General features: G+C 33.8%; 3 protein-coding genes and 1 long non-coding RNA gene across 9 annotated transcripts; 2 read left to right on the top strand and 2 right to left on the bottom strand.

Annotated features, from left to right (window-relative positions):
* Positions 1-26,062: 26,062 nt before the first annotated feature.
* LOC145012370 (GDSL esterase/lipase At1g28610-like) lies at positions 26,063-28,333 on the bottom strand. The gene is made up of 5 exons (XM_078971169.1): positions 27,992-28,333; positions 27,571-27,798; positions 27,240-27,388; positions 26,858-27,134; positions 26,063-26,694 (listed from the first exon to the last, which is right to left on the bottom strand). Exons 1-5 carry the CDS (start codon positions 28,239-28,241, stop codon positions 26,408-26,410), a joined length of 1,191 nt encoding a protein of 396 aa, XP_078827295.1. The 5' UTR covers positions 28,242-28,333; the 3' UTR covers positions 26,063-26,407.
* An 11,692-nt stretch (positions 28,334-40,025) lies between these two features.
* Positions 40,026-48,881, top strand: LOC145008341 (uncharacterized). Of its 6 annotated transcripts, none has more exons than XR_013663364.1 (9): positions 40,026-40,093; positions 40,716-43,507; positions 43,618-43,712; positions 43,800-43,927; positions 44,001-44,085; positions 44,300-44,435; positions 45,011-45,059; positions 45,413-45,481; positions 45,565-45,620. XR_013663364.1 is itself a non-coding variant. In XM_078966962.1 (9 exons), exons 3-8 carry the CDS (start codon positions 43,618-43,620, stop codon positions 45,745-45,747), a joined length of 696 nt encoding a protein of 231 aa, XP_078823088.1. In that variant the 5' UTR covers positions 40,026-40,093; positions 40,716-43,507; the 3' UTR covers positions 45,748-45,768; positions 48,841-48,881. The 6 variants fall into 6 exon arrangements, 5 of the variants coding, with proteins under 5 accessions (XP_078823088.1, XP_078823085.1, XP_078823089.1 ...); XM_078966962.1 differs by lacking the exon at positions 45,011-45,059 and adding an exon at positions 48,841-48,881 and having other exon boundaries at positions 45,565-45,768; XM_078966959.1 differs by lacking the exon at positions 45,011-45,059 and having other exon boundaries at positions 45,565-45,995.
* Positions 48,882-53,555: 4,674 nt separating this feature from the next.
* LOC145010644 (uncharacterized) lies at positions 53,556-57,068 on the top strand. The gene is made up of 7 exons (XM_078969160.1): positions 53,556-53,656; positions 53,745-54,254; positions 54,342-54,479; positions 54,548-54,684; positions 54,831-56,048; positions 56,179-56,435; positions 56,667-57,068. The coding sequence occupies exons 1-7, from the start codon at positions 53,556-53,558 to the stop codon at positions 57,066-57,068; spliced, it is 2,763 nt and encodes a 920-aa protein (XP_078825286.1).
* Positions 57,069-64,138: 7,070 nt separating this feature from the next.
* LOC145011646 (uncharacterized) lies at positions 64,139-64,906 on the bottom strand. The gene is made up of 2 exons (XR_013664201.1): positions 64,411-64,906; positions 64,139-64,289 (listed from the first exon to the last, which is right to left on the bottom strand). It is a non-coding gene; the product is annotated as an uncharacterized LOC145011646 (long non-coding RNA).
* Positions 64,907-144,179: the final 79,273 nt, after the last annotated feature.

Raw genomic sequence — 144,179 nt, forward strand, 5'->3', positions numbered from 1 at the left:
ATTTCATTATACTTATAATGGAAGGTTTCGTCCTATCCTACCCGTTCGGCTAACGACCCTCCACTAGTCAAGAGTGCGGTGGGTAAGAGTGGATACCCATTCAATCGCCATTTTATAGGCAATTTCCTTAAACACCCCTTATAGACCAGCTTCGTGAATGAGGCCTACTAACGGTAAGACCATACATATATAATGTTAGACTTTTAATGTTATATATAGTATAGGGTGTATTTTATACTTTTAAAATACTATATGGTTAACTTTAACAATTACACTTTTAATTCAATTAAAGGTTAACCTAAACTTTTATGGATTTATTAAACCTCTTTTAATTATACTCCTTAACTAATTAATAAAACCATAAGGGTGTGATTTGAACTTTTCAAAACATTACTAGAGTTTTAGAATTTAACATTTCTAATTAAACCTTTAATCAACTTTTAAATTCCAAAACTTGAGGGCAAGTTTTGAAACATTTCAAAACATTAGGGTTTTAACTATTTAAATTTCAAAACAACAAAACTTTTGGGGTTCAAATTTAAACTATAAAACCTAAAGGGATAAATTGAAACTATTTCACAAGATAATTCAAATCTAAATTACAAATAATCAAACTTTATCTAATAAAACAAGTGATTATCTAAATTTTGACAATTATCTTCTATTTTGGTAAGGATAATCACATAATAATGAAAAAATTCGGATTTTATCACAAAAGCAAGTTTATGGTAATTATCCAAAACCAAAACAGGAAGAAAATCGTGAATCTGAGCTGTCAGACCCTTTGACTCGTCGAGTCTGGACCTGGACTCGTCGAGTACAGCTGACTCGGCGAGTTCACCAAGTGACTCGGCGAGTCAAACATTCAGAAACTCAAAAAATCGATTTTCAGTGCTTATTTCGATCAAATATGCATCAATACAATTGAAACCAATCTAGGCTCTGATACCACTGATGGGTTTTGGTCATAAGACATCCTATGTGCTCATACAAACCCTAATGCTTGGATCTAGGTTTCTCTATTGTACATGCTTTGAATCCAAGACTATAAACCCTAATTCTAGCATACAAGTAATCATATTAATATGTAATTAGGTTTAAGAACATACCTTGATTGTTATGTAGCAATAACAATTCCAATTCCTCCTTGAATTGGCTTTGGAAGGCTTAGAGTCACAAGTGTCACTCCTCTAATGGCTTACAAACACCATAAGCAAGTGGAGAAGGTATAAGGAGAGAAGTGAGAGGTTAGAATTCGTATCTAGGACCTCTTGGGAAGGGATACACGAATTCATGGCCCTAGGGGTGTTTATATAGGTGTAGAGATAGGGTTTTAGTCATTATCCTTATCTCGTTGATTATCCATTAAGCAACCAATAAGATAATCCTTGAATCCTTATCATACTCGAATTCTAAGGGATTTACACCTCAAATTCGTTCACCATATATATAAGATAATCCTTACCTTATTTTGTAACTATCACATAATTACAATTCAGCCCCTCTAGTTTAATTAATTACATTTGATCACAAAACTAATTCTTAATTAATTATTGACCAATATTAATTAAACAAATATGATTTCTCCTTTAATATATTATTCTTATAACATATTAATAAATCATATTATCCTCTCTCTCTTTATTCATTTCTCCAATCAAGTTGCTTTGGTGAAGGCAACCCAAAAGGACCATGCACCATCGGGTCAAGTACATACCAAAATAGTTATGGACTTAGACACTAATCCAACAACTTTCTATAGTAAATTTCTATCATTTGTAATGATATAGGTCTCTAGCTTGAATTCACCGATAATTATATTTTATGATGATTATGTTGTGAAGTTATGTTAAATGTTACCAAGAAAACCTAGTATTTGTATCAGAACCTAGGGATCTTCCTATTATACATGTATAATGGAAACTGGAATCAAAACTAAAAAATCGAATAACCCTTCTATTCATCGAGCACGACACACCTTATGCTTGGCATGTAAGTCCCAAATCTACTTGTGTATCAATCAGATATGTTTAATGGTGCGGAATCTCAATCAAACGGATGATGCTAGATCAAAATAGAAGAGAAGAAGAAGAAGAATATGAATCTTGTATGATTTGATTACAATGAAGTTCCTTACACAAGATTCACAAACTTATGCTCCTTTCTCTCTCTCTCTCTCTCTCTCTCTCTCTCTCTCTCTCTCTCTCTCTCTCTCTCTCTTCTGTTCATCAATCACTCCTCACCCACCTAACACACACACACACACACACATATATATATATATATATATATATATATACTTGAGGAATATGGGTCGTAAATGGGTTTACGGCCGTAAACACCCATTGGGCCATAAACACTTTTTGGTCCTAGACTAAAAATTACAATTGCCTAGAAAATCAAATTATAAACCGTAATTTTAGACCCAACAATCTCCCCCTTGGTTTATAGCTTTCTTTTCTAACTGACCGAACAAACTCCCCCTAAAAATGTAGTTGGCTTTTCTTTTTAATCTTTATTTGTAGCTTGGCCTTAGCCTTGATCTTCAATTTCTTCACAGCTTCAAGATGAAATTGATAAATCTTCAATAAATGACTTCATCTTGAGCATTTGGGCTTTTCTTCAAAATTTGACTTTGAACAAGCATTGGGTGAGGAGGCTTGATGTAATGATTCTTGAAAGATAGCGCTTTTAGCTTAAGAATCTTCAAAGAGAACAATAGAGACATCTAATCTTCTGGATCACTTCAGTAGTTTCATAGATAGCGAAAAATTGATTGAGGAGGTTTCAGTGCAATATGTCACATAATCTTCAATTGCAGCTTCATCTTGCTTCTGGGGTGGTTGGAAAATTGAATGTTGAAAGAATAATCTTCATTTTTTGCTCTTTCGAACGAGAATTCTTTGATGATTGCGGACGAAGCTTCAGCTCAGAAATTCTCGATACAGTCTCCATGAGTATCATCTACATCTGAATTCACTTTTCAAGACAAAGCAAAAACTAAAAGAAAACTTAGCACACGGTATTTTTGGATTTTTCATATTTTCTGGAAAAATAAAAATAGAAACAAGAATATTTTTGGATTTTTGATTTTTTTGAACAACAAAATAAAACAGAAATAACACTATTTTGGATTTTTAATTATCTGATTTTTGTTTGATTTTTGATTTTTCTGATTTTTTTGATACTTTTAATTGTCCCATTAATTTGTGCATAGAGGAAAACTATGAACAAATTTGACAAAAACAAAAAAAAATATTTGGGGTCAAAGTTGTGAGATAGCCTTAACTTTGTTTATCAGTACTTTTACATTCATGAATAGATCTGCTTAATTGTCAGTATTGTGGTTCACTTAAACACGAAGGATATCGACAAATTTTTCTAAATAAACCACTTAGCTGATGACAACCACGAGTATTGTTGTCCACTTAAACTAAGCAGTGAGATCTACAGACAACCTCTAAATGGCTCAATTTTAGTTGCACTAGAACGTGTTCCCCACTTCCAGTTCTACCCTGATTATCAAGAACTTCCAAAGAACTCCTTACTTTAGGTGAGTAAATAATTATTGAGTAGGAAGACAGATTTAGAGATAGATGCATATGTTGTGTCGCAGGTCGGATGTCTTTCAATCACACAAAGGGGACAACATATGACTAACAGAGATAGAGGGATTAAGATGTAGAATGTTGCATATGTTGTGTCCTAAGTCAGATCTTCCGATCACGCAGAGGGGATAGCCTATGGCTAACAGATGGAAAGAATTTCATAGATAAGGAGGTGCGTAGAATTAGAGTTGCATATGTTGCAATCTAGGTCTAATCTCTTCTAATCACGCAAAGGAAGCAACATATGACTGACAGATAGAGATCAAGAAAATAATTTCTACATACCTACTTTATCAGAACCCCTAGTTGCCCTATCAGAACCAGAATTAAGGACATAAGTCCGTACATAAAGCAAAACTTAAGCCACGGTTCTAGATGCATATTCATTTAGTGTATCCCGTGGGTTCCCATGTTTATCTCACTGATCAATCTACTTGACCTTCGTATGCTCAGTCCAAACAATCCTATCTAAATCCACACTATCAAATCCGTCTAGCCTACCAGCACATTGACCACAATTCAGATTCAGTCCTTTACACATGTTATAGACTGCCCGTTATCACTTTCTTGATATCACTTCCCGATTACCAAAACTAACGAAAAACTATAAGCAAATAAAGAAAGTTATCTTTAAAATGAATCAATAAAAGAGAAACTCAATAGTATCAAGAAGAGAACTCAAACCGTAATAGATCGATTGAATTTGCATCCAGAAGGTCTGAGAATAGCACGCATAATCTCAGAATAGATCCGAAAATTCTTCATGTAATTAAGCACTAACCCCATGCGTGATCCCTTCCTTTCTTCCTTTCCCGCAAAGGACACATACGCTCAAACAAAGTTTTGAGTGTTGCATAATTGAGGTGTGCCTCCTATCATGTGACTGGAACAGCCACTACTAACAAACCGAAGTCCGAAGATATGCCTCCATAGCTGCTCTGACATAGATCGGGATCAGTTGGTCTTTGGAACCAAGTCCATTTTGAAACTGGGTCGACGTTTGTCATCTTTGCAAGGAACTCTCTCCCATGACATGTCCTGCTTATAACAAACAAAAGATGTAGAAATATTAGAGTCATTATGTGATTTAGGAGACTGAACCTTTTGTACCCATCTGTAGTAGGGTTTAACCCATTTCTTGTTCAGTCTGATGGGTACCTCGGCACTTGATTTTGAACTTGTAGTCGGCTACCGAGATGTCTTTGACCTAACTGGTCTTGCCTTCACAAGAGCATCTCTTGAACTTGACTTCTTGGCCGACATTCCCTTCTTGTTATTAGGAGTTGATTTCTTTGCCTTAGGAGTTAAACTCTTGCCCTTGTTGACATTCCAGTTACCATTTTGCGATTTTGTCCTTGAAGGGATTTTTGGGGAATCTCCCACTCCGTGTGTTCTGTCAACCTTGTGAGTAGTAGGGAACATATGCGCGATTTGGACAATTTTGGACAATGTGTCCAGGTGTTCCACAGTGAAAACATATATTTTTCTTCATTGGGAAGTTGTTTCTTCCTACCCCTGGTGGCGTACCCTTGCCTCGTTTCTTATTCTTCCCACAAGCACACTTGCAGCAAGTCGCCAGTTTTGCTTGTTTTTGGTGGCTTGTATTTTCCAATGGCAGGTTGATCAGAAGCAACTGAGTTTGAAGCAACATATTATGAGTTCAAGGAGTCATTGGTTTGTTCAATAGTGTTCTCCTTGTTCTCATCTCCCGCTACTTTACCTACACAGAAAGTAGAAACATCATTATTCTTCACCTCAACACCCTCAGTTAGCCCTAATTGTTCAATCTTAACTGAAGCTGGAGCTAGTTCAGGGAGTGGGTCAAACTGAGCAGGTGTCTCTTCCTCGTTGGTCTCAAGGGGTGGGTTATAGTTGTCATTAAAGGGAGGTGGTACACTGTGATACCCTAACCCCTTAGTTTGATTATCTTTAAATGTTAATTTTTTTTCAATCATCGATGCAACTACCTCACTTGACACATCAAATTTCTTAAAGTTGAATTCAACATCTTTATATTTTGCTTTTAATGCATCAAGTTCGGCTGTCACAGCATCAAAATCTTTCTTAAGATATCTATAATGAACGCATTTATCACTATACTCTGAATATAATTTCTTAAAGTCATTAGTCTTGGCCTCTAATTGTTCTTTTAATGATTTCAGGTCTTCCTAAGTTGGTACCCCTCATATTTAAGTTCCTCATTTTCTTTTTTTAATAAATCGATGTGTTCATGTAAATTTTGAATAGTTTTAATGCAAGTTTGAGAGCATGAAAATTCATTGACCGGAATGTTTGAGGAACTCATTGTTTTAAAAATACGCCCTTTAACTTAAAACCTCAAAAGTCAACCTTAAAAGTCAAATTTAAAAAGTCAAACTTAAAAGTCAAACTGAAAAGCTAAAGTTGAAATTTTGAAAGTTAAACGAGAAACTCAAAGTTTAAAGTCAAAGGTCAAACTTGGATGTCAAAGTCAAAAGTCAAAAATTAAAAACTAAAAATTTTGGGTTGAAAATGAAATTTAAAAATAAAAGAAATTGATTTTTGGTCAAAATTTGTTAAAAATACGAAATTGGGTTCGAATGGGAGTTGTTTTGAATTAAATTCGGGAAGATTGAATCATCTATTAAGCTAGATGAGTTGGTAAGGCGGAGGGAAGGATGAGGCAGGGAACTCGGGTTCGAATCCAGGCACCCCCAAAATCCCCTTCTCTTTTTAAGTATAGGTTTGTTGGGTCATGAACTTCGGGCCGTAAACGTCCGTGAGTCGTAAACTGATTACAGCCGTAAATGGGTTTACGGCTGTGAACCCTTCTTCCGGGCCGTAAACCAGCTTCAGATATGAAAAAACAGTCGTTCTTGCTCCAAAACTCGTTTTTAGGATAATTGTAAAGAACAAACCTCCCCTTATTTTTCGAAGATCTATCCAAAAACGCAAAATTCTTTCAAAAATAAGATCAAATATGCTCCATATCTGACAAAATTGATTGATATAACCCAAGCTCTGATACCACTTGTAAGTCCCAAATATGCTTGTGTATCAATCAGATCCGTTTGATGGTGCGGAATCTCAATCAAACGGGTGATGCCAGATCAAAATAGAAGAGAAGAAGATGAAGAAGAATATGAATCTTGTATGATTTGATTAGAATGAAGTTCCTTACACAAGATTCACACACTTACACACACTTATGCTCCTTTCTCTCTCTCTCTCTCTCTATCTCTCTCTCTCTCTTTCTCTCTCTCTCTCTCTCTCTCTCTCTCTCTCTCTCTCTCTCTCTCGTGTGTTCGTTAATCACTCCTCACCCACCTAACACCTATATATATACTTGGGTAATATGGGGCGTAAATGGGTTGACGGTCGTAAACACCCATTGGGTCGTAAACACTTTTCGGTCCTATACGAAAAATTACAATTTCCTAGAAAAGTAAAGTATAAACATAATTTTAGAGCGAACATGACATGGCGCACATGTTCTTCTAGATTCAGATTTCATTCCTTTTTTTCATCTTTCAGGATAATTATTTGATAGTTAATAGTTATCTTAATAATTTAAAATATGGACTTTTAATTATGTAATGGGATATATCCAAAATTAAAAAATATGACAAGATAAATATGGAATTAATATTATTTAATAAAAGGTTTAATTAAGATAGCTATAATCCATAAAATATTATTAAGCTTAAATATTTAAATATTAATAATTTAAAAGTTAAATAAATTAATTAGATTAAACCTTGAAAATTTTAAAATGTTTAAAATAAAATCTTATATATTACAGGAGTTTATAATACTATAAGTATAAGATTAATAATTGTCAATCAAACTAAGACTATGCCTGATTCATGAAGCTACACTATAAGAGATGTATAAGGAGACAACTCATATAATGATTGTTGAATGGATGTCCTTTTCACCTAACCCTTTTTTGTTTAGTAGCTTGTCATTAGCCGAAAGGGTTCTGATAAGAAACTAATCACTTTCAAAGTGTAGCATATATGTACTAGAGCAAAACATTAAAATCCAACTCTAGTTACTTTAGGAAAAATATTAAATTGTATGACAATTCCTGAAAATGCACATCATTTCTTTGTGAGTTATTCGTGGAGCGTGCATGGTTAACCGTCACACTAACTTGGTACTACAAATTTGAAATGATGGTATAAACTTGAATATATGATTGTTGATGGAGTGTGTGTGGTTAACTGACACATCAATCTGAGATCGTAAACGACATCGAGGGTGTCACGCAAGTTTGCATGGTTATTCACGTCTCATTTGTGATTCTTAGCATTCCATTTGAAAAAGTGAGAGCATGATCCAAGATTAAACATGTCATTGATAATATTCAATGAATCTCAAATATCCAAGAGTTTCATAAGATTAAAATTGGTAAGAGTGTTTCCTAAAAAAAATTTCAGGATTTGACTATGGCATCCATCTTCAAAGTCCAAATTAAAAATATGTATCCTAGCCTTGAATATTAAATTATGTTAAAATGATAAGGATTAATTAACTAACTAAACTTTCTCTTAAATAACAGATGTTTGGAAATGGTAATCTTCCTCCTTATCCTCCTCCCAAAAGTTCAAACTTTACTCTCTTGTCGATCTTGTCTAAGGAAAATCTCACAGTCCAAACTAAATGGATTAGATGTGCAACTTGAATATGATTCTTCGGTATGAGATTAAAGAGTATGTTCTCGATACTCCTATTCCTGAGATCGACCAAAATACTGTCACCCCAAAAGAAATAGTTGCCAAGAAAAAACACATTGACGATGCCACCAAGCTTACTTGCATCATGATCACTACTATTGCCCCAAATTTGCAAAACTACTATGAGAAATATTAGCCATATGAAATGAACATAGCTCTTCATAAAATGTTTCACACGAAAGCTATGCAATAATGCAATGAAATCGTCAAACCCCTAATGGCATGCAAGCTTAAGGATGGAGAATATGTATGTGCTCTTGTGCAGAAAATGCAGAGACACGTGGAAATATTGGAGAAGTTGAATGTGAATTTCGACAAGGATCTATCCATTGATATGGTTCTCAACTCTTTACCAAGTTGTTATGACTAGTTCATCATGACCTATTATTTGAACAACACAAAAACGACCTTGGTACAACTCCACAACGTATTGCATACGACTAGAGCAGGAATGTAGAATTCTTATCCATTTAGTGTTTCAAGTTTCTCAATCATGGCTATTCATTAGGACAAGGGAAAAAAAGGAATGTTTTCGCCCAACCCAAATAGAAAGGGAAATCCCACATTGGAGAGTCTAGTATGTCAAAGGCAAAAGATAACTATGAAGTCCCTCTTATCAGTGATCCAAAGGAGGTCGTTTTCATTGACTGTGGCTAAAAGGGGTATTGGAAGAGAAGCTGCCTAAAATATTTTCAAGAAGTAAAAAAGGAAAGGCCAAAGCATCTAGTTCTACTTCTAGTATGTATACTATCAAAATCAATAAAACTAAATTTATAATTATTGGATCCTTGATGATGTGGTTTTCACATTAGTTATAAAATGCAGGGTCTAAATGAAAGAGAAGAGGTCGAGCCTCGGAAGTTGAACCTATCATGGGGAATAGACATTCTTCAATGTTACTAGGATCAGGATTTTGAGCTCATTTTTTATAGTGGTGTTAAGAATGATTTGCTTGATTATCGTTATTCTTGTGATATGACTAGAAACATAATTTCATTTCATGTTTTATTTAGACAATGATATCGTTACTCTTTTAATTATGACAATTGCTCTTTTTAAAAGATTTTGTATGCCCAAGAGTCATTATAGAATGATATTGCTAATAATATATTATCCTATAGGTTCACACCTGATAACAAGTTACCATGAACTGATTATTTATTCGTATAAGTCGATTATTAATTAGTATATAAAGACATGTATTTAATTGGAAAATTATTATTTTACAAAAATAATACTTCAATAATTGGGAATTTATTATTTATGGAAATAATATTAAGACAAAACTGCAAAAATGCTCCCTGTGGTATGCATTTTTTTGGGGTTTCAGTGCAAACTATGTCTTTTTTGGATTGGTGGTCCTTTTAGCCATGTTTGTACGTAGATTTGGTCCCTCATAAAATTGAAATGACTATAATAACCTTCTGATATGTTTTTTTAATTTTTTCTATTTAATTTAAATGAAAAAGAAAATAAATAATCAATTTAGGCCTTCCTGTCTCTCTCTCTCTCTCTCTCTCTCTCTCTCAACCACCCCGTATCCCCCAGATTCATGCTTGTCTTCTTCACCTCTACATATTTAATACATAGAGTACAACTTTTGTAGAAATCCAATCAACAAATCCTCAATGCTTCTAAACCCAGAAAATCAAGAACCGAGTGTAGCTCTCAATCGATGAATAACATTTGTTTGTCTTCTTTTTTCTGTCAAAGTGTACACAAAGAGAAAAAAAAATAGGTTTGCTCCTCACCTCATTTTTTGGGTCTTCTTCTTCTTCTTCTTTCCATCAAAGTCTATCACAATCGTAATTAATATCATCAAACCCACAATTTTTTTAATCAACCACCAATCTATATGTAAAAGGGTCTTTTTTGAAGGAGTCAATGTTGGAATCTGGAGAAGCTGTTAACTAAGCAGCCTAAGCTTTTGCAGTAATCTGGAGATGATTTCTCTCCCTCTGCATCACCACCAAAAATGTGAACCACTGTCGGAAATACCATCACCATAGCCGATTTCTCACCCTACACAATCCAGTGTCGTAAAGTGAATGTAGGTTTTGTTGATCAGCATGCGCAATCGAGTCCACTTTCTCCTGCAGCGCGATTGACTTACCAGTAACCGCTTTCCTCAAAAGCCTAACGCCACAATCAATACCCATTGCAACTCGAATCCAAAGGAATCAGCCCCTATCATCATCTCATGCCTACAACTTCAGACCTCCTTATCAATTTTACAAAGAAAGAAGAAAGAGACATCGAATCTCCATCTCTGTCCCATCTTCTCATTCAAAATCAAATAAGAAAAAGAGGATCATTGAGGGTTATGATAGATCCAACTAAGATAAAGAAAGGATATCCATGATTCAATTTCACAAGTAAAATCAATTTCAGATTCGAAATTGATTTCATATTGCATTAGGGCTTATCGTGATTGGATCTTGAGAGATCGATGGTGGTTAAATCTTGATAGATTCGAAATTCATTTTTTCCCTTGATATGTCTTCAACTTCTCAACCAATTTCATCTGTTGTTCTTGAAGAGCAAACCCATAACATAGAATGTTCGTGTGTGTGTCGGTGTGTGTTAAAGTGCAAACATGTGAATTGATTTCCATGTGAACATGTGAATTGATTGCCAAAAATGAAAAAACGATTGTGTGTGACCAGGAGAGAGAGAGAGAGAGAGGTTGACCAGGTTTTATATTTAATAATAATAATAATTTTAAAAACTGAAAGAAAAATGAAAATTAAATTCATTAAGGGTATAATTATCTTTTTAGTATGGACAGGGACCAAAACTGCATGTAAACTAGCTTAAAAGGACCACCAATCCAAAAAATTCGAGGTTTGGACTAAAACCCCCAAAAAAATACATACCACAGGGACCATTTTTGCAATTTTGTCTAATATTAATTGGAGAAATAACAACTTATGAATCATATCATAATGTATGATTATTTATAAGTCATATTTATCTCATTAAGCTTGTTAGAGTTTATATATATATATATATATATATATATATATATATATATATATATATATATATGTGTGTGTGTGTGTGTGTGTGTGTGTGTGTGTTTGTGTATTTGTGTGTGTGATTTATATAAAAGATGGGACAAAGCATGAGTTGCTTTTGAATTCTTTAGTAAGATACACCATGCTTGTAAGAGACGTGTTCTTTTATTTATTTATTATTTGTTCCATGCATGTAAGAGACATTATATGGAGGATAAAAGGAGAAGACTTGCAAGCATTTGGAGCTAGCTCTTCCTTGAATTTTACTTCTTCTTTTATGATGTAAAACTGAGAGCACAAGGCTCTCTATGGGCTGCCAAATGCTTGGAATTGCAACCCTCTTTTCTTCCAAATGGTGTTAGATACGAAGACAAATAAGTTGCTTTCTAATAAAACTTATTTTTATATGTCTTAAAATCTTAAAGGTAACTTATTTACAAGTTAAATCTTAGCATGTTTTGATGGTTGTTTTCTTGTTGGGTGGATAAGTCTAGAGAACTTATGTTTTAGAGTTTCATGGTATCTTCATCAACTTCCAACCTCCCATGTGGATCAAAGTCTTCAAATTTTGTTATGCTTTCTCATCTATGGTTGTTTTAATCTTTATAACTTTTGCAAAATGATCTTTTGGTTGGAAAAAAAACTAGTTTTATTTTGTTGAAAATCAAAGTTTTCCGTTGCTATTTTTATGTTTATGAAACTATTTTCGAATAAAAAACCTAGCAATTGGTATCATAGCGATTTTCGCAAGATTAGTTAGATTATTTTTTAAGTTGATGAAATCTTGGTTTTTGGAAAACATGGTTGGTTTTCTCATTACAAGAAAAATTCATACATATTTTCTAGAGTAAATTACACGAATGGTCCCTATAGTTTGGGGTAATTTGGGTGTTTAGTTCCTAACTTCTTTTTTTAACTCAGAAGGTTCCTACTTTTTGTTTTAGTTACGCACTTGGGACCATTCGTGTAATTTACTCTATTTTCTATGACAAATTTAAAAGGTTTGTAATTGTTATTTTATCACAAAAAGTTTACATGCATCTTTTTAGTTACAAACATTGTTTTAGAAAAACAAAGACTTGTTTTATATAATTTTGAGTATATAAATGTGTATGATGTGCATAAACTAGCCATGAACCTTTGTGTTGCTGCATGCGTTCATTTATTTAAAATGCTTGTAATTATTTCTTTATTTATATTGTAAGTCATAATTAAATAGATACTTTTCATTTGTTAATTTTTGTAAGAAATAGATTAGTTGTAGAAATAGTTTTTTTTTTTTAAATATAACAAGCATAAGGTTGGTATCCTTTTAGAAGATCAAAAGTTCATAAACTTGATATTATTAAAGTTTCTCAAACTTTAAAAACTTATTTTTATAAATTTGCTACAAGGTGTTGAAACATGTGGGAATACTAGAAAATTTTACAAGATGAAGGTCCATTATGTTCCTTTGGGGATGAACTTAATATTTTGTGATGACCTACAAAATATTACTAGTTTTGGGCTTGGTTTATGCACATATATTTTTAATATACATGTGTTTTTTTATTTTTATGTTATTATTATTATGTTATGCTTGATAAATTAGTTTTTCAAATGAAAAATAACATTTTAACATAAATAAACATAACAAAGAAGTTTGTTTTTAATGAAATTTACCTTTTAATATAAGATGGTAAAAAATAGTTTTATAATAAAACAAGGTTTATTCTTAAAACTAGTAACTGGTAAATTTTCAGAATTAAAACTGTATAAGATTAAAATAGAGATTTGTAAACATAACAAACTCCAACCTTATTTTATAAAAATAAGTTTTATTAAAAGGTTTACAACTGTTCTAAAGTGCTCAGTCGAACTTAATACTAGCTATCAAAATTTGATTGCGTCAATTTTATAAAACCAGATGTTATGAAAGAACATTGTTAAATTGTGATTTTACATAAAATAAGATTTTGAAAGTATAACATGGTTTATTTGATGCATGCACTAAACATGATATAATATGCTTTTAAACTAGAACTACAAACCTCAAATCTATGCAATCATTCTTGAATACCACTCACACATCTCTTGTATGCACTAGTGTGATACAAGCTACAAAGTCGTTTAGCGTTATCTGTTGATGGATGGGGTGTTTTTGAGATTTCTATAATCAAGTTATAGGTCGATTACACAAGTTATTCAAATTGGATAATTTTATTATAAATCTTTTGTGATAATGGTATATAATCAAGAGAGTTCTGAGGAATAGATTAGATCAAACATGTCTAGTTAAATTTATTATTTGTGATTACTTAAATCTATGAATTATATATTAAGATATAACTGATAATCAGTATCTACCAGTTTGAATTCAAATGGATGGGCTAAAAGATACCTAACCATTTATTTCTTTTTGAACTTGGATCCTATAATTTGATAATTATTGTTTTTTGGAAACTAAAAGGGTATTAATTATTAAAATTTAAATATTAAAAATACTAAATGAACTTTGTTAAAATTTTGAAGATATAAATAATCCACTCTCATTAACATGAATAGCCATTTTGTTTCAATGAATTGATAAAATAATAACATTTAATTGATACAACTTCAATGAATGGGTTCATGTCTTGAGAGACAACCTTGTAAGAGATGTGAAGTTATGTACACATAAAGGCCATGGTCCTAAAGAATTTGCTTTGAGCAATACACCTAAACATAACACCTGGTGAAGGCATCATTATCATGCTCAAGATTCTTTTAATATCATAAATTGAATTGTTATTCCTAACTTCCAGGAACTATTGGATAATTTAGTTATATCTAATGATAGAACAGGTTAAGCAATATTCCAATAAATACAGTGATATTTGTTTTAAACTTGTTTAGACAATAGAATAATGCAAGGCTAAAAGGATTCATATTGTGTTATCTAAAAAGCCTATGTTTTATGGACGAAAGATATTTACGCTCATGAAATCCAAGAAGGCCCACATAGATGGGTCTTCTTTCTTTTGTAGAAAAACTGGATACTAGAAGAGAAATTGCTTCTCTTACCTAAAAAGAAAGTCTGGAAGAGATTCGTACTTCAGATATCTATTGGATATAACTTATACTTTTCTTATAACACTCAAATACTTGGTACTTAAATGTTAATCTAATATTTGTAACTTGCTTGCAGATAATTACAAAAGAGTAACCAATAAGCACAAGCAAGTTGAAACTACACTCTCAGATTTTAGTTCATTATTTATACTTAGAACATAAACTACTTGTACTATAAAACAATGTTCGTTTTGGAAAAATGTATGCTTTAAATTTCATATATATATATATATATATATATATATATATATGTGTGTGTGTGTGTGTGTGTGCGCTTGTGTGTATGTGTGTATGTGTGTGTCTTAATTATTTTATTTAAATATTTGATTATTATTCTTATAATATATTAATAAATCATAATTAATCATCTTTCTCCTTAATTCATCCTATCTGTTGTTATGGTGAAGGTAACCTAAAAGGACCATACTCATAATCGGGTCAAGTACATACCAAAATAGTTATGGGCTTAGACACCACCTAATCCAACATTACTATCTTGGGTTTTGTTCACAATTATGACTAAAGAAACCAGATTGAGTACGGAGCATGGATAGAAGAATTAAATTGGCAACAACTTTATTCAAATAACCATAATACAAAAGAAAACAGTTGATAAAAGGCACAAATTAATAATTGCATCCAAAGCACACATTCAAAACAAAACAAAAGTTATGCATTAATGAACAAATTATATTAATATAAACAAGCTAAATAACCAATCATTATAGCCATCGATAAAAACATGCATAAGTGTTGCTAAAAACTCATTGATTTGGTCATTTCCTAATACATAAAACTTACATAAAAATTTCAAAAATGAAATTGTTTTCCCGTGCAAAGGTACTGTCCAATAATCAAGTGTTGCAGCTATCCTCCATCCTCACAAAAAAACAAAACACAACAACTATCTTCCATCCTCACTGAAAACTAAAACAAAACAAATAATTAGTTTTTGTCTAGCATTTCAAAACAATTGAATTTAGCAAACAATCACTGAACTAAAAGTAGGATGTTATAAAGATTAACAACTTACCTTATATGCACTTTTAGACAACTACTTCATTCATAAAATTTTCCAGAAATTCTCTCTTTTCCTGGAATGTAGTTTTCTCATTCCAAAGGGTTCCAAACTACATAAAAATAAAATTAAAACTACTGAATAACAAAACAATTTTTTTCTTGCTTTAGATGAAAAGATTTTTTTAAGAAGTACTTACTCTATTCGGAAATCCATTGTCTGTTCAACACAATATCAAAGATCCAATTCATTACATAATTCCCACTAAGCTCACGTTCCAATACGCCAGCTTGGTTGCACTAAAATTATGATAGAAGGTAAACATAAATCAGACAAATGAAACTACATCTAACTAGTGGATAAGTAATAAGATAAATTATCTAAGTAAGCTTCCATACAACTGGAATTGATGTGTTCTTTTCATGCCTCTCAATAGCCCTAAAAATAACCAAGCAACAGAGGTGTATACAAACTTATAGAAAGAATGTTATTTTCATGCCATATTAAGAAATTTCTTATATTTCCAGAAGTTTAAGAAGGTAGTGGTTGTCAATAGGATTTTTCATAGGCTTCATCAGAGAATCCAAAATGTATACAATGTGATTTGAAGGGCAAATCACCAAGAGGACCCAATGCGTACTAGTAATGTTTTGAAATTTTAGTATAAATAAAAAACAAATAACTATTAATATAGATAGAAAGATATGGTACTTTTGCACGCATGGTGCGATAAGAAACGATTTTCCATGATGAACAAGTATCACATCAACAAGATAATTAACGACATCAATCGGCGTTTCCTGACAGGCTTTCCCAAGAAACTTATACACCCTGTGCACCTGTGTGTATATTTTTCTTAGTGTTTCTTGAATTAAAGACTTCATTGCCTCCTTTTCTTATGGTTGCTGATTTTGGAGCAAAGTAGTTTGTCTCTATCTTCTATTCTTTTCTACAAACTTTTTGTATTGTTCCAACTTCCTGCTGCTCCTTTTTTTTTATTTCTAATATATTGTGGTGGGGAATTATGGACGATTTTGCACCTGCTTTCATTTAGCCATTCTAATGGAGCATTAATTTAGCCAAAAATACTCAGTGCAGAAAGTGGTTACCTGGTAAAGTTATGTGTTAGATTAATCCTCATTATTGTTTGGTTGTTGGATTATAGATGATTCCATATGTTCCTGTGGTTGTGTAAAGTTGATATTCTCCGTTAATTGTTTGATCTAAATGATAATAAGTTAAAGCTTACCCTTTCCCCAACATTATGTCTCCAATTGTTCTTGATGTGTAACCAAACCTTGTCGACTTAACTCAAGATTATGTAAGATGTTGAAATGTATATATCTACTTGTTGATAGGTGGGGTTTATGATCTTTGTTTATGGTTTTGGTGTTTCAGCTACAACAATATCAATGGATGGATTGAGGTATCTGATGCAAAATTGGTGTTGCATTTATAACCATCAAAGTGCATCATAGGACATCTTTTGTGAACTAAATTCAATTCTTTTTACTATATAGTCTTAATTTGATGTAATTTATTGAAGCTGACTATGTTTTCATGTAATTCTAGATCATTGGTCAAAAATAGTATATACATGAAAGTAAACTGATGTCTATACATCAATCGTTAAAAAAACATGATGTCAATACAAATAATAATATAATATACAATATAAGCATCACCTGAGTGATTACTTATGTTCTACATGAGAAAAAAATTATATAAAAAAGAAACAAGATATGAGCATTAACTTGACTAATTGGAATAGAAATTAGCACTTCCATCATCAATATAGGAGTGATATGGCTATTGTTGACATTAAGGGTATGAAGTCCTTATAAAAAGGTTAAATAACCTTAAAAATGGGTCATGTAGTTTTCTAGTACGCACGCATTGTCTCCTAGTAACACTAATAGAACTCGGTTATTTTTTCGAAACGATATCATATACCCATAAAATGAAAAGTCTCGGTTGTTACGTTTGGAACCGGGTTACTTAAGTACAACATATACCCCGGTTTTTTAAAACGAATCGGGTCATAATTGGTGAGTCTTATAACGTGTTTTGTAGTAGTGATTACATCAAGTTCGTGAAATAATCAGTTTTCTTAGGTCACTTACTCTGTTGTTTTTCTCTTAATCTGATTATTTGACCCAAAATTGTTTTGGACAAACACACTAAACTGTTTTAAGTGCACATTCAAATACCCCCTTTTTATTTCAATATTATAAGAAAATTATTGGCTTAAATTGTCTTAATTTGATATGTTTAGACTTCAGAGCACTTTTTCTTTGTGATGACTGATTGATTGTTTTGCAAGGCATGTTGCAAAAGCATTTAAGTGACTTTATATTGTTGGATTAGTGTCTAAGTCCATAACTATTTTGGTATGTACTTGACCCGATGGTGTGTGGTTCTTTTGGGTTGCCTTCACCAAAGCAACTTGATAGGATGAATTATGGAGAGAAATGATTAAATATGATTTATTAATATATATTATGAGAATAATATATTAAAGGAGAAATCATATTGTTTAATTAATATTAGTCAAGAATTAATTGATAATTAATTTTGTGGCTAAATGAGATTAATTAAACTTGAGGGACTGGAATTGTAATTATAAGATAATTGAAATTGGGCTATGGATTACCTTATTATATAAGGTTGGACGAATTCTATGGGGAAACCCATAAGAAATCATCCAAGGCCTTTAAGAAAGGAATCCATGGGCTGCTTAGGGCTTAAGCAGTCAGATTAGGGTTTCCTAGTTTAAATCCCAAATAGCCTACATGTATAAATAGCACCATTAATCCCCAAAAACATGGTGAACTTGTTCTCTAGGGTTTTGGACGATTTTGGGCAGCCTCCTTCTCTTATCCTCTTCATCATCTTGCTCTTGGTGTTTGTGAACCATTAGGGGAGTGACATTTGTGACTCTAAGCTTTTCTAAAGTCATTACAAGGAGGAATTGTGATTGTTATTGCTACATAACAATCAAGGTAATATCTTAGACCAATTATTATGTTAATATCAATTATCATATGCTAGAATTAGACCAATTATTATTGCTACATAACAATCAAGGTAATATCTTAGACCAATTATTATTGCTACATAACAATCAAGGTAATATCTTAGACCAATTATTATGCAGTCATATTAGGGTTTCCTAGTTTAAATCCCTAATAGCCTACATGTATAAATAGCACCCTTAATCCCCAAACACATGGTGAACTTGTTCTCTAGGGTTTTGGACGATTTTGGGCAGCCTCCTTCTCTTCTCCTCTTCATCCTCTTGCTCTTGGTGTTTGTGAACCATTAGGGGAGTGACATTTGTGACTCTAAGCTTTTCTAAAGTCATTACAAGGAGGAATTGTGATTGTTATTGCTACATAACAATCAAGGTAATATCTTAGACCAATTATTATGTTAATATCAATTATCATATGCTAGAATTAGGGTTTATAGTCTTGGATGAATTGCATGTACTGTAGAGAAACCTAGATCCAAGCATTAGGGTTTGTATGAGTACATAGGATGTTCTTATGGCAAAAACCCATCAGTGGTATCAGAGCCTAGATTGGTTTCTATTGTATTGATGCATTATGTAGCTGAAAATCATTTTCTGGCCTTCTGTTCGAACCTGACTCGGCGAGTCAGCCCTACTCGGCGAGTTCCAGAGTGTGACTCGGCGAGTCGGAGCGTCAGACAGAGGAAATTTCGGATTTTGTTGCTGTTTTGCTTAAGGATAATTACCATATTCGTTTTAAACCTATAAAATACGAATTTTATTGTTTCTTAAAGAATATCCTTGCCAAAACACAAGATAATTACCAATTGATTAGATAATAACTTCCTTATATGATAAAGATTGGATTATTTGTATTAATTGGGTAACTTATTTTGCAAGAAATTGAAATTAGGTCAAATATAGATAATGATGAAATTAATTGTTTAATTTATCTTATTTGTTATTTGATCCTTGTGTTATGAAAAGTTTCAAATTTTCCCTTTAGGTTTTATAATTTGAATTTGAACTCAAAAGTTTTGGTTTTGAAATTTAAATGGTTAAAACCCAAATGTTTTGAATTGTTTCAAAACTTGCCCTCAAGTTTTTGAAATTTAAAAGTTGATTAAAAGTTTAATTTAGAAATGTTAAATTCTAAAACCCTAGTATTGTTTTGAAAAGTTCAAATCACACCCTTATGGTTTTATTAATTAATTAAGGCGTATAATTAAAAGAGGTTTAATAAATCCATAAAAGTTTTGGTTTACAGTTAATTGAATTAAAAGTATAATCGTTAAATTTAACCACCTAGTATTTTAAAAGTGTAAAATACACCCTATACTATATATAACATTAAAAGTCTAACATTATATATATATATATATATATATATATATATGTGTGTGTGTGTGTGTGTGTGTGTGTGTGTGTATGAGTAAAATTCAATCTTATCGTTAGTAGGCCTCATTCACGAAGCTGGTCTATAAGGGGTGTTTAAGGAAATTGCCTATAAAATGGTGATTGAATGGGTATTCACTCTTACCCACTGCACTCTTGACTAGTGGAGGGTCGTTAGCCGAACGGGTAGGATGGGACAAAACCTTCCATTATAAGTATAATGATGTACAAAAGTAACTAAATGTTTTACATATTCCCAATCTTAGTTACTTAGGCAAAAGTGAATTAATGCAATTCCATGAAATTACACTTTGTGCCCTTGCGAAGACGTTAGTGGAGCGTGTGTGGTTTACCGGCACACTAAATGGTTTTAAGCAAAGGTAGCAAAGGGTGACTCAATGTTTGTCATAGTTCGGTGGAGCGTGTGTGGTTTACCGGCACATCAAATAGGTGATCATAACATGTGAGGGCACCATGTAAGTTTGCATGGTTATTCACACCCGCTTTGTGATCCTCGGCATCCCAGTAACAAACTAGAGGGGCATATCGAGATTTTAACATGCCGTTGAAATGTTCAATGAATCTCAAAGGATCTAGGAGCTTTCATAAATTTAAAACTTAAATTTCTTTTTCGTTTTTCATGGTGGAAATTAGTGAATCGTCATTCACTTACCATCAAATATTCTGCAACTAGATTACGGCATCCCTTTTCTAGGTTGTAGCGTATTGTGTTGGGTCCTAGCCTTAATATCTCATTTGGGTGATTTATTAAGGACTCAATCTATCAACTAACTTGAATTGATGTTTTCTCCCGTTTTGTAGATGTCAAAGTTCGACAACTATGGTCTTCCCAAGTCCCGTGGAACAAGCATTCCACATGAAGATGATATTCCACGATTCGATCGAGGAACAAGAAATCATGCTTCACTTCCTCCTCCTCCTCCCGTTTTTCTCCCTAACCCACAAGATCGAAGAATTGAAAGGTTCAATGTCACTAAAGCCCTATTGGAAATGAAACATGAAGATGGTAATCCGTGTGTGCCCACGTTCTAAGAATGAAATCACACATTGATAGGTTGAGAATGTTGGGTGTGTCATTCCCGGATAAGTTGGCTGTGAACTGGGTTCTGCAGTCACTTCCCGAATCATATAATGAGTTCAAAAGAAAGTATTATATGATGGATCATGACGAAAGCCTCATTGACCTAACTTACATGCTCATTGCTGCTGAGTCGGAAATGATTTGGCAAAGCAATGGAGCGTATTCGTTGGGAAAGTCAACCAACCATGCTTCCGAGGACGTTCTAGGAGAACCGACTTGCGTTTGCTGCCAAGAGAAAGGGCGTTGGATACAAGTCTGCCCTAAGAACCTGAAGAGTCCAGAAGATGGTAGAGTCAAAGAGTATGGTTGTACTTCTGGTAAAATCCACTATCTAACTCGATTAAGTTCCTATTCGTTGATTCTTAATACATAATGTGATAAGATTGCATTTGAATGTTTTGCAGGATCGATGAAAAGAGAGGAAGCTTGATGAAATAGCAAGATGAATCTAATCACGATTTCATGGATTTGAAGATTAGATTTTGAGCTTAGATAGAGTTGTTAGGAATATTTATTACATAGTTTTTCAGTTGATTTTACATTGTAAGGACAAATGTTTTCTGCTGCTTTTATAAATAAAATAAATTTTGTTTGACGTGTCTATTTATTTATTTCCTTGCAATGAAATCGTTATGAAAATTGATGTTCGTATATTTACAACAAATGGGTATGATTCTTAATTATGTTGTTTGTGGAAATGTCGAGAATTTACCAAATAAAGAAAGTTTCTCATCGCCCAAGTTTCAATTGGATAGAGATTTGGAATCGTACAACAAGAATTGTATAATGAATGAATAAACTTTCACATTTGGAAATTAGACTAATTCCTTGACAAAGCATCAAGTGAAGGACTAGGAGATCAAGTACACAGGGTTATGTGTTGATAAAGTCCACCACAAGAGTAATAAAGATATTTGTCATGATTTACTAAAGGTTTAGTAAATATGATTATACTTATAAGATTAAGTGTAGTTCTGAATTGATAGTAAAAGTTTAAACGAATAAGCAGAACGAATAAGAAGAATCAAGTAGGCAGAAAGATAAAAGTTTCTCTATTCTAAGAAAAAGGGAAAGTACATTTTCTTATGTTTTATGATAAGTCTTAATGATTAAGAACCATGTCTCAATTGATCCTTTAATTAAGTCTTAGTACAATTGTATGTCTAAGAAGAGGAATCAAGAATTGAAGAAATGGTTAAATCAAGAAGTCAATCATACTTCATTCCAAAACAAGTCTTAGAGTTAAGATTGTGACATTGAGTAATAAGAAGGTTTATAACATTCATCAAATGAGGAAAGTTGTGATGTATTGAATAAGAAAAGGACCAACTAGGACCGATTTAGGAAGTGTTTTGATAAAAAAAAAACTACACTAACTCTTGAATATTTGTCAAGAAATGTTTATTGATAAGAGAATCTTATATGTCGAATAGTCAGTGGGAGTCTTAATTGTCTTGAAAGGTTTCAAGAACAAATCAAAATAAACCTTATCTAACATCACTAGCACACGACTTGAGGTTTACAACCTATCGTGTTGACACTATATTGCTTCTGTGCCGTTCCAATTGAGTTAATTATGCATGTGAACCCTATGAGTTCTCATTTGAATGCATAAAAGGCAAGGACCTTAATCAATGAAGAGTACATTGATAGGAAAGGGTGAGTTGCTTAACTACTTGGAAGACATGGTGGGCAGTTGTGCTACCATAAGGCAAGAAATCGAGATTAAGAAAGTTCGGTCCATATGAGTTTGAATTTGTCGTAAACTTTGGTTTTGACGAATTCACATGGATAGGAACACATACACCATTAAAATCTAAGTGTCATAAGATTCCGTCTTTCATGAAAATGACTGTGAGGAAATGCTTTCACTAAAAGAGATTTTAAGAAGATACCAATTGCAAAATTGTATTCTCGAATTCGATTATGGTTACGGTATCCCTTTCCAAGATTCGAATTGTGAGATTTGGCAATTAGTCTTAATTATTTAGACACACATATGAGCTATCTAAAGGAAAGGTGTATAAGCTTAGATAAAGGATTATTAAAGCATTAGGTATTAGAAACATGAACTTAAGAAATTCAATAAGTATTGTTTTTCTGGAAGTTAAGCTGTTTTCTGAATACATGTCAAAGCTAGTGGGAGCATAAGTGTTATGTTTACAACAATAATCATGATAGTGGGAGCATAAATGTTATGATTGCATGATTATTAAGGAAAGTATTGCAAGTTATCAATATTAATTATAAAAAATAAGAGTCATACTTTGCAAAGTTGTAAGGGTTAAATAGTTGTTTTGCTATAATTAAGGGAGAGAATATTATGCTTCATTTCAAAACTAAAGGCTTAGGTTGTGGAATGTTAATAGATTTAGTCAAGAGTACATAGTGCATTCTCAAAATTTCGAATTGTGAGAACGTGACACATAAAATATAATGACAAAAGATTGATAAAGTATTGTATCGTATCCCATACGCTTCGGGTATAGGATTGATTGCAAATGCTATAGTATTTGACCATTTTAAAATTTTCCAAATGTCTAGTGCATTTAGAGGGAAAAAGGACAATAATCGGTTTTGACTAAGATAATTAAACAACTATCAAAGGACAATCCAAAGTTCGTCGAGAATTGGTCGCTTGTGAGTAGTTGTAAGTATGATATTGGATGGAGTATATCGACAATTATTATGAATAGATAAAATTCTATTAAGAATATGTTGTCATATGGTAAGTATGGAAAGGTTTCCATATTGGGAGTTAGATATTGAGAATCTATGTTTAGATTATAAACTTTATGCAAAAGGATGTTCAAAGAAATGTACTTTGAGTGAGAGACATCACATCTAAGGAATTGTATTGTAACAATTTCCGAAAAAGAGCTTTGTAATTTCATTGGCAATAGTCATTTTGACTTTAGTGCAATGACATTACAAAAGGATCATTGCATAAAATGTTAGAATCTAACATATTCTATAAGTGGCAAGAATTTGATATTCTATCACTTATAAAAAGGATTTGGAGTTGTGAAATAAGTATAATTGGAAATGTGTTCATTTGATCTATTTCACAAAGTAAGAATCATAGGTAAATATTGTGTGCATGCTATGAGCATGGGACAAGTGTTGTAATAATTCAAATAAAAAGTTGATTACCCGAAACAACAAATAATGAGTAATCGATATGGTGATAAATAAAAGGTGTTTTATTTACACTCAAAGGTTTGAGGCCATATGGGATTAGTATTATCCTTGTGTTTCACTTTTCATGTTTTGACTTCCTGAATAATTTAATTGGTTCAGAATAGTCAAATTATTCAAACGGGCCACAGTCGTTCGTATGTTGGAAGTAGGTATGAATGAAGACTGTCGTGAATTGGTGTATGGATTGTCTAAAAGAGTATTAGACATAAGCAAATGTTTGCTGCAACGTTCATGAGTGCTTACGAATATGATTTTAAGCATTGGATTAAACCCACGCTCACTTGGATCACTTCATGGATTTTATCACGAGTGATTGGTGAGACGATAATATCTTATATTCTTGAAACCGAGATGTGTGAGTTGTATCTTGCGAATAGGTTGCACATTGATAATCTGTAAAGGCACCAGTAACTTGGTGTCATAAAACATATTATTGTGTGTGATTCGGTGAGTGAGTGCAAGCGAGCATTGAATCAAAGTTTATTCGTTACTTTTATCCAAAGTAGGATAAAAGCGATATCTTTGGGCCCCTCAATGATTTAGTGATGACAAACGTAAATGCTCGGCCGGGCTAGAGCTAATTGGATTTGTTCAATTAGTCAGTCATCATAAATCGGAAGTTGAGAAATGGTACAGAGAGAATGATTAGAAATAATGTCTTATACGATATCTAGAATGGAGGAATATATGATCCCTTATCTAAAGGACACACGTATCTGATAGGATCAGAGTTGACAGCGGCTTTGGAAAGCTACGATTGCAGATCAGGATCTGAAGTCATACGCAGAATAGTTATTAGACTTATCCAAGTGGGAGACTGTTGGATTAGTGTCTAAGTCCATAACTATTTTGGTATGTACTTGACCCGATGGTGCATGGTCCTTTTGGGTTGCCTTCACCAAAGCAACCTGATAGGATGAATTATGGAGAGAAAGGATTAAATATGATTTATTAATATATTATGGGAATAATATATTAAAGGATAAATCATATTGTTTAATTAATATTAGTAAAGAATTAATTGATAATTAATTTTGTGGCTAAAAGAGATTAATTAAACTTAAGGGACTAGAATTGTAATTATAAGATAATTGCAATTGGGCTATGGATTACCTTATTATATAAGGTTGGGCGAATTCTATGGGGAAACCCATAAGAAATCGTCTAAGGCCTTTAAGAAAGGAATCCATGGGCTGCTTAGGGCTTAAGCACTCAGATTGGGGTTTCATAGTTTAAATCCCTAATAGCCTACATGTATAAATAGCACCCTTAAGCCCCAAAAACGTGGTGAACTTATTCTCTAGGGGTTTGGATGATTTTGGGTAGCCTCCTTCTCTTTTCCTCTTCATCCTCTTGCTCTTGGTGTTTGTGAACCATTAAAGGAGTGACATTTGTGACTCTAAGCTTTTCTAAAGTCATTACAAGGAGGAATTGTGATTGTTATTGCAACATAACAATCAAGGTAATATCTTAGACCAATTATTATGTTAATATCGATTATCATATGCTAGAATTAGGGTTTATAGTCTTGGATGAATTGCATGTACAATAGAGAAACCTAGATCCAAGCATTAGAGTTTGTATGAGCACATAGGATGTTCTTATGGCAAAAACCCATAATATGTTACCTTACGACATCTTGGTTCCTAGATTCCAGTGGAATTGGAATCTTTAATTCCATTATGTGGTGTGTTTGGTTTAGAAAGCAACCAGTGGAATTAAATTTTATGATATCTATTAAAAAGATGTTTCAGGATATTCCAATTCCTTACAAAAACATCTTTTGAACCAAACGCCCCTTTACTGTTATATTTCTTTTTCTTTGAAGTTGTTAAATTCAATAGATTCGTATTTATGTAATCATATAATTGTCCAAGAAAACTACTTCACAACACATGCATTTGAATACAAGAACCAAATACCCTCTCCATTTTAAAAAAAGTACCAAACAGCCCGCTTTGGGTCATAACCGGTGCCATACCCTAAGCTGAACCAAACACATCCCTACTCCATATCCATTAAACACCAACATGACATCTATTATAATTGATTTTAATCCCTTAAATGGTTACTACTCACTAGACATTCTATTTTATTCAACTTTTTTCATTAAACTATATAGATTGTGGATACCACTTATTTTATTTTAATTATGTATGTAGTTTACATAAACTGAAACAATATATGAAATATTTTTACTTCATTTTAAATGGAAAGTACATGTCTCCCTTGCAGCTCTAATAGGTCACCGTTGTACTTGTGATCCCAATAAACCAACTCCGATTTGTGATGTTGATGTAGGTGTAGGTGTAGGACACAACGAATAAAAGTGGGGTGTAGTATATTGGCCTTGAAATAAACTTTTGGATATTATTTTGTATGCGGCTTCTGTAAAGTGTGTTCCATCCCAATAAGCATATGCATCTGGATCATCACACACAGTCGAAAATGCAGATCCACATGGTACAAATTTATTGTAGTTCAATGGACCTTCACCTCCACAACACGACTTCAAAACCCCATTTGTGAATCCTGAAAAAATTTCAATTCCATCCCAAAAAGAGCATTAAGATCCTAAACTAATAAATAATATCGTAAATTGTGTACCACTAGCAATATTTTGGAAGTGCCAAGAATTAAATCTTGGACTCCCTTTTATTGATGCAAAAGCAAGATTTTATAACATGTTATGTACCAAATTTAATTGGAGAATAGATAATCTGCATGGCAGCATTGTAGTAGTCAGCATAGATGATGATGACATTGGGATGAAGCTCTCGTAGGTGTTCTAGTTTTGATTTCAGTACTTCATTGTGGTATTCTGCAATTTTATTTAAATTGATGAGGCAACCAGTTATGTTATCATACTCTTCTTTATTTTCAGAACCACGTAATGTTAGCATTGAACTAGAACACCCAATTGGAAACGTTCCTGGAACAACCAGTGTTTGAGCGCCCATATCAATTAGTTCCTGTATTTAAAACTTTGAGAAAATTATACACTAGAAAAGAAAATTGTGAGTAGTGTAGTTGATAGTGATAGTTAAAAATATAGTTTGTATGATTTGAGTAGTTACATTAATTGCTGAGATGATGGTATCAGTAACAAGGGGAATGTATGATTCAACCTCGTCGATTGATTTATCTTGCATTATTGGATTGTTGTAATCGGTTCCACCAATCTCTCCCATTAGGATCAAAGAACGCCCAATTAAGCTTCTACAATCTGCCAACAATTATAATAAATAGAACTTACTAAATAGTGTTTGAATCTCAAAATTGTAAGCCAAAATTTTTTACGTTTTAGAAAACTACAATCCTTCCTAATATATAACAAACGTTATTGACACGTATGGTTGGTGCAATTGTATATACAGTAGAAGCATATACTATGGATGTTCGATTTACCTGAAGCGTCACTGCAGATAGAACGCAATGTTTGTTTAAACCATGCCAATTCAACTCCTAAAGATACATTTGCTGTAGGATTAATAGTCCCTCTTGCTTCATGAAAAGATGTATCCAATGCTGTTGCAGACACCACCGCATAGTTAACTCCTTGTCCCAACTCCACCACATTGTCACTCTCCTTGTCATCCAAAAATGGCGGTATCAATGGCAACCCAAGAATCTCAGCTTCAGGAACAACAAAAAGAAAATTATAATTCATTAAGTCACATAGAACATGAGCAACTTCATTCCTAGAAAAAATGCAACATGTAACTTTAACCCATGCAACAATACATATTTCATTAGATACTATTTACTAGATATCACATATCTACAACTATCACTATATATGAATTGTTTCAAATTAATGATGAGTTACCTAGGAAATCAATAATGAGGCGTCCATTCGAGGCACGACCAGTTGGTTGATGAAAGAAGGTTTCACCATAAGGTAGTTGAAGATACTCAACCTTTGCGTGAGACATGGACGCGAGTTTTTTAATGTTACCCGTGTCAGCGAGAGAGTCTCCAAAGCTGATGATGGATGTATAGCACCCATTAGCATACAAACTTCTATTCCATAAAAACAGCTGCAAAATCATTAAGATAGTGCTTGTAGAAAACTCCATTGGAATTGAAGAAGCTCCAACTATGCCGTTTGAAAAGAAAGAAGAATGTAACAAAATTTTGTGTCAAAGTTATAGCAATGTATTGGTATGTATTTTAAGCTCCAATTATATATTCATGGATAAATATAATGAAAAGAAAAGTAAGATGTTATTCAATAAAATATGTAACGCTTTTTTTTTTTTTTTTTTGGATTTTTAACGTGTTTTTCATTTAATTAGAATAAGATGTAAACTTCTTGGTTTTTAACATGTTATTCATTTTCTTATAGAAACTCACCAGCAAAAAATTTATATTTAATTGACAATTACTTCCAATATATCATTTGCCTATGTTTCTCTAGCTAGCTAGGGTGTTTCTTATCTTTTCTATTGGGACCTAGGGATGAGCATATGGACCGGGAACCGATACCGGAACTAGAGCCGGCACCGGAAACGGAACCCGATGGAACCGGTCGGGTCGGGTTGGGACCGGGACGTTATTTTTGTGAATTTTTGGAACCGAGAACCGATAGGAACCGGAACCGATATAACTGGAGTAGAACTGACAAAAACAGGAACCGTATGATGCTATTTTTCGAGGACCGGTTCCAACATTTGAAGACACGACAAGAACCGATAGGAGCCGGGAACCGGTAGAACCGTCGGGCCGCTTCGGTTCTTGATTTTGGTCGAAACTGGTTCCCGGGTTGGGTCCGGTTCCGGCCAGTTCGTTCCTTTTGCTCATCCCTGTTGGGACCAATATTTAGAGAGTAAACCTTAAAAATGGTCCGTTTGGTTTATAATTTTGATTGACTAAAGTCCAAAATAGTTTGGGTAAATTCCGCCCTTTGAGAATTTTTTATCGTGGATGAAGCCTTGTTCAAATCGACATAAAGTGTTAAGGGTTAAGGGCACTTGAAATTGAAATTTCGTCGTTAATTAACTTTTCTTATGTTTTGTGAAAATGAAATATTAGAAAGATACCCAAATACAGATGCAAGTAGGGCGGATATTGACGGATACAGTGATATCCGTCCCCGTACCCGAACTCTGATCCCACCCCCGCCCGACGTAATCCCCGATGGGTTCATCCGGTATGGGGAATCCGATGGATACCCGGTTACTCTAAATGACCAAAAGAATAGATAAGAATATGAATTAAATAAAGCTTCTAATATACAATATTTCTTTTCTATGTAGCATCTTTTAAAAAAAAAGTTTAGTTAACATTTAATTGATCTTTTTTTAGTAGGTTTAATTTATTATGTCATTAGTAACTATGTAAGTCGACGATTCATTGATTACTATTTTTAGGGATAATGACTTGAAAGGGTAACGAACTTTCGATTTTTATCACATTTAGTCACTAAACTTTTTTTCGTTATCTATTTGCCATTGAACTATTGAAACTGTTCACATTTAACCCTTATGACCGGCTGTTACCGGTCATAAGGGTAAAATGTGAACAGTTTCAATAGTTTAGTGGCAAATAGATAACGAAAAAAAGTTTAGTGACTAAATGTGAACAAAATCGAAAGTTCGTTTCCCTCTAAAAATATCTCCGACAACCACCATTGATGAGCATATGTACCATTGAGTTTCTGTTTATGCCCATGCCTCAAAATATCTTGAACTTTCCTATTATAACCCTATCTCTGTCTCTCAAACATCTTCAATCATTTGACGCTCCACTTTGACTATTCACCAAATTGAGTTTTTTCTTAGACTTTCTCATTATACCTCTGCTTAGACTTTCTCTACTCGTTCAACACGACATGAATACTTTATTTAAGTTGTCTAACTGGAAATATGTTTTTAACGGTAATAGAAAATGTAATGGCTAGAGAAAATAACAAAACTAAATCAAAAATAATGCTAATATTGTTTGAAATGAACTATGAAATTTTTAATATTCTAAAAAGCTGGTGACATTTTATCAAGAAAACACTTTTTATTGTTTTTGTGTTAAAAAAACTTATGAAACATATTATATTAATAAAATTCTCTTATAAATATAAATATGCGTTGTTATCAAAAATTTAAAAATATATTTAATATTCTAACAATGATCATGACTTTTATCAAGAGTCTTATAATTATCAAGAATTTCACATTAACCGTCATTAGAGTTTTCCATAGTTTGTATTTTATTTATATACTCATGTAATTTTGCTGTAAACATTTAATTAAATCGTTACGCAGCATAAAATATTTTGGGCTTCAAAACATTATTATATAGTTTAATGTAAGATATGTTGACACGTGTTTTTCTCAAACTATATGGATTATATAACATTTATTGTTAAAAAAAATTATATATCGTTTTAAAATCGTTTCGGTCATAAACATACTTATTATTATTTTTAATGTTGAACTTATAAGTATAAAATGACTTCCTAATATTAAATTAAAATGTAAGTAAAAACTTTATTATTTATATTATTTAAATAATAATAAATAATAAAATATGAATTTAAAACCTAAGAGTTAATTGTATAGTAATATGGATGGACACAACTTTTTATATTCTCTTATCTAATCTATTCTTTTTAACTACCAAAAATAGGGTCTCTTCGTTTCTTTAAATCGCCACCGATCATGAGATACAATGATCTCTTTGTTTATTACCAAGAGTATTTAAAAACCCATAAGTTGTTTGTCTCTTATTTTAAGATTGAACTTAAGTCCATCTTTTGGTTATCAAATAAAAACACAGATGTTTTGTCTTTTATTTTTCATTATTATTAATCGTATCTTGAAAATTTTAATCCATTTGGGGGAGAAAATTTGAATTATAAATCACAATATTTGGTTTAGTTCTACTTAAAGATTTTGACCGAAATACAGTCTCAAAAAAAAAAAAAAAAAAAAAAAAAAAAAAAAAAAACAAAAAACAAAAAACAAAAACAAAAACAAGAAAAAATGCTATAGCAAGCAAGCATGCGGTTTAAATAAAACTCATAAATCAAAAAGCAATGAATAGCAGAATTAATGATTTTGAAGAATAGCATTTTCCATCCACAACATAATTTATTACTTTCTTTTTATTCACATTGTAAAAAATTAAAGAGACACATCTGCACATCTATTTTGGCCACATTGTCAATATTTTTTCTACACAATTTATCAATCTACACAACTGCACATCTAAACATATACATACAAAAACACGTGTAAAACTTAAGATTTTTCTATCTATTCCACATCTTTATTATAATTGGTCCATGGCACAACTTAGTTGGGCCTGCAAAATGCAAAGGAGATAACAATGAATCCATTTTGCCTCTTCGTATCATTTTCAGAGAGAATCACTAACTTCCATCTATCCGTCAAATTGATCTATGAGAGTATGAAAATTATTAGTGATCCATGTCAATTAAATGGACATTTAACATACTACAAATGTATATTTTCTAGGAGTTGAGCTGTTGAGGATAGATATAGAGAAAAAATGAGTGAAACTTATAAACTGATTCAACGTTTAAGCAGCTGCAAAATAGAAAATAATTATTGAAACTGTGAAGAGTTCCTTAAACAATATTACAATAAAATATGGAGTTTTTGGTTTGTAGTTTAGATCTAAAAACTTAACAAAGAAAGAGCACCTAAATTGTTGGAATTTTACAAAAAAAAGTTGATACATTTCAATATGCATAAGCTTTTTTTGTCCCATTTCCATACTTCGAAAGAAATGGCTCCATTTCCATACTTAAAATCTACATAATGTCAGTTAATGTTGATAATGTTGATTGTGTCTGAAGTGGATGATAAAAAATAAACCCAAATCAAGAACAATAACAAACCCAAAACATTGAAGTCAAAGTACCCGTTAAATTTGACATCCCATTTATGCGGTAAAGAGAGTGAAGGAGGGTAAATAAGATCTAAAATTAAGCGATTTAAGAGATTGACCATAAAACTGAAGTACAAGGGTCGTTAGATACAATAATTCAAAGTTGAAAAGACAAGTTTTCAACAGGGTACAAAAGAAATAAAAAATAACTTCAAACTTGATAAAAAAAAATATATATATATGATACAAAAACATAAAAAGAAACAATGTTTCTTCGGCAGAGTTTATGAAGCATTTTTTTTTTAACTTCAGTTAGACTTGATCAGTGGTTGTTAAATGTATCCTTAAAATATGGAGCTTCTTGACTTCGATTCAACAAATCATTCCTAGCCAAATAAACTATTACTATTCCTGCGAAACCATCAGATGTGTATTAAACAGGGTCTAGTGGAGGCTAAACAAAATTTACTAAACCAAAAACATCAAACATCAAATTTATCAAGAAGCAAAGAAAGTAAATTCAACATAAAGTAGTAAGATAATATATATATATATATATATATATATATATATATATATATATATATATATATATATATATATATATATATATATATATATATATATATATATGTTTACTACTTATAAAAGAAATCTAACTATTTCTATAAATAGATTGAATATAATAATATTATTTTTTTAAGACGTACAAACGATTAAGCTAATATTACAAACAACCATTAATAAAATAATATTAAATTTTAAATTTGTTTTGATTCCTTATATTTCTCAGCAAAATCCTAATTTCATGGTCATTCAAAATTTAAAACCTTTTCATCCTAATACGCTTCAACAAATATCCTTTAAATGTTGCATTTGCAGCTGATTAAAATATCTCATAGCAGACGTGTGTTTGTTCTCTCCACCTTATAAACCCTGCTATAAATCCCACTGCCATGAAGTATTTCCCTTATAAACCCTAATCGTTTTTCTCTCTCTCTTAGACGAAGACAATGTGTTTTTTTTAAGAAAAAAAGTTTGAAAATATTCCAATTTCTCAAAAAAATTTACCCCAAATGCGAAACTGGGTAAAATTTTCCATTTTGCGAAGACTTCAGGGATGCGAAATGAAAATTCTGCACTTTTGTCTTTTTATGACCCCATTTTGCGAAGTTGGACCACTTATATTATTTCTTGAAAAGATCAGGTGCCAAATGCGAAACTCTAAGCTTTCTTCCCCAATTCGCATTTATACATTAAAAACTTCGCATTTTCATTCAAATTCTTCGCATCTTGCATCCATCCGTCTTTGAGTTCATTCGCATTTCATCGCATTAACTGAGAAATTAATCAGTTGTCTCATATTCGCATTTCAGTTGTTTGAGAAACCCAGATACGAACCCAAATGCGAAACCCACTGATTTCAAATGCGAACCAACCAAAAATCATCAACCACGTACTTGTGTCACCAAATGCGAACTGAATATCACCATTAAATTCTCCTCGCATTCCATAGATGCGAACACAATCCAGATCTCCGACTCCAAGCTTGCGAAATCAAAATCAATTAACCTCAAACAAATCGTGAACTTCTTATGCGAACTGTTTTGACCCACAAAACCAAATGCGAACTCAATTGATGTCATATGCGAACTGATTTCATAGATGCGAACACAATTGATTTCATATGCGAATCCACATCCATCGATATGAAACCAATACCAGTTACAAGCAATTAGTAGCAACAACCATCGATCCTCTAATTTTCAATTACTCAACCTTCGCTTTTCATACAACCCGTCGACCCTGAAAAATCGATAAACACCAAATGTCTCATTTTTAGATCGATTTTCTGATTAAATGTCATATTTGAAGAATGATCGATTTTCTGATTAAATGACCCCATTTTGCGAAGTTGGACCACTTATATTATTTCTTGAAAAGATCAGGTGCCAAATGCGAAACTCTAAGCTTTCTTCCCCAATTCGCATTTATACATTAAAAACTTCGCATTTTCATTCAAATTCTTCGCATCTTGCATCCATCCGTCTTTGAGTTCATTCGCATTTCATCGCATTAACTGAGAAATTAATCAATTGTCTCATATTCGCATTTCAGTTGTTTGAGAAACCCAGATACGAAGCCAAATGCGAAACCCACTAATTTCAAATGCGAACCAACCAAAAATCATCAACCACGTACTTATGTCACCAAATGCGAACTGAATATCACCATTAAATTCTCCTCGCATTCTATAGATGCGAACACAATCCAGATCTCCGACTCCAAGCTTGCGAAATCAAAATCAATTAACCTCAAACAAATCGTGAACTTCTTATGCGAACTGTTTTGACCCACAAAACCAAATGCGAACTCAATTGATGTCATATGCGAACTGATTTCATAGATGCGAACACAATTGATTTCATATGCGAATCCACATCCATCGATATGAAACCAATACCAGTTACAAGCAATTAGTAGCAACCATCGATCCTCTAATGAGGAAACAGTTTCCTATTCGATTGTGCTTTGCAATGACAATCAATAAAGCTCAGGGACAAACAATTCCATATGTAGGTATCTATCTTCCAGAACCAGTATTCTCGCATGGACAACTTTATGTTGCATTGTCCAGAGGGGTTTCACATTGCAATACAAAAGTATTAGTAAAGCCTAACGAAAATTCAAAAGGTGATGGGGTTTATACAGCAAATGTGGTGTATAAAGAAGTATTGTACGATTATTATTTTGTGTCGTCTTGACTGGTTGCTTTTTATTGGTTATTTGATGCATGATGTAACAAATAACACCATAGTTTGATTATATTGTCTTCAACATGTACTTTTTTTTAACATAACAATTTTGTAATGGAAACATATCACCGAAAGAACTCACGTGCCCCGCCGCTTTGCGCGGGTAGACGGCTAGTGTATATATATATATATATATATATATATATATATATATATATATGTGTGTGTGTGTGTGTGTGTGTGTGTCAGTTGGTCTTAGATACACTCAATAAGTGCAGGGGTGGTTTTCGTATAGGGCACGCAATGGTACGGACATCGCTTGAATTATCCGGACGCAGTGCAAAAATTTTGCGAAAAATTTCGTAATTTTGTTTTCTACTATCATGCAACTACTAGAATTTTCGGTGACACATCTACTATGAAATCATGCATCTGCCCCTTAATAAGAGTCCATTTAAAATAGATATGTAATTTCCAACCAAAGCCCATTTATTCATAGATACATTCAATAATAGTCCGTTTAGCATCCATGTATGCAATTTTCAACCAAAGCTCATTTGCTCCTAGATACAATCAATAGGAGTCCATTTAACCATATCAAAGGCGTCTTGAAATCTACCTTCAACATGCCTATTATCTTATTACCCTTTAAGACATGATTTCATTTACCACCAAACGTCCATCAAAGAACGTGTTCGCGTTGAATGAAGATTTCAGACCTACACTTTCTATACCCCATCCTGCTTTTACCACCTCTTGCAATTTGGGGTCAAGAAACCAAGAGTTAAAAATAAAATAAAATAAATAAAATAAAAAAAATTGGACAATTTTCCATCCATTCTTCAATGCACTCAATTCTCTATCATTGTAGAAATAGCTTAGTTTAGCCATCTTCAAATCTCTACTTTTCTTCTTTTCTCTCTTTTTTCTGATTTCTCAATATTTTCATCAATTGTGTAGGATGTATGGCTCTCCCTATCCCCAAGTTGATTGATCATCTTGCTAATTATGATTAAACTCTCGGTTCATGTCAAACTCAATCCAACACTTAACTTCTTTTGCTCGATTATCCCCTTGTCTGCATTGTTACCTGTTGTCTGTAATTTTACAACTTTTCCTGCGTAATTCTCCACGAAATACCTAGCAATCTCTTCCCATTAACCTTTTCTTATCCTCTATTAAATTGTGCTTCCGCAATGCACCTGAAATTTATTGGACAACGTAAGCCCAGGGCAATTTTTCTTTGGTGAGAATTTTTAACTCTATCCATATTCGAAGAGTTATAGCCCATGCTAGGAATTAGCCACGTCTCCGATGCCATTGATTGGGCTTTTTAAGTTTTTTAGTGCACTATTAGTATTATTATTACACTCTTTGCCCAAAGAAATTAGGTTTTCATTTCCATTTAATTGATTTTTAAAGTCGCCTGATAACAGGAATTATCAACAGTTCGTTTCTTCTTTTTTCTATTATTGATGCGATCATGATTCCCAAAATTTAATGATTACATTTGTTGCAATTCACCCATGAGCCTCCTTCCTTGATCGTTCCAACACTTCCGTCGCCGGCAAAACTGCTTGAGATCCTTTTCATCAAAGTATACAAGCAGCCCAACGTTAGCCTACATACCATTCCATGAGGGTAAAGGTGATTTTGGCGTATGTTCGACGCGTAAACAACATTTCCAGCTAGGATTAATTGTGGTGAACTGGTGATTTAACATATGTTTGATGAGCATCGCAACCGGATACCCGCTTTCGGAACGGGAACTACCACAGGACTACCAGTTCCAGAACCGAAACTGCCTTAAGCGGTTCCGATTCTCATTTTTTCAAAACCACTACCCGCTGGGTACCTGTCAGAACCGGTTATATATATATATATATATATATATATATATATATATATATATATATATATATATATATATATATATATATATATATATATATATTCCTAATAAAAGACTCTCTAAACTGCCACATGGCTCCCTTATAAACCTACTCTATGACACGTGTCATGTTTTAGTTCCCTCTGTGTTTTGTTTTCCCGCCTATTTTAACTTTCCCATATTATGCAGAGTATTCCATAAAATCAGCATGGTTCCCCTGCATTCGGTTTTTATCCCAAAAAATCACGCAAAATATTTAGAATTCCATTTATACTCTTCTAATATCCTATTTTATTTGGAAGATCCTATTAAACATTTAACCCACTCTCTCTCAAATATCCATCGTTCTTTCTCAACAAACCCTAGCCGTCATCATCATTACCATCGTCTTCTAATGCCTCCTTCCTTTCTCCACCATCACCTCTGCATCTTCTTCTGGCGGTTGCACCTTCACCATTACATCTACCTTCAAAGACTTCTCTTCTATGTATAATCCTCCTCCTTCAAATGCCACCCTCTGTTAATTTCAGAATTTATGATTTCAGATTCAAAGGTAAATGAAATCCTCATATTTCAAATCCCTCCCACTTCTTCTTTGGTTTATTATTCTCACACGAGTTTATGTTTGCTATTGCTGAGAAGTAGCCAAATTTTACCACAGTAAGTCATATCCTTACTTAACCATTACATTGTGTATATTGTTTATGGTTATTCATGTCCACATGTGTAAGATTTTCATGAATCACCTCTTTTCTTTCATGTATACTTATTATTTTTATTGACTATTGATCAAATATGTAGGTCCAATACTCTTGATTTTTCAATTATTGAAGTGCAGTCTGTGTATGTAAAGGTTTTGGTTTCATTCATTTTGATCTTTTAGAATCTACATTTTGGGAATCGATTTTATATTATCTAAGGTGTAATTATGATGAACTTGTGTGTTTTTTTAGTAAAACCTCAACACTATGTCAGTTTTTATGGTCGTTATTTGATTAAGAGTTTCAAGTTTCAACTAAGAAGGCTCATAAAGAAATGATGAGGGAGGTTCAAGAAATTGTGAGATAGATGGTCTAACCTCTAATAAATTTCATCAAGCAATAAAGAAATCATGAGATATTATTTTGTTAGGTTCTCTTTAAAGCTAAAGGTGAAAACTTTTACTCCATTTCCTCTTTTTGATATTTTTCATAATTATGTGACTTATTTCAGATGAAGTGGCGGCAAAAGAGACCATGATGAATATCCAGGTATGTAGTTGTGTTCAGAGTTTAGCAATGTTTATGTGCTACTTCGGATGAAAATTGATGTTTGGATTGACTACTCTTAATCTATAATTTTGGTTTTAGTTTGTTTTAATTTTTCTGTACAATAAAGAGTTATTGTTTTTGTTTTAAGGGTTTAATTATGATTCTTGAACATCAAAAGAAAGAAAAGAAGATGAGGGAAAAATGGTCATTTAAAAAAATAACAGATAAGATGTGAAAATTGAACATCCAAGTACCAAAAATGTTATAGAATATCAAAATAAGTTTGTATTTGGGTGCGTTAAGAGACGATTCAAAATAGAAAATTTGTGTGCAAGAATTTGTTATACTAAACTGTAGATCAAATAAATTTTAAACAGATTCACTATTCATACTTACATGAACCGAAACTAGCAGGAAGAGTGGTGCTGGATTCGGGGGCTAATTTTCCTGCGAGGGTATGACTTCTAATATCAGTAAAGTAGTATGATTGTGCTTCCTGTTCTATCTTTATAATTTTTTTATTGTGCTTCCTGGTCATTTTTTATATTTTTGACTAAATTCTTTTTGAGGCGAGTACTTTACTTTTGCAAATTATAATAAAATGTTTGAACTTTTGATGTAGTTGGACTTGGAGAAATGAATGATAAACTTCTGCATGGTTTATTTTAGCTTCTGATCATGATGTCCAAGCTCTTAATGAAACTGTATTTGAAGTTAAAATGGTTAATTTGAAGTTTTTATGTAAATATATTATTATATTTGAAGTCAAGTGTAACGCCCCCAGATCCGGGCTAGTCAATTTAGAGGCAATAGGGGTCAAAAATGACTTTTCGACAAAAGATTATTTAGAATGAATAGTCTTAACCACGTTTTAGAATATGTCACAAGGTTTCCATACATATAAAGAACGCCGAAATCCGAGTTATAACGAAGAAGTTATGGCCCGCCGAAGTTTTACAGCAAAACCGGCACGGCACCGGAAGACGTAAATAGTAAATTTATGATAGAGAGAGATTTAGCCTTAGCGCTCTAAACAAAAGTCGTAGAATATGTTAAACTAAGAACATCGATAAAAAGAACGCCCAAATCTGACTTCGTATGAAGAAGTTATGATTTTTCGAAGTTTCGGATTAACGGTGTACAGCCCGAAATTCGAATTTTAGATCGATTGATTTTTAGCCGACACAACCTAAACAAGAATCGAAGATCTCTTTATTAGTAGCGTAACGATAAAAAGACAGACGAAAATGGACGTCGGATAAAGAAGTTATGAGATTTTAACGGACCAATCCTGTCCCAGCCTGTTAAAAATATAACTTTAAAAATAAAGTCAAAATTAGCCGACGGAGTCTAAACGAAAGTTGTAGAGTACGTCTCCACCTACGCGCGGATATAAAGAACGTCAAAAACGGAGTTCGTATGAACGAGTTACAAATTATAATAGCATATTTACGTATTAAAATAAAGTATAAAACATGTATACGTACACATATATATACATATGTATATATCATTAGAAAGGTATCGACAATGCGGTCATTATAAGACTAATGTTGAGTTCTTTCGACATTAGTTTAGTACAAATATCATTAAATCCATTTAAAATAGTATTATAGAGGGGTGTTTAGTTGTTTATATAACTATAAGGTCATTAAGTAATTATGGAGGGTAGTTTTTGTAAATTCAATTACTATAAATAAGAGGCTTGGGCTCTCATATTTCTTGCACCATTCTCTTGATTCAAGAGTCTTTCTCTCCTTATCCCCCGAGCATTTCGGTCCCTCGTGATTCGACTTCTCTTTCTGTAGTTTAGTATAGTAAGGTGAGCGCTGAAGCGCTGCACGAATCTTTCTTAGAAAGATTCAGCGACGAAGTTCTGCCCCTGCAGAGCCCGACTCCTAGCTAAAACCCCCTTGTAAGTAAGTTATGCTTACCTTATTTTAATATAGCTTATATTTAAAATTAGTATTGTTATTATGAACTTATAATAAATACTTGGGCTATTATTATGGGTTATATAAGTATTTTTTTTACGCTTATATAATAATAATAATAGCTAGACTATTAATTAGTCTCGGCGAATAATAAACTAAACTCTAGTGGTAATAATACTAGGTTTCGTCGAAGAAAATTCTATTTAAGAAGCGAAGCGCTGTCTGAGTTCGGAATCACCACCTTTTCAAGTGAGTGCATAGTTACTTTCAGCTTACACATAGATATGAAGTATTTTATATAAATTACGTGCTGTGTGTGTATATTATCTGTATACTTGCTATCTATGCTGGATGAACGTTTTATACATGTTTTCAATGATTTAAACTGTATATGTATTTTATATCTACAGAATGTGTTGGGTAAGACATGGGTAGATGTATTAGTTGCTGTGTGATAAAATGAAATAATGAGATGCCTCGTTATAGATGTTCTTGATGATCTAGTCATCTAGCGGAGTATAGATGACGACCACGGACTATTCTAGATAGTCCAGTGGAACACTAACAGGCTCGCAACCTGTAGGTGTTTATTTGAACTTTGTGTTTAACCGAACTGTGTGTTTATTCGAACTGTGTGTTTATTCGAACTGTGTGAACTGTGTGCTCACCAGATATACTCCATCCCAATGATAGTCCTTTGACTAGGTCCCTTGTGTTAGATGTTTTAGGGACGTAATGTGAGGATAACGGGAATGGGTAATTGGGTTGATTGTTTGATGTTTAAAAAAAATAATTATATTATTGTGGGTTGAAAACCCTATGTGCTCACCAGGTTTCCCAACCCGACCCACTCAGTTTATTTTTATCACAGGTGTTGATATGAAGTCACAATACACTGAGAGATTTAAAGAGATGTAGATCACTAGTGTAAATAATTGTAAGTTCTGTTTATGCTTATGTTTCTGTATTAACGATGACATCCCAAACGTTTTAAAATGAAATAAATACGTTTCATCGAAAATGTTTTAATAACGTATTTACCATGTTTTTCTGGGAACAAATTCCGCAACATTTTTATAAAATGAAGTACTCTGATTTTTATAAAGCATAAACAAAATCGGTCTTTTCTGGCCGTGATTTTTGGGGATGTCACATCAAGTCAGAGGTGTGGACTAACTTGATGGTAGTTGGTTTTGTAACTAAAAAATATTTGATTTGATCATCAAGGTTTATGCAGCTGGTATGGACCAATGATGTTTTATTGTTATTTCATTTTGTATCTCAGGTGAATCTCTTTATGAATATCAAATTGGAAGTAACCATATGATTTATTTGTATTTTTTTTTCATTTTTCATCCGTGGTTTCCACGGGTTATAACCTAGTATATATAATAAAGGAGTACTTTGCATAACATGTGTCCCTCTTATGCACCTCCTCCTTGCCACGTGGGTTAACCAGGAATCTCTTATGCAAAATTTCCCGCCCATCCTTTATCCTTTATAGCAAATATAGATACATCACCTCCTAAAATTTAGTTCATTTACCTGCATGTAAAAACAGAAGATATTAAAGATCGATACATCAGCTCCTAAAATTCAACTCAATTACCTGTATATAAAAACATGAATCAAAGATATTAATCCTATATTTTTGGTAAATTTATGGTTATTTGTTTTACAGCATATATTTTGAAATTCAAAAAATAACAATCGATATTATCATATCCCGTAAATCAGGAATCAAATCAACCCAAATCTTTGCAAAAAAAAAAAAAGAGAAAACGAAATTGTAGTCAAAGATTTAATTTGAAACAATTATCCACTAATCAAATCCATAAAAATCAAGAATAAAATCGGCAAAATAAAATACTTTTCTGCAACTAATGAAATTTTTGTGCTTCATTACTCTCTGCATATTTATATTAACCCATCGAATTGCCCATAATCTTCTACTGCTTTGCCCTCAAGTTTGAGTTTCTTAACTGCTCTGCTCTACCGATTTGCAAAGGTTAGTAAAACACTCATTCCTATTATTTTTTCCTTTTAACATCAACCTGCACATCTATTTCTGTAATTTCAATCTTTCTTTTTCTCTTTTTTTTTTCTGTCTTTGTGTTTAGAATGTAATTCGTTTATTTGCCTTTGTTTCTTGAACATATGTTTACATCAATTAATTGACTGTCATTCTTGCTATGTTTGCACGCAATGAAGGTACAATTTTAAAAGTTGTTATTTTTTATTATATGTTTACACAATATGTTTCAATAATTTGATATTACATTTCATTCAATCCCTTCACTGCTTTCACTGTTTCACATGACAGTTGCTATCTACTCTAATGCTACACGAAAACCATGATAACTATGCATTTTATGAGTGGATAAACGAATTGGTTATTGTTACGTGAACAGTCTCACGACAACTTTTATTCAGCAACAAATTATACAAGAGGATTATATATAATTTTTGTCTTTTTTGACAACTTTTATTCAGCAACAGATTATATAACAGAATTATATATAATTTGTCTTTTTTTGATAAATTGTATAACATAACTAAAAGATTATGGTTTTTCAGCAACAAATTGTATAACACAACTAAAAGAGTATGGTTATAGATTTTACTTTATCTATATATTCGTTATTTTGAATTTCATTTCATTACTTTTTTTACTGTATTTTGATTTCCTGTCATTTTACATTAGGTTATCAGCTTGGTTGTTCTTTGATAATTAGTTCAACTTATTTTACATTTGTTTTTCCATCCGTTTCATTTTATATATGCTGATTTTTCTGTGCAGAGCAATGTCACAGCTAAATGTTACTTTGATTTCAGCAACAAATTATATAACAGAATTATATATAATTTTTGTCTTTTTTTTATAAACTGTAAAACAGAACTAAAAGAGTATGGTTATTCAGCAACAAATTGTATAACATAACTAAAAGAGTATGGTTATAGATTTTACTTGATGTGTATATTCATTATTTTGAATTTCATTTCATTACTTTTTTTTTACTACATTTTGATTTCCAGTCATTTTACATTAGGTTATCAGCTTGGTTGTTCTTTGATAATTAGTTCAACTTATTTTACATTGCTTTTTTGATCCGTGTCATTTTATATATGTTGATTTTTCTGTGCAGAGCAATGGCACAGCCAAATGTTACTTTAATTTCGGATTTGGATATACTTAAAGATGATTCGACTATCAAAGTTAAAGTGATAAACCTATGGAACCTTTTTTTCATTCTATAACAAGGATGAAATTTTCTCGATTGAATTAATCTTAATGGATGAACAAGTATTTTACAACTTAACACTATATATTCATTACACATTCAAAATTTAATATGATTTGATTATAATTTTATATATCATACGTCTTTTAGGGTACCAAGATCCAAGCAAACGTATTAAGAAAAAACATCTATCGATTCAAAAACATTCTAAAAGATGGCTTGGCATTTTACATACAATGTCCAAGTTTTGCATCTGAAAGGATGGGTGGTTTTACTTTAACTCGACAACATCATTAACTTACTTTTATCCATAACAGTGTTCTTACGGAGTGTCATGACTTTTCTGGACTTGCATTTGGTTTTGAATTTGTTGATTAAGAGTCTATTATCTCATTGACCCATCCTAAAAACACCGCTATCGGTTAGTTGCAATTTGTTATAGATTAATTATTGTCAATTTTATGGTTTGAATAGTATATCAGGTTTTTAAAATCATAACAAAATTTAACTCATCTTTTTTTATGTTCATAGATGTTATTGGATTGGTCGTTGCAATTGGTGAGATGGGGGAGAGACAATAATGATATCAAAAAACACAGACTCAACATCCAAATCCAAGATGCAAAGTTTGTTATTTTATATTTTATTTTATTTTTATGGATATTAGATTATCTAATTATAATTTCATTTAATTTAAAACTTTTATTTGGCAGTGGTTTGCAACTAAGTGTCCATTTGTGGGGTGATTTTGCTTACAAAATGCAAGGGTTTCTTGATAACAATCCACACAATCTTCGTATCATCGTTATCATTCAATTTGCGAAACTTAGTATTTGGAGAGGTATACTATAGTATTTTGTTATTAATTATTTTTTCAATCATTAAATGAACACTTATTAAAATCTTTTTTATAGATCGTCCCACAGGTAACACATATTTTTCAGTGTCGAGGCTGTTCATTAACACATACATTGATGAAATCAATGTTTTTAAGAAAAGGTATTTTATGTTATATCATTCTAATTTCTCCGATTAACTTTTATGTCACTAATATTAGTTATATGTGATTAATATTAGTTATTTGTGTTATTTCATTCTAATTTCTATATTTATCTTTTATGTGATTAATATTATTTACTTTTCTTTATTTCATTCAAATTTCTGCAATTAATTTTTATGTGACTAATATTAGTTAATTTTTTTTAACAAACAGTTTGGATGGAGATGATCGCCCTGATTCATCCACAAATACATTCACACTTATGAAGTCTAATAAAGTTTCTGAACATGATGATTTCATGGTTAAGTTTCAGTTGAAGACAATTGTTGATGTTTCAGAACCTGTGGAGGTGTGGTTTTTATATATTTTATAATATTTATAAACCTACTTTTTTGTTACGTATATTGCATATTCAAAATAAAATTAATATACAGAAAAATACTTTCATTATCGTGGGCACTATAAAGGGAATTTTACAAAATGAACCATGACATTATTTGGCATGTATAAATTACAAGTACAAAGCAATTTGGCCTCCTGGTACAGAAGACCAACTTGATGATGAATGATTAACTGGTTATGAATGTCATAATAAGGATTAAACAAAAAACAAAACTACAGTTCTTCCGAGGTTATTATTTTCCTCCTTAATCATTAAAACCTATATTATATTTTATATTGTAATAAATATATTTTGGAATTTCCTTTTTGATAGATATATGATTCCGATACGTGTGCAAGACAATATTGGTACTCTTACCTTAACCATGTTTGAAAGAGATGGAAAGTATCTTTTGAAAAAAAAATCAGCCCATGATTTGTTTAAAAAAACAATCAAGGTCGTCTTCCTTGATTAAAATTAAATGATACATTTACTTAATATATTTAGTTTAACTAAATTTTTTTTACTTTTTTTTATTGTAGCTTGGTTTTAGTACTCAACTTTATCCCGGAGAGATAAATGTACTGAAAGGTGTGAAGTTAGCTTTTAAAATATCAATCAGTTGCTTCAATGTCTTGAAAAAAAAACAACAAATACGGTATATGTAGAGTCAGTGATGATGAAAAGTTGATTGAAGAACTCGAAAATAAGTTTACTATTTCACAACTCATTAATTTATTTATTATTATTATGGTTAATATTTTTACTATTCTTTTAAAGAGATTTATTATTATTATTATTATTATTATTATTATTATTATTATTATTATTATTATTATATTATGTATTACTATAATTACTATTATTATTATTATTACTATTATTATTATTATTATTATTATTATTATTATATGTGTTCATATTTTTTATTTTTTATTATGCAGGTAGGTAATTCACAATCATTTGATATTGGTGAAGCCAATTCTGAATCACAAGATAATAGGATTTTGAAGGTTATATACACTTTATAATAGCATATAATTATTTTATAAATATAAGTTCAGATTATAAATTAATTAAGTACAAAAATTTTTAGGATGCAATTTCTGGGACAGACGGCAACATAATACCTTCCACTGTTGATAAAAACTCAGCAACAAGTCCCATGAAGGGTTTCAATACACCAACTGTTTTGAAGAGAAATCTGGAAGAAGTGTTTGATCTGGAGTTGAATGAAAATTTATCATCATCAAAAACTCCAAAAATATCGTCAGAATGACGCATTAACCAGATTGTGAAGGTAAAGTTGGAAAAAAGTGGCTAGCTTTTTATTTTAAGTTTAAGTTTCGTTAGGTATTGGATTATGATTTATAGACAATAATTATGCATTTTACTTTTCATTAAGTACTTTCACGTTTTGTTTTAGAATTTTCAAACATTTGTTGGGGATAATTGTTTTTTTAGTAGTATGTTCAACCTATATTCATAATATATTATTATGAATGTGAATTTATGATTTAGAAATAATTTTGTTATTTAATTCACTTATGATCTTGGAATAATTTTTTACTTAACATACACCACATTTTAATTTTCAAACATATATTATTTAGACATCTATTTGTAGCAGTTGTTTACATTTGACTTTGAATCTGGGTGTTTCTGATTCCTATTCTAAAGTAGCCCAGTCTGTGATTGTGATTATGCTTCAGAATGAGATTGATTGAAGATCTTAATTCTGGTTGATTACAAGTTGTTTATTCATTGATATTTCCAGCTTTACAGGAGGACGAAATAACACAATTCAAATTTCACAAATCAAATATTTACAAAAACAAAACAAATACAAAAAATTTCAATCACATTATTCTTACTTGAAGTAAAACATTGAAAGATTGAGGTTTTGTTAGTTGACCACATTTCAAGAATGGTACCCACGGCTATAGATTCTTCCATATCTAAAGAAAACAATAAATTATTAATTTTGTTAGTTAATATATATTGCTACCTATAGCACATTTCAAAATACAATGCTTATTTTGGAACCAATTATTCCTCTGGGAGTCAGAGAAACTGATTTAGTGGTTTAAGAGCAAAATTAATATATATTGCTATAAAAGTGTAAACAACAATTTTTTGATAGTAGAATGTTATAATAGGAATAAATAAAGGTACGATACCTTAAAAAACTAATCAATATAAGTGCATTACCATTTTTGTCCAATTATCATTTGTCTAGGCTACACATACCACCTACCTGTCAATTTAAAAAGATTGGTTATAAAATACTAAATATTGTGTATTACATATGTTGATTAAAAGATATGTTAAATAATAAGAAATATAAATAAAAAAACACAAATTTTTTATCTCAACTAAATATCATCTTAGGGTTGCCATCTTTTAATGAACAATTGTGTATTAACAGATTCAATACATTCTAAAATATTATGCAAATCAAATAGCCCCTAAGGGTTTCGATATTCAATGAAAATGTGCTTATACAAATAATTGAATTTAACATATAAATTAATTGTATAGATTGCTATGTTTTAGGCAATATAACTAATGATAAACAAATCTAATTAATAAAAGTAGCATTGTTATTTTTCATTTTAACCCTTCTGCATAAAATCCTAAATAAACATCTATTCATGCACTTATACATCAAGTAATAAGAGTTTTAATAAACTATATCACCAATCAATCATTTGAATCATATTACTAATACACTTTGTTGTCAAATAAGCTGAGCAGTGTCCACTTTTCCAACTGGCTACTTGAAAGCAAAAAAGGAAAGTCATTCCTTTTTCAATAATGGAGTTTGGAATCTTTCCCTTCCTAACCTTTTAATCTAATTAACTAATCATCTGTATTATAAATACTTCAATAGTATTATACCTAATGTGATATATATAGATAATAAATAATTATCAATAGCAGAAATACACCATTAGACAATTAGACATGGATTGGTGCATAAAATAACTCACTTTTTAAGTTTATTACATTTTAATGTTCGTTGCCCTTGACTATGGTATATTGCAATCTAATATAACTTATATGGATTTCTGCAAATTGTCACATACCATTTTTATTGGCCTGCAAGATAATAAAGCAGTAGTAAAAAATAAGCGATTTTAATTGAAATAGGGATTAAAGGTATGCAAAAAGATAAAGTTTGATAAAAATGAACAATGATTTAAACTAATATAAGTATCTTGAAACACAGTGATCCACCAAAATATCGATTCTTGATCACAACTTAAATATGGATCAGATATGGACTATCTGTATTATACATAAAATTGAAAACCTTACTATACAATGATACAAAACTTATATAACTTAGAGGGTATATCAAATAAAATAATTGTTTTATTTACTCATATGATCCCCTAAATAATCATTAACGAGATTTTGTCTAAAATTTAGCAATTTCAAAATCCAAATGTTTAAACAAACACTCAAATTTCAATAATCTATTTTCTGTTAAAAAAAAAACTAAGATTAACCATCAGTTGATCATCTCTTACCTTGAATCTTGCTTTCTTCAAACCCCAATGTTGTGTTCAACAATCTCTGAGTTCGAAAGCGGGATTACTCAATGTAAGATTTTCTTCACTTCACATTTCTAATCGGTGGTATATTAGTATCTTCCTTTATCGATATACATGGATAAACGTTCACAACCTTTAAGAAATCGAACGGTAGCTGTGGAAATGTGTATGTAATCAAAATTCTAGGGCTGAGTTTTTTGTTTGATCGTGTGTGTAAGGGAAAGGGAAAAGTTTGGGGAATAGTGATAAATTTTAGGTGGGTTTTATTATAAATCAAAAATTATGAATAATTTTTTAAATGGTTAAAATTAAGTATATTTAATTTCTCATGTATTTGATTTACTTTATGCATAAACATGGTTTTAAATGTCAACCCGGATATCTTAAACATTTGAAAACATTAGCTGTAATGGAATTTTCAATATATATATATATATATATATATATATATATATATATATATATATATATATGTGTGTGTGTGTGTGTGTGTGTGTGTGCGCGTGTGGAATTTCCATTGTATTATCAAAATCGAGCATGAACAATGATAAAGAATACGTTATCACTTTCTCTAACATAAAAAAAAAAACCACTTTTATGATCGATAAATATATTATGTTTTTCCAATTGTATTGTCATATAACATAAGTTTCGCATTATGATTTATAACTATCTTTTGTTTGTTATTATTATTCAATTTCTTAATTGAAGTTTATATGGATTACATAAGTTTCCAATCATTTGTAATAGTTATTTTAAAATTATTAATTTTTATAAGTTAACTTTATTGATTTTATTATATATCAAAGAAGAATATGGATGCTACATATGCTATAGAAAGAAGAAGAAAGAGAAAGTTATACTTGGATAATAAAAAATCTAAGAATAACTATACCGCGGAATCGTCTCAACGTATATCTATTGCACATGCTACTCATTTTAGCCAATACGGTAATTTTCTTACTTTGTTTTAAATATTTGATATATTTTATTTATTTATTTTTAATCTATTGTTCATAATTATTTTAAAAATAAATAAATTTTTATAAAATATAATATATTTAATTTTATATAAAAAATTGTTCTTAAATTATTTACTATCATTTTACAGGTTCAATTAACACTACAACTTCTACAAACGCTAAAGAGATCAGAAAAATTAGAAAGTTGTATTTGAATAATAAAAAATCCAAAGTAAATTCTAACGCATCTACCCATCAAAAATTACATATTACAAATGTTTCTTACATATCAAATAACGATATTGTTATTCTTTTATTTTATAATTCTTTTTGAACTATATAAATTATATCAAATTGCTAAATTCTAAAGTTTAATTGTTTTTTTATAATTAATTTTATGGTTTTATTACTAACAATATTTTTTTTTTCATTACATAATAAATGTCTACAATCGTCGTAGTCATTTACAGAAACGTCATCAGATAAGGAAAATCTAAACTCAATCAAATCATTTGCATATCAACATACAACTATTCATTCTCAGTCTACGGATATAAATGTTAGAACTCCTTTATCTAACATTTCAAATGATATTCATTTCTTTATAGACAGATTCTAAAATATATGTTTCCCAGATATATAATTTATAAAAATTTCTAACGTTATAATTTGTATTTTTATTTTTTCAGGAAATTATATTTTTCATAATAACATTCAAACACCGCTATCTATTAACAATGATAATCCATTGTTTGGTATTGGTATGATGTCTACCGATCGTTCAACCATCACTCAAAAATCTTCATCAATCAAGTTACTAAAAGGAAAACATCAATTAAAAAGGAAGACTACACACATATCCGCATACCTATGATTGACTTGACATTAGATGAAGAAATTAATGATGACCATATTATTGAAGATGTTTTTCGTGGCACTTCACAAGGTGATCATAAATATAGAAAATTTAATATATTTATTTAATATTTTTAATTATATTCATTATTTTTAATTTATTTATGGGATTCAACAGATTACTTGGATCATGGAGACCATATTGTCATATGTCAAATTTGTGATGCAAAACTATGGAAAGATGATCGCTTAGAGGCAAAAAAAAAAAAAAAAAAAAAAAAAAAAAACAAACAAACGGGAATACATCTTATTCGTTATGTTGTGGTTACGGCAAAGTTGAACTACCACCTTTAAAAGAAGTACCGTCATCTTACAAAAATCTTTACCGTTCCATAGATTCTAAAAGCAAACACTTTATGAAGAACATTCGGCGTTACAATTCAATATTTTCATTTACATCCATGGGAGGAAAAGTTGATTCATCCATCAACACGGGCAACGCACCATACATATTTAGACTTAGTGTCAAAATTATATGTCACACCCCCAAACTAATGATGGTGGAAACGTCCGGGGGTGGAGGACTTCATGTATAGTATCATAACCACAATGGCAATAGTAATTCAAGCAAACAAAACCAACATATATATAATTGAAAGAGTTGCATCATTGTATGAATTACATGTTTCCAAATCAATTACAATATGTTGACAAAATATCAAATGTTGACACCCTAACGTCCCATCCTCAAAATGCACTTGGTTACCTGTTTAGTGATTTCCTGAGAATACAAGTTGTTTGAAAAAGTGTCAAGTCAAAGGTTGGTAAGTTCATAAGCTTTTTTTTTTAACTTGATAAAATCCTTTCTCTCATAAATGTCATGTTTGTTCCAAAAAAAAATCCAATATTTTCCATAAAATGTGTAATGTAGTCTTATATCCAGAGACCAAAATGTATAAGTAACCTTTCTTACTTATAGTAAATAATGCAAGTTTAAATCGGCATAAACTCTTTTAATTTTAATGAAATTCCCGTAAATTCCTATGTTTGTTAATACTTTATGTGAGTTATTATAACCATGTTATGACCTAGTTGGCCTGAAACGACGTTCTTCAGGTGTTGGAAATGTTATGACATTTGTCACCCAAGACCTGTCGGCCTAACTGTTGCATGCAGTTAAGGTGTGGGTTTTTCAAACCCAATATAGATCCATATACAACTATCACGTTCTCCCTCCAGGAGACTCTGGTTACAATACATGACTTATTGGTAAATGTGAAGCGAATGTCTCACAAAGTCATTAACGAATTTACGTGTAATGTAATGAAATTCCCTTTTTGTATAAATGTACCCTTTTTGTATGAGTGTGTTATGTAATGTATCATAAACTATACCTATTATAGTTTATCAAAACAAGGGTAGTAGTGGTAATGTACGTAAACTATATTTAACATAGTTTATTCAATGTTTGTATGAAATGGATTTACTTTGATTATAACAATTTGTTATCTTTTATATTCCATACACACACAAACACACACACACACACACACACACATATATATATATATATATATATATATATATATAGAAAAATCCATTTATTAACTAATGCATGTCTATATAGCAAGACAAAATGTCATTTATTTTCAATAACACATATTCATATAAAGATATACACATTGCTCGACATGTTATAAATGAAATTGTTAGCATTTTTCTGTTATTAACAGTTTCTATTACTGTTCTTAGAAAATTTATAGAAAATTCATAACAGGTCCAAATCAGAATCCGTAAATTCTGGGAGTTAGGAAAGTGAGTCTAGTTTGTTCATAAATTTTCCCATGATTTTTAGTGACCTCCAACTTAGGTGAAAGCGTTCATAAACACAGACTGGTCCAAATTGGTTCTTGAAATGATAGACAATTTTGTAAAAATCACCATAAATTTTAGAAAAAACGTATGGAAATGTTCAGGTAGCCATTTTAAAGATAAGAACTTGAACTACTTGCTTCTTGTGCAGTTTTGAAAACTAAAATGTTTTAGTTGACCAAAACAGTCAGTGAATGGAGTCCAACTTTTCTGATGAAAGCTGTTAGAAGCATTTAGTTGTGTTCTTGGTGATTTAACTAGTATTCCCCCCCCCCCCCCCCCCCCCCCGCCCTAAAACTTAAGAAAATATGAAAATGTAGGGGTATGAACTCACATTGTGTGATTTTGGTGGATGGATGCTAGAGAAGGGAAGTGTTCAACTCAAGAACACTTAGAAGATTGCTTGAATATTCGAAGATCTAACACAAATATGATGAAGTATGTGTAAGTAACATATGATTTGAATAGAAGAAGGTGGGGTAATCATATAAATGATAATATTACTTACCAAAAGTGGAAGAATACTTGATGATCAGCCTTGAAATCTCGAATTTTTAGAGAGAGAAAGTGAGAGGAAAGTTGTGTTTGATCTTTGGTAAAATGAGAGAAAATGAGTGAAGTGAGGAGTGAGGAGTGACGTTCTAGCTCTAAAAACGTGGGAAAAGGTTGGAAATGATGAAAAAAGTACATTGAAATGACCTAGGCATGGTAGGAGGAGTGTGGCTGGTCAAGGAGTGGGTGTGAGTGGTTGCTTGTGTCATAAGCTAAAGGAAAGTCAACACTCTACCTTAATTACTCCAATCACTAAATCTTAGATAAGATTTGCATTAAAAACGTGATTAATTAAGATATATGGGTCTTAATATGTTAAAATAAAGTTTTGGGTGAAAATCCCGCTTTAAAATTATGAAAAACGGGCTTAAAATGCTAAAAATATTGAAAACCGGGCAAAAATTGTAATTTTCCGGAATTTTGAGCCGAAGGTTCGGTCCAAACCTTAGAGCCAAAGGTGGATGGGGGAACCGAAAGTAGGGTTCGGCTTTGGAAGAGGAACCGAGAGAAGGGAAAGAAAGAACCGAGAGTAGGAGGAGGGAACCGAAGTTGCGAGGGGAGGGACCGAGTCTGCAAGGTTCGGTCTTGGCTGGGAGGTAAGAACCGAGAGCGAGGTTTGGTTCTGACATGTTTCGCCTCTGACAGGTTTGGTTTGGCTCCCTGTGGTTTCGGCTGATGCAAGATTCGGTTTCGGTGCTTCCTGCGTGGTTCGGTCTCGGCTGATTTGGGAGGCTCGGTTCAGAAGGGAGGTTTTGGTTCTCCTAGGGTTTCGGCTACTTAGGGGTTTCGGCTCCTAAGAGCTATTTTACTCATTTTTACCCCATTTTAAGTGGTTTTTGACCCGGTTAAGGGTCAGGATGACCCGAGTGATTATAAAAAGTTACAGGAACTTTTGAGAGAGATTTAAAATAGAGAGAGAGAGAGAGAGAGAGAGATAAAGTGAATACGATTTAGAGAGGTTTTGTTTGTGACATTTTTGAGTGTCCGGCTTCGCAATGCAAGGTCTGTAAACCCTATTAAGCCATGTTTTAGTGTCCTACACACTCCCGATGAGTGTGTAATAGTGTTTTATCGCTTTGGTTCATTGTTTATCATTATCACGGCTATGGAAATTCAGACACCCGAATTTTCCAAATGATGTTTTCTCATTAAAATAGTGAGTTTTTTTAGTAATTACACAATGTAAACCCTAATATATAAGGGCTAATTGAGTCGTCCTGTTTGACTTGTTGACTCTGTTTGACTTTGAATTGACCCGAAATTAACTATTGTCACATTATCATAGTATGGGAAGTCTTCTACCGATAGGTGGATCTATACCAAAACTTTGTCAGTTATACATATATGATACGGAGAACGAGATTTCAAATAGATCAACAAGTATTGGGTAAATTTTTACAATTAACTTTAGTAAATCAATTCAATTCATTTTAATTTTTTTACTAACAATAAATAATTTTTTATAATATTTTCAGTGGACCAAAGAGCGCTTCTACATCAAGTTCAATATCATATGATCTCCAGATTATAGAATTTTTGAAGGTTATGTTAGATCCAAACAATGCGTTGGTTAAGTCTTATAGGATGGTAAGAGACAGTCTTCACGAAAATCCAGGTGCTAATTTGAAGTTAAGATTAATCGGAAAAAGAGAACAAGATGGAAGGACGTATAACTTACCAACTTCTTTTGAGGTAGCAACTTTAATTGTTGATGACATTTGTGATTCAATTGAAAAAAGGGACATCACTGTTGAAACCTCATCTGGATTACTAAAGCGTATCAGTGAATTACATCCTTCTTACCTTTCTCTTCAGTATCCATTACTATTCCCATATAGAGATGATGGTTATAGAGTTGACATCCTTCATAGAGGTATAATAGCTTCAAGTAATAGCAAACGCCCGACATGTACAATGAGAGAATTTTTCGCTTACAGAATTCAAGATGGAGATCAATCGTTCTCACTACTTCTTAATGCTAAAAGGTTGTTCCAACAATTTTTAGTTGATGGTTATACAATGATTGAAAGTGCGCGATTATATTTCATATGTAAGCAATAAAAAATTCTTAGATGTGAATCTTATGAGAATCTGCATAATCACCAAGCATGTGGGAGTACAAATATTTCAAATGTTGGGAAACGTGTGATCTTACCTTCTTCGTTTACCAGTGGTGCACGTTATATGATGCAAAACTATTTGGATGCCATGTCACTATGTAAGTGGTTTGGATATCCTGATTTTTTCATAACCTTTACGTGTAATCCAAAATGGACAGAAGTTCAAAGGTTCTTAAGGACACTCCACTTCATCCAGAAGATAGACCGGATATATTATGTAGGTTATTTAAGATTAAGTTGGATGCATTTATTAAAGATTTAAGACAAAATGAAATTTTTGACAAGGTTCAAGCAGGTATTTAAAATTATACTTTAATATATTTGTGTGTGTGTGTGTGTGTGTGTGTGTGTATATATATATATATATATATATATATATATATATATATATATCTTCTTTAGTTGCTAACTTCTATCGTGTTTGTACATTTTTTCATGCAGTGGTTTACACAACTGAATTTCAAAAAAGAGGTCTGCCGCATAGTTATATATGTCTATTTATGCATTCTGACTACAAGCTTCCTACACTTGAATATATCGATCCGATTATTTCTACTGAGATTCCAAATATTGATGAAGATCGAGAATTATATTCACTTGTCAGGGAGTTCATCATTCACGGCCCATGTGGAGCTGAAAATTTGAATTGCCCATGCATGGTGGACAGAAATTGTTCTAAAAACATTCCAAAGCAATTCGGTAATCATACTTCACTTGATTCAGATGGTTTTCCTTTATATAGGAGAAGAAATGATGGAAATTTTGTTGAAAAATCTGGTGTTCATTTAGATAACATAAATGTTGTTCCATGCAACAAATATCTATTGAAAAGATATCAGACACACATTAATCTTGAATGGTGCAATCAAGGATCATCTATAAAATATTTATTTAAATATATAAACAAGGGTCCTGATAGAGCGACTATTGCTATGGTGCACTACAATAATGATTCTGATAACAACGATGCAGTCGATGAAATCAAAGAATACTATGATTGTAGATATATATCTGCATGTGAAGCATCATGGCGTATTTTTAAATATGATGTTTATTATAGGTATCTTGCTGTGATTAGACTGCCTTTTCATTTTCCTGGTCAACAACAAGTCATATATGAGGCAGACGATGATATTGAAGATGTTCTTGACCGTCCTTCAAATGCTTCTTCAATGTTTATTTCTTGGATGAAGTGTAATGAAACCAATAAAGAAGCACGGAAACTTACATATGTTGAATTTTCTATAAAGTTTGTTTGGAAACCTAACCTTCAAACTTGGAAGCCAAGGGAAGTTGGATATTCTATTGGTAGAATTCACTCGGTTTCTCCTAAACTTGGCGAAGCATATTTTTTAAGAATTCTTTTAAATAAAGTGAAAGGTCCAAAATCATTCGAAGATATTCGCACGGTCAATGGTGAAATATGTTCTTCTTTTAAAGATGCATGCTATAATTTAGGCCTTTTGGATGATGACAAAGAATACATCGAAGCAATTAAAGAAGCAAGTCTTTCTGGATCTGGTTTTTATTTACGTTTCTTATTTGCTACAATATTATTGTCCACCAGTTTGTGTAAGCCAGAGATTGTGTGGGAAAACACGTGGGAATACCTCTCAGATGGAATTCTTTATACTCAACAAAAGAGATTAAACTCTTCAGGTGTTATATGTTTATTACATTATTATTAAAATTGTATCATATAAATTTCCAATATGCAGTCAGTTACATTTTACATCCCACTTAATCTCTTTTTTAATATGATGTAAGTAATATTGTGATGTTTGTATAGGTTTATCACTAAACGAAGATCAAATTAAAAACTTGACTTTGTTTGAGATAGAACACATTTTACTTCGAAACAATTCCAGTATCAAGAACTATAGAAGGATGCCTTACCCTGATCTTGATTCGGTTTCATCTTCAAACAATCGTTTGATAGCCGAGGAGCTAGATTATGACATACCAAATTTGAAGAATGACTTTGATCGGCTCTTTGTTTCATTAACCGATGAGCAACGCAACATTTTTCAAGATATCATGGCTAAGGTTAAAAAATAATAAGGGAGTGTATTCTTTATTTATGGTTACAGTGGAACGGGTAAGACATTTCTTTGGAAGACAATATCTGCAGCAATTAGATCCCAAGGTGAGATTGTTTTAAATGTTGCTTCAAGTGGGATCGCTTCATTATTATTGACTGGAGGCAAGACAACACACTCTCGGTTTATAATTCCTATAAATATTACTAAGGATTCTTTTTGTAAAATAAATCCAAAGAGTGATCTTGCAATTTTAATAAGAAAACCCTCATTGATCATTTGGGATGAAGCACCTATGGTACACAAGCATGCATTTGAAGCTTTAGATCGAACTTTGAAGGATATATTAAAATTTGTCGATCCTACAAACTCAAGTATTCCATTTGGAGGTAAAGTGGTTGTTTTTGGAGGTGATTTCAGACAAATTTTACCTGTTGTTCCGGGTGGCAGTAAACAAAACATTGTTAACGTTTCTTTAAGTTCTTCATATTTATGGCAACAATGTAAAGTCCATAAATTAACAAAAAACATGAGGTTAACTGTTGGAAGCGATCCATCTGTTGTTAATCGAATAAAGGGTTTTTCAAATTGGCTTTTGGACATAGGAGAAGGTAATCTTGGTGGTCCAAATGATGGTTAAGCAATTGTTGATATTCCAGAAGATATTCTCATTAATGATCCATGTGATCCTATTGGTTCATTAATCAATTTTGTATATCCTTCGATTCTTGAAGACTTCAACATTTCGGGTTATTTTCAAGAAAGAGCAATACTTGCTCCTAAGAATGAAGTTGTCCAAGAAATAAATGATCGGTTGCTAAAATTGATTCCAGGAGAGCAAAAATAATATTTAAGTTCAGATAAGCTTTGCCAATCTGAGTTTGTTCATGATCAGTTTGATGCAAGTTTATACCCACCTGATGTTTTAAATGGTCTTAAAGTCTCAGGTCTGCCAAACCATAATCTCATTTTAAAAGCCGGTGTTCCAGTTATGTTATTGAGAAACACTGATCAGAAAATGGCTTATGCAATGGCACTAAACTACAGATAAAATCTTTGGGCAAACGTGTTATCGAGGCAGTTATCATATCTGGAAGTAATATTGGAAACCGGACATTTATTCCAAGAATGTCTTTAACTCCTTCTGAAAACAAGATCCCGTTCAAACTCCAAAGAAGATAATCTCCATTGGTTGTATGTTTTGCAATGAAAATTAACAAGAGCCAAGGATAGTCTTTATCGAAGGTTGGATTGTTTCTCAAGGATCCTGTTTTTACACATGGTCAATTGTACGTTGCTTTATCTAGAGTTCAAAGTAGAGAGTGATTAAAATTGTTAATTTTAGACAAGCATGGTAGACTATCAGATAAAACATCTAATGTTGTGTATAAAGAAGTTTTTAGAAATTTATAAAAACTTTGTTCAATTTTGTTATTTATATCAATTTACCTATATCAAACAATAACATTGATGCAAATGCTAGGCTTTATAGAATGTTGGTTTGTTTCTCAAGTATCTTACATATACACATGAACAGTTGTATATTGTTTTATCTAGAATTCAAATTAAAAAATCATTCAAAACTATTAATTTTAGATTCTGATAGAAAACAAACAAACAAACTATCCAGTGTTATGTTAAATTACTTTTTACAAATAGATAAAACTGCGTATACTTTTATTATGTCTATCAATTTATCTTTCTGTTTTATTTAAATTTTATTGCATCATACAAAATGATATTTCTAACATATCTACAAATACAAATTGCTAATTGGATATTTAAACATTTTTGAATTCTTAGTTTTAACCGAACATTATATTATTATGAAATTACTAACAAAATACCACTCAATAATTATGGTACTAATTAATTGAAATTATTTTTAAAATTATCAATAATTAGTTTATAAATAAATTAAAATTATTTATAAAATTTTCACCCGTGGTGTCCACGAGTTATAACCGTGTGTGTATATATATATATATATATATATATATATATATATATATATATATATTCTAATCTCTATATCTCCATATCTCCATATTCTTATAAAAGAATATGTTTAATCTCCTATGGACAAGTGTCATACAATTAAAACACCTCATTAATGTTATATATCCATTATCATGCCACTTGTCAACCTATTAATTATTCATTTCAAATTTCAAAATTTAAATTTTTTCACTCTAATTACATTAAATTAATAATTAGTTATTTTATTTAAATTTTAAATTTTAAATTTTCCCACTCTAATTGTATTAAATTAATAACATTATATTGAAAAATAAAATAAATTTAATACATATTATAAGATAATATAAATTCATGTATTTATTTAAATCAACGATTATAATTTTATATAACTAAAAAAATTTCTCTTAAATAATAATTTATTTAAAATAATTAATTAATAGTTTTGACTTTTTATATGAAAGTTTAATTAATTTTATAACTGTGGTTCTCACGGATTATAAACTAGTAAACGAATAGTTTTATTCTCATTTTAACATGTGTCACCCTATTATACCCTATTAAGTCTCTTAATTAATGAATTCCATTTGTCACCATATTCATTCTTCATTTTAAATTTCAAATTTTAAATTTTTCACTCTAATTGCATTAAATTAATAATATTAAAATAAAACTAAAATAAAACTAATACAAATTATAAAATAATACAATTTCACATATTCATTTAAATCAAGGATTAAAATTTATATAACTAAAAAAATCTTTTAATTAATAATTTATTTAAAATAATTGGTTAATAGTTGTGAGTTTTACTATAAAAGTTTAATTAATTTTATAATCGTAGTTCCCACGAGTTATAAACTAGTATATATATATATATATATATATATATATATATATATATATATATATACACACACACACACACACACACACACACACACACACACACACACACACACACACACACACACACATGTATTTCCGCAAACGATCAGAAAATATGAAATAAACATAATATTTACTTTAAAGCCTTAGCAGTACCAAAGCATCTTGTTGTAGTTTGATATTAAAAAAATGTGTGTGGTATTATTTAGACCGGTTTAGAATATATTTGACTGATTTTATCTTTGGTTGGTTCAAATTGATTCGATTTAGACCGAACTAAATTTAGGTTTTTATTGACAAAAATAAATAGATATTGATGTAACCGGGTTACCAGGTCTGGTTGGTTCCGGGACTGTTTCCAAAATTTTAAGAACCATCTAGATTGGTTTCAGTTCCAATTCTAACTTTCTAAGAACCGTCGGTTTCGATTCTCGTAAAATGATGTGGGTACCCATCTATGCTCATCCCTAGCAGTGGGGCGAGTATCTTAAGGTTTGGTGGGTCACTTGACCCACCTATTTTTTTCTCTATATAACTAGCAGGGTATCTCGGGCTTCACCCGGGTCGGTGTGTGCGTGTGTCATTCTGAAATGTGTCCATGTTTCGCATGATTCACCTCCTTCGAATTCTTCTTATTATAGCATTGTATTTGGGAAAACATACGAAGATAAATAACAAATAAATTTGGGGAAACACTTTAGTAATGATAACAAAGTAACCCCATCCACTTTCAAATTAAAAAATTGATGAATTATTTTTTCATTTTAAACATAAAAGTGTACTACAATAAATTCCAAAAGAAAAAAAAAACAGCTGGGAAATATCTCTCTCTTGTGGTACAGAGACTGATACATAATTTTGCATCCACGGAGCTTTTCTAAAACATGAAACAAAGAGAATGGAATTAATTTTGTCATTCCATAGATATCAAATCGTGTATGTAGAGAAATCTAACAGTTAACAATGGTAAATACAACCAATATTTTTTAATTTTTTTTTTTCAGTTTTAACCACAGTCATAAACGAAAAATAGACCAAATTTTGACGTACTTAAAATCTCTTGAGCATAGTAAACAAAAGCACATAATTAGACCAACTAATAACCCATTGAAAAATGATCAAAAAGATGTGAATGTAATGAAATACTAATGAGGGAATGGAAAGATTAAAGGGTCCTACTAATTGGACCCCAGATTTTCTTAAAGGACTCCTCATTAATGATCTTTTAGGCATAAAATTCCGTGCATTTATGATATCAATAGCTTTTATGATTACTAAAAGTTAATTTTTTTTTAAACTCGTACTTATCATTTAATTACTATAAACTTTTTATTTATTATATATTTTACTTTTTTATAATCAAATAATAATGCAAACATATCAACGTTTTCTATATATTTTAATATTTATATAAACCAAAAAATAAAAATAAAATGATATTAAATATTTAAATGAAAATTAAGTATTATTATTATATCGTATTTGAAGTCATTTATTATTATGCTTACGTATAAAAATGATTTTAATAAATTGCATTAAAAAACCAAAAATAAATTAAATTTTTTTTTTTGTTTAAAATATTTTATTTTATATATTTGAAAAAAATATATATGGTTATTTTAATACTTTTTAATAAAAATAATATTTTTTTTCTATACACAAATCTTTATATTGAGCCATTTTATTATGTAATGATTAGTTTTATTTAAAGTAAAATATAAAATAATTATAAGGGTCTAATATTATGCAATGATAATTAATAAAAAGATAATTATTTTGTAATGATTAACTTATTTTAAGAAAAAAGTTAAAGTAATTATTAAAATAATTAATAAGGGTCTTTAAGAAAGTAATAAAGATCAAAATAGCTAAACCCAAGATTAAATAGAGGTCATACAATAATCTAAAAAAAAACTGTTTACCTACCTGTAAAAAAATGTTATTATAATTTTACCTTTTTATTTCCATTATTATCTACTAAATTGTTGATAAGGTAATATGCAATAATTTACTAAAAATGTAAAAAACGAGGTTGAAAAAAGTAAAATAACTATATATATTTAGAAGCTTCAACAAACAACAAATATACATGTAAACTTCTGTACGTTATATGCGTCTCAATGTTAAAGTAAGAAAAAAACAAAAAAATAATAATAAAATATATGTAATCATTAATTTTTTAGTGCTAGTTAGTATCAACACCATCAACTATCTTGATATAACAAAAAAGACAATTACAGGTGGTAGCTTCAAACTATTTATAAAACCTTTTCAAAGCAAACACATCCAACCTCAACATTCAACCTTTGAAAAAACAATCGTGAGGTGTGCGAGTTTGTGATCCGAAAATGGAAAAATGAGAGATACCTTGTTAGTAATTTACTAACTTTAGTAACAAAGAGAAAATCATTTTTATTATACATCACATGATCATTCTATTTTCCTTGAATTTACAGTCCTCTTGAAAAAGAAAACGTGCTGTTAAAGGCATCGTAACTTAGCTGTCATATATTATTATTATTATTGGTGAGAAAATGTAAGTACAATTCTATTTTCTAAAGGGATTAAAATCACATGAATGAAGTTAATGTAGAATTATCTGAATTTTTTTTGGCATCCTTGTAGTAAAACTGAAGCTGACATCATTTACACCTATTTTCAAAACTTCAATCATCTTAGCATACAACTCTTTTTCCTCTTTTACCCCTCCAGTTTTACTTTCCCATGAAGCTCGCTTAAAATAAATAATAGGTAATTACCAAGAAAGTTTACCAAATTCAACTGCCAATGAATATGTAATATATTTCACATAATTGATTGATTTACATTTTGAAATACAAATTAGAAATTAACACTTATTTGCATAAAGCTAAACAATATAAATCCCCAAAAAATAGATTTAGTAGAAAAGACAAAACTGTCAAATTGGTCCTTGTGGTATTCAAAAATCTTTGGATAGGGTTCAAAAAGTTTTTAACTTGCATGGATGGTCCAAAATCAAGAATTTCCTGTAATTTTAGTCCAAAAAATATTGAAAAGACTATTTTGCCCTTCTCATTTCTTTTTTTTATTTTATATTTGTTTTAATACCTTATTAATTAAAAAATAAATAAAAGAAAAATAAAAAATATATTTTGGGTCCACCCCACCAGCAGGTTCTCTCTCTCTCTCTCTCTCTCTCTCTCTCTCTCTCTCTCTCCATTGTCTTCTTCTTCTCATCCTTTCTTCTTTCACACATAAACAAATACCGATCCACCATCGTCGGCCACCACTCTTAGCCACCACCACCACCATTTATTCTATCTTTACCTCTCTCTTATCTCTCATACATACACACAAAGAAAACAAAAATACAAAAAACACTTTTAAATCCAAAAATAACATCAACCCACATTCAGTAGTAAAACTTTGGATCTGAAGGTGTGATATGTCACCGATGGAGCTCGACGATTCTCAGGAGGTTGGAGATACATCGACCATCCATCTTCCCTCTTTGTTGCCTCCGTCATCGCTTGAAACCCTAAACGGAAACGGATCTGAAACCCTCATTTGCAAATGATTGCTTGAAACCCTAAATGCCGCCGCCATCAGTGAGCTGGAACCCCTAAATGTCGCCGCCATCAGTGAGCTGGAACATCTCCGGAGAAGGAGAAAGACGGGCGGATCAACCATCGTCTTCGTCGAGTTGTAGATCGGAGAGACAGTTGTTTTGGAAACGGCCAACGAGTGGGTTTCTTCTCGGCGGCTCATGGGCCTTCTGAGGCGTTGAGGTGGTGGTTGTATGTTCTTGAGTGAGTGATTGTATGTTCTTGAGTGAGTGATGTAGTGATGTTTGACATATTTGGGGTTGATTTACTCTGGTGAAGAGAGGGAGATGATGAGGATGTTTCTGGTAAGGGTTGTGGTGGATGACGGTGACTGGCGGTGGAGTTTATCGGTGAAACCGGTGTTGTTGGGTGGACTGGCGGTGGAGTTTATCGGTGAAACCGATGGTGGATGAGTGTGTTCATCATGGATTGTGTTCGTATATGGAGTGTGTGTGTGTGGGTTCTTTCTGGAGAGAGAGAGAGAGAGAGAGAGAGAGAGAGTAGGGGTGGGAGTGGGCCCAGTTCTTTCATTTTTAATTTTTAATAAATAAATTATTAAAGAAAATTTAAAAAATACAAAAAAAGAAATAAAAAGGGCAAAACAGTCTTTTCAAGTCCTTCATGGACCAAAACCAAAGGAAATTCTTGATTTTGGATCTTCCATGCAAGTTGAAAACTTTTTGGACCCTATCCAAAGTTTTTTGAATACCACAGGGACCAATTTGACAGTTTTGTCAGTAGAAAATAAATCTTATTTGAATTAAAAATCATACATATCTACAGGAATATCGAAGTCAGATCTTGAAAACCCCTGCATCAATACATTAAAAAGCATCAACTAATAAAAAAAGTGTAAAAATCTCATGAACCTTTGCTAAATTTGTGTTAAATTCTAGCATAATAGCAAAAGAAACACATGGACAAGATAACACTAAACTAATCACTAAAAATTAGAAACATTAAATGTTTTTACCTACTTGGTAAGTAAATAAATTAAGCTTTATGCATATATCAGTTCCAATAAAAAGAAATTAAGGAAGGAATTCAAACATTTTCTCCTCCATTTCTTTATAAATCACATTACCATCATCCAAAGTTTTGACTTTACAAAACCCATCAATCATAGGTTGTAAGTGAATTCTTTAGAGGCAACAAACTCCAAGTATAGTTAAAAGGAACTAAACACAAAATGCTTATAAAAGGAAGCAAGTAAGTCGAGCAAAAATTTAAAACCAAGAAATGCCAGGTAACAACATGGAATCTGAAATGTTGGAATCCTTATCTGATTCTTGTAGAGATACATGTCAATTAAAAAAAAATCTAAACTTGGATAAAAAGATTTAGATAGAAAATTCAGAGACCTGGTTCAAGCATTCTATCGAGCAATCAGAATGCATCATGAAAGTTTCCTAAAAATCACCCAAGTTACATGAATAGTTGTTATCTAATTCAATATCAAAAGAAATTGACAGAACACAGGCAAAAAGATGGTGTTTTATGTCAAAAAAATAAACTCAAACGCTAATATACCTGATTGGGTCACAGGTCACAAAAGTCGCCATGTCGTTTCTTTTGCTTCTTCTGGTTGTCCATATACAGACAATACACAGGTGAGATACGCAATCCTTGAAGTAGTTTATCCCATAATGGTGATCCATCTGAAAATCAACCCTTTGTCGCTTGAGCAACTTAATCGAGTAAACAACATTATGATCCTATTTTGGATCAAAAACCACTATGTAATGAGAAACAAACTTGAAGAACAACAAAATCAAATCGACTGAGTGATAGAGAAGACGGTGAGGAAGCGAAGGAGGGAAGTGGGCTACTTCTGTATAAAACATCAGATGGTGGAGGTTGAATGGAATACGGAAAGCAAAACAATGGAAGAACGAGATGCAGCGACGTTGTAGAAGGTGAGGAATGATCTTTGATATAAAGCGATGACCTTCTATGATGAAACGATGAAATCGATCGGAAGAGATAAATGAGTAGTACATGAGGCGGTGGAGAGAATCAAAAGAGATTAGTGCGTGACGACATCGGTGAAGGAAACGTGGAAGAAAAAGAATTACGTTTAATTTTCTGAAGCAAAAATTCATCAAGTCTGCGGATCACCTCTGCAACCCTCTGCAGTAGAAGAGGTGGACCAAACGGCTGCAGACTATAATAAGAAACGTGTTTGTTTTTTTAACATCTGCATACTGCTGCAGATATTAAAAAATTAAAATAAACTAATTTTATAAACCGAAAATAACTTTTTAATACGTAAAATTTAATAATGTATAACATTTCGGTAAAAATTAATGATATTTCAGTAAAAAAAAATGATATTTCAACAAAAAATAAAGATATTTTAGTAAAAAATAATGATATTTCATCAAGAAATTATCATTATTGAATATAAAAAATAAAAAATAAATTCAATAAGAATAAACGAAAAAAAACAAAAAAAAAATGTGAAATAAAATTTTAATAACATATAATCAAAATTTCAGCAATAAAAAAAGAAGAAGAAGATGTTGGAAGAGGTTATAAGAGGCAGTACAAGTGCTGCGCCAAACAGAGCCTGTGCAGAGGTTTTTGACTCAGAAGACTTCTAAAAAACAAACAGCTGCGATATGAAAAGTGCTGCGCGTGTGCTGCGCCGCGCAGCAGTAAGAGGTTTGAAGAGGTTTTTTTCAAAAAACAAACAACACCTTAGAGTTAGGAAAGAACATAACACGTAGCAGTGATAGATTATGAAAAAAGAAAAAAAGTCAAAAAGTTCAACCAATAAGATAAGGACCAAACTGCAATCTCAATAAACATTATTTAGATATTCAACAAATAATGTGACCAATTCTTTATGAACTTTACTGTTCCTATGGTGAAATATATATATCCGGTAAGAAATATTTTTGGTAGGAAGGTAAGAAGTTTTTTTTCTACATATTTTTTTGACGAACAAAATAAATGAATCACTAGATGATTCACAAGAAAAAATTCCCAAAAACACATTTTTATGATTCATTTTTAAGTAAATTAAGAAAAAATTCATTTTTATGATAATTTTAGTGAATAACAACAAAATCATTGTATAAATAAATCATAGAGATGTTTTTTTGAGAATTTTTTCTTATAAATCATCTTATAAATGAATCATCTAATGATTCATTTTGTTTGTTTGCGAAAAAAATATGTAGAAAAAAAAACTTCTTACCTTCCTACCACAAATTTCCTTCTTATTTGAAAAAAATGGTTCAATTGAGAAAAAATAAGGTTAAGAATGGGGGAATCATTCTCAGCCAATCATTTAATTAGCATCTTAACTTAAAATATACGGTGACAAACTTATAAGTATGATATGATATCCTTCAATCACATATAAGTAATTGTGGATAATTTGATAACAATTCAAATTCATTATCGTTCATCATCCAAATTTCTTCTCTAATGTTCAACAATCAACCAGATTTCTTCAATTAAATCATCGATCAACATCATCTAGTATTAATCAATCATCCATCTTTGTCAAAAACACGTTCATCAACATCATTCAACAGTAGATAAAAAAAATCGTTTTTGGTTCTTTCAATCCAACCTTCAACTATGCTTGAATACGAGAATATCTTCAACATCTACGATTAATTTTACTCCCGGTGTCCTTAGATCAATCTCATCGATAATCAACATCAGTTTCACTTCATATCATTTATTCAACATCGATCATCAAACAAAACTTCGAAATTAAGGTTAGAAAAACATCAAATCATTTTTTTTTTGAAAAATTTCATATAATTCTCTATCAATCTACTATTTTGTAAGTTTTAAATAGTCAGAGTATCATGTTTTTAGCATTTTTAAGAAAGGCTACTTGTATGCACTCCAACTGTTTGATGAAATGCATAAACTAAATGACTATGTTATATTCACATATGAGTATGTTTTCGCATCTTAATCAATATATGATTATTGAAACACAAAAAAATATACAATTTTATATGTTATTCATATGTGAATAACATATAAAAATTATATATATTTGTGAATATATCTTGTAATATGCGTATGTTAATATCCTGTGTAATATTCATATGTGAATAAACTGTGTAATATTCACATATGAATATATCATATAATATTCATAAGTGAATATAGCATCTAATACCTACAAGTAAAAATATTATGTAATATTCACAAGTGAATGCATCGTTTAATATATATTCATGAATGAATATATATCATGCAATTTTTAGATGTGACTAGAATGTGTAACATTCACGAGTAAATATACCATATAATATTCACATATGAATCTACTATATAATATTCATATGTGAATATACTATGTAATATTCATTTGTGAATATACCATGTAATATCACATGTAAATATACAATATAAACAACATATATCATATAATATTCACATATGATTATACATTCATATGTGAATATACCATGTGATAATTAGAATGTGATAAATCGCTATTATTATGAACTAAAAGTATATTTTTAACATTTTTTATGTGTATTCACATGTTTTTCAAGCATCGTTATAACTCAATAAAAGAATAACATTTCAATACAATGGTTGGTTTATATCTCGGTGGTTGAAGATTGGTTGACGTAATTGAGAAGATATCATTGACGAAGACAATATATTTTTATATTCACGTGTAAATGTTATACAATTTAATATATTCTTCATTTTGATCGTATTAAATTCAAATGCAAATGATATTCATTAACCAATATAATGTTGTTTGTCTTAGTATAATGTTGATTTTACATGTAAAATAATATTATTACATTATACCAAAAAAAAAAAAAAAAAAAAAAAAAAAACTATGCAGAAACCAATTCTTATAGTGTATTATTTATTTTTATATATAAAGGTTGTATTCACAAAATAAATAAATCAACTTGCATAGTTTATTCACATAGATAAAAATAAAATATTACAATAACGATGTCTTTACTAGTAGGATTGAAGTTAGTAACATTATCAGTAGATATGTCGTCATGATTTCTAAACTTTATTCATATATGAATAATGATCATGTCATCACTAGTAGGAATGAAAATTTAGTGACATCATCAAAACAATTTGCCGCAACGAAGTTTAGTTTCGAAATTGGACGAAATTCGCATATTTGATATAAAATGGTGCGATTTACAAAACTCACAGCTTCGCCGTGACGTACGGTGTTTTTCGGCCATTCGGGGCTGTTTAGGGCCTTAAAATGACGTTTTTCTATTTTTATAATTTTTTGAAAAAAAAAGTTATCATTATTCACAAATGAATATAACATTAATAAATATATATATATATATATATATATATATATATATATATATATATATATATATATATATATGCTTATATAATTATTTTATTAACCTAAAAAGATTAGTTGTATGTGAATAAATATATATTCTTATCAAATATGTTTTTTATCTTTAATTTTATAGATTTTATAGTCCTCGGTTTTATTAAAAATTTTATTCATTTGTGAATAATACTTACATATATTCACATTTAATTATTACATATATATATATATATATATATATATATATATATATATATATATATATATATATTCATTTGTGAAGATTACATATGTTTATATGCGGATATAATTCTTATATGTTATTCACATATGAATTACAAACTTACTTAGGACCTTAAAATGACGTATTACTTGTATTCATTTATGAATATTACCTTTATTCATTTGTGAATATTACATGTATTCGCATGTGAATATACTTTTTATATATTATTCACATATCAGTTACATACTTGTTCCGTGTTTTTAAAAGATATACATTGATTCTCGTATAAAGACATATTCATTTATGAATATTACGTGATATATTTAGTTTATGCATTTTATCGAACAGTTGGCGTGCAAATAAATTAACTTATATAACTATGGTAAAAAAATTCACAATTGAATCGAATAATTACAAAACAAATCAAATCATATCAAAATCGATTAATAATCAATAGGTTTATATCAAAAATTGTGAAAAAAATGTATGAAAAACGATTTTTAAAAAAATCTTTAAATATATGGTTATGTTAATGAACTTTCGATTGCTACCTGTTGTTTGATATTGACGAAGGTTCCTTTGATGAAGTTTCGATGATTTGTGATCACTAAATGATGTGACATCGATAAGTGTGGATTATTTTAACAATTTTGCTTGATGTCAATGAAACTGGACAAGATTGAATCACGAGTTACACTTAATAGTACAAATAAATGTTTTTAATGACGAATCACAACATTTTGATGAATAAACGAAGATTTTTGATGAAGAATTGATGTTTTTATGAAGTGTCGATGTCTTTTTTTATGAAGAACATGTGATTTTGATAGCGAACACGTAGTAGAATGGATGATGTTGATGAAGAACATGTGATGTTGTATGATGTTGATGAAGAACACAGAGGAACAATCGAGATGAATGAATAACAGATGGTGTTGATGAAGAATAGATAAACGATGCAGAAGAAATGGTATGTGTGATTTAAAGTTAATATATCATATTTACAAATTTGTCACCGTGTATTTTATGCTAATATGCTAATTAAATGATTGGTTGAAAATGATTCTCCCATTCTCAATCTTTTTTATTTTCTCAATTTAACTTTTATATATATATATATATATATATATATATATATATATATATATATCTTTACTACTTATAAAAGAAATCTAACTATTTCTATAAATAGATTGAATATAATAATATTATTTTTTTAAGACGTACAAACGATTAAGCTAATATTACAAACAACCATTAATAAAATAATATTAAATTTTAAATTTGTTTTGATTCCTTATATTTCTCAGCAAAATCCTAATTTCATGGTCATTCAAAATTTAAAACCTTTTCATCCTAATACGCTTCAACAAATATCCTTTAAATGTTGCATTTGCAGCTGATTAAAATATCTCATAGCAGACGTGTGTTTGTTCTCTCCACCTTATAAACCCTGCTATAAATCCCACTGCCATGAAGTATTTCCCTTATAAACCCTAATCGTTTTTCTCCCTCTCTTAGACGAAGACAATGTGTTTTTTTTAAGAAAAAAAGTTTGAAAATATTCCAATTTCTCAAAAAAATTTACCCCAAATGCGAAACTGGGTAAAATTTTCCATTTTGCGAAGACTTCAGGGATGCGAAATGAAAATTCTGCACTTTTGTCTTTTTATGACCCCATTTTGCGAAGTTGGACCACTTATATTATTTCTTGAAAAGATCAGGTGCCAAATGCGAAACTCTAAGCTTTCTTCCCCAATTCGCATTTATACATTAAAAACTTCGCATTTTCATTCAAATTCTTCGCATCTTGCATCCATTCGTCTTTGAGTTCATTCGCATTTCATCGCATTAACTGAGAAATTAATCAGTTGTCTCATATTCGCATTTCAGTTGTTTGAGAAACCCAGATACGAACCCAAATGCGAAACCCACTGATTTCAAATGCGAACCAACCAAAAATCATCAACCACGTACTTGTGTCACCAAATGCGAACTGAATATCACCATTAAATTCTCCTCGCATTCCATAGATGCGAACACAATCCAGATCTCCGACTCCAAGCTTGCGAAATCAAAATCAATTAACCTCAAACAAATCGTGAACTTCTTATGCGAACTGTTTTGACCCACAAAACCAAATGCGAACTCAATTGATGTCATATGCGAACTGATTTCATAGATGCGAACACAATTGATTTCATATGCGATTCCACATCCATCGATATGAAACCAATACCAGTTACAAGCAATTAGTAGCAACAACCATCGATCCTCTAATTTTCAATTACTCAGCCTTCGCTTTTCATACAACCCGTCGACCCTGAAAAATCGATAAACACCAAATGTCTCATTTTTAGATCGATTTTCTGATTAAATGTCATATTTGAAGAATGATCGATTTTCTGATTAAATGACCCCATTTTGCGAAGTTGGACCACTTATATTATTTCTTGAAAAGATCAGGTGCCAAATGCGAAACTCTAAGCTTTCTTCCCCAATTCGCATTTATACATTAAAAACTTCGCATTTTCATTCAAATTCTTCGCATCTTGCATCCATCCGTCTTTGAGTTCATTCGCATTTCATCGCATTAACTGAGAAATTAATCAGTTGTCTCATATTCGCATTTCAGTTGTTTGAGAAACCCAGATACGAACCCAAATGCGAAACCCACTGATTTCAAATGCGAACCAACCAAAAATCATCAACCACGTACTTGTGTCACCAAATGCGAACTGAATATCACCATTAAATTCTCCTCGCATTCCATAGATGCGAACACAATCCAGATCTCCGACTCCAAGCTTGCGAAATCAAAATCAATTAACCTCAAACAAATCGTGAACTTCTTATGCGAACTGTTTTGACCCACAAAACCAAATGCGAACTCAATTGATGTCATATGCGAACTGATTTCATAGATGCGAACACAATTGATTTCATATGCGAATCCACATCCATCGATATGAAACCAATACCAGTTGCAAGCAATTAGTAGCAACCATCGATCCTCTAATTTTCAATTACTCAGCCTTCGCTTTTCATACAACCCGTCGACCCTGAAAAATCGATAAACACCAAATGTCTCATTTTTAGATCGATTTTCTGATTAAATGTCATATTTGAAGAATGATCGATTTTCTGATTAAATGACCCCATTTTGCGAAGTTGGACCACTTATATTATTTCTTGAAAAGATCAGGTGCCAAATGCGAAACTCTAAGCTTTCTTCCCCAATTCGCATTTATACATTAAAAACTTCGCATTTTCATTCAAATTCTTCGCATCTTGCATCCATCCGTCTTTGAGTTCATTCGCATTTCATCGCATTAACTGAGAAATTAATCAATTGTCTCATATTCGCATTTCAGTTGTTTGAGAAACCCAGATACGAAGCCAAATGCGAAACCCACTAATTTCAAATGCGAACCAACCAAAAATCATCAACCACGTACTTGTGTCACCAAATGCGAACTGAATATCACCATTAAATTCTCCTCGCATTCTATAGATGCGAACACAATCCAGATCTCCGACTCCAAGCTTGCGAAATCAAAATCAATTAACCTCAAACAAATCGTGAACTTCTTATGCGAACTTTTTTGACCCACAAAACCAAATGCGAACTCAATTGATGTCATATGCGAACTGATTTCATAGATGCGAACACAATTGATTTCATATGCGAATCCACATCCATCGATATGAAACCAATACCAGTTACAAGCAATTAGTAGCAACCATCGATCCTCTAATGAGGAAACAGTTTCCTATTCGATTGTGCTTTGCAATGACAATCAATAAAGCTCAGGGACAAACAATTCCATATGTAGGTATCTATCTTCCAGAACCAGTATTCTCGCATGGACAACTTTATGTTGCATTGTCCAGAGGGGTTTCACGTTGCAATACAAAAGTATTAGTAAAGCCTAACGAAAATTCAAAAGGTGATGGGGTTTATACAGCAAATGTGGTGTATAAAGAAGTATTGCACGATTAATATTTTGTGTCGTCTTGACTGGTTGCTTTTTATTGGTTATTTGATGCATGATGTAACAAATAACACCATAGTTTGATTATATTGTCTTCAACATGTACTTTTTTTTAACATAACAATTTTGTAATGGAAACATATCACCGAAAGAACTCACGTGCCCCGCCGCTTTGCGCGGGTAGACGGCTAGTATATATATATATATATATATATATATATATATATATATATATATATATATATATATATATATATATATATATATATATATTAAAGTTTGTGACCTATCTTAATTAATCTTTAGATTTTAGAAAAATAAGGGACAATGCTAATTATAATCAAGATTGTCGACACCCCAGATTTTGGATTTATTTATTTTACTTTTTTTTTTGTGATTATATGAAAATTTTCATATGGACACCCGTGGTGAACAAAAACACCCCAGATTTTGGATTTATTTATTTTACTTTTTTTTTTTTGTGATTATATGAAAATTTTCATATGGACACCCGTGGTGAACCAAAAAAGAAACAATAACGTTTCATTCAAAATTAACAAAATTTCTATATGGTTACCCACATTTTAGGAGGATACCGTGGATGACAAACAAACCTTTTCAAATATAATACAAATAATGTTAAATCTTTCAAAAATAAAAAATAAAAAATAAAATAATATGATAGGGAAGAATAAAAGAAGATTTAAAAATGAAAAAACCTCAAAAACAAAATTTACAAAATATTTAGGTCACCCGAAGATGTTCTCCGTCCTCAACATCTGTCTGCGGTGCTAAGCTTTGTCGCCGGTAGTATCACTTAGGTCGGCAAATTCCGCCTATTTCCATCGATTATTTTTTGTCTCTAGTTGCTTCAACAGTTCTGTCCACCTTCGCCTACCTTCGTCGATTCTCAATCAATTTATGATGATCGGAGACCAATTGGACGCCTACTTCTCCATTTTGTCCGATGGCTAGTCTCATTTATCTCGATGTATCGGGTTTCACATTTTAGTAATTTATATGTAGAGATATCCAGCTAAGTATAAAACAACATGTCAATGTCTAGTAGCCTAGTGTCACGGGATGACACTTTTAGACTAGTAAATACCGTGTGCCACTTAGTGCTTCTTCGACCAAGTCAGGCTTGGAACACTTCCTTACGATGTACTAACGACAAGGATAGCAAGAGATGCGATAAGGAATGCTACAAAGTAAGAAATAAAGCTTATATATAAGACTCGACTCCTTTACAAGGCAACTTTCCAAAGATTCCTACAAATGAGACATCCATCCTATTTATAGGCACCTTACACCTCCTCAATTGGAAGTTTCTAGGTCCCGATCTTTCTTGACTAATCTAGATTCTTCTTATTATTTACATGGCCTTTACATGACTCTAGAAAATAGTATACTTGTCTATGATGCTCTAGAAGGTTCTAGGTTGTTCCGACATTATCCAGATTGCTCCTGTATGATCTAGCGTGGTCTAGATCATTCCAAAGTCTTCCGGGTCATTCTAGCTTCGTCTAGCGACCTCTTGATTATTCCGGATCGTTCTCCTTTATTCCAAAGACATCTACAATATTCTAGAATCTTCCAGGGTCTCGTAGAGCATTCATGATCTCTCCGGAGACTTCTCGAATATACTTGATCGTTCCGAAATTTTCTAGACGATCGTGCAATTTTCCAGAAACTTGGTCCGTGACACCCTCCCCCACTTAAACCCTTGACGTCCTCGTCAAGTCTTCTATACATATGTCTTGGTCTTGTCACGGAGCTACTTCGTGTCTTTTTTTTTTTCCAAAGTATTTCTTCGAGTAAGGTGTGCTTTTATTTCTCAATGTACCTTGAATCCTACTTCTTCTCTCCGCCTCATAACTTCTTGAGTAAATCTTCAAGGGGGATATGGATCCCTGTTCCTTCATGTATGCCTTGTTTACTTGAATTTCCCTTTTTGGCTTCATATTCTTCTTGATCATATTACTCTGGCAATAACACATCTGCATACTTCCTTTTCTCTCGGGGCCTTTTTGAAACTTCATAGTTGAAAGGGTTCAAGCTTTTGTCTTGCTTCTTTCCAAGGGAATTATATGGATAGTTGATCCCATGGTTATACGCATGGTGTTGTCGCTTTCGAACGACCAAGGACATACCATATCTAGGAAGTCCATTCCTAGTACCATGCGATAGTCATCCATTGGAACGACTATCAAGTCGATGGTCCCTTCCCATTCTGCAATCTTTATGGGTAATCTAGGAGAAACTCCGAGGATCGGATTGGATGGAGAGTTGACAACTTTCAACCGACCTAACTCCTTTGTATAGTGAATACCCAGCTTCTTAGCTTCTTCCTCTGCAATGAAACTACGTGTTGCTCTGGAATCTACTAGCACCTTAGTGTTCCTTGCATTCACTTTAACTTCGACGAACATGAGACTCCCTCCTTTATTTTCTTCCCTCTTAGATGATTTTATCTCATCTTTCGATATTGATTTCAGAAAACGCATTGAGCTTATTTGTGCTTCGTCTTCTTCTTCTTGCAAAACCATCGCATAGAAGGTCTTTTTCTTCAGACAGTCTCGGATCAAGTGAGGACCATAACACAAGTAGCACTTGATCTCCTTTCGCTCTTCTCTTCGGTTTCTTCCTTCGATTTCTTTTCCTTTCGTATTTAAAGGTTGGGTTGTTTTGTTTTGGTTTCGCTTCCGTCATAGTTTGTTCTCCCCCATTATTCTTCTTAACCGTGCTTTCTTTTTGAAATTCCATTAGATCTTCTGCCACAGCAATAGCTTCGTCGATGTTTTTGACATTTCTCCTCTTGAGCTCATTGTAGGCCCAAGATTGTAGTCCATCGATGAAATAGAAAAGTTTTTCCTTCTCCTGCATGTTGGGCAACTCTAGCATCAAGCTCGTGAACTCGACTATATAGTCTCGGATGGATCCCGTATGCTTTAGCCCACAAAGTTTCTTCATCGCTATGTCTTCAGCATGATGTGGGCAGAATTGTCTCTTAAGTTGCCTCTTGAATTCTTCCCATGTTTCTATGGTATATAATCCTTTTTCAATATCATCGTGCTTCCTTCGCCACCATAGAGCTGCACTCTCGCATAGATAAAGTACGGCTGTATCTACCTTCGTCTTGTCGTCCTTCACTTGGCTAGCATTGAAGTAGCATTCCATCAACCAAAAGAATTCATCAAGTTCTTTCGGGTCGCGCTTACCTCCATACTTCAATGGTTTGGGTGCTTCTGTGTACGAAAACGTTCTTGCAAAGGTCGCTCTAATGATTGCTGCCTTGCATAAGTTTACTTCGGCTTGTAATGTGTCTACCTTCTCACAGAACTCATTCTGCAACGTGTTGATAAGTCCAATGACTTCTTCCTTGATGACACCGATGGTCTCCTTCAATACATCGCTCGTGTCACTTATCTCAGCAACAAACTGATCGGCGGTATCCTTCCATTCAAGAATCTCACCGACATTAATCTTTGTCCTTGTAAGCTTGTTTTCTAAGCTTGCCAAGGCATCTACCAATTGATCCCTCTTCTTGGACTTCCTTCCTTTCTCCTCGACGATCGGAGGAATGTTGAATACTTCACTTGCTCCTTCCATCGTAAAGGTCTCTTGCTTGCTCGAACCTGGATCTGATACCACTTGTCACGGGATGACTCTTTTAGACTAGTCAATACTGTGTGTCACTTAGTGCTTCTTCGACTAAGTCAGGCTTGGAACGCTTCCTTATGATGTACTAACGACTAGGATAGTAAGAGATGCGATAAGAAATGCTACGAAGTAAGAAATAAAGCTTATATATAAGACTCGACTACTTTACAAGGCAACTTTCCAATGATTCCTACAAATGAGACATCCATCCTATTTATAGGCACCTTACACCTCCTCAATTGGAAGTTTCTAGGTCCCGATCTTTCTTGACTAATCTAGATTCTTCTTATTATTTACATGGCCTTTACATGACTCTAGAATGGTATACTTGTCAACGATGCTCTAGAAGGTTCTAGGTTGTTTCGACATTATCCAAATTGCTCTTGTATGATCTAGCATGTTCTAGATCATTCTAAAGTCTTCTGGGCGTTCTAGCTTCGTCTAGCGACCTCTTGATTATTCCGGATCGTTCTCCTTTATTCCACGGACATCTACAATATTCTAGAATCTTCCAGGGTCTCGTAGAGCATTCATGATCTCTCCGGAGATTTCTCAATTATACTTGATCGTTCCGGAATTCTCTAGACGATCGTGAAATTTTCCAGAAACTTGGTCCGTAACACTAGGCTACAAAATATAAAGTATAATAAATGTACTAAGCACCAGTTTGAATATAACTAGACTAGAAGCAAAGTAATTTATCTTTTTTAGTATAATGTAATCGATTTTAATCATTTTAGTTGGATTTTTTTTTCAATCTTTCCAACATTTTTTTTAATGATTGGTAAATTTTTTAGGTTATAATTATATACCGTATACAACTTTGATCAAAGATTTTAGAATAGTACCAATTGTTTATTAATTACTAAATCTTCATTTCTTTATTGTTTTTATGATGTTTATTTTTTATTTCTCATGTTAAAGTTAATAATTTAATATTATATTTTTCTCATATAGTATTTTTGATTTGAAACAATAACTTTTTGACCAGTTTATTTTTACATTTAATTCAAGTCGGACAATTGTGAGTTTAAATCTTGTATTCGCTGCAAAAATATATATAAATAAATCTGGTTTTTATAGTCCATACTTTATATTTTAATAGTTCAATCCAATAGTGAACTATATGGTTTTACGTTATAGATTCGCTACTGATCCCTAGGCTTGACGCCCGATGAGAGAAAAAAGCTAACAGATTTTAACCGTTTGAGACATTTAAATAAAAAATACATATTTTTTAAATATTAGTTTTTACCTATAAGTACTAACCTATTTTATATAGTTTTAACATTACAAATATCACATAGATCGTGTTGTACAAGCATCAAACAAGATCCTACTAATCTAGCACACCATACGATTACGTTATAACGACTATGTCATAGGTAATACAAGTAATACAATGAGAAAACTTACATGAACCAAAGGTTTCAAAAAACGATATCAATGTCTCTCAAAATCAGCTACCTGCACTACCTAATACAAAAAGAGGTTAAACTTCAATCTGTAACGCAAAACTCTCAGTTTGGCCAAAATTCAAACTAATCAAGAATTCAACGGTCAACTACCACCAACCCCTACACTGCGACTGACTCCATGGTCGCGTCATGGTTACTAAAAGACAAAAATAGTCATTATCGGATCTCACAACCTACGTCGCAACCTACTACCCACCATGTTGTGATTAACACCAAAGACAACTTAATCTATTAAGTTCTTAACACTTAACATATAGAGCTCAAACGCTCGGATCTAACTCTTCTCAGGGTTTTATTGGATAAAGTTTCCAACTTTATCCATTCTCATGGTTCAAACTCACCCGAACTCTAAACCCAACTCTAGAATGAACCAAAACTCATGCATCGTATCAAGGAGAAGCATACAAACTCATACCAAAAACCATGCATGGTATTAAGGAGAAGCATACAAACTCATATTTCCTTCAACACCCAAGTGCAGGAGCCATTTAGATCACCCCTAAGGTTCTATATTTGTCCAAACTCCAAGAACATCAAGAAAGGGACTCAAAACCACCAATTGAAACATAAAACATAGATATAAAGAGGTCAAGGTAAAGTTTGAAGCTTTATACCTCGAAAGGACAAAAAATCTAAAGTAAATCACGGATCCAAGATGAAACCTCACTTCCTTAAACCAAAAGGGAACTCCTTCTTCACCCAAATTCAGAAAAACAAGATCAAAGGCTCAAGATTTAATTATGGAGGATAAGGTTTGCAAGAACGACTTTCTCAGAGGATGGTGCTGCCAAATGATGTAACCCTAAGAGTTAAGGTTCTTAAAATGGGCCCACAGCCCGAGACCTAGGGTTTTGAACCTCAGTAACCACAACATCGTGGTTCATACTTGACCACACCACTCACTAATGGCATGTCCCACGTCGCCACAAAAATGTATGTAGTACTTCGAAGAACCCTAAATTCCAAACTTAAATAAAATTAAATGCCAAAATACTTATTCATGAAAAATAGATGTTAAAAATTATACCTTGATTGAACTATATTTTTTCCTCGAATCTGATGTTATGAATACTCACGGTAGTGCTATTGCATCACCTACTTTGGTTCCAAAGTCCACTTGAAATCCTATCGATGCTGCCAATGCACCTTCACTAAATGCACCCCCTTGTTGTGCAAGGCCTTCATCTTTCTATCTAACATTGTAGTTAATTACTCAACATAATTCAAGTGCTCGTCCACATGAATATCATCCAATGGAAGCAATACAGTCTCATCTACTAAACACTTTCTCAACTGAGAAACACTAATGGACTGTGACAACCGTCAATTTCTGATCAAGTTAAAGTCAAACAAAGTCAACGAGTCAAACCGGTAAACTCAGTTAGTGCTTGTATTTTAGGACTTACTCTATGTTTACTAATGTAAAACTCTCTATCATAATACAAAGTATCATTCGAAAGTTTCACATGTTTAGGAATTCTAAACCCTAATAAGGGTGAGTGTTGTAACGACTCTATAAAGCACTATTACGTACCTTTCGGGGCATAAAGCACTCATAACGAGGCATAATGGGGTTTAAAAACCTTGCATTATGGGGCCAAACACTAACAAAGGTCACAAACAAAGTCTCGCTCAATCTCTCCCACTCTCTCTCTCTCTCTCTCTCTCTCTCTCTCTTTCTCTCTTTCCCTCCCTCCCTCCAAAATCTTTCCCAAATATCTCTTTGTATCTCAAATCTCTCCCAATTCTCTCTAAAATTTATCTCAGATCTCTCTCAAATTTTTATAAATATTCATACTATCCCAACCCCTTCCTTTGTTGAAAACAACTCAAAACCAAAGGAGAAAAAAAAACCAAAACGAACCTCTTGGTCCAGAACCTTCTTGAATCGGAACACCTACTCAAGAATCGGACAGATGCTATTGACTTCGGACACTCGTGACACTCCTAACTCCGGACGAACGCTCCTGACATCCAGACACTCCTGACACTCCTGACTCCGGATGGATACTCCTTACTATAGACACTCCTGACACTCCTGACTCTAGACGAATACTCCTGACATTCGGACATTCCTGACTCCGGACGGATGCTCCTGACATCCGAACACTCCTGAATCAGGACGAACGCTCCTTACATCTAGATGCTCCTAACTACGGACGGACGCTCCTGACATTCGGATACTCCTGACACTCCTGACTCTGGATGAACGCTCCTGACTCCGGACACTCCTGAAACTCCTGACTTTAGCCGAACGCTCCTGACATCCGGACACTCCTAACACTCCTGACTCCGGACGGATGCTCTTGACTCTGGACATTCCTGACTCTGAACAGATGCTCAAAATATCCGGACACTCCTGACACTCCTGACTCCGGACGAACGCTCCTAACATCTGAACACTCCTGAAACTCCTGACTTCGGACGGAGGCTCCTGACATCCGGATACTCCTGACACTCCTGACTTTGGACGGATGCTACTGACTCGGTACACTCATGACAATCCTGATTCTAGGCGAGCGCTCCTGACATCCGGACACTCCTGATTCCGGATTGTGCAGATTCGACTCCAAAACTTGAAGGCCAACTTCAGAACTCATCCTTTTGCTTCGGAAATGACTTCTTGACCCCGGAACCCTCATAGAATCGAACCATATTCCTGATTTTTGACCATTTCGGACCTTTTAGAAAATTTTGGAGTATTTGACATCAGGAACTCCCTTAAACTCATACTTCTCATGACAAAAACCCTCTAAACTCCTATTTTATGCTAACTTTGAATAGTTAGAACATATTTTTATGAATAATGTCTAAGACTCATTATATTATTCATAAGGCAATCACCCACTTGATGTTACTATTTACACCTTACCTAGTCAAATTGTTGTCCTTTTTCAACTCCTCCCAACACTCCATTAGAATTTCCTTAACCAAATCCACCCAACAGATCTTATTCCTCACCTTCAAAGTCTCATTTGCCTCCACCAAAAGCAGACTTTTCTCTCTCCCTCTTTCTCAGTCATGATCTTCCTGACAAAAGTATTTAGGAGATTTCCTCCATTCTAGGTAAGTGCCTTCTTTCAACTCCTAAATACTCTACATTTCTTCAAACGAATCATGAATCATTTGACACAAATATTCACATATTTGTTCTTAGGATCTTCAAATCTTCAAGCATCTTTCAAGTGTCTTGACTTGAAACTCCCCTTCTTCAATTTTACACCTCAAGGAATCACTCAAAGTGGGTTCATACCCCTATATTTTCATGTTTTCTTGAAGTTTTAAGGGGGGGAATACAAGTTACGACACTAAAATACATTCTAACTCAACCAACAGCCTTCAACAGAAAAGTTAGGGCTATTCACGAACCATTTTGACCATCTTAAGCTTAATATTTTTCAAAACTGTTTAATATGAAAATAGCTCAGCTTTATAAATTTCTAATGACTACCTGTACACGTTTATACGATTTTTCTACAATTTATGGCGATTTTTACAAAACTGACTATCAATTTAGAAACGAATTCAGACCAGTCTGTGAATATGTATATTTTCGCACTAGTCGGAGACCACTAAAAATCATAATAAAATTATGAACAAACTAGACACATTTCCTGAACTCTAAGATTTTATGGATTTAATTTTCAAATTACAGTGATTTTTCTATGATTTTTCTGAGAACAGTTATAGGAAAGTTAAAACTAGTATAAACAGCTTACAAGTTTATTAACACTTTGTAACATGTTAAGCAAAGTGTATAGCAATAAATTACTACATGTTGAATGTATTTCTTGTGAGTTTAATTTCATCAAACAGAAATACTCATTCATCATAAGGGTTTTCATTCACTACAAACATATATGATAAACTATAATAGGTATAGTTTATGGTACATTAATACTACGAACATACCAAGGAAGGTTCCAAGTATAGTACACAAATGGTTTTCATTAACACTACAAGTAAACTCGTTGAATCAAATTTGTGAGACATTACTTCATTGTATTCTTTAGATTACTAGTTAAAGTCCTGTATTATAACCATAATCTCGTGTAGGGAGAGCATGATACTTGTATATAGATCTATATTGGGACTGACAATACCACAGTACGTCGTAACAGACTTACTATGTCAATTTCATGGTTATAATAACTCACATAACAAAACAACGACACATATATTTTACGAGGATTCTAATGTTCAAAAGGGTTTTATTTATTTAATATTGTATATACTATCATAAGTATGGTACATACTTGTACATTTTGGTCTTTGATTCTTAAGACTACAACTCATTTTATAAGGAAAATATTGGGTTTTTCTTGAACATTCACTACATTTACAAAGAAAGGTTTTCAATTCTATATTCAAAAGCTTGTACACTCACTAACTTAATTGTTTACACTCTTTCAAAATTACTTGTATTCTTAGGTAATCAATAAAAATAGATAACTACCTACTTTTGATGATGGAACGCTATGATGTCACACAAACTCTTTTATTATTATATTGTAATCGATTTTGAAATATGTAACTCATGAAACCATGTAACTCTCTCGATTCTATTTATGATGGTTGTATTTACTTTGATCACTATTATACTCGTTGTTATGATACTATACATGAAGTCCTCCACCCCCGGATGTTTCCGCCATCCTTGGTTTGGAGGGTGTGACAAATTGGTATCAGAGCCTTGTTTATAGTGAACTAAGTATATCGAACCACATAAGAGATACCAACTATAAACGCATTGGGACTAAAACTCTCCATTTTTAACATTTTTATACAACTATTCTTTTAGAAATAAATGTTTTTCTCATTAAAAGTATAAGTACATGCATACATGCTAGTATAGTTTCGTAACTAGCAAAAATACAAAGTAAAAGAGGATGAGTTGTATGCTACGAGTATGCCTTGGGATATGCAATCAAGTCTTGGATGAATATGGCCCGATTTACTATATTTGTTCGCGAAGTGACTAGCATATGTCAGGGGATATTTGTAGTGGACAACAAGTCTGGCAACCTAACATCACCCCTAAAAGAAATGCACTATGAACCGAACATAACATTTAAAATACTATAGGAGTATTTTATGTTGCTCTAGTGCAATATTTCTAGTTTCATTATATGCCTCTTACACCCCCTCCTATTCTCGCACAGACATCATGGCAGTATTCCACTTACCGGGAGACCCCTACTTTCTGAACCTAGGAAACGGGAGATGGATAGAAGAGGAACCAGAAGAAGATCTCGAGGAGGTGTTCATGGAAGAACCCAAAAATTCCTTTATAGGTTTGACATTTTGGGTTTCACTTCCATCATGGTCTCATGATGTTAGATGATAAACATAGAGTTTTGATATGTCTAGATCCTGATTCATTTATACCAGAAATCTCATGGACATATGTCTTTGTGTGTGAATGTGATATAATTTTGAGATGAAAAAGATGGGTTAAAAGGTTCGAAAGTACCACTGCTATATATGGACAAAGCAGAAAACTCTAAACTCATTTGAGTAGAGTATGGTAGCTCATTGACTAATGAGAAAATAGCCTAATTGGGAAGAATCCTCAGAATGAAAAATTCATTAAGGCTTTGAAACCCATTAATTCATGGAGGCTTGGGTCGACATGTTACAACATGCTTCTAGGGACATCTTAACTAATCCATAGTTTCGAAGATATACCTTCCCTTAGAGCAGCAGCGTGCATCAGCTATCCAAAATTTTTGCTAAAGACTACACAATAGAAATGAAAATAACACGAAAGAAAATATTTTTGGAATTTTGTATTAAAAAAATAATAAGAATAAACTCGTTTTGGTATTTTTGTATGTGAAAGAAAAAAATACAAAAGAAGAAAAAACTTTTTGATATTTCTGTCTTTGCCAAAAAAATATGTGAAAATAAGATAACGAAGATTTTATCAAACCGTGATATTCAATGTCGAAAGCGAAGCATGTCGAAGCGTTGATATGAACAGTAATCCTTGACTCCGACAACTTTCCTCCATTTTTTCTTTGTTAATCTTTCGAAAATAGTCTAGGAACTGAATTTCCTTCGATCATTCCTAGACCCGCCAAAATTCTCACGAATGACTTTTCATCTAATGGCTTTGTAAAAATATCAGCAAGCTGATCAGTGCTTTTTACAAAGTGAACTAATATCCATCCTTAACATGATCTTTTATAAAGTGATAACGAAGAGCAATGGGCTTTGGTTTCGAATGTTGCACAGGATTGTGACAATACGTATGGCACATTGTGAATCGCAATATAATGGAATTTTCATCATGTTTATTGCATAATCACGAAATTGGCTTTGAATCTATATGATTTGCGAAGTGTAAGTTGCAGTAGCAACATATTCTGCTTCTGCTGTGGAAATTGAGACACATGTCTGTTTCTTCGATTGCCAACTTACAAGCTTCCCATCCAAAAGTTGACATCCGCCACTTGTGGTAATTCGATCTAATTGACATTCACCAAGGTATGCATTTGAAAAAGCATACATGAAAAGTACCGTTTTCGAAGGATACCACAATCCTAACGAAATTGTGCCTTTGAGATAGCGTAAAATATTATTCACTACTATAAGATGAGGTTCTCTAGGATTTGATTGGTAGCTAGCACAACTGCAAACAATCAGGTCCACTTGTCGTAAGGTAAAGTAACGAACCTATCATGCTTCGATACAATGTGATATCAACAACTTTTTTTTTCCAAAGAAGGACTTAATCTTGTGCCAACAGCCATTAATACTCTTAGTTTTGTGCTATTCGTCATGCCGAACTTTTCAAGAAGATTCCTTGTATACTTTTCTTGATTTATGAAAATACATTCTCTGTTTTGACGAATATTTAGACTTAGAAAACTGTTTATCTTCACCATCATGCTCATCTCAAACTGACTCTTCATCATATTTTCAAATTCAATAAACAATTGAGGGTTAGTTGAACCAAAAATAATATCATCAAGGTAAATTTCAACAAGCATAAGGTGATTGACAACTTTCTTTTGAAAGAGAGTAGGATCAACAGATCCTTGTTTAAATTTCGAAGATTTCAAGAAATTTGTTAAAGTAGCATACCAGGCACGAGGACCTTGTTTAAGACCATAAATGTCTTTGTCTAATATATACCAATAATCAGGATATTGAGAATTGATAAAACTTGGTGGTTCTTCAACATACACCATTTCTTCTAGAGCACCATTGAGAAACACACATTTGACATCCATTTAATAGATATCGACATATTTGTGTGCTGCATAAGCTAGAAAGATTCGAACAGCCTTGAGTCTTGCGACAGGGGTGAAGTTTTCCTCATAGTCAATTCCTTCTTGTTGCAAATATCCTTTAACTACAAGCCTAACTTTATTTCTGACAATATTGCCTTCTTTATTCATTTTATTTTTAAAAATCCGTTTTAGACCAATTATCGAAGTTTCTACTAGTTTTGGAACAAGCCTCCACACTTTGTTTCTTTCGAACTTAGCCAATTCATAATGCATGGCAACAATCGAATCTGGATCATCCATAGCAATATTTACTGTCTTAGGTTTGATTTTTGAGATAAAAACATTGAACATGCAAAATTCTTGGTGAGTATGAGTACCTCATTTTTTGCACGAATTTATGCTCTAGTGAATACACCAACTTGAGGATAACTAAGAATTTGAACTTGCAGATGAATTTTTGTCATTTTATCCATTAGAGGATATGATGGATCAAAATCCAATGGCACATCTTCGAATTCTCCGTTAGTCTCCAATGCTTTTCCTGCATTCGAAATGTTGTTAACAACATCAAAATCCAATGGCACATTTTTCTCCCCCTCAACAATTGGATCATATGAATGATGCTCCCCCTAAAAATATGCATTATCTGAATGCTGCACATTTTTGAAGGTGTACTCCCCTTCGACAGTATTAGACATTCTCAAGGGCTCCCCATCCACTCGATTAGGTTGAACTAATTCACCTTCGACACGTATGGGAGAAATTGTTATTGAGTTTTGATCTGTGATTTGTTGGATGACCATCGATTCATCAGAATGTTTCGTTGCCTAAGGTATTTGATTATCCTTAGTATGAACTTCAGCATCAATAACCTATTCAGGTGTACCAAAAATGAAGTCATAATAAAAATCTAACGAGTTAACACTTTCAGACTATTTATTTGACTCATTAATGATTTGTTGTTGTTCAAAGCATTTTTCGAGACTTTTGACATAATATTCATCGAAAGTAAGATTGAACGTTTCTTCAGTTTTCCTTGTCCGCTTATTGAGCACCTTGTACGCCACAGAATTATGATAATAGCCTAAGAATATTCCTTCATCAACCGTGGACTGAAATTTTAAAAGATTATCCTTAAGATTCATAATGAAGCACCTACAACCAAAAACATCGAAAAATTGAACATTTGTTTTCCTATGATTAATGACTTCATAAGGATTGATATCAAATGTTCAATGAATAAAAGATCGATTTTGAGTGAAACAAGCAGTTGAAACAGCTTCAGCCCAGAGATATTATGGAAGATTCACATAAGTCAGCATCGATCTTATAGCTTCGCAAAGTGAACGATTTCTCCTTTCGCCAACACCGTTCTGTTGAGGTGTGTAAGGTGATGAAAAATTGTGTGATATTCCTTTATCAGCCAAAAATGTATCTAAAAATTTGTATTTTTATTCAACTCCATTATCACTCTTGATTTTACAAACATTTTTATTTAAACTTAATTTGATTTGTTTGATGAAATTCATCATTACTTGAGCTGTATCTAACTTCAAACAAAGAAAATATACCCAAGTAAACCTCGAAAATCATCAACTATAACCAAAACGTACCTTTTCTTGTTAAGAGTCTCAACCATCAATGTGACAACCCGAAATTTCCATACAGTTTAGTCTAACACTTCTTTGAAAGTCAAACTCATTGTTGTTATCCTTTAGCACAATTAGAAGTTTATTTGAGCATTCTGAGCCGTCTACACTAAAGGAATAAGTGTCGGGGTTAATCGACTGAAGTTTTAGCTCAAAGATATGACCTCAAACACTCATGCAAGGAGTTCATGGCCAACACATGGGAGTTTACGACCGTAAAATCCATGTGGGCCGTAAACTCTAGCTTATATGGTGAAGAGGTGGCCATTTCTTCATTCCTTCCTTCCATTTGGCCAGAATCCTCTCAAGTATCATCCTGATTTTCGTCTCCGATCTTCAAAACTCGTAAGCTTATTGTCTTAACTAGTTGATATCTTGCATGAACTAGTAATCTTACATGATTTCAACCGTGAAATCATTCCATTTTGTAGATCTTCAAGTTTCACCAAGAACACAAACTAGTGTTCTTGGCCAAAATCGACCATTTGAGTTCATAGATTGTAAGTAATATTGATCCAACTCATTGTACACTATGTTTATCATATTTAGAGCTTAGAAAACATAAGAAATCATGGGATTCAAGGATTCTACGACCAAGGCATGTTCTTGGGCCGTAAACCCCTTTTACGGGTGCAAATGACACCCTAACACTTTAGTGAGCCTTGGATATTAGCATAGAACCTTACCCCTTTAAGTTAAGGACTTCATTTCACTAATGGTACTCCATACCATAAGTTTACGATAACCTCATGGGGGAGTGGTCCGAGGGCCGTGAACACCAAACAAGGTCATTTTAGGACCTTAAACCCACCCAAACACTTGTTTAAAGCTTTGGAGCACTTAACCAATTAAGCCCTTAGAGTTTTAAGCCCCTTTTGGTGACCAATTGAGAGTTTATGGCTAGGTGTAAACTCCCCTGGGCCGTAAACTCCAATAAAGATGGTCATTGGACCATAAACTCCTGTATGAGGCTTTGCACTCCTTTGTTGCAACCCCATAGCCTCCTAGCACTTAACCAAAGTGTTTTACTTGCAATAGAATGTTCATACATGTTTAATTAGTGTAATAATAACTAATTGTTTATAAACATATGTCTTCATATGTAATTAGGATCATTGTGTGTGTCTAAGGAATAAGTGTTGGGGTTAATCGACTAAAGTTTTAGCTCAAAGATATGACCTTAAACACTCATGCAAAGAGTTCACGGCCAACACATGGGAGTTTATGACCGTAAACTCCATGTGGGCCGTAAACTCTAGCTTATATGGTGAAGAGGTGGCCATTTCTTCATTCGTTCCTCCCATTTGGCCCAAATCCTCTCAAGTATCATCCCGATTTTCATCCCCGATCTTCAAAACTCGTAAGCTTATTGTATTAACTAGTTGATATCTTGCATGAACTAGTAATCTTACATGATTTCATCTGTGAATTCATTCCATTTTGTAGATCTTCAAGTTTCACCATGAACACCAAGAACACACACTAGTGTTCTTGGACAAAATCGACCATTTGAGCTCGTAGATTGTAAGTACACTTGATCCAACTCATTGTACACTATGTTTATCATATTTAGAGCATAGAAAACATAAGAAATCATGGGATTCAAGGAGTTTACGGCCAAGGCATGTTCTTGGGCCGTAAACCCCATTTAAGGGTGCAAATGACACCCTAACACTTTAGTTAGCCTTGGATATTAGCATAGAACCTTACCCCTATGATTTAAGGACATAATTTCACGAAAAGGTACTCCATACCATGAGTTTACAGCCGTAAACTCATGGGGGAGTGGTCCCAGGGCCGTGAACACCAAACAAGGTCATTTTAGGACCTTAAACCCACCCAAACACTTGTTTAAAGCTTTGGAGCACTTAACCAATTAAGACCTTAGAGTTTTAAGCCCATTTTGGTGACCAATTGAGAGTTTACGACAAGGAGTAATCTCCCCTGGGCCGTAAACTCCAATAAAGATGGTCACTGGACCATAAACTTCCATATGAGGCTTTGCACTCCTTTGTTGCAACCCGATAGCCTCCTAGCACTTGAGCAAAGTGTTTTCCTTCCAATAAGATGTTCATACATGTTTAATTAGTGTAATAATCACTAATTTTTTATATACATATGTCTTCATATGTAATTAGGATCATTATGTGTGTCTAAGTCTTAACTTGACACCAAACACTTGTCCGACAATTCCTTCCGATCCGCTCACTGCACGTGAGTTCATACCCCTTGAGTTAACCTTTTAAATGTTTTCAAATGTTTATAAATGATTTATGGGGGGAGGGGGGGAGGGGAATACAAGTTGAATCATGTTTAGTTATTATATCAATCACATGTGATTAATAATTAACATGCAATGGCTTTACCATACGTTAACAGTTTTACCAATTCGATTTCTTCAAATGTTTATCTTAAATGTTTTTAGGTATTTAAAACACTTTATTAAACGATTTATAAAACACTGTATGTTCATTTCAAACCCTATTACATTTGTGTTTCAAACAAAGTTTCCTTTATACTTAAACTAGTTTTGTCAAACAAATACATTCAAACCGTTATATAAACTGACATCAAGTCGATCTTTTCTTAGGTATTAATCATTTTCAAAGGTTTTATAAAACACCTTATATACTTTTATATTGTCGACTGTATGCCTGTATAAGTATAGTTATATAAATAATGTTTAAAGGACTTAGGAAGGCTAACCCGCTTTATTTCCTTTTCCCCGTTGGGATGTGGTCTGGTAGGGTATCAGGTATCCGTCCGAAGGTCGTTTAACTATCAGTTATATATCATATATACATATAGAGACATAAAAGTTCCATCAGTCATTTTAATACCTTTGGGTAGCAAAGGTATACGTAGATTATACATGATCATTACTAGTAACTATAAGAGGTATAGTTAGGAAATACCACTCGCCATTCCTAGTACAAGGAATCACACTAGAGTTAGTTCATTCATGAGTCTATACTATACATTAAATGTTATATGAATACGTCTACATAGATACACTTACATGAATACATTTACATAAATACATTTACTTGTATACACTTACATGGATACTTGTACCTAGATTCTATATGATGAGTTACTAGTACATATTATACGTGTGAATTTGTTCTCCCTATCCTAGTACCAAAGGATAACTAGACAGGACTAACCATTCCGGAACCCACCTGTTAGCAACCGAGCTAATGAACATCTATGGATGCCTACGGTTAATACTTATATTAGGAGTACCTTTACGGGACTAACCATTCCTACACCCTGCTGTTGGATACATAGGATAATGAACATGTATGGATGCCTACAGTTAATACTTATATTAGGAGTACCTTTACGGGATTAACCATTCCTTTAACTTGCTGTTAGCTACAGAGGAAAATGAATAATCTACGTATGTTCAAGGTTAATACTTTTTTGGCAGTCGCGATGTCGAGTTGATCCTAATACAAAAGGATAACACTTACATGGATATACTTTTGGCTATATTTTTCCTATTACTTTTATTTTGTGATACATTCACATAAACGATGAGGTAGACTATATATTGTTAATAGTAGTCATAGAGGGGAAAACCATCTTTGTTATAGAAAAACATTCGAGTCTTGGTAGAAGACTACTTTCAAAACATGCACGTCTTGGTAGAAAACTACTTTCAAAACATACAAGTCTTGGTAGAAGAGTACTTTCAAAACATACAAGTCTTGGTAGAAGACTACTTTCAAAACATACAAGTCTTGGTAGAAGAATACTTTCAAAACATACAAGTCTTGGTAGAAGACTACTTTCGAAACATTCGGGTCTTGGTAGAAGGCTACTCTTTATACTAATAGAAATCATAGGGATTTGCTAGGGTATTCAAACGCTTTCAACTGCTTTCAAACAGTTCATACTTATACAATATTTTTCCAAAAGTTTTCAAGTCATTAGTTTACAGTTTTACAAATCAAAGACACATTAATACTTATGAATTCACCAGCTTTTTGGCTGATACTCGCTTTCAAAATAACTTGTATTATCAGGTCACAAATAGACTGGTACGACGACCAGGTTTTGTGAAGACGGAGCAGTCCAGACTCGTCTTATATTTTGATTGTTCATTATGTTGTCTTATACTATGAAAGAACACGTTTGTAAATAACATTATACTATTAATGCAATGGATGTTGTTGTTGCTTGTTTACTACTTTGCATTGTTATGATACATTACATGATGTCCTCCGCCCTAGAACTTTTCCGCCGTTCTTGGTTTTGGGGTGTGACAGATTGGTATCGGAGCATTGTTTATAGTGTATTAAGTATATCAACCCATAAAACATATACATACTATAAATACATAGGGATTAAAAATACTCTGACCAAGAGTATATACTTTTTAATAATAAAATATTTAACAAAGTATACGTGCCTGCATTCATACTAAAATCTGTGTCACAATGACAAGAATAAAAGTATTATGATTGTTGAACATCACAGGTATGCCCGGGGATGTATGGTCAGTCTTGGGAGTAGCATAGCTTGATGAACTATGTTGTTCCGAGGAGTGATTATCACATGCCCAAGAATGGTTGTGATGTGTCAACAAGTATAAAAACCTACCAACACCACTACAATGAGAACATTATAACGAAACCAAAGTCTAAAATACCATAGGGGTGTTTTGTGTTACTATAATTACTTACTTGAGAACTAAAAAGGATCTTCATTACTAAGTTGATAGTTGCTAAGTGGATACACTAAGGCTATATATAACTAGGATGTTATAGACATAGAATCTGTGAAATTTTGTTTTACCCCTATTCCTGAATTTGGAGTTAAGGTCACTTATTCGAAGGCCTATCCTATTTTGCTTTCCTATGACTAGTATGCACTTTACAAATAGCGATGTAACTAATGAAGATTTTCTAATAGTTATCTAGATAGTTCATCTAATAATTACTTCCTTACCCTAATTCTCGCGTAGATAACATGGCTGGACTCCATCCCCACTACAACTCGTACCTTCCGAACGAAGTCATTGTTGGATGGTTTGGAGAAGAACCAGAGAATGATCATCCGATTCCTTTGAATGATCACCATGCTGAAGACCTCGCAGATGATGATAACTCCGAACCCGAATTTGAGAACCTACCCCAGGCAGCTCCCTTTCCAAATCCTAACCCTCGTCCTACTTTTCATGGCCTGACGCCTCCTTGGGTAGAATGCTTGGAAACATGGAGCCAAGGACAGGATCAGCCCATGCCATTTAATGGAGACCGAAGCTTTTATGACCTGAGCAATGGGGGCTCAGCAGACAGAATCTTTCCAATCCTGGTCCGCAGAGTGGCCCAAAATGAGATTCACGGCATGACAGCCCTACATCAAATCATAGAAGTTGTCGCCAATGCGAGAATGCATACCCTTCGCACCATTCGTCTGGAAGATGCTCGTGAGAGATCTGAAAGAGACCATGAAACCCTGCTTCAAGCACTAGCTGAATCACGAGCCGAAGTCATAGAACTCCGAGTACGCCAGAGGGTGTACGAAAGACATCTGTTGGATATGGAACGTCAACTGGCTGAGCTAAAAGTTCACCAGAGGGATGATCGTCACCAGTAGGAGATACTTTACTTTCCTTCTTGTTTTTAAAGAACCGTGTTTCTGTCTATGTCCTATGTGGCATTTTATATGAAACTGCCTTGTACTGTAGGTACTTTTATTTAGGCCTTTATGCAGCCAAAACTTTTGCTACTACGGATATGATGTAAGACCTTCTTCAAGGTCAAATTTTTCCTGAACTTATTACATCTTAAACATCGATGATGTTGACAGTCGGCTAACTTCTGTGTCACGTTTTTGTTAAAATACTCTCATCATACTTTCATTGGAGTCTATCTGAAACATGCTTTAGTCAAGTCATTGGACTATAGTAATTTAACTCCGGAGACATTTCCAAGCCTCTTTCAGTGGTTGGATCATGTTATTCACCAACCAACGATACCTCGGCTTGAACGACAAACATCTTGAGACCATTGTATGAACTTACTTCCACTTTTTTCTAGGACTGCATCATAGGGATGTAGGTCGAACCCATGAGCACATACTTCTATTCTTTTCATGAACGATTGAAATACATCTAGGGTCAACCATAATCGCTCACGAACTCCTTATCTTTCGTGTTGCAGAATCATGTCTTCACCCGAAAATAGTTAGCCGAACAACAAAATCCCTATCCTTCATATCGATGCAACTACCTTTCAAACTACAGTCTCAGCTGTTGTGACAGTTGTTCTGACTCACCTTAATGCTAACCATGCGAATGTTAGCGGAATGGGTATCAATGATTCCAACCCAAGCGACAACCAAGTACAACAAGGATCAATGAACTACCGCAACACTCTGAATCTCAAGCCCAAGAATAACAAATGAAAGTTCAGGGAGAGAGTCAAAGGAAAACCACCCCAAGAGACGAACAAAAGACAACAACTAGTGGCAGCCTTCGCGGCCACGACATCTGTACCCCCCACTGCCATTTCTTCTGGTATCCCAGTTACCCCTAACATAGCCAGACAGTATGCTAGAAATCTCCCAAAATGCTACAAATGCAATTTCCATCACCATGGACCTTGTCGGGAGATGTAGTGCTTAAACCGCAACAAAAAGGGACACACCATACGTTACCGCAAGAAACCAACAAGACCGATCAACCAAGTACCTAACGTTGGTGTGAGCTAGGCTTGCTACGGTTGTTGCAAGGTGGGTCACTACAAAAGAAACTGCCCCAATGCAGTGAATGTTGGCACAGACGGAAGAATGCTAACAATCACCGTTGCAGGAGGGATTACTTCGGACCCACGTGAGTATCTACGACATTCATTGTAATAGACTCATTAAACTGTTTAAAAACTAGTGCAACTAGAGTCTTATCTTTTGTGAGATCCTTTCAGTTAAGGGACCCTCGTGCTGCATATAATTATCTTTTGTAATATACTCTGTTCGCAACAGTATTCCTATAGTTACTCTAAAAGTATTGTAACCCTGTTAAAAGTTGCATCGTTGTGTTTTATCTGTAACACTTTTATGTCCAAATCAAATGTCTTTTACTTCTAAGTAAGTCCGACATTATCATACATCATGAGTCAAATCGATCCACATAATAATAGTTTTGTGCGTACATCTCTTTCTCCGAAAACGTCTTTCTAGCGAAGCCGTCATTCCAGAACTTCGAAGTACCCATGCCAGAAGTACCTCATCTTCAGAGACCTCAATAGGACTTCCATTAGAAATCATCACTCTCTGCCTCTCATAGATGAATCAGTTGACAAACCGCAAGGAACGACGTACCTTTCAAAAATGAACCTAAGATCCAAATATCACCAGTTACGAGTGTTAGTGAAGGGTGTCCCGAGGACAATTTTCTAAACTCGATGCGGACACTACGAGTCTGTAGTGATACCTCTCGGATAGGACCAATACACCCGTAGTATTCATGAACTTAATAAATAGGGTATGCCATTCTTAGTTGGATCAGTTCGTCATTGTCTTTATAAACGGCTTACTTATCTACTCTCGTAGTAAGAAGGAAATCATGAAGAGCATCTATAACAAACCCTGGAAACATTACGATTAGAGAAGCGTTACGCGAAGTTCTTTAAATGCGAGTTTTAGATTTAAAGAGTCGAATTTCTAAGACACATTACTAGTAATGTGGGAATTCTTGAGGACCCTGCCAAAAATCAAAACCGCTGGGAATTTGTTAGCACCAAAAACACCGATAGGAATTCGCCAAATTTTAGGTCTCGCTGACCTACTGTTGAGAGTTCATTTAGAACTCCTCGCGGATTACGAAACCTCTTATGACTTTGACTCAAAAGGGAGTGGCCCTTGACTGAGAAGAGAAGCAAGAGGTAGAAACATTGGAATCCCAAGTGAGACAAAATCCTTTTGGAAGCCTCACTCTGGGAAGGCTTGATACGCTTCAGAAAGCGTGGTAAGCCAAATCCAGAATAGTTAGGACCTCCGAGATTCTTGCCAGAATCGGTCCTATAACTCACAAACCCAACCTACACCACGAACTCAGTAACGTAGATTTTACCCTTCACGTCTTGAACTTGAAAAGGTACCTTTCCGTCAAAACTCTCGTAAGCCCACTTGACGAGATCGAGATCAACGATATCCTTGCGTTTGTGGAAGAACCGTAGTAACCCTCGACCAAGTGGTTAAGCGGACGAAGCAACGCTGCCTCCCATTAGTAAAGGTTTATTAGGATACCAACCGAGGACTCGAACTCACTTATGAGTGCGAGTACCAATCGATTAGGAAGTTTTCCCACCTCCTTGCTCGATTATTCATGCCTACCCCTTTACCTAAATTCTAATTTCGGGACGAAATTCCCTCTAATGGGGGGATGATGTAACAACCTGAAATTTCCATCCAGTTCAATCTAACACTTCTTTGAAAGTCAAACTCATTTCTGTTATCCTTTAGCACAATTAGAAGTTTATTTGAGCATTCTGAGTCGTGTAAACTTAAGGAATAAATGTCGGGGTTAATCCGTTGAAGTTTTAGCTCAAAGATATGACCTCAATCATGCAAGGAGTTCATGGCCAATACATGGGAGTTTATGGCCATAAACTCTTGCTTATATGGTGAAGAGGTGGCCATTTCTTCATTCCTTCCTCCCATTTGGCCCAAATCCTCTCAAGTATCATCCCGATTTTCATCCCCGATCTTCAAAACTCATAAGATTATTGTCTTAACTAGTTGATATCTTGCATGAACTAGTAATCTTACATGATTTCATCTGTGAATTCATTCCATTTTGCAGATCTTCAAGTTTCACCAAGAACTCCAAGAACACACACTAGTGTTCTTGGCCAAAATCGACCATTTGAGCTCGTAGATTGTAAGTACTCTTGATCCAACTCATTGTACACTATGTTTATCATATTTAGAGCATAGAAAACATAAGAAATCATGGGATTCAAGGAGTTTACGGCCAAGGCATGTTCTTGGGCTGTAAACCCCATTTAAGGGTGCAAATGACACCCTAACACTTTAGTTAGCCTTGGATATTTGCATAGAACCTTACCCCTATGATTTAAGGACTTAATTTCACGAAAAGGTACTCCATACCATGAGTTTACAACCGTAAACTCATTAGGGAGTGGTCCCAGGGCCGTGAACACCAAACAAGGTCATTTTAGGACCTTAAACCCACCCAAACACTTGTTTAAAGCTTTGGAGCACTTAACCAATTAAGACCTTAGAGTTTTAAGCCCATTTTGGTGACCAATCGAGAGTTTACGGCAAGGAGTAATCTCCCCTGGGCCATAAACTCCAATAAAGATGGTCACTGGACCACAAACTTCCATATGAGGCTTTGCACTCCTTTATTGCAACCCGATAGCCTCCTAGCACTTGAGCAAAGTGTTTTCCTTCCAATAAGATGTTCATACATGTTTAATTAGTGTAATAATCACTAATTGTTTATATACATATGTCTTCATATGTAATTAGGATCATTATGTGTGTCTAAGTCTTAACTTGACACCAAGCACTTGTCCGACAATTCCTTCCGATCCGCTCACTGCACGTGAGTTCATACCCCTTGAGTTAACCTTTTAAATGTTTTCAAATGTTTATAAATGATTTATGGAGGGAGGGGGGAGGGGAATACAAGTTGAATCATGTTTAGTTATTATATCAATCACATGTGATTAATAATTAACATGCAATGGCTTTACCATACGTTAACAGTTTTACCAATTCGATTTCTTCAAATGTTTATCTTAAATGTTTTTAGGTATTTAAAACACTTTATTAAACGATTTATAAAACACTGTATGTTCATTTCAAACCCTATTACATTTGTGTTTCAAACAAAGTTTCCTTTATACTTAAACTAGTTTTGTCAAACAAATACATTCAAACCGTTATATAAACTGACATCAAGTCGATCTTTTCTTAGGTATTAATCATTTTCAAAGGTTTTATAAAACACCTTATATACTTTTATATTGTCGACTGTATGCCTGTATAAGTATAGTTATATAAATAATGTTTAAAGGACTTAGGAAGGCTAACCCGCTTTATTTCCGTTTCCCCGTTGGGATGTGGTCTGGTAGGGTATCAGGTATCCGTCCGAAGGTCGTTTAACTATCAGTTATATATTATATATACATATAGAGACATAAAAGTTCCATCAGTCATTTTAATACCTTTGGGTAGCAAAGGTATACGTAGATTATACATGATCATTACTAGTAACTATAAGAGGTATAGTTAGGAAATACCACTCGCCATTCCTAGTACAAGGAATCACACTAGAGTCAGTTCATTCATGAGTCTATACTATACATTAAATGTTATATGAATACGTCTACATAGATACACTTACATGAATACATTTACATAAATACATTTACTTGTATACACTTACATGGATACTTGTACCTAGATTCTATATGATGAGTTACTAGTACATATTATACGTGCAAATTTGTTCTGCCTATCCTAGTACCAAAGGATAACTATATGGGACTAACCATTCCAGAACCCACCTGTTAGCAACAGAGGTGATGAACATCTACGGATGCCTACGGTTAATACTTATATTAGGATTACCTTTACGGGACTAACCATTCCTACACCCTGTTGTTGGATACAGAGGATAATGAACATCTACGGATGCCTATGGTTAATACTTATATTAGGAGTACCTTTACGGTACTAACCATTCCTTTAACCTGCTGTTAGCTATAGAGGAAAATGAACAATCTACGGATGTTCAAGGTTAATACTTTTTTGGCAGTCGCGATGTCGAGTTGATCCTAATACAAAAGGATAACACTTACATGGCTATAATTTTGGCTATATTTTTCCTATTACTTTTATTTTGTGATACATTCACATAAACGACGAGGTAGACTATATATTGTTAATAGTGGTGATAGAGGGGAAAACCATCTTTGTTATAGCAAAACATTCGAGTCTTGGTAGAAGACTACTTTCAAAACATGCAAGTCTTGGTAGAAGACTACTTTCAAAACATACAAGTCCTGGTACAAGACTACTTTCAAAACATACAAGTCTTGGTAGAAGACTACTTTCAAAACATACAAGTCTTAGTAGAAGACTACTTTCAAAACATTCGGGTGTTGGTAGAAGGCTACTCTTTATACTAATAGAAATCATAGGGATTTTCTAGGGTATTCAAAAGCTTTCAACTGCTTTCAAACAGTTCATACTTATACAATATTTTAACAAAAGTTTACAAGTCATTACTTTATAGTTTTACAAATCAAAGACACATTAATACATATGAATTCACCAGCTTTTTGGCTGATACTCGCTTTCAAAATAACTTGTATTATCAGGTCACAAATAGATAGGTACGACAACTAGGTTTTGTGAAGACGGAGCAGTCCAGACTTGTCTTATATTTTGATTGTTCATTATGTTGTCTTATACTATGCAAGAACACACTTGTAAATAACATTATACTATTAATGCAATGGATGTTGTTGTTGCTTGTTTACTACTTTGCACTGTTATGATACATTACATGACGTTCTCCACCCCAGAATGTTTCCGCCGTTCTCGGTTTTGGGGTGTGACAATCAAAGGTCCACATAAGTCAATATGAAGAAGTTCTAGAGGTTCAATGATCTTCGAATCTATCATAATCGGATGACCTTGTCGATGTTGTTTCCCTTGTTCGCAGACTGCACACAATGAATCATTATCAAATTTAAGTACTGGTAAGCCTTGAACCAGATCCTTTACCACCAATTTGTTCAAATTTTTAAAGTTCAGGTGAGACAATCTGTGACATCCCCAAAATCACGTCCAGAAAAGACTGGTTTCATTTATGCTATTATAATATATTCAGAGAAATCCTTTGATTAAAACAGTTTAGGAGTTTGTTCCCAAAACAAAATATGATAAAATAAATTTATCAAATCATTTCATCAAGAAATGTATTTTCATTATATAATCAAAAGTCGTGATGTCGTGTTCCGATACAGACCAAAAAGCATAAACGACATATTACAAGCTATACAACAGTTATATACATATACATGCTTATAAACAAAATAACTTGATGATTCATCCATCTTATGCCCTCCTGCCACTACATGTAATACAAATAAACTGAGTGGGTCAAGCTTGGGAGCCTGGTGAGCATATAGGGTTTTCAACCCACAATAAATAATTATATTTAATTTCACCAACCAACAACAACCCGATTACCCATTCCCGTTATCCTCACTTTAAGTCTGTAAAACATCATCTATTACCAGGGACCTAATCTAGGATTTTCATCGGGACGGACATTACTGCAAATGGGTTTCCTTAACAATAGATGTCCTAAAGGCAACCATGAGGGGGATTGAGTACATCGGTGAACACATCGTTCACAACACCTACAGGTTATGAACTGCTAGCGTTCCACAGGACTTTCTAGAAAGAGTTCCTTGGTCGTCATCCATACTCCGCTAAATGACTAGGTCAACAACAACATCGATGCCTCTCATCTGTTTATCACACATCAACTATCTACCCATGTTCTACCCAACATATTTGTAGATAAAAAAATATTTTTATACATAGTTTAAAACCTTTGTAGCATTCTTATTCAATACATATTCCAAACAACAGATGAGACACATACACATAACACATATTTCATAGAGAACAAATCATATCTATGAGATAGAAGAAAGTCAATATACATTCACACATATAACAACAAAATATACAGATAACACATATTTTATATAAAATACTTCATAATTATGTGTTAGAAGAAAGTAACTACACACTCACTTGATCAGAAGATGATCGGACAGCACTACGGCTTGTAGAAATAGTATTCTTCGGTGGATTTGGAAGATCTTCACAAAAATTGGCTTCTCGCGGGCAGAGCTTTGGCTTGAGAATTTTACTTCTTGGGATCCTCGGGGCTTCGGGACTTGCTTAGGAGCTCGGGAATGATACTTGGGCTTCGGGGTATAAGTTGAACGTAAATCAAGAAAACACTGGAGAGAGAGAATAGATTTTGGAAAAAAAAAAAAATTCGGCTGCCCTCGCATGCCTTTTATAGAGGCTGAGCCTCGCACGTACGTTGGGCGTACGAAGCACTACACTGGGCGTAGTTCGAATAGGAAAATCATGTGGCAAGGTTTCAGTGGTTGATCGTTGCTCTCTCTCGGACCACATAAGACCGAGGTACGCTGGCCGTACTTAAAGGTTACGTGGGGCGTACCCTTTGGATTAGATTAATGGCTCCTTCGGATATTATCCGAATTAAAGATTAAATAAATAAATATTATTTAAAAACTTCAGAAATTTATATCTTCCTCATACAAACTCCATTTTCGATGTTCTTTATATCCGCGTGTAGGTGATACTAAGCTCTACAACTTTCGTTTACATTACTAAGGCTAAATATCGCTCTATCGTAAATTCACTATTTACGTCGCGTTGTGTCGTATCGGTTCTGTCGCGAAACTTCGACAGGTCATAACTTCTTCGTTATAACTCAGATTTCAGCATTCTTTATATATTCGGAAAGCTCGTTACGACCACTATGTCTTCATGTATCGATATCGTACTTATCTAATATTTCATTTTAACTCATATTTTTATCCTTAATTCATTTAAGCCACGCAATTAAGCAATTAAGCATAAAACACATAATACTCAAATAATACATTCTTATTATTTCAAAATGGGTTACAAAGGTTAACCTAGACTATTACATTGCTATTAATGACAAGCCCAGAAAAACGGTCGTTACATAATCTTTGATGCGTTAGCCAACTGATATCAGATGATGCCTTCAAAAGTAAACAAATAGAAGGAACACCAACAATGGGTTTTATGTCAAGTGTAAACATATCGCCATGCCGCTTTGACTTAATAAGCACTTCTTTTGTGTCAATGTTTGATATGACACTTCCTTCTTCTTTAAAGACAACTTGATTACCAGTGCCCACAAAAAAGTTGTGAAACACTGATCAAATTGTGTTATAAACCTTCGACATAGGCAAGTCTTTTGACTGCGAACTTCCTATTAGTAAACTTGCCATAACATTTGACTTTGCAATTTTCATTTGTTAATTTCACCACACCAGCATTTTCTAAAGTTCTATAATCTTGCAGAAATTCCGTCTTCTTAGTCATGTGACAAGAGCAACCACTGTCGATATACCATTTGTCATCATATTGCTTGTCACACAAAACCTGCAATCAATTAAAGAATTTAGGTCCCCAAGGCTGTTTAGGTCCTTGATTATTAGAACAAAATGGTTGATGTAAAGATGAAAATATTAACTAATTACGTACTATAGATTTGACACTATCAATTAAGTCCACTTCATTATGTAAGGGTACAAGTATGTAATCATTCGAAGGTTTAAAATCAACTTTAACCTTCGCCTCATACTTCTTGGTTTCTTTCTTAATAACGTTTTCTGTCGAAACTGCTCACCGCTTTTGAACAAAATCAGTTGAATCTTTCGAAGATAAACTACCATTCGATGATTTATTCAGATAGTTCTCATATGCATCCTTAATTTGTTCTTGATAGAATTTCCCAGACTGAAAGTTTCCTCCCTTTCCTTCGTACCAGTGATTGAAGTTTTTCACACTCGTTTTTCCTTTAACTTATGAAGCCTTTACTGTTTGTTTTAAGGATGGGTTTGGAAAAGGAGTTGGATCAAGCTTGAAAGGTTCGTTTCTTTTTCTTTGAACTTTTAATGTCTCATAATGTCATGTTGGCTATTTCATTGAAACTAAAGGGGTATATCGATTTTGAAACCTGTTTTGATAGCCATCATTATTTCTTGGAAAAACTTTTTGAAAATTCGAAGATTTAGGTGATGTGGAACTCGATGATAACTCTTTTTTTCATTCGATTTAAAATCTCTTCTTTGAAAAATATTTTGTGAAAACCATTTATTTTGAGAATTATTACCAACACTCTTTGTTTGTTGATTGTTCACATAACTTTCATGATAAGAAGTTTGAACATTAGATTTGTTACTCAAGTTTGAAATTGGTTCCTTGTTTTTAGAAAACTCATTCTTTGATCGTGTTGATTTGAAAACTTGTTTATTTTCAACAAAAGAGATACTTTGAGTTTTTGTCTTAACATATTCAAACTTTTTGTTTTCAAACTTTTTGGTTTCAAATGTTTTAGAGGAAAGATTTTGTTGTTTCTTTTTGGACACATAATTCTTCTAATAAGCTTTGTTTCGTGCCTTGTTCATTGAAATTCTATTTTCTTTTGCAATCTTTTGAACATTTTCTTTTTGAATTTGACCTTTTTCAAATGGTGTTTCTGAAACTTTGTTGTTTGTTTGTTTTTCTACTTTTGACATTTCAGTTTTAACTATTCAAGTTCGACTTGGCTTTTGGAGTTGAAAAGTGTAAGAATTTTTGGTAAGGTTGTTTTCAATTGTGCTTTGATTTGAAAAGAAGCCTTCCTTCGAAGCTTTCTTATTATCCTCTTCAACCAGTTTCGTTATTTGTGGTCTTACACTTTCTCCATTACCCTTTGTAACGGAAACTTGATTTGGAAAAATGACATCATCCGTGCATTTGAAGTTTGGATAAACCACATAATTAGGTTCAAGATAGTGAGAAACTTTTTCTTTCATGATTTTGTCAAATTTATGTGTCTCTTCATACACTTGGTTTTCAACAATTCTTGGAATAGTGGTTTCTTTCGAAACCATTGGAAAAATTGTCTCATTTGATACATCTTCTTCATTGTCACTGTCTGTATGACAATCTTCTACAGTTACATGATCATAATAAAAAACTTTTGAAGTAGATGTCAATTTTAACATTTGAATCAAGACATTTTTCTTTACCCTTATTTAATGATGTGATATTAATGACAGAGCCCGAAGATCATATATGATACTTTCCCTCATTCTCATCTTCTCCTCAAGCCACCAGTGAAAGATTCTTCGACTTCTTCCTTAATTCCTCTAGCTTCTTAGAATAGTATGCCTTATCCTTAACTTTATTTTTCAAATGGTGTTTCTGAAACTTTGTTGTTTGTTTGTTTTTCAACTTTTGACATTTCAGTTTTAACTATCCAAGTTCGACTTGGCTTTTGGAGTTGAAAAGTGTAAGAATTTTTGGTAAGGTTGTTTTCAATTGTGCTTTGATTTGAAAAGAAGCCTTCCTTCGAAGCTTTCTTATTATCCTCTTCAACCAGTTTCGTTATTTGTGGTCTTACACTTTCTCCATTACCCTTTGTAACGGAAACTTGATTTGGAAAAATGACATCATCCGTGCATTTGAAGTTTGGATAAACCACATAATTAGGTTCAAGATAGTGAGAAACTTTTTCTTTCATGATTTTGTCAAATTTATGTGTCTCTTCATACACTTGGTTTTCAACAATTCTTGGAATAGTGGTTTCTTTCGAAACCATTGGAAAAATTGTCTCATTTGATACATCTTCTTCATTGTCACTGTCTGTATGACAATCTTCTACAGTTACATGATCATAATAAAAAACTTTCGAAGTAGATGTCAATTTTAACATTTGAATCAAGACATTTTTCTTTACCCTTATTTAATGATGTGATATTAATGACAGAGCCCGAAGATCATATATGATACTTTCCCTCATTCTCATCTTCTCCTCAAGCCACCAGTGAAAGATTCTTCGACTTCTTCCTTAATTCCTCTAGCTTCTTAGAATAGTATGCCTCATCCTTAACTTTATTTTTCTTTTCTTCTTTCTTCCTCAGCATACAATCATTAGCCATGTGATTTTCACCATGAAAGTAATGACAATCATTTCCCGAATCTCCCTTAAGCTTCTTCTCTTATTTCGAATCCTCAACCTTAGCCTCTTTCTTCTCAAACCTCTTTTCTTCACTGACCTTCTAAGAACAACTTCCCTTCACTTCCCCAGTCTTTACCTTCACATTAAACGACTTCTTTTAAAATTTCTTTACCTTATTGTTGGAGTAAAAAGCAACAACTTCATCATCCGAATTAACTATAAGACCTTCTTCATCAGAACCTTCCTTCTCAGCAACTATCTTCTCACTTTCTCTACCAGATACCTTGGACACCAAAGCTAAAGGACCACCCAAATTGATCCTTGACTCTTCAGCCATTTCATTCACTTTTGCTTCACGAGTTTTTAGTTGGTTATAAAGATCATTCAAAGTTGAAAAATTGAAGCCATATTGTGTTTTTATCATCAAACTCACATTCCTCCATTATTTGCGAAGTCCCATTTTGAAAATAAGGTTTCATTCCATGTTAGTCCTTGAGATTCCATACCTTGTGCACTTCTAAATGAGCTCATTCAGACGGTCGTAATACAATTCGATCATTTCTCCATCTTTTTGTTTGAATTCTCTAAATTCAATCATACATTCCTTAACTGAAATGATTTTGGTCTTCTCACTACCCTAGTATTTTCCCTTCAGTGTATTCCTGATCTGTTTTGAGGTTTTGTAGGTATGAACATGATTGTAGACCATGGGAGGAAGAGCACCACGAAGCTCTCTTATGCATTTCTTCTCATTCTTCTCCAATTTTTTAGACATTTCAGCAACAGTTTGAGTAGTTGAAGAAGTGCCAATGCTTCCAATAGAAGAAGGTGAAATAACATCATCAGTAATACATTTCCATAGCTCCTCATCAATACCATTCAAATAATCCTCCATTCGGTCTGCCCATTGATCATAGAATTCTTGAATGAGCATAGGAATCTTAGTGGAAGATCCTATCAGATTAGAATAAGATGTCATAGTATTCATATTGAAATTCGCCATGGATGTATGGACGAAATTTAGGAAAAAGCTTGAGAAACTTGAGATTAGTGAGATGAATCAAACAGTAACTAAACTACGAACACTCGAATATTCAATTGGAGTGCAGAATCAATCAAAACTGAAGATCTACAGAGATTTTTAGTATCAAAAGTGCAGAAACTTTTGAATCTAAGAACAAGATTCAAAAATACTTTTCAAACAAGTGAAAATCAGATCTAAATATGTTTGATTCCTGCTCTGATACGAATTTTAGGGATGATTGAATCGAGTTTTAAAACAAAATCAGAGTATTAAACGATTTGAACATGTAATCTAAATATAATTTGTTTAGCACGTTGTTATTGCTGTGGCAGTTGAATACAAGAGGTTGAGAGAAAAACGATTACAATCAGAAAAGTGTTCTTAACCCCTAACAGTATCCTTTCCATATATATATATATATATATATATATATATATATATATATATACACACACATACATATGTATACATACATACATATATATATATATATATATATATATATATATATATATATATATATAGGGAAAACTGAAAGCACAAGAAGTATAAGGACTTGCGACACATAAGCTTCGAAACTAAAAAGTAAGTCCTTAAAATAACATTCGCTCAAGTATTCGACATTAGAAACAACTTAGAAAACTTCGACACATCATAACCTTCGAACCCCAATAGTAAATTTTCCAACTTTATGGTCATGTGTGTTTATTAAGTGCTCAATACCAAAAACTCTAACTTCTTAACTCATTAAGACATTTTAGTTCATGCATGGAAGGAAACTAATAGCCAAGATCACACTTTTATGCTTCTAAACACATCAAAAAGTCTGAAAAGACAACTTACATGAGTTGGAGTAACCCATATTCATAATACCAATATTATGGGACTAAAAGAGCACAAATCCATAACTGAACAAGATCTAGTCAACACTTCATCAGGTTTATAGCTTACCTTAAAATAGTGTCAATTGACGATGTGATTCTGGATCAAAAGTGTTCCACTCTTCCAAGATGGTATCCTCTTCTTTCTCTTTCCATCAAGATCACTAAAACACACAGACGGATCAAGAGGCTCTCAAATTTATTACAATTTGTAAAGGGGTTAAAATGGGGCTTGGAGGCAGAAGAAGGAAAGAAGTCTTAATAGTTAAGGATGTTAATATAGGGTCCAAACCCTAAAAATTAGGGTTTGGGATTTTGGCACGTACATTCAGCATAGGCAATGCACACCCAGCATATGCGTGCTTCGCCCAAATAATTACACAAATGTCATTATGGGCCAATTTGAAAACAAGTCTCACAAATAAGAGTTAGAAATGTAATTTAGCTAAATTACAAATGTTACACAAAACTCAACCAATCTCTAAGTACCATTTTGGCATAATTAATTTTTAATTGCGTGGTTGATTTTAATTTCAATAAAATCCAATACTCTTTCATTTGGAGTCAGATTTTTATGAATCTTTTATCCTTTATATCACGCTAATGTGTAGTATCAAATTATGTTAAACAACTTAGAAAATGGTTCAACTTTTTGAACGCTGATTTTTTAGACTAATATATGTTTTAACAAATAAATGTAATGGCGGATTATATTCTTATTATACAAAAATAAAATATTATAATACTAACCTATTACATCTATTATCCTACTCTTTCTTAATGGTGATCAATGACATAAATCTCTCGGTTGTCACAGTCTCCCCATGATTAGGAAATTTCATCCTGAAATTTTATCTTGTCATCGGGCTTCTTTCGAACAAGTAAGGGTACTTGTCCTTCATCTAGTCATCTCGTTCCTATGTGTACTCTAGTTCTATCTTTGAGTTCCATCGTACCTTCACAATGGGAATCCAACTCTGCTTGTGTCAGTTGACCTCTCTGTCCTTTATTTCGATTGGATCTTCAATGAAGGCCCGTTAAGGGTTAATCTGAATTTCAACATGGGGAATGAAAAGTGTTTCGTTGGAAAATAAATTCTTAAGATTAGACACACGGAAGACGCCATGCACATTATTAAGCTCTGGGGGTAACCTAAGTCGATATGCAATTGGACACATCCTTTCGAGGATTTTGAATGGTCCTATGTCCCTCTGATTCATTTTACTCATATTTCCTAACCATTTAACTCCTTTCCAAGGAGATATCTGGTGCATCACCCTATCTGTGACTTCGAACTCTAGGGTTTTACACCTCATATCAGCATAGCTCTTCTAACGATTACATGCCTCTTTCATGTGTTCTCTGATCTGCACTATCATTCTAGTCGTCTCATCGATAATCTATGGGATTGTTAATAGCGTATCCCCTGTGAATTACTTGTCTAGTTGGGTATCATCAACTTATGTTCAACAAATGTAAGATCGACAGTTTTGGTCGTATAGCACTTCGAACGATGCTGCTTTGATGCTCGTGTGATAGCAATTATTGTATGACAAATTAACCTAAGGAAGGTGAGTACTCCAAGCATTTTTTGAAATCTACCACACATGCTATGAGCATGTGATAGAACCCATTTGTATATTAACGGTGGATGCGGAAGAGAAGATATCTCAAAATTTATCATGTATGAAAATATAACCATGAAGAACATATGATGAGAATTTTTAGAAAGATAAGAAATAAAAGAGAGATAAAAAATTAAGAACATGAGAGAAAAATTCTCCCTTGGTGGGGAGAGATCCCACCAATTCTCTCTCTAGGGTTACATTGTGAAAAAGGTGCATACCTGAAAAGTGACCACCTCTCCCAGTATATATTAGGGAGAGAAAATACACCAATAATACAATAAAGGAAAAAAAAAATACAACCTAACTATCACTCATTATTTGTAGAGCATGTCTATGCTCCAACAACATGTCTTCTAGAGTTTGGATGGTCCTTTCGGTTTTACCAATGTTTTTCGGATGATAGGTTGTACTTATATCCAGGAGCGTACCAAGGAACTTTTGCAAACTTTTCCGAAATCAAGAGGTAAATATGCCATCTTTTTCAGAGATAATAGATAAAGGTACCCTATTCATTATTAATGATTTCTCTAAGGTACGTTCTGGTCAGCTTCTCCTTCTTATCTATCTCTTTTATTTGTATAAAGTGGACATACTTGGTTTATTAATTGACAACTACTCATATATTGTCATAACCAGTAGTGGTCTTTTGTAATTTGGTAGCAAAGTCCATTACGAACTGCTCCCACTTCCACTTAGGGATCTCTAGTTGCTACAACTATCCTAAGGGACATTGATGTTATGCCTTGACCTTGGAATATGTTAGGCATTTACCTACGTAGTTCATAATCTTAGCCTTCATGTTTAGCCACCAATAAAGGGCTTTTAGATCCAAATACATATTTTTTTGTTCCTGGAAGAGTGGAGTATCTAGTCCTATGAGCCTCATTTAGAACTAGTTCCTTGACCTCTCCAAATTTTGGAACCCATACTCGGTTCATGAAATATCCCATTCCATCATCCTTAATTTTGATTTTTCTTTCCATTCATCTAAGGCATTCTTTTATAACGTTTCCTTCCATTAAAGCCTCGAGTTGAGCACTCCTAAGTTGTGAGATTAAATTTGACTGAATAATCATCGTAAGTGCTCTGACTCTACGAGGTTTAATGCGTTATTTACTTTTCTGCATTCATGATGTTATAGGCTTTTTTGGATGATTATTACATAAAGTTAGTTAAATTAAATAGATTCATTATTCACATAATCATTATTTACCAAATAGACCATTCATTTTTAAAAATAAAGTACCCAACACCCCGCTTTTGGTCATTACCGGTACCATACCCTAAACCGAGCTGAACACATTCGTACTCCATATTCATTAAATTCATTATATTAATCCATTGATAGTTACTACTTACTATACAATCTATTTTATTTACCTTTTTCATTAAACTATATTGATTGTTTCTGCCATTTATTTTATTTTAATTATGTATGTAGTTTACATAAATTGTAACAATATATGAAATATTTGTAGTGTATTTTTAACGGAGAGTACATGTCTCCCTTGCAGGTTCTGATAGGTCATTGTTGTATTTAAGATCCCGATAAACCAACTCTGATTTATGATGTTGATATAGGTGTAGGTGTATGACACAAGGAAATTATTCGAGGTAATATATTAAATACTTATTAGTGTATATCATACTCATTTGTTTTTTATTTTGTATTTTTGAATTTACTTTTTTTACAAACTAGACTAAGTACAGATGAAATTCATGAGAACATATTTGATGCATTCAAGTGGGTCCTCAAGGATACATACAGAGATAGGATAAAAGGTTTGAGGAGACAATACTCCAACATGGCACCAAATGGCGGGAAACACCTCCCCCAAGGTTTTGTAGTTACTATGATGGGAAGCATAACTATAGCCTCGAACCCGTACCGGAGATTGCGTGGCAACATTTGTGCGATGTAACATATACTATACATTATTATCTTTTTGTTTACCTTTTAATTTCTTATTATATTATTATACTTATATTTTTTTTCTTTTAATAACATTGGTCCACATATAAGTGGAAAAAGAATTCAAAAATCGCTCAGCAAATTTACAACACCATAGATTCTAATGGGTCAACAACAAGGAACACTGTGGGTAGTATAAGATTTGACCAACACCGTCAAAACTTAGTAAGTATCATAATTATAAATTTTATTATTCTTATTTTTTGTAACAATAACTACACTAATTGTACTTTGTCTTTTATGTAGGAAACATTGATTTGTAAACCACACAAATAGTATGATGTTTTCATGAAGACACATGGTGCTACTAAGTCGAAGAAAAAATATTTTAAGGCAAATCATGAATATCTTGAATGTTGCTCACAGATGGCCAAAGAAGCACAAGTAACTTATCTTTATCATTTATCTATATTGATTGTCTAATTTTTTTTTATTGTATGTGACAATTGTGTAGGTTTGGTAATTTGTAGGAGGCGTATGTGTAGGGGTTGGTCAACAAATATGGTGAAGATCCTGTAAACCATAAGGATGATATAGATGTACGGGAGAAAATCCAAATTAGAAGAAAATGAAAAATAAGGGTGCTACCTATGGGAGAGGAGCATCAGATATACATTTTTTGGTTTTTGGGACACCATCTTCCAACTTCACCCAGTCCACCCAGTCGGATAGTACCTTACAAGAGGTTTGTTTATAATATTGATTAAATTCATATTAAACAAAAGTACATTTATATTATGGTTAAAAGTTAAGTAACTTGTTGATAATATCGATTAAATTGATAATAAAAAAAATGTATGTTACTATTATGGTTAAAAGTTAGGTAGTTTGTTGATAAAATTGATTAAATTGACAATAAACAAAATTACATTGCTTTAATGGATAAAAGTTAGGTAGTTTGTTTATAATATTGATTAAATTGATAATAAACAAAAGTACGTTGCTAATATGGTTAAAAGTTAGGGAGTTTGTTGATAATATTGATTAAATTGATATTAAACAAAAGTACGTTGCTTTAAAGGTTAAAAGTTAGGTAGTTTCTTCATAATATTGATTAAATTGGTAATAAACAAAAGTATGTTGCTATTATGGTTAAAACATAGGTAGTTTGGTGATAATATTGATTAAATGGACAATAAACAAAAGTATGTTCCTATTATGGTTAATAGTTTGGTAGTTTGTTGATGATATGGATTAAATTGATAATAAATAAATATACATTGCTATTATGCTTTAAAAGTTAAGTGTATTGCTATAATCATAAAATAAAATCTATTGTTATAATGAACTAAAGCACATTGCTATTATTGTTTAAGTATTGAATTGTGTTACATTTTTTTGGTTGATAGGTTGTGTACGCAAGTTTCTATCATGGAACAAGATTGACAACAAATGAAAGAAAAAATGGAAATGGTTATAATGATTATAAATATGTTTGGAAAACAACCCTGTCGAACCGTCAATGATCCACATGAGGACAATTGATAAGTATTATGGAACAATTGAATTTGTAAACACTTGTATTGTTTGTTTGTTTTGTTAGTGCTTAATTTATATGATATTTGGGACAATGGAATGGAGTGTGTCAAAGTTTGTATTAGGGAAATTTTTTGGTGTATTTTGTATTTTATTTGGGAAAAATTGAATTGATATATGGTATTTGACAAAAAATGAAAATTTTTAAAGTTTTAAAAAATTATTTTTGATAAAACGAAATTAGCTACAAAAATCCGTTGCTAAACAGGCAAGTAGGTATTCTATAGGAAAAAAATCAATTCTAGTCAAACTTGAATTACGACATTAATTCGTAGGAAATCTGTAGCGAAACAATTCCGTAGCTATTCTGTAGGAAAAAAGTTAATTTTGGTCAAACTCGACTCGCATGGGTAATCCGTATGAAATCCATAGCCATGTCTTTTTGTAGCTATTCCAAAGGAAAATAGTCAATTTTAGTCACCCATTGGCAATCCGTAATTCTGTTGCAATTCATACATTGCTAATATGTAGGTATTATACCTATGAAATAAGTGGTAGCAATTCCGTAGCTAGTCCATAGCAAATCCATAGGTATAAATTTCCCACAAACATTTATGCTACATGGTTTTTTTGGAGCTAATCCCTAGGTATCACCTCGTATCTATTATATCAACGGGATACCTACCGATTGTGCCATAGCTATTGTCCCAGTTTTCTAATAGTGATTGAATTCCTAAAGATACATTGGATGTAGGATTAATAGTCCCTGTTGGTTCATGAAAATATGTATCCAATGCTGTCGTTGACACCACCACATAATTAACTCCTTGTCCCAATGCCAACGCATTGTTACTCTCGTTATAATGCAAAAACAATGGTATCAATGGCAACCTAAGACTCTCAGCTTCACGAACAACAAAAAGAAATTGTATATTCATTATGTCACATAGAACTTGAGCAACTTTATTCCTGAAAAAATGCAACATTTAAGTTTAACCCATGCAACAGTACATACTTAATTAGATACTATTTACTAGATGTCACATATCTATAACTATCATTATATATGAATAGTCTCGAATTGATGATGTGTTATCCAAGGAAATAATGAGCAGTCCATTGGAGGCCCCATCGGTTGGCTGAAGAAATAAGGTTTAACCATAAGGCAGTTGAAGAGACTCGGCTTTTTAGTGGGACATGAAGGCAAGTTTTTTAATGTTACCCGTAACAGCCAGGGTAAATGTATTGCCAAAGCTAGTGATGGATGTATAGCATGCATTAGCATACAAGCTTCTATTCTATTACAACAACTGCAAAATCAGTGAGAATGTGCTTTTAGAAAACTCCATTGGAATTAAAGAGCCCCATCCATTCCACACAAAAATAGAGAAGGAAATGAAATTTTGTGCCAAAGTTATAGTAATGGATCTGTATTAATTTTAAGCTCCAAATATATATATTTGTGAATAAATATAATGAAAGAAAAATAACATGTTATTTAATAAAATATGTAATGATTTATTAGATTTTTAATATGAGTTTCATTTAATTAGATAAAGATGTAAGCTTTCTTGGTTTTTTTAAACATTTTATACATTTTCTTGTTGAAACTTACCAGCAAAAAAGATTGTTTTAATAGACAATTACTTCCAATATATCATTTACATGTGTTTCTCTAGCTAGCTAGATTGGTCTTATCTTTTATATTAGTACCAATATTTAGAGAGTAAACGGTAAAAATGGTCCCTATGGTTTGTAGTTTTCTTTGACTAAAGTCCAAAATAGTTTCAGTAAGTAAATTTCGTCATTTAAGAAATTTTTATTGTATATGAAGCCTTGTTCAAATTGACATAAACCGTTAAGGGCACTTCAAATTGAAATTTCATCCTTAGTTAATTTGATTTTTTATGTTTTATGAAAATAAAATATTAGAAAGGTACCCAAACATCGACCCACCAAAGCACCCTCTTCGCCACTCCTCTCTGCCTTTCCCAATAAGATTAACAACCCCCACCCCCCTCCTCCTCCTCCTCCTCCTCCTTTGTTTCTATGTTCTCTAACAACCACCATTGAGGAGCATATGCATCATCGACGTTGTGTTTATGCCCATGCCTCTAAATGTCTTCAACCTTACTATTATGAACCTATCTCTTTCTCTCAAACATCTTAAATCATTTGACGCTCCACTTTGACTTTTCACCAAATTGAGTATTTTCTTAGACTTTTTAATTATGCTCCTGCCCTAATCTAGCCACCTTATTACCCGCCCCCATGTTTCAATCAGTCATCAACTAAATGGCATGTTGGAGTTGCACCAAAAAAGATACAATAGGAAGATATATATATATATATATATATATATATATATATATATATATATATATATATATATATATATATATATATATATATATATACTAGCCGTCTACCCGCGCAAAGCGGCGGGGCACGTGAGTTCTTTCGGTGATATGTTTCCATTACAAAATTGTTATGTTAAAAAAAAGTACATGTTGAAGACAATATAATCAAACTATGGTGTTATTTGTTACATCATGCATCAAATAACCAATAAAAAGCAACCAGTCAAGACGACACAAAATATTAATCGTGCAATACTTCTTTATACACCACATTTGCTGTATAAACCCCATCACCTTTTGAATTTTCGTTAGGCTTTACTAATACTTTTGTATTGCAACGTGAAACCCCTCTGGACAATGCAACATAAAGTTGTCCATGCGAGAATACTGGTTCTGGAAGATAGATACCTACATATGGAATTGTTTGTCCCTGAGCTTTATTGATTGTCATTGCAAAACACAATCGAATAGGAAACTGTTTCCTCATTAGAGGATCGATGGTTGCTACTAATTGCTTGTAACTGGTATTGGTTTCATATCGATGGATGTGGATTCGCATATGAAATCAATTGTGTTCGCATCTATGAAATCAGTTCGCATATGACATCAATTGAGTTCGCATTTGGTTTTGTGGGTCAAAACAGTTCGCATAAGAAGTTCACGATTTGTTTGAGGTTAATTGATTTTGATTTCGCAAGCTTGGAGTCGGAGATCTGGATTGTGTTCGCATCTATAGAATGCGAGGAGAATTTAATGGTGATATTCAGTTCGCATTTGGTGACACAAGTACGTGGTTGATGATTTTTGGTTGGTTCGCATTTGAAATTAGTGGGTTTCGCATTTGGCTTCGTATCTGGGTTTCTCAAACAACTGAAATGCGAATATGAGACAATTGATTAATTTCTCAGTTAATGCGATGAAATGCGAATGAACTCAAAGACGGATGGATGCAAGATGCGAAGAATTTGAATGAAAATGCGAAGTTTTTAATGTATAAATGCGAATTGGGGAAGAAAGCTTAGAGTTTCGCATTTGGCACCTGATCTTTTCAAGAAATAATATAAGTGGTCCAACTTCGCAAAATGGGGTCATTTAATCAGAAAATCGATCATTCTTCAAATATGACATTTAATCAGAAAATCGATCTAAAAATGAGACATTTGGTGTTTATCGATTTTTCAGGGTCGACGGGTTGTATGAAAAGCGAAGGCTGAGTAATTGAAAATTAGAGGATCGATGGTTGCTACTAATTGCTTGCAACTGGTATTGGTTTCATATCGATGGATGTGGATTCGCATATGAAATCAATTGTGTTCGCATCTATGAAATCAGTTCGCATATGACATCAATTGAGTTCGCATTTGGTTTTGTGGGTCAAAACAGTTCGCATAAGAAGTTCACGATTTGTTTGAGGTTAATTGATTTTGATTTCGCAAGCTTGGAGTCGGAGATCTGGATTGTGTTCGCATCTATGGAATGCGAGGAGAATTTAATGGTGATATTCAGTTCGCATTTGGTGACACAAGTACGTGGTTGATGATTTTTGGTTGGTTCGCATTTGAAATCAGTGGGTTTCGCATTTGGGTTCGTATCTGGGTTTCTCAAACAACTGAAATGCGAATATGAGACAACTGATTAATTTCTCAGTTAATGCGATGAAATGCGAATGAACTCAAAGACGGATGGATGCAAGATGCGAAGAATTTGAATGAAAATGCGAAGTTTTTAATGTATAAATGCGAATTGGGGAAGAAAGCTTAGAGTTTCGCATTTGGCACCTGATCTTTTCAAGAAATAATATAAGTGGTCCAACTTCGCAAAATGGGGTCATTTAATCAGAAAATCGATCATTCTTCAAATATGACATTTAATCAGAAAATCGATCTAAAAATGAGACATTTGGTGTTTATCGATTTTTCAGGGTCGACGGGTTGTATGAAAAGCGAAGGCTGAGTAATTGAAAATTAGAGGATCGATGGTTGCTACTAATTGCTTGCAACTGGTATTGGTTTCATATCGATGGATGTGGATTCGCATATGAAATCAATTGTGTTCGCATCTATGAAATCAGTTCGCATATGACATCAATTGAGTTCGCATTTGGTTTTGTGGGTCAAAACAGTTCGCATAAGAAGTTCACGATTTGTTTGAGGTTAATTGATTTTGATTTCGCAAGCTTGGAGTCGGAGATCTGGATTGTGTTCGCATCTATGGAATGCGAGGAGAATTTAATGGTGATATTCAGTTCGCATTTGGTGACACAAGTACGTGGTTGATGATTTTTGGTTGGTTCGCATTTGAAATCAGTGGGTTTCGCATTTGGGTTCGTATCTGGGTTTCTCAAACAACTGAAATGCGAATATGAGACAACTGATTAATTTCTCAGTTAATGCGATGAAATGCGAATGAACTCAAAGACGGATGGATGCAAGATGCGAAGAATTTGAATGAAAATGCGAAGTTTTTAATGTATAAATGCGAATTGGGGAAGAAAGCTTAGAGTTTCGCATTTGGCACCTGATCTTTTCAAGAAATAATATAAGTGGTCCAACTTCGCAAAATGGGGTCATTTAATCAGAAAATCGATCATTCTTCAAATATGACATTTAATCAGAAAATCGATCTAAAAATGAGACATTTGGTGTTTATCGATTTTTCAGGGTCGACGGGTTGTATGAAAAGCGAAGGCTGAGTAATTGAAAATTAGAGGATCGATGGTTGCTACTAATTGCTTGCAACTGGTATTGGTTTCATATCGATGGATGTGGATTCGCATATGAAATCAATTGTGTTCGCATCTATGAAATCAGTTCGCATATGACATCAATTGAGTTCGCATTTGGTTTTGTGGGTCAAAACAGTTCGCATAAGAAGTTCACGATTTGTTTGAGGTTAATTGATTTTGATTTCGCAAGCTTGGAGTCGGAGATCTGGATTGTGTTCGCATCTATGGAATGCGAGGAGAATTTAATGGTGATATTCAGTTCGCATTTGGTGACACAAGTACGTGGTTGATGATTTTTGGTTGGTTCGCATTTGAAATCAGTGGGTTTCGCATTTGGGTTCGTATCTGGGTTTCTCAAACAACTGAAATGCGAATATGAGACAATTGATTAATTTCTCAGTTAATGTGATGAAATGCGAATGAACTCAAAGACGGATGGATGCAAGATGCGAAGAATTTGAATGAAAATGCGAAGTTTTTAATGTATAAATGCGAATTGGGGAAGAAAGCTTAGAGTTTCGCATTTGGCACCTGATCTTTTCAAGAAATAATATAAGTGGTCCAACTTCGCAAAATGGGGTCATTTAATCAGAAAATCGATCATTCTTCAAATATGACATTTAATCAGAAAATCGATCTAAAAATGAGACATTTGGTGTTTATCGATTTTTCAGGGTCGACGGGTTGTATGAAAAGCGAAGGCTGAGTAATTGAAAATTAGAGGATCGATGGTTGTTGCTACTAATTGCTTGGAACTGGTATTGGTTTCATATCGATGGATGTGGATTCGCATATGAAATCAATTGTGTTCGCATCTATGAAATCAGTTCGCATATGACATCAATTGAGTTCGCATTTGGTTTTGTGGGTCAAAACAGTTCGCATAAGAAGTTCACGATTTGTTTGAGGTTAATTGATTTTGATTTCGCAAGCTTGGAGTCGGAGATCTGGATTGTGTTCGCATCTATGGAATGCGAGGAGAATTTAATGGTGATATTCAGTTCGCATTTGGTGACACAAGTACGTGGTTGATGATTTTTGGTTGGTTCGCATTTGAAATCAGTGGGTTTCGCATTTGGGTTCGTATCTGGGTTTCTCAAACAACTGAAATGCGAATATGAGACAACTGATTAATTTCTCAGTTAATGCGATGAAATGCGAATGAACTCAAAGACGGATGGATGCAAGATGCGAAGAATTTGAATGAAAATGCGAAGTTTTTAATGTATAAATGCGAATTGGGGAAGAAAGCTTAGAGTTTCGCATTTGGCACCTGATCTTTTCAAGAAATAATATAAGTGGTCCAACTTCGCAAAATGGGGTCATAAAAAGACAAAAGTGCAGAATTTTCATTTCGCATCCCTGTAGTCTTCGGAAAATGGAAAATTTTACCCAGTTTCGCATTTGGGGTAAATTTTTTTGAGAAATTGGAATATTTTCAAACTTTTTTTCTTAAAAAAAACACATTGTCTTCGTCTAAGAGAGGGAGAAAAACGATTAGGGTTTATAAGGGAAATACTTCATGGCAGTGGGATTTATAGCAGGGTTTATAAGGTGGAGAGAACAAACACACGTCTGCTATGAGATATTTTAATCAGCTGCAAATGCAACATTTAAAGGATATTTGTTGAAGCGTATTAGGATGAAAAGGTTTTAAATTTTGAATGACCATGAAATTAGGATTTTGCTGAGAAATATAAGGAATCAAAACAAATTTAAAATTTAATATTATTTTATTAATGGTTGTTTGTAATATTAGCTTAATCGTTTGTACGTCTTAAAAAAATAATATTATTATATTCAATCTATTTATAGAAATAGTTAGATTTCTTTTATAAGTAGTAAAGATATATATATATATATATATATATATATATATATATATATATATATATATATATATATATATATATATATATATATATATATATATATATATAACACAAAATTCCTTTATAACCCATGATGCTAATTCATTCTCCATTTTCACAAAATTCCTTTATAACCCATGATGCTAATTCATTCTCCATTTTCTCCATGTAATGATATATAATCAATTTATCATTTTCTAATAAGGTCATAGCTCATAGCCTTTAGACTTCCTTTTTCTTAGCTGATTGAGCATGCCATCATCGATGCAAATTGCATCATCCACATATTGTAGAATTGATGCAAACGAAGTTTAATCCCTTTATAATGTTTTTTCTCGACCGCTTCTTACGTTTCCACATTTAATCCTTCAGCTACAATACTCTTTGCTCAGAGATCTATTGAAAGGAATAGAATGGAACAATAAGATGAGAAAGACAACTATATACCGTCTTACTAATTGGATTCCAGATTTTCTTAGAGGACTTATCATTAATGATTTTTTATGTATAAATTTCCGTATATTTATAATATCAATAGCATTTATTATTATTAAAAGCTATTTCTTTTTGAAACTCGTACCTATCATTTAACTACTATTAACTTTTTATTTATTATATATTTTATTCTTTTATAATCAAATAATAATATAACGTGTGAACGTTTTTTATATGTTTTAATATTTTTTCTATATTTTAATATTTTTATAAACCAAAAAAAATAAAAATAAAATGATACTAAATATTTAAATGAAAACTAAGTATTATTAATAGAAAATGTAGTGACGGTACATATATCTATAACGACCATTGTTTCAAATATGTACACAAACATACACCAATCTAAAATAAAATTCTATACACACCAAAAATCTCATTCTTCCCTTTTATTTAAAAATAGAAAAAATAATTAATTTTTTTTATTTAAAATATTTTATTTTATAGATTTGAAAAAAAATAAATATATTTTTATCTTAATACTTTTTTTTAGAAAAATGATATTTTTTTCTACAAACAAATCTTTATATTCAACCATTTTATTATGTAATTATAATTTTGTTTAAAGTAAATTATAAAATAATCATGAGAAGTCATTTAAAAATATAAAAAGTTAAAGTAATTAATAAGGTCCAGCTTTTATAATTATTAGTTATTTTAGAAAAAAAAATACAAGTAATTATTAAAAGATCCTTTAAAAATATAAAACGAGTCCAAATAGCTGGACCCACTATATATCCCTACATGTCATTTCCAACCAAAACCCATTTGGTCCTACATGCATGAATAAGAGCAGCTTTTATAATTATTAGTAAGGTCCTTATTAATTACTCTAACTTTTTATATTTTTAAATGACTTCTCATGATTATTTTATAATTATTAGTTTATTTTAGAAAAAAAATACAAGTAATTATTAAAGGATCCTTTAAAAATATAAAACGAGTCCAAATAGATGGACCCACTATATATCCCTACATGTCATTTCCAACCAAAGCCCATTTGGTCCTAGATGCACTCAATAAGAGCAGGGTAGCTTCTAGTATAGATCACATAGTAGCACGAAAAACCCCTAACTTTTCTGAACGTAGTCTAAAATTTTTCGAAATTTTTGAGATTTTGTTTTCTACTATTGTGCAACTACTAAAATTTCTTGTTACATCTTTACTATGAAATCTGGTATTCGCCCCTGAATAAGAGTCCGTTTAACACCCATGTATGTAATTTCCAACCAAATCCCATGTGTTCCTAGATAGATTCAATAATAACATTCCATTTAACATCCATGTATTGCAATTTCCAACCAAAGCCCATTTTCTCCTAGATACAATCAATAGTAACTCATTTAACCGTATTTTATAAAAATCATATCTTATTTATATAGAATCGGATTTTCACGAAGTTTATAATTCCGGGATCGAGAGGTTACGTACTCTTGGAATATGCATGGTTTTATTTCTTAAGGATCACATAACTTTTTTGCGTACTTATTTTTAAGGTTTTTATCCATTTATACTGATGTTTCTTACTCGTTGGAACTCGAAATCTTGCATTTTGCTTGTTGCGATTTAGCTATTTGGGGTTAATTTTTGCGATTGTCACAACCAATATCTGTATTCTTCTCACAAAAACTCATAATCATGTTCTTCTCTTGGGAACTTAGGCTTTGTTTGGTAGCCTCTTAATTGGAAAATTAAGAGGCAATCTCCTAATTTTTAAGATCCAGACTGTTTGATAACATCTGAAATTTTTGCTCTTAATTTACAAGACGCCTCTTAAATTTTCAGATCATGGGACATGTCTGAACTAACAAAGCAGAACGCGCCTTCCTCTTTTACCCTTGTAATCGACTCATTTCCCTCTTCTCTTTCTTTCACAAACGCCGACCCATCCTTCCCACTGCATCTTCGATCATGCGAGCTCTGCTATCCCCTCCGACATCAGCCATCCACCGCCTCTGATTGCGCCGCCATCTCCGACGACATCAGAGCTTTCTCATTCTCTCCCGATTTTTATTCGTACTTCACACGACGCCTCCTTGCTCCCTCCCACTGTATCTCCGATCTGCAACACTCCACCAGCCCCTTAGCCACCAGCTGGCCACCGCTTCCTCCTGCGACACCGCCTCCGCCAACGTTGTTGGGAGCGCCACCATCTAGCTCACTCAAAGTCATCAATAATAGCTCTTGGTAAGGTTTTTTATGCTTCTGATCCCAACGAAATGTGTTAAAAAAATCATATAGTGTCATGAATCTCATAGAGAACAAATTGGGTTTGTGATTTACTGATTCTATTCTCGTAAGCATTTTCTCCTTCTTGAGAGACATTCAATTTCGTTTATAATGTATGAGAATTTTGGTTGAGATCGCAGGAATAAGAATTGTGGATCAATTTTAAAATGGTTGCAAATTTATGAGATTGAATACAGATAGCGAAAGGGGAATTAGGAAAAATGGGAATTGGTGTCAACGACTAACTAGTTTGTTTTTTATATGTAAAATATTGTTTAAAATGGATGGTTTTGTATACTTTTTGCATATTTGATGTTAGGGTCTTTGAGAATGACAAATCAGAAAATGTTTAGTAGAAACTATGGTTTTATACTTTCTGCATATTCGATGTTAGGATGTTTGAAGAAGGTGGGAGAAGTTATTCATCAATGGAAGACATCTGCTACAACAAATTTTGATGTTTATGTATGTGAGAGGGTTTTAAAGGGTTTAAGGAAGTTGGGTTGATTGAAAAAGGCAGGAACTTTTCATAAATTGATATCATCATATACAAAATAAATATGGATGTTTTATGCTTCTAAATACCAACATAAGTCAACCTCAAGTCCAAACACCTAGTCATATTCAGATTTTACTATGATTTTGTGGATTTAAAAATTTTTTTTTTTATTTGGATTTGTATTTAATTTTGATTTATGCTAAAGTTGGATATTATATGGTGTTTAAATTTTTTTTCTTATAAAACAGAAGGGTAAAATGGTCATTTTTATAATTCAACATAACAATTCAGATGTCTCAACCAAACAGCTAGTTAAACATTCAGCTCTTAAAATTTCAGACCCTCTTAGAAATTCAGACCTCTTAAAAATTCAGATCTTAAAATTTCAGATCCTGCCAAACAGCCTCTTAATCCAACGTTCCTCTTATGGGCACTCCTCATAAAACTATCACTACGTTCCTATCTTGATAACCTATTTCAAGCTTCCTCTCTTGGGAACTTACTTCAATATTTGTTTCTTGGAACTCTCATTATCATCACAGAAATTTATTCAAAGTGGGGTATCACGATCACGAATATTCAACCGTTTTTGAAATGCACATGTACTAGCAATGAGTACGTCGAAATATCAAATTTTAATATTAACTTGAGGAGGCGTAGCTCCAATTAATTTTCCAATTTTCTTTTTGAAGCTCCATATTTACTTCCAACTTTTTTTTTTTTTTAAATTCTAATCGACTCTATAGTTGGCTTGAAGCCGCCTTTTCACTTCATGTCTCACTTCTACGATCACGAATATTCAACCTCTTTTCTGCACCACGATCTCATATGATTAGATTTCAACACTAAAATTCATGGTCATAATCCGTTTTCTCCATAATTTACTTCAATAGGGTACTTTCTCTTCCATATATTCATCCCACTTCACTTGATAATTTATTTCCTAATATACTCACTTGACTAGTCGTCAGATTTATTCCGGATTATATCTTCGATTTCCATGACTTCTCGGTTTTCTATTTTCCAACACCTATTCAACAGATTAGAAGTTTCCTTAGAATTTGTTTTATCCACACGAAGTTAAACTCTAAAACTGACTATTTTCTGATTATCAAATTTTCGTAATATAACTACTAATGACTTAAATATGTAAGTCACTACCTAATTATGCATATTCAATATCTCCCGTAATTTAGGATTTATAACACTTTCATATGAATCAAAAGTTTTACCACGAAAACTCATTGTCGACTCTACCCACTACTAGAAAATTGGTGCAATAGCTACGGCACAATCCGTAGCTATAAGTGGATATGTAAGTCACTACCTAGTTATGCATATTCAATATCTCCCGTAATTTAGGATTTATAACACTTTCATATGAATCAAAAGTTTTACCACGAAAACTCATTGTCGACTCTACCAACTACTAGAAAATTGGTGCAATAGCTACGGCACAATCCGTAGCTATAAGCGGATATGTAAGTCACTACCTAATTATGCATATTCAATATCTCCCGTAATTTAGGATTTATAACACTTTCATATGAATCAAAAGTTTTACCACGAAAACTCATTGTCGACTCTACCCACTACTAGAAAATTGGTGCAATAGCTACGGCACAATCCGTAGCTATAAGCGGATAGCTACGGAATTGCTACGGAAAATTGGTTGTAGCATAATGGTCCGTGGCTAAATTATAGCTACGGATTAGCTACAGAATCGCTACGGAATAGCTACGGAATATTCCGTAGCTACTATAGCTACGGAATAGCTACGAAATTAAATAGTTACGGATTTCCTACGGAATACTTACGGCACTATATAGCTACGGAAGAAAATAGCTACGGAATAGCTACGGCTACAAATAGCTACGGAACAAAATAGCTACGGAATAGCTACGGAACAAAATAGCTACGGAATAGCTACGGAACAAAATAGCTACGGAATCGCTACGAAAGTAAATAGTTACGGAAATCCGTAGCGATTCCGTAGCTAACTTCGTTTTATTTAAAAAAAAAAAATTAATTTAAAAATTTCCAATTTTTTGTCAAATACCACATTCAATTCACATTTGTCCCAAATACCATATAAAATACACCAAAAAACGTCCGTCATACCAAGTTTGACACATTCCAATCCATATCCAAAATATCTTACAAAAGTAAGCACTACTTAACAAAACAAATAATATCAAATGTTTACAAACTAAATTGTTCCAAAATACTTATCAATTGTCCTCAGGTGGATTATCAGGGGGAGCACGGGGTTGATTTCCAGACATATTCATCATCCTCATAACCATTTCCATTTGTTCTTTCATTTGTTGTTGCTGTTGTTCCATGGTAGAAACTTGTGCACGTAACCTATCAACCTAAAAAAATGGCAACACAATGCAATAGTTAAACAATATTAGCAATGTACTTTAGTTTATTATATCAATATTATCAACATACTAATTAACATTTAAACCATAACAACATACCTCTTGTTGTGTACTATCCGATTGGGTGGATTGGGTGGATTGGGAAGACGGTGTCCCAGTAATCACAAAATGTATATCTGATGCTCCTATGCCATAGATATCACCCTTCTTCTTTCCTTTTCTCCTAAGTTGAATTTCCTCCCATACACTCGCATCATCTTTATGGTTTGAAGAGTCTTCTCCGTGTTTTTTGGCCATCTCCTGTAGATACATCTCCTACAAATTACCAAAAAAGTATCATTGTCATGTACAAAAATACTAAGACATCAAAATAGATAATAAATGATAAAAGATAAGTTACTTGTGCTTCTTTGGCAGTTAGTGAGCAATATTCAAGATTTTCATGATCTCCCGCAAAATATCTTTTTTTTGCCTTAGCTGTGCCATGCGTCTTCATGAAAACATCAAATTGTGTGGGTGGTTTACCCAACATCTTTTCCTACATAAAAATACAAAGTATAGTTGATATAGTTAGTGTTAAAAAAATAAGATAATAAAATTTATAATTATGATACTTACTAAGTTGTTACGATGCTCGTCAAATCCTATACTACCCGCGGTGTGCCTAGCTGTCGACCCATTAGCATCTGCGACTTTGCGGTTCTGCTGAGCAATTTTTGAATTCTTTCTCCACTTATCTGTCGACCAATGCTATGAAAAGAAAAAAAAATATAAGGATACTAATAGTGTTGATACAGTCGTTTGCACCTTCGAGATCCTTTATTCATTTAATGGTTTAATATTATATCTGTAGCTATTCCGTAGCCATTTTGTAGCTAATTAGCTACGGAATAGCTACGGGTTAACATCCGTAGCTATTCCGTAGCTATTCCGAAGCTAATTAGCTACAGAATGGCTACGGAGTAGCATCCGTAGTGATGTCGTAGCTATCCCGTAGCTAATTAGCTACGGAATACCTACGGAATTGAATCCGTAGTTATTCCATAGCTATTCCGTTACTAAATTAGGGCGTCAAATTCTGTAGCTAATCCGTAGCCATTCCGTAGCTAATTAGCTATGGAAATTTTTCGTAGCTATTATCCGTAGGAAAACACCTTTTTTTCTAGTAGTGACTGGCATGTTCATAATAACACCGTATTATAACTTTACTATCTTGGGATTTGTTAACAATTATGACTCTTCCATGTAAATATACGTCCATACTGGAATCTTCCAACTGTCGTAATAACACCGGCATGTTCGTTATTTAGGATTTGTTAACATATTAACGAATAAATATGATACCTATCTCAACAACTGTCGTGTCTTCCAAAAGGGCCTCACGCCTTATACGTCCATACTGGGATCGCTACACATCGACTCCATTTCTACATCAGGTATATAAATGTTAAAATGTGTTTTCGAGGGCTATGTTAAATTATGTAACCGTCCCAAGCTATTGCTGAAAAACCGTACAGTGAATGACACTTCGTGCTACTTATATGGGTCGTCTGGTTGGTGAGCGCTCCATGCTTCCTACAGGGCACGTCGCATCAAATGCCATCGTCTCCTCAGAAGACGACACATGTAATCTCTGTTTCATGCATGTATTTCAAGACTTAGCCCGTGCTTTCTGATTTTTCTGATATTTCTTGATTAGCATGGTACTTTTCGAATGATCATGGGTCCATAACTTTTTCATACGATCTCCATTTTTAACCAATAATACATGTTACGAAAAACATGTATTACATGCTTATATTGCTAAAACCTATTAATTAACTTTTATCGAAAAGAGAAAACTCTTAATCTCTCACGACTAATATAAGATGCTGAAGTGTTGGAAGTATTTTCCGATGATTCGTTCATGTTTGTGGGGGGTTTTCTAGTCTCCATCGACAACTATATAGTATTTTCCAAAATCGATTTTGACTCGCTCTATAACCATGAAAAATTAACGGTTAAAGATTGGATGTGAAAGAATACTTTTAATTATAAAGGAATGAAGAGTAAATAAAAACTCGTTACAACACAAATCCTTGAGAATATTAAAAGAATAATGAAAGAAAATGTTAAATAGACATTTGGACACTTGACATAAAAATGTGAATATAAAATTTCCTCCATTGACGTATTATTGACTTTGTTTTCAATGAATGATGTATATTGTTAGGGAATTAACTTAGTTTTGATGTTTGTCACAACCCGCAATTTTTCAAATCAACAAAAGTCAAATCCTATAAATAAAATTCGATATTTTGTTCATTTTGTCAAATTCATAAGGGTTAAATAGGATTTAAATTATATAAATAATGTTTATATAAGTTTCCGGAATCAAACACACTCGAAAATCAACATCTTTCCGTCGGAACCGAAAACCCTCGCACCAAAACCCTTTTCGGCCGAAATCTGTTTTCCGGCTGAAAACCCAACCGTATATAAGTTTTTCATTCGAAAAGTTAATCATTTCTCACCTTTTACACTTGAAAACACTCTCATTTTTCTCACAAGGATCATCCAAGAACATTCAAACTTTCAAGAGAAAACCTTCAAATCTTCATATTTTCACCAAGAACACCAAGAAGAACTTTAAAATCTTCAAGGGGCCAAAAACTCTAAGACAGAGAACTCGTTTTTGGCCGAAAACTCTCCAAGACCGAAAATTTATTTTGGTCAAGGGATTTCGGTGAAAGACAAACCGAAAAGTCCTCTTCCACACTAGTACGATTCTCGGTAATCATCCTTAACACAAAATAAGTGTTTTCTAACACTTTAATTAATGGTTTTGCTAATTTAAATACAACTATGTGTTTAACTATTGTTAGGATACTGTTAATTTCGCATACGTCATCCCGATGATCATCTCTACAACACCGCTATCCATACACAAACGCATACTAGAGGTGAGTTCAGACCCCTACATTTTTATTGTTTTCAATGTTTTTAAGGGTAGGGGGTTACAAGCAAAGCACAACTATTTTTGTGTTTTTATACAAACGATTTCAGATAGTTTCAAAACCTTTGCAATTAACTCAAACAGAGAATTCACTACATTTCATAAAAATATTTATATATTTTTAATCATTTTGTACCATGCCGAGCATAAGGATGATTTTCCTTTATACAATTAAATTGAAAACGTTTTTACTACAGTACATAACATATAGTTTAACTATAATTGGTATAGTTAAGAACATTACATTACTTTTACGAAGTACAATACACAGAACAAGAACATACGTACAAACTATAATAGGTGTAGTTTAGGACACATTACACTATTTTACTAGTTCAAGAACATTATTCGGAAACAAACATATAAACTATGGTAGATATAGTTTATGGAACACTACACTATTTCACTGATAGAAAGATACAATACTAAATAATTATTTAAGTACAATTATTTTACATTGCAAGTACATTACTACAAGGTTATACATACCGATTCGAGTACAAGGAAACATTACAAAACTACAGATAAACTAGTTAATACAGGGTTTTGAGGCACTACTTCAAATGTGTCCACCAGGGTACGGAACTAAATCCTATACGGTATAACCAAAGTCTCATGGAGGGAGAGCGTGAGATTTGTTTATAAATCTATATGGGACTAACAATCTCACACCTGAACTGCTAGCTACAGTTAGGCTGGCAGGCTTAGGGTGATAAATGTCATAACATTCCGACGTCTGAAGAATGTCGTAGATGTTACTAGGTCATATCAAGTATGGTTATATGAAACTCACAATAGTATAAGCTAAACATTGTTTACGGGATTACAATTCATCAATTGGTTTTATTTTAAGTAATAAAACTACTATACATTACAACTAGAGGATTCCAGGGATATAAATAAACGGTTTTATTTTAATTAACGAAGCTATAGTGTACTAATATACATTACTATTGGTGGTATCCAGGGATTAATATAAAGGTTTTCATACAATACATAACATTACTACTGGTGGTATCCAAAGATTCATACAAAAGTTTTCATACGGTACACTACTATACATTACTACTAGTGGTATCCAGGGATTTATACAAAGGTTTTCTGTCACACCCACAAACCAGAATGACGGAAACATTCGGGGGCGGAGGACGTCATATTCAGTATCATAACAGTTCATAGAAAGGAAAGTACACACCACCATATATATATAAAGGTTTTAAAAATGTTTACATAATTGTATTCATTACATGTTCAAAAGATAAAATACATAAACATCTTTCAAAAGAAGTAATTAACGCCAACGCGTTAATCCCAAAAGTTGATTTCCAAACCTGGTTAGCGGTTCCCTGAGAATACAAGTTATTTCAAAGAGAAAGTGTCAACAATTAAGTTGGTGAGTTCGTAAGTGGTTTAGAAAAATTGAATGCCATTCCAAAATGGGTGTATGTTTTCCAAGAAAATCCCTTATTTACTTATAAAAGTATGAAATGCATGAGAGTATTTGTGTTTGAAAAATGCAGATAGTTGAACCAAGAAAATCCCTTATTTTCCTAATAGTTGTTTAATGTCCAAGACTAAAAATTGGAAGCAAGCCACATGCTTTTAAACATAGATCTATATAATAAACCTATCAGAGGATTTCCGTTTGTTAGATAAAGAATAGTTTTGATAACTACTCATTCATAAATCAGAAGTACTATAATAATTGTGTATCTGATGAGTTTTATAACCATACTAAACATAATATGCCTGTACCGACGTTCTTCAGGCGTCGTAGCGTTATGACAACTGTCACCCCAAAGTACGAACTGTAGCTAACAGTCAGGGCGCGGGATCATGACTTCCCGTATAGATCTATACACATTTGACACGTTATCCTAACGGGAGACTCTGGTTATAGACAGGACTTGCAACATTACTTTCTAATAAGAAAGTAGTATTTGAATATATACATGTCTCATGGATTCTCAAGTAAGTCTGTATTAAAGTGATAGTTTTGTATGCAAAGTTTATCCTTTTTCACAATGTTTGACAAAGCATAAATCATAAGTTTTTTAGAATGTATAAAACGACTTAGCAACAAAAGGTACTTTGAAATCACTACACAAAGTATGACAAGAGTTTTCCATAGTAGTAATGAATTCCAAGTGATTTATTCGATAAAACAAGTGAAGTGAAACTTTATAAAATACACGATAATAACTGTATGTTTACTTGTATTCCCCCCTAAAAGAGTATAAAAGCATTTAAAATGTATTTAAAGTGTGTTTGAAGGGGGTATGAACTCACTTGATAGTTTGAAGAAGGTGTGACGAAAATCGAGCGAAACTTTGGCTTGAAAAAGCGGATTTTCTCGGGATTTCTTGGGAGTAAAATCGACCTTCGGGACTTGCACAAAATGACTAGGGCTTCGGGGTAGTGCGAGCACGGAAAATGAGGCAAAACGCAAGAAAAGTGAGAGAGAATGAGCAATTTTTCCGGGAACCCTCGCATCCCTTTTATAGGAGGCTGGAACCGCCTCGGTACGCGGGGCGTACGCTCGTACGCGGGGTGTACGCGTACGTCATGCATGACCGAGTCCTCGACTGCCTCGGACTTCGGATGGGACGGGGGGGGGGGGGGGGGTAGGTTCGCATAGGGGCGACGTGGACGATCCGAGGCCAAGGCCTTGAGTACGCTGGGCGTACTCGTGTACGCAGGGCATACTTGCGTGACTCAGACTTCGGATAATACCGAAGTTTTCAATAAAAATATATATTAATTATTTATCAAACTTCAAAAATTCATATCTCCTTCATACGAACTCCGTTTTCGACGTTCTTTATATCCACGCGTAGGTTACACTAAGATCTACAACTTTCTTTTAGATCCCGTCGGCAAATTCTGAAATTATTTTTATTATTTATTTATTAAAATGACGTGATTAAGGAATTTCTTTAAAAATTCATAACTTTTTCATACGATGTCCGATTTGAGCGTTCTTTTTATGCACGTTTGTAGTTTAACGATATCTATGACTTTCATTTAGATGCCTAAGGTCAAAAAGTGTTTTATTGAAACTTTGCGTTTTTACGTAACTTCGTATCGCCGGTTTTTGTCGGAAAACTTAGAATGGTCATAACTTCTTCGTTATAACTCGGATTTTTGTGTTATTTATATGCTTGGAAACCTTAAGATGATATTTACTACATAGCGTACTCCCAACAGAGCTTTTGAATACTTCATTTTTCGATGATATTCTAATCCCTTTTTCAAAGAGGTTACAAGACTCGATCTTTAATGACCTGAAATGACGGGTTGTTACATTTTTATACAATGGTTTCATAACAAACACTACTACGATACACTACTTTCCTAGTATATAGTACTCTAGTACTACATACAGTTTAAGAAAAACATACATGATATGGTTTTATTTGATAATAAGACTACGTATACTATTACAGAATATAGTAACAAACATACATTTTGGTCTTAAGGTCTAAGACTTCTTTTCACTACTAAAGAAAATATTGGAATTTCTTGAAGAGCATACAAACATTTTCAAAAATCGAAGACAAGTTTTCATTACAAAACCATGCTCATGAACTCATTAACTTAAATGTTGATACACTTTCAAACCCACTTGTATTCTTACGGAACCGGTAGACAGGTACACCCGTAGGTTTTGAGAAGACGGAGCTTTTAGAGCCGCATCTTTTACACTTTTGTTATAGATTTTGATATCATACAAACTATGTATCAAACGTATGTAAATACTTTACTTATTCAATGTAATGGTTGTTTTTGCTTTGATTACTATTATGCAATTGTCGTGATACTGTACATGATGTCCTCCACCCCCGAATGTTTCTGTCGTTCCGGTTTGGGGGTGTGATAGATTGGTATCAGAGAACTGTTTATAGTGAACTAAGTATATCAAACCTTACATGATATACAACTATAAACACTATGGGACCGAAGCGCTCTGAACTAAAAGTATACTTTTAAAATCTAAGTATTTTATAAGAAGTATACATGTATACATACATACTAGAAACAATATAAGAAGAAGAACAAAAACAAAAGTATTTAGATGTTGGAAACTATGGTCAAACCTTAATATTTATGTAATCATACATGGGATAAATATAGCCTAATCAACTATATTTATTTGGGATACAACCAACCTATGTTTGGGAGTGATTGTGGTGTTGCAGTAAGTCTAAAACGTACCAAACTCCATACAAAAGAAACAATAGAACCGAACATACAGTTAATATACTATAGGAGTATTTTATAGCACTTTGATACTAGAGCCAAACACGTGAAAACAAAGAACTTTTGCTAATAGATATATAACTGCTAAGTGTATACATATAAGTTATATATAAGTAAAGTTTTATAGACCTAGAATAGGTGATTTAGCTTTGCTTCCTGTTCCTTGTTTGGTTGTGGACTTAGAGTACGATCACTTATTTGAAGACCTATTTAGTTTTAGTTATATATAATTTGTGTACGCTATGTGATTATAGGGGGATCACGCACAAATCACATGATACGAAACTCCTTCCATGTGTTGCTATTAATTTCAAGGTGCTTCTTTACTTATGTTAGTAGACTTCCACTGTAAATCGCTTAATAGAACACTATAACTATCAGGATAAGATATACCTTGTTCAATATCACCTGACTCATGACCACTATATATGACTTATCATCATTTTCTCTTAAATCATTTTAGAGAAATATGCCTCCAAGAAATCGAACAGAAAGAACAACAACCCTCCAATGAATCCGCCGCCACCACCTCATCAGTATGACCCTGCTATGTCGCAAATCAATGCATGTGGCACTAGCAGGGCGGGTAGTGGTGCCAAACCATCAAACCTAGGAGATAGTCATGTGAATCATAAGGAGTGTTCGTATAAGGACTTCACCAATGCCAAACCTCGATCTTTCGATGGCACTGGAGGTGTCATTGCACTAACCCATTGGTTTGAGAAAACGAAATTAGTATTCGAGATCTGTGTGTGCCCCGAGGCTACCAAGTAAAATTTGCAGCATGGACCTTTACTGAATGAGCTCTTACTTGGTGCAACAGCCAAGTCAAATCCCTGACTCTCCTGATAGCTAATGCTATAAGTTGGGACAATTTGAAGGAACTAATGTTAGTTGAATACTGTCCACGGGTTGAAATGAAAAAGCTAGAGAAGGAGCTTTAAAGTCTAAAGATGAAGGGAACCGACATCGCTGCTTACACTGCTAGGTTCAGTGACCTGGCTCTTCTGTGTCCCGGGATGGTTACCCCGGAGAGCAAGAAGGTGGAGAGGTTCATATGGGGATTAACTCCCCCCGACGCAAGGGAATGTCCTATCTGCCAATCCACTCACATTTGAATGTGCCAAACGCCTGGCACAAACACTAATAGATTACGAAGATCGTCAAGATTCCATATCAGCCGCTCCCGAACCACATAAATTAAGTGGTGGAAATAAGAAGTTCTGGAACAAACGGAAGGGCCAATCATCACAGGAGCCCTTAAAGAAAAAAAAAACTGTGGCAGTCCACCCCGCTACCGTTCCTGTTGTTGTTCCTACTACACTTGCACCTCCTAGTCGATATGTTGGGAACCTTCCGAGGTGCAACAAATGCAACTTCCACCACCACGGACCATGCCGTGAGATGCAATGCACCAACTGCAACACGAAGGGGCATATAGCACGTTTCTGCAAGACATCAGCACAACCAACCAACCAGACCCCCAGAGCTGGTGTAGGCCAAGCATGTTATGGGTGTGGTGAAACCAGGCATTACAAGAGGGATTGCTCTAAAGCAAGAAATGTTGGCAACACGAGGAGAGTGCTAGCAATGGGCCAGGTGGAGGCAATAGCAGATCCCACTGTAGTCATGGGTACGTTCCTTCTCGATAGCTTTTATGCATGCATTCTCTTTGATAGTGGTACGGAGAGGAGTTTCTTAGTAAAAAATTCAAACATTTTCTCAAACACAAACCCTAACCACTGAACAAAACATTCACTATTGAGATGGCTAACAAGAAGAAAGAGAGCACTAACGACGTATTCATAGGTTGTACCCTCACTCTAAATGATTATTCCTTTCCAGTTGACCTCATGCCGGTCTTGAGAGAACCCCTTTATAAAAGTACATTATATTACTCCAAAACATGCTACATGCATATTTGTAAACAATATTTTACCTTGATACTAAGCTTTATATATTATATAACTACCCAAGAAATTATAATTTTATACATACATGATCACTAAATACAAAAGTAATATTATTACTTATGCTAAATCTTCCAGCAATATGTGTCTATATTTGATGCTTATTACCTGCAATAGTTAAACACTAAGAGGGATAAGTGGTGACACTTAGTGAGTTCAAAAATAGATACAATATAATGTCATGCCATATATATACCAATATGAGAGAAGTGGAGAGGAACAAAGAACAACAAAGGCATATGTGAATCATGTGACATGATTTACAATCAATGAGATACAACAATTTCAACTTGATATACATCAGTAAGACTTTAGCCCGAATGGCACAGAAAATACAATTTCGGATTATCATTTAGCTAGAATATACAGGCCTTCAGCCCTACATAGCCATATGCTAATACCAGAAGTTCCACGAGTCATGATCTACTTGGCCAAAGGCACAAAGCTAATACCAGAAGTTATACGAGTCTTGCTCTACATGGCCAAAGGCATAAATCCAATACCAGAATAACATGAGACATGCTTTACATGGCTAAAGGCTCAAAGCCAATACCAAAAGTTATACGAGTTATGCTCTACATGATCAACAGTATAAAACCATAATAACTCAGGAAGGCACATTGAAAATAAAACACATAACATACAATTGTCCCTATATTGAACTCACCATGAAATAACCGAATGATAAAATGATAATTTGGGCATCTCTTCGTTTCTATAAATAACTTTCTTTAATGAAAACCGGGCACTTTGGGATGCTTTTCGGGTGTTAGGTATGATCCTGGGGCTTCAGGGGATGTTAGAATAGTTTAAAAATGGATTTAGGGGTAAAAGCTGTGAAATTTCTAAACAAAACTGGGAGGGTTCGCACCACCCTTTAATTAGGGCGAGGTTTCGGCTAAAGGGGGGGGGGGGGGAAGGAGGGACACGCAGCAACATCGAGGGTGAGGGGAGGGGCACGTGGCTCGCATGCGAGGGGCCAGGCGTTAGATCTTGAGCTCGCCATCAACGCAAAACGAATCAGAAGCTGGCTGGGCCACGCTTTGGACTCGAGAAGATTTTGAAACGCATCGGACATGGGGCACCTGCGAGGAGCGGGTTCCGTGGCCGAACCTTGGGCTAGTCCTTGCAAAAATTCTCGTTTTTTTGTGCCCCGATTTTTAAAAATTCATAACTTTCCCATACAAGTTTCGTTTTTGACATTCATTATATGCACGCGTAGGCGAGATTATACTCAACAACTTTCGTTTAGACTCCGTTGGCTAATTTTGAACTTATTTTTAATATTATTATTTGTGATAGACAGGATAGAAAAATCCATTAAAAATTCATAACTTCTTCCTCCGATGTCCGTTTTCGTCTGTCTTTTTACCGTTGTACTACTATTGACGAGACATTCAACTATCGTTTACGTTGTGTCGGCTAAAAATCACTTGATCTTTATTTCGAGTTTTTAGCTGTATACTGCTATACCGAAACATAGAAAAATAATAACTTCCTCTTACGAAGTCAGATTTCGACGTTCTTTTTATGAAAATTCTCGGTTTAACGAATACTACGACTTTCATTTAGATCACTAAAGCTAAAAAGTAGTTTATTGAAAAATCACTTTTTACGCTAAATAGTATTTTGCCAGTTTTGTCGTGGATCTTCGATTGGTCATAACTTCTTTGTTGTTACTCGGATTTCAATGAGGTTTTCTCTTAAATGTTTCTAAAGAGATAATCTACAACTTTCAATAACATTATTTTTATTTATTTCCAACTTTATATTTTCGTTAATTTCAATAGTTGACTTTTGATCGGAATCTCATAAGACTTCCAATATTTTCCGAATGATTCTAAACGTTGTTTTACTTCAAATCTCGTAAAACTATCTTGTTACAGCTCAACGCTCCAAATCATATAATATTTAATAATATTATGCACGTTTAAGCTAACAAGCTTAGAAAACATGATAATTAAACTAGGTTAACAATGTGTATGTTACAAATACCTCTTTCTTTTGAGGATTTCTTCCCCGAAATTACAACGATTTAAATAACTGGGGATTTTTGCTCTTATCTCATTCTTATTTTCCCAAGTATAATTTGGGCCTCGATGGTGTTTACACTTGACAAGCACCAACTTCACTTCTTTATTACGTAATCCAGTCGTTCTTTTGCTTACGATCTCTTTAGGCTCTTCTACATGTCTTAACTTATTATCCAGTTTCACCTCGGTTAACGGAACCGTTTTATCATATATGCTCAAACATTTACGCAGATAACTTATGAAACACATCATGAATACCTGCCAAATCTTTAGGTAATTCCAAGCGGTAAGCTTGTTTACCAGTTATATGGATGATTTTGAAAGGACCAACAAATCTAGGACTTAGTTTTCGTTTCTTCCCAAATCGCATAATGCCTTTCCATGGAGATACCTTCAACATTACGAAATCATGCACCTGGAATTTTATGGGTCGTCTCTTCTTTTCTGCATAGGACTTTTGCTGATCCTGATCCGCTTTCATTTATTCTCGTACAATTTGAATCTTGTCAATGGTGTCTTGAATCATTTTAAGCACCCTAAGGATTTTATGTCCTACTTCACGCCAACATAATGGAGTACGGAATTAACGTCCATATAGTGCTTCATATGGTTGCATTTTTATTGAAGTGTGGTAACTGTTATTATATGAAAATTTGACAAGAGTTAAATACTTGTCCCAATTACTACCAAACTCTAAGACACATGCACGAAACATATCTTTCACTTTTTATATTGTTCTCTCCATTGACCGTCTTTCTGAGGATGATAAGTTGTGTTAACAGCAACTCGGGATCCTAATTCAGGTTGCATACTCGCCCAAAAATGAGAAGTGAAGCAAGTATCACAACTGGAAATAATCTTTAGTGGCACACCATCTGTAACATCCCAAATTTGGACCCAAATTTTTTTTTGTAATTGTATTACTTATAAAATAGTTATCGGTAAACATCATTACAACTCCTTTAACGTAAAACGTAAGCCGTAGTCTCAAAACCATTCCAGTAAATTGTATCATATCAGAGTACAAATCCCAGGTTTCTATGCAGAAAAGCCATGTGAGAAGCTGTGATGCGATGCTACGCCGCCAACTCTTTCCCCTTAGCTGAAGAGGTACCTGAAACCAAAAATAAAAACCGTAAGCACAAAGCTTAGTGACTTTCCCCATCATACCCATACCAAATAATGCATAATCCTCAGTATCTTTCAACCGGTAACTGTCAGACATAACCGGAAGCTAAAATTCCCCTAGGTATCTTTCAACCAGTAACTAGGAACTAACCTCGACTTTGGTATCTTTCAACCGGTACCTGGAAAGTAACCTCCCTCTCGGTATCTTTCAACCGGCAACCAGGGACGATGGAGGCTGAGATGGGGGGATATAAGTTGTTTAAATAGGGTACAAACCCTCAAATATAGGGCTTCACTCAAATACCACTTACTCACCGAGTTGGTTTCCCGACTTGTCAAGTAGGTCACTTAAACTTCTTGTGGGTCACGACACTACTCGACAAGTTAGGCCACCAACTCGTTGAGCCCCAGTGAAAATATAAAGATTTATAGAGTTAACTGTGTACTAGGAATCATGTGTTACAAATTCCCCCCCTCCCCCCATTTATTTTAGACTTCATCCTCAAAGTCTGTTGCTGGGTCCTGAAAAAACTCAGGGTAATGCTCCCTCATTTTGACCTCCGGCTCCCAAGTCCATTCTGAGCCCTTGCGGTGTTGTAACTGCACCTTTACTAGCTCCACTCTCTTGTTTCTCAAATTCTTCGTCTTCTTGTCAAGGATTTCCACTGGCCGCTCGATGTAATTCAGGCTATCATCAACCTAAATATCCTCCAATGGAAGCACTGCCGAGTTGTCTACCAGACAGTTCCGCAACTAGGAAACATGAAAAGTGCTATGAATCTGACTGAGTTCGGCTGACAGATCCAACCTATATGCAACCTTTCCCATCCGGGCTACAACTTTGAAGGGTCCAATATACCGAGGGCCCAGATTGCCTCGCTTCGTGAATCGAATGAAGCCCTTCGAAGGAGACACTTTCAGGAGTACCATATCCCCGACCTGGAACTCCAGGTTCGATCGACGCCTGTCGGTATAAATCTTCTACCATCTCTGAGCAATCTGAAGCCTGCTCCGAACCTGCTGGGTCCTCTCTGTAGTCTTGAGTACCACTTCTGTACTCCCCATGACCCTTTGGCCAACCTCACCCCATCATATCGGGGTCCTGCAGTTCCTACCATACAACATCTCGAAAGGACGACTGTCGATACTCGCATGATAGCTGTTATTATAGGAGAACTTCACCATAGGAAGGTAAGTATCCCAACTACCTCCAAAGTATAGATCACACGCCTGCAGCATATCCTCCAGAGTCTGGATAGTTCGCTCGCTGTGACCATCCGTCTGTGGGTCAAAGGCGGTGCTAAAGTGCAGTCGAGTACCCAGATCGTCATGGAACTTCTTCCAGAACGTGGAAGTGAACTGCACATCTCTGTCAGAGAGCACTGATATTGGCACCCCGTGCCATGCCACTACCTCCCAGATATAGATGCCAGCCAACTTTTCAGCCGAAATGCTCTCTTGAATTGGAATAAAATGGGTGCTCTTGGTCAATCGATTAATGCTGACCAAAATATAATTCACTCCACGCGCGGTCCTAGGAAGCTTCATGATAAAATCGATAGTAATATCCTCCCACTTCCACAGCAGGATATCCAATAGTTAGACATTGCAGTGAGGTCTATGGTGCTCATCCTTGACCTTTCGGCAGGTCAGGCATCTCTCCACAAACCACAGTACATCCCTCTTCATACATGGCCGCCAATAATTAACACGAAGATCCCTGTACATCTCTGTTGCCCCGGGATGGATAGAAAACTTGGATTTGTGTGCCTCCTCCATGATATGGGATCCACACCCTATAGTGAAGAGTCAACAATCCCCGACTATCATAGTCAAAGGAGGAAACCTGACCCACAATTCGCTCGCTCTTCCGATGTTCCTCTTTTATGGATTCCTGGTGGGCCTCTTGAATCTGCTCCAACAACGGAGTCACAATTATCATCCTCAGACAGATGTCCCTGATCGGTGCTGCCTTGCGGCTAAGCATGTCATCCACAACATTGGACTTTCCCGGGTGGTAGAGGATCTCACAATCATAATCCTTTACCATATCAAGCCACCGACGCTGCCTCATATTCAGATTAGGCTGATCCATGAGATACCTTAGGCTCTTGTGATCCATGTAAATGGTATAACAAACCCCATAGAGGTAATAACGCAAAATCTTGAGGGCGAAGATCACAACCCCCAACTCCAAATCATGTGTCCGATAGATCGCATCATGAGGCTTCAGCTGCCTCGAAGCATAAGCTATAACATGCCCTCTCCGCATCATTACCGCACCAAAACCTGAGATGGATGCGTCACAATATACTACAAAATCCTCCATGCCCTCCAGCAGGGCTAAAATTGGCGCCTCACACAACCTCTGCCTCAACATCTCAAATACAGCCTACTGCTCTGGCCCCCATCGAAAGACCATGTCTTTTCTCGTCAATCGACTCAGTGGCACGACTATCTTGGAGTAGTCGTGGATGAACCTCCGATAATAGCCTGCCAATCCCAGAAAGCTCCGAATATCAGATGGAGACCTCGGAACCTCTAACGTTATCATGGCGTCCACCTTGGCTGGGTCAACCAAAATCCCATTTTGGTTGACTAAGTACCCAAGAAACTGCACCTCGCGCAACTAGAACTCACACTTAGAGAACTTAGCATACAAGCTCTCCCTCCTCAAAGTATCCAGAACCTCATGTAAGTACTCCTTATGCTGCTCCTGTGCCTTGGAATAAACCAATATGTCATTGATGAAAACTACGACTAACCGATCCAACAACGGTCTGCACACGCTGTTCATGAGATCCATGAATGCGATAGGGGCATTGGTGAGCCCGAAAGGCATCACTGTGAACTCATAGTGTCCATAACGCATCTGAAAAGCAGTCTTCTACAAATCTTCCTCTCTGAATCTCATCTGATGATAGCCTGAATGCATATCAATCTTGGAGAACCAAGATGCTGCCTGCAGCTAGTCAAAAAGGTCATCGATCCTTAGGAGTGGGTAACAGTTCTTCAACATTACCTTATTCGGCTCTCGATAATCTATACACATCCGATACGACCCATCGTTCTTCTTCACAAATAAAATCGGGGCTCCCCAAGGCGAACTGCTCGGTCTAATGAATCCCTTGTCCAACAGCTCCTGCAGCTGTGTAGACAACTCATGCATCTCAAGAGGAGCCAACCAATACGGTGCCTTGGCTATCGGAGCTGCACCAAGGACTAGGTCGATCCATAACTCTACCTACCTCTCCGGAGGTATTCCTGGCAGCTCCTCGGGGAATACATCCACAAACTCTCGTACCACTGGCACATCGCCCACCGTTGCCTAAACCGCATCCGGGATATCCATAACGTAGGAAACATATCCTACGCAACCTTGCTGAAGGTAGCTCCTAGCTCTTGCTGCTGAACATAAATCCGGTCCTCGGTGTGGCCTCTCGCCTAGAATCACCAACTCTCCCCCACCTGGGGTCCTGACCCGCACTAACTGCTACATGCATTCAACCACCACCCCATTGGGGCTTAGCCAATCCACAACTATTATAACTTTGTTCCCCCGCAAATGTATAGGAACCAGGTCCACCAGGTAGCACTCCTCGAACAATCTCAAAACACAATCTCTAAAAAGCTCTGATTATCGCACCGACCGGTCGTCCACAATCTCTCCCTCTAGAGGGCAATCTAACATGCCCAAGGACTCAGGAAACCTCTTGCTAAGTGCAAGAGAGACAAACGATTGGGTAGCACCCGAATCAAACAACACCTGAACTAGGATACCATTCACATGGAACGATCCTAAACAGAGTGTATATATATATATATATATATATATATATATATATATATATATATATATATATATATATATATATATATATATATATATATATATAACATATCAAAATCATAGCATCATAACATAAAAGATTTAAGAGAAAAAATCATACCTGTCACCACATCGGGTGCGGCACGTTCCTCCTCAATTGTCAACTGGAAAGCTCGGTTCCTCACCACTGGAGCCTCTGGCTTGACCTTCCGGCCATTTGTAACCCATGTAGTTGCTAGAGTTGGCGCCGCCACTGGCCCTACTGCCGCTGCTGTCAACCTGGGGCAGTTGACCTTTTTATGGCCCCTCTGATTGCAACGAAAGCAAATCAGGTCTGACATCTGAACAGTGGGAGCAGGGGTAGTACAATCCCTACCAAAATGCCTAGTCTTGCTGCACTTATAACAACCTGATCCTGACCTAGAGCGGCGAAGTCCCTTATGTGACCTACTACATTTCCCATAGCGGTTCCGACCCTGCTGGCCCTTCTACCTAGCGTTGAATCCCCTGGGTTTCTTCCTCGAATCCCCAACAACCTGTCCCATCTCTGCTTTCCTCTTCCTGAGTTGCTCTAAATCAATCTTCCTCTCCCTTGCCCTAGCAATCATGGAATCCAGAGTCAGGCAAGAAGAATAGCTAACATGCTCCTGAATGTCAGCCCCCAACATATCATGATACGGGTCTTCTGCATATTGTCATCCCCTACGTACTGAGGTACCAACAAGGCCATCTCCCGGAACATGGTGGTGATCTTCGTCACAGTAGTTTGTCTCATATTGAGAAACTCTCTGGCCAGCTCCTGAAGCTCCACAGCTAGAGCAAACTCAACCCTGAACCTGGTCACGAAATCACCAACTAACTCCCACCAATCTCTAGCTCAATCCCTCAAACAACCTGCAACAAATCGCCCCTTTGGCCCTTCCAGGAAGAAGCTTGTCAACTACGCAGACTCCATGTCTGCAATCCATCTCCTGGTAGCAATGGGGTCCTTCACCCCATGAAAGTCTGACGCATCACTCCCCCTGAAGTCCTTGAAGGAAAATATATGCGTACCTGTCTGGCTAGATGCCAAATCACTCCTGAATGACTGGAGGTAATCCTCCATCAGCTCAATAATCCCCTCCTTGATCGACCTGAAAATGACCTGGGTCGCCCCAAGGATACCTTTTGTGATCTCAGACGCAATGAACTCGCGTTGCCAGTGATCGACCTGCCCGGACCTGGCACCCGAGCCCGATCCTGATACTGAACCTCCCGCTCCATGTCTTGTGACCACCATGCTGAATATAAACACGTAAAAGTGAGGATCATACATACTCTCGAGAATTCTTATACACTCCCCAAGTTTCCTGGTTCCATCTCGACCCTCCTTGACTCGAGTACGGATCCTCTGCTTTCAATACTTAGGGCCCATACTACCTTCCACATCTATCCGTACTTTCCTCAAGGATTGCCTCAACTTCATCAAGTCCCTTAACCAATATCCCTTTCCAACTAATCTCGTCCTAGGCTTTCCTAGGGAACCCTTCGACCTACTCTCCGCCATCAGCTGCATTAAGGGTCCCTACCACCCTTCCTTAGCTAACTTGTGAATACTGTTACATATCCACTCATTGGTTAGTTAAAGTTGGGTAGAACCCCTATAGCACATAGCACGCAGTGTTCGTGTATTGAGTAACCAAATCAAGCATGACCTAAACATGCTATCCTACTGCTGACTACGCAAACCTAGTATGCAGCTCATACAACAGGCATACAAGGCATCATTGCTAGATCCTTATCCCTATTCTAGCATGTAGTTCTCAGAATCATATCATAAACATAACCAGTATGGGAATCTTGGGGAAAACATACTTGAGCTCAGTCAGTCGCACGCATCACACACCTTGTTCTTTTTCTAAAAAATCATTAACTCCAATTTTAGAAAACTGTTTTCTTGTGGAAATCTTTTAATCCATCGACTTGATTCTAGACATCCCTAAAGGTGTGTCTAAATCCCTCAAACCAAGGCTCTGACATAAACTTGTAACATCCCAAAATTAGACACAAATTTTTTTTTTAAATTATATTACTTATAAAATAGTTATCGGTAAACATCATTACAATTCCTTTAACATAAAAACATAATCCATAGTCTCAAAATCATTCTAGTAAATTGTATCATATATGAGTACAAATCCCAGGTTTCTATGTGGAAAATCCATGTTAGAAGGTGTGATGCGTTGCTATGCCGCCAGCTCTTTCCCCTTAGCTGAAGAGGTACCTGAAACCAAAACTAAAAACCGTAAGCACAAAGCTTAGTGAGTTTCCACATCATACCCATACCAAATAATGCATAATCCTCGGTATCTTTCAACCGGTAACTGTCAGGCATAACTGGGAGCTGAACTCCCCCTCGATATCTTTCAACCGATAACTGGGAAATAACCTCCCTTTTGGTATCTTTCAACCGATATCTGGGAACTAACCTACGTTTAGTATCTTTCAACCGGTAACCAGGGACTATTGCACCGCTTCTGCTACTAACGCATAATAAGCACAATACCTATGTCAAGCATAATCATATCAATCTCAGCAAGAATATCACATAACAATCCTAGATAATTATCACAAAGACAATTATCTAATCAAAACTCTTAGTAGTGTGTCGGGATTGTGGCCGTAGACCCACCCTTACTAGGAGAAGACTCACCTCAAAGTCGTGTGATGTCTGAACTATCCTTGGCGTGAAAACCGACTTTCCTCGACTCCTCAATCCCTACAGGACAATTCCTCTAAGGTATAAACTTGTACTTGTAACCCTAACTAGGGTCAACTAAAATCCTGTCAAAGTCATCATCCGGTTGACTTGACTCTCCGAGTTGTTCTACCAACTCGTCGAGTCCATACTCCTCTAACCCAATACAATCATTGACTCTACTCGTCGAGTCTAGAAAGAACTCAACGGGTTCTCCTTCAATCATATCATTAGGAATTTCTTCATCCGACTCGTCGAGTTCGCCCTTGAACTCGTCAAGGTCATCTCCTTCATTTGAGTGTGTCCAGTCTATGAATCGGCAAGTTGTATGAACGACTCATCGAGTCTATCTTTAATGGTTGAGAGATTGCCTTGGACTTGCCGAGTTTGCTCATGCACTCATCGAGCCCCATGATTTCGAGGTCTATAATCTCGTCCGTCCTTGTTGAGTCCTTCTCTAGACTCAACAAGTCCCTCAAAACAGCAAAGGTTGGAGTCCCACTACCCGACTCGTCGAGTCCCAAGAACAACTCGTCGAGCCCACTAATGTCCATGTCCATAAACTCGATTTCTGCTAAGCTTATCCCATCAAAACGGTAGATCTAACCTCCTAGGGTCGATATAGCACGTAAAGCCATGAACTTTACGTCCATGCATGGGTCTTTTGACTCTAAAGGACCACAAATGTTTTCTATATGGTGTATGGGGCTCTCATGGCCATAAATTTGGCACCTTTATGCCATGACACCCCTTTAAAGTCCAAGATTTGAAGTAATAACTCCATATTACACTTCACAACGCGAAAATGGCATCGAAAGGCCTAAATATACCAAGATCCAAGCCCTAAAGATGATTAATTACATGGAAGGTCAAGATAGGAGCTTTTTACCTTAAATGAGTTGGAAATCAAACACAATCTATGGATCTCCAAGCTCTGACTTGAACTCCCAAGCTCCTTTCCTCTTCTCAAGCTTCACAATCCACCAAAATGCAAAAAATGGCCTTACAACAGTCAAACAAGGCTAGGTTTTCAAGATATTGCCTTCTGGAAGTATAAGGGACGATGGAGGCTGAAATGCATGGATATAAGTTGTTTAAATAGGGTGAAAACCCTAAAATTTAGACAACACTTGCTCGCCGAGTCGGTCTACTGACTCGTCGAGTAGGTCACTTAAACTTCCCACGGCTCACGACTTTACTCGGCGAGTTAGGCGAACTCGTCGAGCCCCAGATACAATATAATGATTTCTAGAATTAATTGTGTAACAAATCAGGTGTTACACCATGTCTCCCAACAATTTGATCCAAGTATACTTGTGCATATTTCTCCATTGGCTTCGTTTCACGCACGACAAGAAAATGTGCACTTTTAGTCAAGCGCTCGATAATCACCCAAATGCTATCATTTTGTCTAGTAGTCTTTGGCAATTTGGTAATAAAATCCATGTACGGTTCTTCCCATTTCCATACAGGAATACTAAGACATTATGGAATTCCGTAAGGCTTTTGGTTCTCTGTTTTGACTTGTAAGCATATCAAACATGCCTACATGCATTTTCCAGTGTCTTTCTTTAATCCTGGCTACCAACAATCAGCCCGTACATCAAAGTACATTTTACTTGTACCAGGATGTATTGACAGTTTAGACTTATGAGCTTCATCTAAAATCTTCTGTCTTATCCATCAATCTTTCGAATACATAGTCGGTTCTTAAATACCTTCAATCCTCGTGGATCATCAAGTAAAACATTAGTATAATGTATCATTCCTTCTTTCTTCACATTTTCTGGCCTTAACGCCTCTATTTTCCATTTCTCTAGTTCATCGCGAATAGTGAACTTTATTGTAGTGTAAGTAATAGAATAACACATATTATTACGATAAATTTTCCTGCTAAAAGCATCAGCAACTACATTGGCCTTTCCAGGATGATACAAGATTTCATAGTCATAATCATTGATCAGCTCCATAGCTCGTTGTTGTCTCATATTAAGAGTTTGCTGACTAAATATATACATAAGACTATTATGGTCGGTGAAGCATTGGCATTTTGTACCAAAAGGATAATGTCTCCAAAGTTTTAAGGAAAATACCATTGCAGCGAGTTCGAGGTCATGAGTGGGATAATTCTTTTCATAATATTTCAGTTGTATACAGGCATAGGGTATCACTTTACCACGTTGCATCAACACACAACTGAGTTCCAACCCACTAGCATCGCTATACACAGAGAAATCATTATCACCTTCTGGAAGCGATAAGATTGGAGCATGAGTCAAAAGATCTTTTAAATTTGAGAAAATTTTTGCTTGGGCTTCACTCCATTTGAAATTTGCTTTCTTTCGTGTAAGACTTGTGAGAGGTACAACTATACATGAGAAATCTTTGATGAATCTCCGGTAATACCTCGTGAGACCCAAGAAACTACAT

Source organism: Lactuca saligna, chromosome 8 (genome assembly GCF_052625555.1).
Source record: "Lactuca saligna cultivar CGN05327 chromosome 8, ASM5262555v1, whole genome shotgun sequence".
Lineage (NCBI taxonomy): Eukaryota > Viridiplantae > Streptophyta > Magnoliopsida > Asterales > Asteraceae > Lactuca > Lactuca saligna.

Coding starts and splice junctions, on each gene's coding strand:
- LOC145012370 (XM_078971169.1), bottom strand. CDS start 28,241: ATGGAGTTTTCTACAAGCACTATCTTAATGATTTTGCAGCTGTTTTTA. Junction 27,389..27,570: donor TATCTGCAGTGACGCTTCAG/GTAAATCGAACA, acceptor AATTGTTGGCAG/ATTGTAGAAGCTTAATTGGG. Junction 26,695..26,857: donor CTATTCTCCAATTAAATTTG/GTACATAACATG, acceptor AAATTTTTTCAG/GATTCACAAATGGGGTTTTG.
- LOC145010644 (XM_078969160.1), top strand. CDS start 53,556: ATGGGAAGTCTTCTACCGATAGGTGGATCTATACCAAAACTTTGTCAG. Junction 53,657..53,744: donor AATAGATCAACAAGTATTGG/GTAAATTTTTAC, acceptor TAATATTTTCAG/TGGACCAAAGAGCGCTTCTA. Junction 54,685..54,830: donor TTTTGACAAGGTTCAAGCAG/GTATTTAAAATT, acceptor TTTTTCATGCAG/TGGTTTACACAACTGAATTT.
- LOC145008341 (XM_078966962.1), top strand. CDS start 43,618: ATGTTATTGGATTGGTCGTTGCAATTGGTGAGATGGGGGAGAGACAAT. Junction 43,928..44,000: donor GAAACTTAGTATTTGGAGAG/GTATACTATAGT, acceptor TCTTTTTTATAG/ATCGTCCCACAGGTAACACA. Junction 44,086..44,299: donor ATCAATGTTTTTAAGAAAAG/GTATTTTATGTT, acceptor TTTAACAAACAG/TTTGGATGGAGATGATCGCC.